At 36.3% G+C, this 121,896-nt stretch overlaps 5 protein-coding genes across 7 annotated transcripts; 2 read left to right on the top strand and 3 right to left on the bottom strand.

The window, feature by feature from the left end:
* The first annotated feature begins 9,150 nt into the window (after positions 1-9,150).
* On the top strand, positions 9,151-67,442 carry Cda5 (Chitin deacetylase-like 5). Of its 2 annotated transcripts, none has more exons than XM_046625715.2 (16): positions 9,151-9,476; positions 32,319-32,496; positions 40,723-40,839; positions 41,397-41,670; positions 47,327-47,388; positions 48,571-48,722; positions 49,218-49,411; positions 49,973-50,025; positions 50,558-50,692; positions 51,400-51,438; positions 52,231-52,424; positions 53,672-53,897; positions 60,352-60,481; positions 61,709-62,016; positions 63,549-63,747; positions 64,486-67,442. In XM_046625715.2, exons 1-16 carry the CDS (start codon positions 9,413-9,415, stop codon positions 64,648-64,650), a joined length of 2,490 nt encoding a protein of 829 aa, XP_046481671.1. In that variant the 5' UTR covers positions 9,151-9,412; the 3' UTR covers positions 64,651-67,442. The 2 variants fall into 2 exon arrangements, with proteins under 2 accessions (XP_046481671.1, XP_046481670.1); XM_046625714.2 differs by lacking the exon at positions 53,672-53,897 and adding an exon at positions 54,982-55,207 and having other exon boundaries at positions 9,155-9,476.
* Positions 67,443-68,134: 692 nt separating this feature from the next.
* LOC124219315 (endothelin-converting enzyme homolog) lies at positions 68,135-84,960 on the top strand. Of its 2 annotated transcripts, XM_046626695.2 has the most exons (20): positions 68,135-68,293; positions 69,474-69,648; positions 70,224-70,351; positions 71,787-71,849; positions 71,961-72,023; positions 72,135-72,197; positions 72,353-72,549; positions 73,214-73,318; positions 73,408-73,519; positions 78,136-78,358; positions 78,512-78,637; positions 78,720-78,824; positions 78,925-79,107; positions 81,399-81,527; positions 81,625-81,789; positions 81,878-81,978; positions 82,108-82,301; positions 82,791-82,960; positions 83,507-83,668; positions 83,947-84,960. In XM_046626695.2, the coding sequence occupies exons 2-20, from the start codon at positions 69,508-69,510 to the stop codon at positions 84,175-84,177; spliced, it is 2,661 nt and encodes an 886-aa protein (XP_046482651.1). In that variant the 5' UTR covers positions 68,135-68,293; positions 69,474-69,507; the 3' UTR covers positions 84,178-84,960. The 2 variants fall into 2 exon arrangements, with proteins under 2 accessions (XP_046482651.1, XP_046482652.1); XM_046626696.2 differs by lacking the exon at positions 71,961-72,023.
* Positions 84,961-86,471: 1,511 nt separating this feature from the next.
* LOC124218514 (uncharacterized) lies at positions 86,472-101,388 on the bottom strand. The gene is made up of 22 exons (XM_046625034.1): positions 101,151-101,388; positions 100,604-100,687; positions 99,799-100,036; positions 99,054-99,225; positions 98,550-98,717; positions 97,900-98,330; positions 97,610-97,784; positions 97,279-97,537; positions 96,902-97,071; positions 96,327-96,727; positions 95,585-96,161; positions 95,328-95,527; positions 94,951-95,026; positions 94,200-94,396; positions 93,853-94,115; positions 93,212-93,497; positions 92,989-93,121; positions 92,194-92,387; positions 91,125-91,613; positions 90,082-90,220; positions 89,121-89,549; positions 86,472-87,020 (listed from the first exon to the last, which is right to left on the bottom strand). The coding sequence occupies exons 1-22, from the start codon at positions 101,386-101,388 to the stop codon at positions 86,472-86,474; spliced, it is 5,868 nt and encodes a 1,955-aa protein (XP_046480990.1).
* Positions 101,389-102,063: 675 nt separating this feature from the next.
* LOC124218513 (uncharacterized) lies at positions 102,064-103,720 on the bottom strand. The gene is made up of 3 exons (XM_046625033.1): positions 103,624-103,720; positions 102,927-103,208; positions 102,064-102,216 (listed from the first exon to the last, which is right to left on the bottom strand). Exons 1-3 carry the CDS (start codon positions 103,711-103,713, stop codon positions 102,064-102,066), a joined length of 525 nt encoding a protein of 174 aa, XP_046480989.1. The 5' UTR covers positions 103,714-103,720.
* A 13,818-nt stretch (positions 103,721-117,538) lies between these two features.
* Positions 117,539-119,464, bottom strand: LOC124218512 (general transcription factor II-I repeat domain-containing protein 2-like). The gene has a single exon (XM_046625031.1). The coding sequence runs from the start codon at positions 119,462-119,464 to the stop codon at positions 117,539-117,541; it is 1,926 nt and encodes a 641-aa protein (XP_046480987.1).
* Positions 119,465-121,896: the final 2,432 nt, after the last annotated feature.

Raw genomic sequence — 121,896 nt, 5'->3', positions numbered from 1 at the left:
CGTTTACCCCAGAAATTTGACAGAATTAATTTTCACCCTGAAGGATATCCATTGCATGTAAAGATAGTTTGCCAATTAGATATTTTCATAATATTATTAGCAATTAAGAGTAGAATAAATGTTTACGGCAATTCATTGATCACATATTACATCAAAGCGGACTATTAATATCTCAACATATGTATAGATACGTTTATCGTTAATAGCACTTAGATTAATGGTATCTAATTAGCGATGCCAAGAATCTAATGGGATTTGAAATGGTTTTTTTTTTTTTTTATAATCGCTTTCTCGCTAGTTTGCGGTTCTATTCGCTTATTTCTTTGAAACTAATTTTTTTTTTTTTTTTTTTTCACCTCTTCTTTTTCGATCGAATTTGATGTAATGTCCGATGGATATTGAAGCATCGCAATTTGCAACATACTCAATAAAAATGAAAACCCTTCGAGGTTAATTGTAGCATTGGTTACATATCGTTATAACTACCGATAGTAATGATTACAACCACATTAGCTCGAAAGGTTACCGAATCGTTTTACGATTTCGATATTGTACAGTATCTGGAATTAGTGCTTTTTTGTTCGTTGTTGCATGTCTGTTTTTTTTTTTTTTTTTTTACCAGATTCAATCGAAATCACGTATAATATTTTCATTATTATGTGTCGTTATATTACAATTAGAAACATAGAGCGGCAAACGAAATAAAAAAAAGAAGCATTTCAATTGTTTCAAAAACTTGTAATGGATTTATGAAATTAATGGATCAGATAATAGATAAGAAAAACTGATATTTCTCAATATTATTCGTTCCTTGGTACCGGTTCTTTTTTTCTCTCGACAGAGAACATATTTTTTTTAATGTTTTGTTGGAATGCTAATTTTCTTAGGCTATGTGCGATACAAATTATTCCGATTACACAACGAATGAAAGTAATCGATAGAAGAATCAATCATTCGGTATTATGCGTATCGTTATCTATTAAAAATTACCTGACAATTGCTTACACAATCGCAGTAAGTACAAGATAATATAAATCTGTGAATCCGATCTACCGATCATGACGACAGATTGGTATTAGTTTATTTGTTGTTTCTTTTTTCTTCGCCTTTCTTTGTTTCTTATTTTTTTTTTCTTTCATACAACGTGCTTACGTATCCAGGCGGGAGCCTGCTTGTTGCATATTAAAATAACACATATATATATATATGAAACTAATGTGTTACGAAGGTCGATTTTATCGGGAGAAATCGAAGGCGATTGTTATGTAAACGGAGTCTAGATCGGACCGCTCCTGCGAAGATGCAAGAGCTTTGATCCTACGTTGAAGAAAACTCGGGTTATTCCTTGCGTTGACTTATTTATCCGTATCTTCGGTTTTCATGCGATAATTAAAATACCACAAAACCCAACGAATAAAAAGAAAATTCTAGTATTGCAAAAAAAGATTGACAATTTACGGAGCCATCTGACAGTTTTTTTTATCACAGTAAATAATTATTATGTGAATGTGAAAATGCATTTCCTCAACACCAGAATTGCTTGGATATTATGTGATGAAATTTTGTTTGACAGCGAATAAATTTTAATTCTCATTGAATACTTCAATACTTTCTCTCCCGCGCTAAATCATTAATTATTATTTATCCGGTTCATAGCTCGTTGAAATTTTGTTAGTTCTTTCAGAATGAATGAAATTCAGTTGATTGTCACTGTTGTTATTGTTGCTATTAATAACCAGGAAAATACATTATTTATAGTACATGAACCCTGCAGGAATAGTTGTAATCATACGTAATAAAATTCATAAATATAAAAAAGAAGAGTGAAAAAATAAAGAATGTAAAGCCAACTTAGGGCTAAATTAACATTATTATTTTGAAATGATTTAGGTATTTTCAAAATCTGAGATCATTACAGTTGGCGTATTACAATTTTGCTACACTGGATCAATTCTGACCAGCCAGTTTCAAAAAAACGATCCTAAGACAACTATCCATCCCATACGGATAATAAAAATTACGGAACGTGCTTTGAACATTCTAAATTACATACAAAACGTCGATTTATAAGAAATTCAATAACATGGTGAAAAAAAATCACAGAGAGGTCAATGCGCAAGGAGAACAGTTGAAAATGTGTATTTTTTCTCTCGTGTCTTTTGGGGAAATTATTCTACCTAACTCGAGTGAGTGTATACAAATATTATAAATACTGAATGTCGGACTATCTTGTAATAAATTGAACAAGAATTAGTGTTATCACCAATACGTTACAATGTAACGAATGATTATGACAGCACTTCACGCTTGTTCGATATTTTTAACTTTGAATGCGTATGCCTTCAAGAAATTGCACCACTTGTAAATCAAGCCTGTTGGCCAATCCGGCACGTACGAACATTTCGATATACTGTATGATAATAATTATACAGTGAGGCAGACGGTTGCAGATAAATCTGCGTTTGATATACGGGCCGCAGTCGAACCGGCGACTTTGACACGATTAGATGGACATCGATACCCTGGCGGAGTTTCAAAATCGCCGGTCGACCGTGCAGCTCTGAAATATACCCTTCCCATATCTCAACCGCCATACCGTACACAATAATTATAACCATTCTTCGGCATGAATAATCGCTGCAGAATCTTGTATTGTTGCAATTTATAGCCAACTTCAATTACAGCGCCTCGCGTATGTAACGTACAGAGTGTATCAAAAAGGACGGGACTCTCAAGTAACTCGAATGGAAGACAGGTTCACAAAAAACTGTCCAAGAAAATATTTAGGATTCTTAACGAGGAATAAGATGGAAGAGTGAGATTCTTTAGGGCCCCTTTTTTGGCCAAACAAGACCCAAATTGTTTTTTTTATTTTTTTTTTTTTTTATTTTATACACACATACCGGGACAATCTCTTGAAACTTGAAAATCCATTGCGCATGCGCCAAGTAATTCAATCTCATTGGTCGGCGAAATCTTCCCGCAGCGATATTCTTGTCCGCGATGCAGGCCGGCCAACGTACGCAAAATGTGTACGTTTGAATTTTCAAAGAGCGTATAAACATTAAATTCCGACCGTTCTTTGAAGAATCAACTTTCCCACCCAATAACAAATGCTTCCCAAACCTTTTCCAGTCACTAGCTCAATTACTTAAGATTCTAACCTCGAAAATTCGTATCAACTACATCCCCGCTAGAAACAGTTTGACTGTTGAAAATTCGGGATGGCCAGCTTGCACGGACGGCCGATAAAACTCGCGCATGCGCAGTTCATTTTCAAGTTTCAAGAGATTGTCCCGGCATAATGAAAATATTTCTCGATTTATTGCAGATACGGATTCAAAAGAAATTTTTGATTTCTGGTATGTATATTCTATTTTGGGTCTAATTCCCAATCATTATCCTAAAAAGGCCTCAAGTTATTTACTGAAATACAGAAACTCTGTTTATTCATAGAAGATTCCGGTTCAGAAATATTTCTTACTCCTGAATATCGATATTTTGTTTTGGGCCCGGGATCCAATTTCGACTCTACAAGTCCCCGATCGACTTTCGTAAAAGGAATTACCAGAATGATAGCAGATCCCTGTTCACAATATTTACTCCACTTGAATATTTTTACCTGGTTTTGGGTTTGGGGCCCGTAATTGTGGGTCGAATTCAACACACGTGCATATTTGAAAACAATTGGGTCTCGTTGCGATTCGTGATCAAAGTGACCCAAAATACGCAAAAGCAAAAATTGTTCTAAATCCGAATTGGCTAAAATAGGGAGGGTTTAAAATGGAGAGAGCAATTGATTTGGGACTTATCAAGTCAATAGTCGGGCCCAAACTCAATATTTAACTCTATCATACGATTCCTCGTCTAAAATCACAGGCCTTTTCTATACACCCTGTATATATCTACTTATCGCCGATCTTACCATGTACACCGTAATACAGCAATACTTATCGTCTACTCGCACCAACGAAACCTGTTCTCCGGATGTTGCGTTTCCAACCAATGAGATGCCAAGAAAATGGATAGCTGCTGTTTTCGAAACTATGTGTACACGCATCTCGAGTTTACGGCTGTAAGGTTATTCATATAAATCTGCGATAAATACGAGTTAAATGCGCGTGAAATTTTGCAACCTCTGACTCCGTCCATATTTTTTTCTTCACTTTTTGATAACCGAGTTTTTTTTCTCTTGCGTGTATTATCCTGTCGGGATTGCAGACATTTTGAGCAATTATTCAAGCTCTGATTAACGAAACTTATATTGCGTATATAATAATGATGAAATTACTAGAATTTGTAATTGAAAAATTGGTAAATTACTGAAATCCCAAAGTTGGTTGAGGGAAACTTCACGCAGATGATGATCTAAAAATGGCTGTAGAATTTTCAAATAGTTTATAGATTATCACGATCGTCACATTTTGATCAAACGTGAAAAATTGCGGACCAGATGAAAATTCGCACACCTATTGCTGAAAAATGGTGATATTTCGAAATTTGCACGGTCAGGCACAAAAGTGATAACATTTTTTAGATTAGTGAACTTTCATGCATGTGACAAGATGTGCGAATCAACTTGATTCCAATTTTCCACACCTTGGCAATAATTCGGTGAGACACTTCTTGTTTGGAAATTTCCTTTAGCATTTACACCAGACTTTGAGTCTACATGTTAGCCTTCAGATATTTTGTGAACATTTATTACGAACTCGTTCAACTACATCAAATAAAATCAAGAGACAAGTTTTAAGTTTTACCAAATCACTGTTTAGATTTCTGGAAGGTTACTGGAATCGTTTCACGTGGTCGTTAAAAAATAATCAAGTGTGGACAATTTTGGTAGTGAAGGTCAGTAAACAGGAATTGGTTCCACGCCTTAAGGTATTTTGATCTTCACGATTCATTTCGCTGTAATTACTTTTCGTATCATCTTTCGAAAAAATATAAAAAGATTAACATCTAACGAATAACTGGTAAGTATTTTAATTACAAATTATTATAAACGTATATTTATATCCTCGGAAAGTCCGCTTGACGTATACATTCTCCTAATTTTCATAATATTTATTTTCTAAGAAATATACTAACAATAATTATTCAAACAAAAACTAGACTGTAAATTTTGATCTTTGGTTTGAGGAAAGAATTTTTTTCCGATAACTTATAAATTTGTATTGTCAAAATCGTCCATTCGTTGATTCTTCAGTCAGTCACGGTCACTTACAGTTTATTCCTGACTAATTCATCGAGCAATAAATTATATTTTACATAATTGTGGAAAAAAGCTAACGTGCGTAATTTTTTTTTTCTCCTAGACCGTAGCTTTAATGAAGAAGAAATACAAAGTTAGCGGGCATAAACAGTCAAAATTACTTATTCAAATTGGCTGACGTTTTGGTCGTAGCAAAGGTTGACCTTCCTCAAATCCTGCACATAAAAATTTGCATACATGCCATTGTTTTTTTTTTTTTTTTTTTCATATATATAATCTTTTAAGTGGAACCGACTATTAATATCACAAACCCTAAATCACAATGATTATACTTTTAACAGAGTTATCTAACTAATGTCGTTCAATTAACAATTTAAACTTCTACATTTTAAACTAATTCAACGTCAAGAGACGGAACAAGGAAAGTTTGGAGGTTAAATCTAGGTATAAAACTATACACAATGTGAAAGATTCCATTTTTACCAATCGAGCAATTTCATGATACAAAACGTAATTAAATCCAATGTCAAGAGTTATTATGTAAATTGATTACTTACAAAACGTGACTTCTACTGGCGTTTGAGATCGAGTTAATTCAGTGCGGAGCGGAGAAATGATAATTTTGCGGACAGATTGATATAAGTAACGGACACGGTCGATTTTATCGATTGATGTGTATAACCGAGATTATAATGGCGCCTAAATTTGAATTATAGGATCAGATTTACATAATTTAGTTCGTATTTATATCAATGAAGCATATGAATTACTTAATCTATCAACACCGGATCATTTTTTTACTGTATTATGTTTCTGAATGTTGATAATTTCTTTAAAAGATCTACGGTAATGATTATTCACAGAGGTTAACTCCTTAATATTTTTAAAATCAAATATGTAGCCAAGAGTGAGATTGTGATTTACCAAAGCTGATCTTTGAAAATCTTTACATTTACAATCATGTCTGTAACTTTTAATTTGGAAAATAATGTAGAAATAGTAATAATATGTTGGACACCAACTTGACACCTTGTTTTTTAATCCTATGTTGCCACGCCGGGGTCCCCGAGACCCCAGAGTCATTTTCATAGTCTGGCCCTTGAATAATGGGAAGGGGATGAGCTTGGGACTGTGACATAAAAAAATTTTGGATTCTTCTCAGTAGTGACACGGGTTGGTGGGATCAATTGCCGTCGAGCTGCGAATGTCTAAAGTGAGTCTGGGGTCCCCGAGACCCCAGTGTGGCAACGACGCAACTTTTTTGCGGGTGAGTGCTTCTTCTGATTTATTCATTTTATGTTTATAATTTTACATATTTGCTCACCGTAATATTTGTTCCGCATTTTTGTGATGATTTTTTTTTCATTTGAAAAAATCGTAAAAATGTAGATTGGCGCTTCGTCTTTAAAGCTCCGTATTGACCAGCTTGTTTATCGTTCTCGACCATGACGAGATCGCTTTGATACTTCAAGATCTTACCAGTAAAAACGGAAAAAAAATTGTCATTGATTTAACTGAAAATTGAAATTAGTAAATACCTTAAATTACACATAGATATTTTATGTTGATGTTTTTCCCAATTTTTCCATAACCAAATTGACTATATTAGGACTGATCGCTACGCCTTCGATTTGTTGGTAAGACCTGATATTGACAGTGAAAAAACACAATTTTAACGAGTTTTAATAATTCAAATCACTCGTAAAATGTAGTCAGAAGATTTTCAAAATTCACCAGAAATACAATTTCAAATAAGTTGTCTGTAATTACTTCAGTGATCGTAATTGTCACTTTGATTGGTACGTATAATTTTAACCACGAACATGAATTTCTTGTAATCGTGTTTGACTTGTGAACGAAATATTTGTTAAATTAATTTGCAAAATTGATCATATTGTATCATATATTCTAGTTTCAAATTCATTCGATTATTCTCGCCCCCGATTCTACTGTCCCAAATCAAATAAATATAGAAATAAATAAAAACAAGAAAGCAAGTTAATGAATGACCAAAAAATTTCTCCTAATTAATCATAATTTATCATATCATTAATTGTCAGATATTTTTCCATGTCTCACTTACACTCGATCTTCCCATCTACGCATTACTAGCAGGAATAGTTTTACATATTTAATGAAAAATTTCTTAGAAATTCACCGATGCGAACAGAACGATACTCCAAATTAACCCAGAAGAACGATTTTGACAAATAATCGTTTATTTTTTTTTTTTAATTTTTTTTTTACTTTTAAGCTGGAAATCTGACCTTATAAATTCGCTTTAACATTTAAAAACAGTTTTCAATTTGTTGTGTGTTTATTCTCGACTCGCCATAACGGTAACGAATAGGTAACAACTGCTAGATTTTCTAGCGAACAGCTACGAATCTCATTCTCATTTTGTAATCAGAACTATATTTTTTCGGTTGCGGTAAAAAACGAAAATAGTTCAAGACTGCACTGTAACCACAAGTGGAATTTTTCTCACGTTGTACACAGTAATATTCCAGTCAACAATTCATTTATACCGAGCATATTATGCAAAAATAGATCGAAGACCCAGGTAGCGACAATAATTCCGGGTTGTGAAAGATTAATCAGATACGTGGAAATCGGCTTTGTCCGTCTGGTCAAGAGTGAGTTTACAAGAACGGCCTTGCCTTAGGAATGAAGTGAGTGTTATGGACCGTACAGGAAGTAGATAAAACTCACAGGCTGAAGTCGGCAGCCATTTTTAAAAAAAATTGAAATTTGTCATCGATACTTTTTATTAATTCGATGACGAGATATTCGCACGTCTAGTATTCATCGGATTATTATATTTGTAAGTTGCGAAAATGTTTTCGAAATAAAACAGAAGATACTGGAAGTATGAGAAAAAGTTTGAATATTGATGTTTCCTTTGAGACTTCACTCTATAATTTTTTATTTTATTTACAAGACTATTTTCAACAAATATACTGAAACACCTTTTTTATCGTGTTGGCGTCGTCAATTTTTTAATTTTACAACATCTCACTGATACTCATTATGATTAACGAACGCTAATATCGAATTGACTACTTACTGAGAAAGGAAAACCTGTTTCAACGGCTCGTCGAAAATAGTCTTATGAGTAAAATGAGTAGACCGAGATTGAACAAGTCTATTAGATATTCAATCACTTGGAAGTAATTCGAAACAATGCACCGTAGTCTAATTTATTGTTTGAAATTTCAGTAATTTTTATTTTGTGCTTTGGCAGCAATCTTCTTGACCTACGAGTACAGTAACTTGATCAACACTCCGAGATGAAAAAGTCTCAATTCCTTACGAATAATTCTCCTCAAATTAATACAGTCAATTATTTTTACCGCGTAATAATTGAGTATTTGAATGAAATTTTTTTATTTCACATTCTTGTAGATTGGAAAAAAAATATTTCGACGTATTTTTTATTTTTTCGATTGAATCAAAATTGCCATTAATATAACAGATTGAAAACTATAACATTGTGACGTCACCCATGTTAAGATATATCTATATATATTAAAATCAGTGAAATTCAATCACCTATAACATAAAAAATTATCATTTTTAACGAAAAAAAAAAAAGTACGTCCTCATTATTTTGGCTTGCACTGCATTATGGACCCCTAAAAATGGAAAAGAAAATTTCATTCAAATACTCAATTATCCAAACATGCTGGTTAACTCTGCGCGGCTACACTTGGATAGTTAAACGCATTCGGCGGCTGGCAGCCGGAGTTTCTAGGTAGAACGCTTGCCCGCGTCTTGTTTTATTTGCGCTACAATAATATTCGTTAGAAAGGTGCACCATGCCGCAGCTCGCTGTTAGGAAGCCGACGGTCCGATTCGAGGAGTTGACGACGGCCTCCATCCCGAGGCCCCCGTCTGGGTGCCTCGGAGAAACACGCCTTGCGTTTTCCGTGACCAGTTTAGTCGCCTTTCTCCTCTTGCGGCAGTAGCTTAAGTCCGAATCGGCAGTCGATGCGGTTCCTTCGCGCCGGATTGAACATCACAAGCAGCAGGAGCAGCAGCGGTAGTAGAAACGGCGGGAAATTTGAACCGCGTTCCTAAAACCCGGACGCCGCGCGAATTTTATCGCGTCGCGAAGTGTTCCGCGTTCCAGTGATACGTACATTTACTTCTTTTGGTTTCTTCGTATTCTAAGGATTCTTTCGAAACTTCGACACCATGCTGCTGTTCAACGGCGTTCTGATCTACTGCTTATTGGCTACGGCATTCGTTTCCAGAACCGGTGAGTCTAATCGCAACGTGCTTTCACGTGTTCCACACTCGGTGATCGTGCCTCACTTGTTTCCCTTTTCGCGGTCCAGTCCAACGAATGAAAAGTATCACTACGCAATCTGCAATCTGCACATTATGCACGTCAATTTTTACCCTCGTACCCGATTTCCCGACTAATTTATTCGGAGTTTCACCTTGACGATGCAATAGCTACTCGGCAGACTCTCTGAGGATACTGTGTAATTCTAGGTCAAATTTGACGGTTTAACCGTGATGAGAATCGTTTCAGACTGATCATTAGCGTTTGTAAGGTGAAGGCATCGAAGAATGCTTCAATCCGATGTGCACAAATTCCAGTTGAAGACCATGAAGATGCTGTAATAAGTGTTATCAAATGGTCTTTGGCTTGCTTACGTTCCGTATTCTTCACTCTCTCTGGTACTTGCAGAATTTATACACCTTATGCTGTGTGCTGCTGAGAAGTATCAACTCACACGGAGAATATCAGACCTAGGAATTATGTGTTTTGTTGGAACTTCGAAGGTTGTTTCTTAGGCCCATAATATGGGGCTTCTGACGCGCGGTTCTATCTACTGGGCTTTTCTTTGCGCGATTTACAACAGATCAGTTTACCTAAAATTCACATTTTATACCATAATAATATATTCGCTCACGCCTGAATCTATAACGAAGGCAAAAATACGCAACGGGTTGCATTTGCCATAGCATTCTACTCATCAAGTTGCTGATATTATCAATTTTACCCAGAGTGAAGAGAGGCCAATGAGGCGAAGCTACATATCACAGGCTTCATATCTTACGGTTAGGCCAAGGAAACGTTCAGTCCTAGGAGTTTGAGCAGAATCCATGATCCAGATACCCTTCTTTTCAGTCTCAATTTTTATATTCACCATGAGACGCTCGATTGATTTATATTGATTCGTCTACTGTTGTCGTCTGCACTAGTAATAGAGTAATTACCGTACGCAAAAAGAGTGGCTGGAATACTATTACGGATCGGAGGAGTCGCTGATTTCTTCGTGTACAAACACTTCATCAGATCAGCCTGAAATACTTACACTGGTCACGTAGTGATACGCAAGTTACTTTTGACGAACAAAGAAAGTAAGTCGAGTTTGGTTATAGGTGGCGAATGCTTTTTGTTAAGAACGCTTTTTTTTTAAACATTCAATGATGAAGATGTCAGTAAGATTCGTTCCTAGAAAAGTACATTTTTTGCGTCTTTGAAGTTTTTGAAAGGTTTTTGCCAAAAACTGTTCATCAATATTTCTGAATCCATCAATTGCTCACGGTTAATGAATAAAAATCCATTACCTCCTAACCAAATTCCTTATTCACTTTGTGAGTGATAAAGTATCTTTATGACTCCACATTGGGTTAGAACTATTTCTTCTAAACTAGATTCTTATCAATGTCGTTGGGCATCGAAAATATATTATAAGCTGACGTGATTTCCAAAAGATTTTCAAGGATATATCTTTTCATTCTAGTTTCACCCCAGTTGGTTCCGAAACGTTGCGATAAAGAATGAATTTCGCTTTTCAACATCTTTCACACGGTTCGTGCGGCGTGCATAAAATTAGACTGTCAGTAAAACAAGCTTGACTTTTGAACGTCTTTGACATATGAACTTTAGACATTTCGTTTTGTCTGACGCGTCTACAACCTTGTATAAATATTGTACAGTAATGTTCATTAATATCTTGGGCTTCCGGCTAACTTGTTTGCGGTCCGAGATAAAACACGAGTTCGATTCTATAAGAATTATGTGACAATGACTTCCAAACTCCGACGTTGGCTGGATCGCCAGTCATTGTCACGTAAATCGTATATAATCGAATTCGCATTTTGTTTCGGGCCGAAGGTAGCCGGAAAGGGAAGGCATTAATGAACATTATTGTACAGTACAGATCTTTCTGTGAACCCAATGAATACAATGTTTAATATTTCTTATACGAGAACAAATGAAATCTTGAAAATTACAATTATGGTTTCTTTGAATAAATTATGCATTTCGCACCACGGAGATAGTGACGATTTAAGCCGACATAACGTGACCTAACCAACGTGTAGATATCATTTCGAGAAAGTTACGCAGCGTTGACGTAGTGATATACATCACGTCCGGCGTTGCATAAGCTGGATCAGATAATGAGAACCGAAGTGGCCAGGTACCTGGGCGTTCCATCTCCCGTTTTTTGTTTTCTTCAACCTCCCGTGGCGCAAAATTTGAATCGGTTTAGTGCACGCGAGATTGAAAAACTGAAAACCTTCGCTCCCGATAATCATAATCTAGCGTAATAACGTTCAAAGTGAATCGTTCGAGTCGACGCTAAGTTTATCTGTCACAACAAAACCAATAAATGAAACGGTGAAACTTATAAGTCCGAGTAACCGACTGCGCATGCGAAAAATAATCTGTACTTTCGTCTGCTAGGCAGGGCAGCCAACCTACTCGAAACGGGTCACGTGATGTAAAACTCTCCCGCGTTAAGTGGAGAATTGACATTATTGCGATGACTCGTAGCTGTCGGTCAATTGACAATGAAAGTTTGCCAAATCTTCTCGAATCACTACATCGACTAAGTGACATCAGCTCAACTGAAAAAAAATTCGCATCGCTTACTCAACCTCCGTGAGCCGAGTCTCACTGTTGAAGTTTAAAATAGGCTAGCCTGAATGAAAATTGGATAAATCTTGCGCATGCGCAGACGGACATTCAACTTGATAAGTCTTACCGTTTTCCCTCGGTATTTTATATATTACATCTACGTTCAGTTTCACTTCCATCGTTGTGTATAATAGTGTGTACACGATCGGCACGTGATCAATTATACCAGAATCACTGTGCCGTCGTCACCGCTATACTAACACTTTTGCTTTTTGCTCGAGATGTTGACTTGCTGCCGCGACAGGTTGTGTCGTTGTTGAAACGCTCGCACGCATTCCGTATCAGCACATGATTGAAACACTCCAGGCCAGATCGCATAACGGGTCCCGCGACAGATCGAAGATTTTGCGATTACGTCAACTCGAAATAAGCTCTCTTACACCGTTTGACTTTAAATCACCGTAGCAGATTCAAATCTCCCCGGCTGACAAACGCGTTTGGGTGATGATTATAATTACAGCACGTCATAATTTTTATGCAAAATTATTATTCAATATAGGCTGTGCAAAAAATTAAGTAAATTTCTTAATATATCGTAACGTACAATTATTAATAATCTATGGAAGAATCCTAACTCATTTTTAATTTTCCTCTAAGTGTGTCAAGAATTATCTGAGAATTTTGTGTTTCTACGTCACATAAAGTAAGATAGAAACAAGGATAGAAATACTTAGAAAAAATATTCCATTATAAATCGTCGATTATTTTCAGATTAAGGAAGATTGAGAAAAAAAATTGGAACACTTTCAATGATGTTTGAAGAACTTTTAGAATACTTTTGAAAATCTCGAATGCGTATATCATAGTGGTCAAAAAACTTGATGACCTATAATAATTTTTAACTTTGAAATTTCATAATAAATGGACTGTTCATTAAGTCTTCATGTCCATACACATTTCAATTTTAATTTTCCTCTTCGACATCGTTTATGCAGATGAAGAAGAAAATTCATGGATACCTTTCCTTGTTACGCAAAATTTGGTCTAATTTTGAAACACCAATGAAATTTCCTGAGTCTATTTTAACCACGATCAACAATACAGTTTCATGCAGATATGGCTATTCAAAAATATTTCCTGATTTATAAATTGACAAAAAATATATATATATAGGTACGTACAATTAAAGAAACGATACCGAAATTTTAGCGAGTTTTTTTAGAACCTTTTGAACACTTGAACTGTCAACACCGCAATATATGTAACGCTAAACTGAGTCATTAGAGAATTTGGCCAAGTAAAGTTACAGCATTCGAGTTTTAACGCAGTTGTGAAATTCCCTTCAAGACAGCGAAAGTTTTTCTTTGCCTGAATGTGTAAACACTTGATAGTTTGCAGCTGGGTGAACCAGTTTTTTTTTTGTTTCACTTCATTTTTTCTTTCAAATCCATGTGTGTATTCACGGTTATACAACAAATGTATCGAAAGTGTAATAACGTATCTCTACGTACATAATAGATATATCATAAATCAATTTATCAAACAGTTCCGCTACCTTTTTTTTTTTTTTTATATTACATACAGTTTTTCACTCACACTTATATCGTTTTAGTCTTTTAACGATAGTCAAGTTGGTGAAAATTGTATGGGTACAATCGTTTTTGCACTTTCGGCTTTCGGTGCCAACATCGTCCGACAAATCCCAAAGTTTTATCGAAAGTTCGTTTGCAAACTCGAAGATTGCATAACGCGCAGTAGATTCTCTCGATTTCGTCTGGCATTAATTGCGGCGAGAAAAAAAAAAAAAACAATAAATAAATAAATAAATATGGAATTAAAAAAGACACCTTCTTTTTAGAATTTACTGCAACATAAACTTGCGTCGTTACATATGCAACTTATGTGCTTGTATGCCAGTCGGGCTGGGCTGATCGCCGACAATCGGTGAATGTTATTGCCCGTTGCGATCTAGGCGGCCGGTTTTGTTCCAGGCCTGTTCACTCAGCCTTGGCTCGCCTTTCCATATAAAACCGATCAAGTAGGCACGGCTCCAATTACCGCAATCTCCAAATTGACCCTTATTCCAATGCAAACCTGATCCTCGTAGACTCTGCAAGAGGGTTGTGCATCACGCCTATACATGACACTACGTGTACATAGGTGACATATTTACACCTAACACCTGCGTGCAATTTACGTATATATATTTTCACACACACACATACACTCGCATGTATGTATAATAATCTCGTGTACATACGGACATGCGTAATAAGTCGCGCAGTCATTTCGCAACCGAGTAATTCATCGTGAGAATATGTATCTTGTTACGTGTAACATATACACAAGCATGAGTGTTATACATACGTATGTATGTGTATGAACGAGTATAGTTGTTACAATAACAATTAGTTTAATAACAATAATTGAGGTACAATTGTTGTATGGGTGGTTAGACCGCAGACTTGAGTCGAGTTATTACTATGTAATATCACAGAAGGAAAAAAACACAAGTCTGCATTAAAGTTCGTAATTAAATTCTCTAAACAATTGCGTAGGTGTGTACGTATATATATATATATAGATAGATGGTTAGATGATACACAAGCATAATGATTTGAAGATGTAATTTCGGGCGAAACTTATACTCGATTTGAGAAATAATTGTGGAGAATTAAAAGAGTAGTATTCGGGGTGACCGCTAGGTGGTGCATGATTCTCGAAAATCCAGTCAATCCTTGATGGATATGACACAAGACTTGTGATTCGCATTAAATGTGTCAAATTGTTCCTCAAATTGTCGATTCTTTGGCTATCCGATCATTTCGGCACGATTTGGAAGGTTGAATCCGGACACAACGTATGAGAGAATTTTATAACAACAAAAAATAACCTTGCCAAAGAAATGAGAACAGAAGAAATAATAATTCTGGCGGAATTTTATTCAAAGGCGATGAAAAAATATCGCACCATATTGGGTTTCACATTGTGTGGTGGAGAATAAGTAGCTTGAAACGTGACGGAATACGGTTAAACACACCCTTCATTTATATCCTTCGAATGTGAAGTGTAGGTTGGCGCAAGTATACGTTAGTAATGCTATGTATGTGTGGAATCGTGTTTAAGTAAAGGCGTACAATTCCCACCGATCTAGTGACCTTATGACCAGTTTGAAATGGAAAAAAATAACCAACGCTGCAACTGCAGAGAGAGAATGTATGTAGTAAAACAATGCAATGCAAGTGATCATACTCCTGCGATTATGTATATTTAATATTTACCCATACGTTTAAGTATTATATACACGACCGCACCATGATACATAGTGTTTGAAAATTAAAGTTGTGTATCGCATAATGGATCTATCGTAAACATCGATTAAGCGTTTCATGACAATTTCTATGAATCGTTTTTCTGAATAGTCCGTTAGTAATTGGTTTTTCCAATCAGCCGTCTTCCGATTATTTCGTCAAAAGTTTATTTCAATTATTTGCTTTTTCGATCATCAGTCGATTCATCGCACATCCCCGTTGTTCCTAAGGATATCTACCAACAGACTGCTGAAAGCATGGGTGAATTTTGGAAATTCGTATTTCCACCGAATAAAAAGTTCATTTTGATACAGGTTCGTTTTATTCAAAAGTAACGATATCAAGCCTTTTGTCCAAGTGTTTTTGACATTAGAATCAATTAATAGAAAGCATCTTTATTGACAATAACGTCAGCTACTTCGTCTGGTGGCGTGTTTTGCGGTGGTCACAATACGTCAAAAACGTCTGGATAGATTTAAGAATATCTTGAAATTAAAAAAAAATATTTATAACTTAAAATCTAGAGACAGTCATCTTGGATAGTTAAGCTTCTCGGTATCAATTTCCATTTACAATTAAATTATCATGTTCTTTTGTAAATTGAATGAAATATTCGGTAATTCCGAATTAAAAATCGAATTTCAACTTCGAACGACTTTTATGAATAAGTGAAAAAACAAAACAAACTCGAATTGTGGAAAAGGGGATAGACTGTCTAAGAATACTGTCTCCAATTTCGCAGTAAATTAGTTCAGTCGTTTTAAATATATGTATCTTAGGCACTGCAAAACATGTCACAGAGCAAAATGGTTGATATTATTGTCAATAAACAATAACTGTACTTCCCTTTAATTTATTCGCATAAAAAAAAATATCTGAACGAAGTTCGATCCACATACTTCCGAAGGAAACGAACCCCAGTCGAATCAAACAATTCTTCATCCGGTTTAAAACTCCTGAAATTGTCCCAAATTGTTAGTCGTTCATTCGTATATGCCTCGCAAAATAGCCAACAGACTATACATTTATCGGTCCTTTCCGTGTCCTGCAACGCTGAATCTCGATGAACTTGCATACGTAATAAGGGCGTGGACAGTTAGTACTCCCCTCCACTCGTTATTCGTAAGATTTAGACCAAAGCGAAACCACAACAATGGGACAAATGCTAAGAAGATAAAAAATTTTTCGTTGCATTCTTGATTCCACAGAGATCGGCACAAATACTGTAGTACCAACTACTTCAGTGATAATATAAAATATTCTATAATATCTTTAGTGGAAATCATTGTTATGTGTTGGCTAAAATTTGGTCCAAGCCACGAATAATTCGTCCGTGAAACAGTAGAGTATCCATACCGTAGGCATAACCCGTAGACGATCGTTGCGGTAACATATATTGGGCGATTGAAAGTATCGTTCGATAATGAATTATAGCCTGTCTCCGCCCACCTCACACTTTTCGAGTATTTAATGCCAAACGTGAATTAATCGCCGACTGTCCCAATACAGACGCAAATTGGCGCCTCGCGCATGCGCGCGAATCAACAACTCATCGGCAAAAAGCCTTCAGCAGCAGACAGTAAATTGACAATCGAATTTATTCGCGATGTATCGAAATGCGCGGAACGCCGAAGAAACAACTGCGCGGGCGAACCACGTGACTGTTTAGAACGGTCCGAAACTACGTCTGGAAATCTGATGGCGGCCTTGAATCCGTTAGGTTTAGTCGAATACAGTTACTTATATTATACAGCTCGAATATTGTGGGTGTATAATATAATAAGTAATCGTCGCGCCGATGATCGTTGTTTTTATTTTTTTTTATTTTTCTTATCAATCTTCTTCCATTTTGATTAATTCTTTAGTCTTTTATATCTCGACTGTTTTTGTTATTATTTTCTTTGTTTCTTTCGCAGACGGCAAATTAATTTCATCACGTTCTCCTCGCCAAACTGAAAAACCATTTTAAATTAGATCACAGCCATTGTGATCCTTACGGTGTTTTTCAATCGCCGACATCTACGCTTTCAAAATACGTTACAAACTGTCGAACCCTGACAACGTAACCTCGAAAAACTTTGTAGGTGTACCGGATATCCTCTGATAAGAAGCATACTCGATACTGCATTCTTTCCGCTTTCCATTGCAATAAACAAAAAAAATAAATAAATAAACAAATAAACAAAAATAAAAAAAAATAAAAAATGCCTTAACCAAATCAAAGGTCACGGTGCTTGCACCTTTTTCGAGGTTATAATATCAACCGCTCCGCTAGTACGGACAGTGTTTTGAAGGTTTAGATGTCAGAGCTGGAAAACCACAAAAGCACGGTTCTCAAAATCGACTAAAGAGGAAGCAAAAAGTGAACTCGTACACTTGATAGCTATTAGCTTGTGCTTCCGCCGAATATGTGAGCTGCGCTTATTATCCCTGGGCGAGACCCTGCAAGTGTCCGACATTATGCAAGCCGCCGCGCTCTAGTTTTCGAGCTCCGGTATGCCGGCTCACTTTCACTCATTCAGTGGGCCCCCGACAACTCTTTTATACACGCTGCTCTCTCCCTCGTCTCTCTCTCTCTCTCTCTTTCTGTCTTATTCGTATGACTTTCACTTCTCTCGGTTTCATAAAACCGTTTGTTTTTCTCTTCCTTACGTCCTTTGAGCGCGTGCATGCGCCGGCTTTTAACCTGGAGTGTAAATTGGTCCTCGGATGTATTATGAAAATATATTATATGTATATTATGAGATATTTAATTATTGTGGGTAAAACAGCTGTTTGCATCGATTAATTCAGCCTAAGATTTGACGCAAAATTCCAATTTTTTTTTTTTTTCCCTAAACGTCAGGGGTAAAGTTAAATATTACAATAACTTCCTCCCCCGTTAACGATTTTTGTTAATTACACGAAATTTTACAACAAACTTGGAACTTTTGTTTGAAATATGAAATCTATCTAACTAACACTAAAATAACGTGCTTTTAATATCTATTTTTTTCGGTCCTTGTCACTATTGTAATAAATAAATCAGTATCGCCATAGATTCCCGAAAACTTGTAATGCAAAATAATTTTGTGGATCTAAAGCCCGTTGAAGAGAAAAAAAACCTAAGCTAACAAAAAAAATCTCATTTTCAGATTGTGACGCCAAGTTTTGTTTATTCATTTCACTTTATTTCGTAAGAGAAAAAACCGTCGTTCTACATCGAAATATTATGCTTGAATTTCGTTGACTACAAGAAAAAAGTTGTGAATTTTTTTTTTACCCTTTTTGGAGGAATTGTTGTCAAATCTTTGAATGTTTTTTTTTCCATATTGTTATTATATTCATACATCAGATCATACTAGCAAAGATCTTTCCAAATTGAATAATGCAACTAAAGTTTTTTATTAATTGAATTCGCGGTTCTTAATATAATCTTACGCACTAAGAAACGATTATGTTTATGATATCCGGGCCAATAAACTTGCGTTTCACTCTTTAAACTCTGATCAACCAATTTTTCTCTTTATTATGATTTTTTTAAAATTACTATTCAGCGTATAGCAGACAAAGAGAAAGGATTTATTGAGTCTGTAGAATATTTTTCGTATTGACGAAAATGTTATTTGAGTCAACAAAAATTGGCCAGAACCTAGTTCGTTATCAAATCGGAACTAAATTTATTCGAATTGGCAAAAAAATTTCTGTCGCGATGTTCAATTTTCACTTCTGGTAAATTCTACAATTCTTATTTTTATTTTTTTTTGACTTGCAGCGAATCGAGTAGTATTGATAGAAGCTGATCGATCAGTTGCGAATCAAGACGCGATAGTCACGCTCGCATAATTCCGCGTCGCGAATCCGGCTTCGATGCATAAATAGAATGATAGGAAAATCAACGTAAGCAATTCCCACATCTTTCCTGTCGGCAAACGTGATCGGGAATTATAGCCACTCCCTACCGCTATCGACACACCGATTATACGGACTTGTTTTGCTCCTTTTTCACACCCCGAGGCTAATTGTCCTCGCGTATTAAATCTCTGACTATTACACGCAGTTTGAACGGATTTAAAACTGACTTATATGTACGTGTATATTCGCTAAATTACCCACATAATACATATATTGCGCCGCATGGCATAATACAATATGTATTACATATATGTATAATATGTATATTTAGAATGTTATGTAATTTAACTGCTCTGCTTGCATAAATTAAAGTCGGTTCTGCAGGGTAATGATGTGAAATATTGTATACACTTTATGGATTAGCATTTCATAGATTACTATTATTAGTATTATTATTATTATTTTTTTTTTTGCGCTTTCAGTATTCAAAAGTTTTGAAATAAATGTGAAAATGTAAATTCCTGCGCAAAAATCTGCAGAGTGGAACAATCTGAGTAAAACAATCAAATCTGCGGCTTGATTATGCTTGTGTTTTTTTTTTTTAAATACGAATCTCGTATATCATCATAATTTAAAAAAGCTAAAAAAATCTTAGATGTTGAATAAAAACCGACGAATTCTTACAATAACTTGAGATGAAAATCGGACTACTAATTGTAATTCTGCAGGATATAGAAGCTTCAAGTTTGGAGCTGAAATTATTCATAGAGAACCGAACATTTTGATATCCGTCTGGGATGGTGAAGTATCAATAAAATTTATCCATTAGTTTTACTCAGGAATTTATTCATCGGTTTCTTGTTAAATAAATGAAACGATTCGTTCAGAGGATGAATTTTATTCAAATTTTCTCCAAAGTTCCATAATAACAGTAATTCAAAGTCGAGTTAAAGTAAAGGAGCGTTTTTTATTTCCTTTCCGGTAGTTTCCAAAATTTTAGAAACTCGATTAATTTCATCTACGAAGTAACGAGAATAATGAAAGTGACGTTAAAGGTAAAAACAAAAAACACTCGGTACATTAAAGCATATAATTTCACAAAAGCTACGTATTATATTATACATATATATTAAAAAGTGAAGGTGTCAAATAAAGTGAAAAAATAGGTAAATATAATATAAATTCGCATCATCTGACAAAGGCGACAGGTACTAGGAATCTCGCTGGGAACTGTTTTGAATTATAAAACGAGAAAAAAAAATTAGTAGGTATGCAAATTGAAAGATAACTCGACCGCCAGAAGTTCGGTACAACATACGACTCGCCCCAGGCGTTGGAATTGTCGTCCTTGGGATATTGTTGTACCAGGAAGTTGCTGGTGAAGTGAATTCTTTATAAAAAAAAAAAAAAAAAAAATAAATACACGAGTATAATTAGTTATATGCGGATCATTACACGATTCGTGGGCGAAATTTTCAACAGCGTCAAGAGCCGAATTGCCGAAAGTTACGTGACGGAGAGCGATATATTGGGATATATTTTGGTATCGGCATCTTTTTTAAGAAAAAAAGACAAAAGTATAGTCAACGATAAAGCTCAAGACATCTTAAAGCGAGATGCCGATCCTACGATCGGTAAAACCTGCGAGAGATATTCTGTCTGCTGTTTTTAGAATTGGAGAATAAGGTCAATTCCATAGGTCAGCGCTTATCCCGAAGAATAATTAAAACGTGAGGCGAATCCGTGTTTTCCTAATTTGACGAGTTTCGATGCCTCGAAATATTTCGATTACGTCATCTGCGAACCGGAATATCTTGTGAATCGTGTTGACTACTGTGATTACAGAGGAATACAGGCTCGCATAATCGGTTATCACTGCATATTAAGGTAAAGAATGTCGCACAGAAATGAAAAAAGAATTCGTCAGATATGAAAGTTCAAATCACAGATTACGAACCAGAGAGAGAAAAGAAATGAACAAAAAAAAAATAAAAAATAAAGAAAATACACGATGCGCAGAATTTGATACAGAAAATGTCAGATCAAATTTCCAAGAATATGACACAATATGACTAAAAAATATTTTTTCTTTTGAATACAACATCTGTTCTGTTTTTTTTTTTAAGAATCGGAACGAAATGAAAAATACCCACTAATTAATGCGTGATAATAATAAAAACTTATGGTAATTACGATTACTGCTAATCTGATCATCTTTATAATCAAATATTAGCTGATAGATAGAAAATATATAGATTCTTTTTCTGACCTTTTCCATAATTTCAGATACAGAATATCACTCGTTACTCGAGAGAATTTAAGCACGGAATTCGATGCAAAACCACGTATAACCGCAACTTTCTAGCTGATACTCGTATTCTTTAATTACGTAATAATAAATGTATTTTATGTTATAATATCCTGGCAGGTGAAAAGATTTTGTCGCAGATTTTTTTGGGCAAAAAAATCCTCTAAGATTCTAGAAACTCGGTGAAACTGACTTGATTGGTTTCCTTTATTAGAATCGATTTTTGAGTGATTCAAACACTTCTAGATATCCAATGAAGATTTTGTACCCCATTTTCAGATATTGAAAACTTCATGAAAATTTTAGAAAGATATGTTTTTTTTTTTTTGTTTTGTGCGTCATTAAGAATTTTTTCTAAAAATTTGCCGTGCAAAGTCTCTGTAATACTTTTAATCGCCTACTTGCTTTATACAATGAAATTTGGACTGCAATTCAACTCCAAAATTCAACTTCAATTTCGATCTTCAATCGTGAAAATATCTGAAAATCTCCTGCTAAATCTTTGTGAAAGCTTTGAAAGTATCCGATTTGCGTGAAAGTAGCAAAAAAAGAAAAAAAAAAAACATTGAAGATAGAATTGAGTAGAAATTTTTGCAAAAATAATTGAAAATTTTTATTAACCACGCGTAATGAGTTGAAAATATTCAATTTCGGGAATAAAAATAATCTCATAGGCGAAAATTTACGTATACTTGGCATCACCGCGAATTGAAAAAAAAAAAAAAATGAATGACAATTTCGAGGCATTGGCACGTTCGAATTTTGCGTGAAATGCGTTCGAGGGTTGCATGCAAGTCACGTTCGGCATATGTCGAGTTTACCTTGAAATCATTGCGTGCACCGCGGATTTTACGGTTACACATATCACACAAAACGATCCGAATGTTCTATTTCCCAACAATATTGGCATCAGTAGACAAGAAACAATTCGAAATCACGTGAACGTTGTTATAATCAAATATCGCCCAACCTTGATTGCGGTGCAATAAATCAATCGTCCACCAATTTGTTTCAGATGAATTTTTCGATATCGGATTGAAGCGGACACGCGCGTTTTGTTTATATACGCCCATAATTTTTTCGGCTACTTTTTTCCCTTGGGAAAAAAACGACCGATCAGCGAATAAATAAGAAACTCCTTAACCGTGCCGTTTGACAAAAAACGGCGAAACTAATGCCGCAACTTTTGCACTCATTGGGCTAAAAATCGCCTGGCGTAAGTTTCAAATCTGTTGAGGTTATAGACATGATATCTCGAATCTGCAGTGTTGATGGTGTCGGGCTTCGTGCCGTTTTTTTCTTCGTGCTTTTTGCCGCGAGCAGCTCAACGAATTGGACAACATCAACTCGCTTGTCTTCGAAACTCCAGACAGATATACATATATATATATATATATATATATATATATATATATAGAGAGAGAGAGAGAGAGAGAGAGAGAAGTTCACGTGGTTTACGAAATGCTTCGCGTGCCTGTCACAGCAACCCAGATAATTAACTGGCGTACTTTTAGCGAAAACAGAATTTTTAACCGGGAATTCAAAAATGCACTCTGATTCCGAAGACCGAGTTTATTTTACGCAATCACTTGGAGACGCGTCAACTGCAAGGCTGTGGACATTTTATTTTTTCTTCAAAAAAGCAATGAACAGTTGCATTTCTCACCGCTGAAAAAAAAAAATTTCATTTTTAGTAGTCATAGTTTAAATTGTAGTAAAATCGGTATCGTTGTAGTAACGGTTTAATTCTGTTCGAATCAGTAGGAAATATGGCGCAGGTAAGTATTTAGCGTCGATAGTGAATTTTCTGAACATTTCAACCAGGTCTGTTTGGTTGATTGGCTACATTTTTTCAGTTAAAAAATGCCTCTGGAACAATTTGTTCTGGCAACAACATTAAGTCATCGCAATAGTTACAAGAAAATATCATGTAGTTGCGGTTGGAAAACTAATTTTTATTTTTTAACCAGTTATAGTAATCAGTGAAAATAGTTAGACTTCGCAGTAACCACGGGTCGAAATTTTTCTCGGCATGCAGGTTGCGCTTATCTTCCACTTTCAGTTACGGTGAGGCACCAGTAGAACAACTTCCAGTAAAATGTCACGTGCCAATACAACATCATCTGGGTATTTATACAGTTGGATGTTTCAACCGATGTTGATTCGAAAAACTAGATGCTAAATAATGTTCATTTCTTGTAGCACAAGCTCGCTGTTTGAACATAATATCATCACACTTGACGTTGAATCGAATATCGACATGACGTATCAACTGATTACATACAAACATGCCTCTGCGTTTTTCTTCTTGATATTGAGAACAGGTTCTGTGCCAATGGAATATTGTCGTGATGTTGAATCTTGTGAAGTGGTAGTTTCTAGTTGTAGCGGATTGAATATATTATCTATTTTGAAGACTTTCGAAGTGTTTTCTAGTTTTTGAAAGTAGTTTAAAGTCAGTTTGAAACCATTTAAAGTGTATTCAAGTGTTTCAAAGTTGTTTGAAATGGTTCAAAGTCGTTCCAAAATTAGTTTGAAGTTCTTGGAAGCATATTCATGTCTAGAAGTTTTCTTCAAGCCATTTGAAGCCATTTCGAGGTTATTCGAACTGTATTCCAGTGTTTGGAAGTTTTTTTTTAAAGTGGTTTAAAGATGTTTTTAAACTGTTTCAAGTAAATTCCAAATTTTCTGAAGTAGTTTAATGTCGTTTTAAACTTATTGTCAAGACATATTAAAGTATTCCAAAGGTTTTTCAAGATGTTTGAAGTCATGTTGAAGTTAAATAAAGTACATTAAAGTCCTACGGAGTTCTTTGAATTGGTTTAATGTAATTTTAAACTCATTCGGAGTAAGTCTAAGCCTTTAGAAGTTTTTCTAAACCTCGTTAAAGGATTTTTTCAAGCCGTCCTCGGTAAGTCGATTTTTAAAGTCCTTCGTAAGCTATCGAAGACCTTATTAATCTTTTGATAATACAAAAATTCAATTGAACTTCATTTGATCTAATCAAAAAGTCTCTTAATTCAAAGCATTGACCCGTGAAGACACAAGAACTCGATCACCGTCGGTCTAAATATTTCTTCACATCGCGACATTGGACGCGTTATGCGTTCGCACACGTCACCGTCACGATGACAAGTATCACATTAATCCACATCACAAAAACATTCAGCATTCTATTATTCAGCCCTATCGGCTCATAGTCAGTAAGTATAGAGAGAAAGTAATAACAGGGTCAAAACAAGGCGCCTAATTGCCGATCTATTTAGGCATAGCCTTATCGCCACGCCCATTTTTGCCTATTCATATGGCACATCGTATGTTATACGTGCAGTAACGCAAAGTAATTGGGAAATAACACCGACAATATATAATATCCTTTCATTTCAATCGTAGATATAAGTGTACAAGTATTTCGCCGATCCGTTCGCCTTGGTTCCCAAGCCTCCAGACCGATCTCGAGTCCGGGCTCTTTTACTTTCACGGTTGTCAGTCGCTGCACCCAGAGTAGACATGTAACAATATAATAATATAGTTAACGTACATACACGCATACCTATACACACAATATCCGAGTAAAGGAGTGTCAGTCAGAATTGTCTTTTATTAAACACAAGACTCTGCGTGTGATCCGAATATGGCGATCCGCGAAGGTCGAATTCGAACCTATTCCTGCAGTATTGTAAAATTGGAGCGGTATACACGATACTTTTTCTATTTTTTTTATTTATTTTTATTTCTTGCGAGCCTTAACGCGAGTCCGGGTGTGCGAATAGCGAACGCCGTTATCATAGGTTCTCACTTATTTTGACGTTGGTACATGGGTGTAACTACCAGCTGGAATCCGGGACTCCGGTGACCATGAAAATGAGGTTTTTGCCACCGCGGTGGCGGTTCGACTTTTGCTTCTCGTTTTCACCTCGGACGTAGCCAATCTCGCACATGGGCTGCAATTTATATCCCACGCTCGTTACCTGATCTTTAGAGCAACCCACGCCCTCCGTAAACTCGCGTTAATGGAGATAAGATCGCTGGTTCTCCGCGCGTTCCGAACAGCGTAGGTACTCTGCAATTTGTATACAGCCGACTTATTGCAGGCATCCCGGATCTTTCCGAGATCGTAATCGTAATGTCATCATTTTTTTTTTTTTCCGGGGTTTTGCTTCTTGAACGGCAAATTTTGTTCAAAGGATTTACCTTATTTAAGGGAAATGAGTACTCGAATCAAGAAAAAACATTTTGTTGGAGTCCATTCGCTTCAATCTAGTATCCCTTATTTGTTTGAAATACGATGACTTTAAATCAACAGTTTCAATTTAGTTAGTTTGACGAGATATTTTAGTCAAGCGAATTCCTCGATTCAACAAAAGCTTTTTTTGTCACGATGGAGTGAAGTATTGATTCGAGTGAACCTTTCGACGTATTTCCGAAACTGAGTCAAGCAAGTATCATTTCATTTGAATTTTTATGTATTGTCACTCCACGACGCATTATTGTTGACGCAGAAAAATAGGTACCCCAAGTAAACCAAGCGCATGAGTCCAGCCGACAATAAAATTTACATGGATTGAATGCCGTACTTTGTTGATGAACACTTCATGCTTTGAAACAAGTAGAGAACATATCTGTCGTAAACATTGGTACATAAGTACTATAAACCGCCACTAGGCGGTGAACTCTCTCGCTACGGAAACAGCGTAACAAATAGTTATAAAGCTGGGTAGGCAGGTGAAGCCAGTTACGGACAACGTAATATAAATTTGACGTAAGACTTATTACAAACCAAGAAAGCGTAATACCAAGTTTCGAGTCATAGAAATTGATACTGACGTCGAATAAATGGAAAATGTACAACGAAAAGTTTTCGAATTTTACTCATCGAACATCGAGTAAATCCCGCGAAATTTCGAGTTAACATAAATGATATCTTTCGAAGAATACATTTGGGCGCTTGAATAATTCTAATGTTTCAGTCAATGCAAAAGATTTTCAAATTTCATTACCTGCTTCAACCATTGAACTCTCTTGACTCAACGAAATATGAGTTGAAACAAGTTTAATTTGCTTTGATAGAAAAATTTCGCATATTTAAAAGAAAACGATTGAGGTGCGTTGAATCAATTTTTTTGTCATTTCAATCACACATTTTCTTGATACAAAAGTCACGTTGTTGCAAGGAACTCAAGCCGTGTTATATCGAATAAATTGATAGTCAGCATGATCGTTCAAAGGGTTTGTTCAATTTTACGTAGATTAATTTGTCACAAGTATTTCGTCCAACAAAAGTATTTTATTTAGTTAAGTAAGTATTGTGTTCGCCGAATTTGACTGTACAGAGCATTGAGTTGAATCAAACAAATACCATTTGACTCAAATAATACTTTCCCTCGGTGTACGAAATCGCAATTGTAAATTGGTAGAATTCATGCCGTTCCTTTATTTCTGCGTCGAATGAAAATACATCGGAGTCCTATTGTTCAGAATTGTGTACAGAATTGGGCTGTTGAGCCCTTTTTCGCTATTGAGATACGCGGACTTCGATATTGGAAGATATTTACGTCAGCGTCGAAATCGGCCAGAGCATCTTCTTAATTAATTTGCCTAGTTTTTTTCTTCACAATCCAGTGATTCGACGCTTGGCAAAAAACGTTGCGTTCGCCAATTCAGAGAAACACATTATTCGTCTACATACGTATAAATGTGTCTGCAGAAATGAGATTAATGCGCGTTATTCGGGTTACACGGTATTATTTTATTTCACGTATTTTTTCTTGGGTAAATAAATTCGCCGAACTTATGTGAGTTATTCTTTCTTTGCTGTTCTTTTCGCGGTGTGATTTTGCAACAATGAATTATGACCTGGTAGGTTTAATTGGCTCTAATCATCCGGTGACGAGAACTCCACTGCAATGCACCATGGCTGCTCAGAGTGTTGCGAAGAGACTTAGTTAGTTGGAGAACCGTGTGAAATTAAACGACGAAATTTCACAACTGCCTTAACCAAATTTACTTAGCATTCAACCCGCGATGCTAATCTTGTTTTACTTTCCATTTCCCACTGCAGCTGTTGTTGCTCTTATGTATGTATATTGTACCGATGTATAAGGCACCTACATCCGTAACTTTATGCCTCGACTTGGTTTCCGTTTGTTTTCACGCATTTCTGCAGGTATTTCATTGACGAGGGATTTCCCATAAGCACAATAGCCAGATAACGGAATAGCGTGGTTATCGCGATATCGAATCTTCGAAGATGGGGAAACTGCATTTGTTGCAGAATTCAGGATTCAAATATAGAATAAATTCAAAATATAGAAAGGTAAAAATGTATAAAACCAAAATACAGAAGCTCCGGGAGGTTTCGCAGAAATTTGAAATGTGTAGTAAACGAAATTATAGAATCATTGGAATAAACCTAGAAATATACAAAAAGACAGATATTCAATTGAAAATGTACGGGAAGCAAAAATATGAAATCGTCAGATTAATGCACGAATGCAGATAAATGTAAAAATTCGAGCAAGAACGTATAAAAAATCGTAAGTTATCGAATCGTTGGAACAAATGCAGAAATACAGAAAAAGTCATTCTGACGATGCTATAAATTTGGTATTCTATGTTATGTTTTCATCTCAATTTTCATATTCTTGACCATTTCTGCCGATTCTGTAATTCTTTCCTTCTACGTGTTCATCTCTCCACATTTTGATATTTTTTTTTTTTTTTTATTTAGATGTTTTATTAGCAAACAGTTCCGAATGAATTCGAAAATCTAAAGTCGCGAGGTGAACCGTTACTTAAACCAAGGTTAAGGTCGCTGGAAATTTGAACAATTATATCGTCCTCAAGTAAAGTTTTGAATTTATTTACACGATACTTTTCACTTTTGGTGTGAAAAATTAATTTGCCACAGGGTTCATAATTATGCGATACTTTCAAGAGAAACAAAAAAAAAAATTGCAAGCCGATTTACAAGTATTGCAGAGTTTCGTAACTTTTGTACTTTTGTATTCTTGCAACATGACGCGTTACAAGTTTACACATCGAGGTGAAAAATTTACTCGGTAAAAAAGTAAAATTAAATTCAATCAAACTTCTGAAAATCCGACAAATTTTCAAAATTTTCACTTGTATTTGAGTCTAAGAATTATGTTTTGAAACGTACTAAATTCTTTGTAGAAGTAAAGTTGAATCACTTTTTACGCGTCAAAACGCTGTTTCCTTTGCGTTTTGTGAAATGAAACAAAATTTTTATTACTAATTCAAACGAACATACAATTTTCGCCTCAGGTTAACAGAAGCGATTTGAGAAGTGACGTTAATTTTTTTATAGCCAAAACATGTTTCCTCCTAGTGATAATTTCCTACCTCGAGTTCCTGGATCAGTTTACATATCGGGAAAATTATGCACTCGTTAAGTGAGCCTGCGAGACGGGTTTTTTTTTTTCATGAATATTTACCGCCCCTCGAAGGAGATTTTCAGGTCGGAAACACGGCGCGCGCGCGCGTTTCAAACTTCATTCAACTTTCTAAAAGCAGATCCACGATGATAAATCTGACGTGTAAATTATACAGTCACTAACACGCGTTAGAATCCTCGCCGAGGCTTATAATCTCGACGTTTATACATCTGTACATATATATATATGTGTGTGTGCGTATGTATCTGGAGGCGTATCGCGATGATTAGCTTTAAAAGACTTCTTGTCGCCTGTTTTTATTTTCTTCTCGTTTTTTTCCTCGTTTGTTCGTATACTCGCAGGGAAAGGTCGTTTGCCTCGTATTATTATTACGCAAGGGGGCGCCTAATTCTTCGGTGTTATTACAAATATAAGGTTAAATTGTCTGACCTCATAACTCGAATTCTTGCGTAAAAATTATCGCATTATGTAGCGGGTTTCTCGAGTCTTGACCCCGTTTTTAACCTATTCTGTACGATTTAAAACAAGTTCGCGTCAAACGTTTTTTTTTTTGTCTTTTGTCCCGTTGTAATTTTTTAAATTCTTGCGATCAATTCTTTTGAGAGACTAAATTTTTTTCCAGCGGAGAAATTCGACTTGGTTGTTTTTTGAATTTCGTCGCACACGCAAATACATTTCGCGGTACGAGAAAGAATTTCGACCGATTGATATGGATTTTAATTTATCAATCAAATTAAGGTTCCGTTATGGCAAAATTTTTATTTACAGTAAAAATCGCAATCACAGTGACGTTTAAAATCTTTTGCGAGAACTGAGACCGATATTCTAATAACACGATATTAAAGTTATCCTTTTCGTAAAATTGGAGAAAAAATTCGATAATTTTTATATACCTAAACAATCTTTAAGCAAATTTGGAAAAATAAAATTGCAAAGAGACACTTTTGAAGAAAAACAAACGCTTTCACTGCTATATATAAAAAAAAAAAAAGGAATAAAAAGAAATGACGAAGAAATTGATAAATAACTGGAACTATGAAATTCGTGTTCAGTTGAAAACAAAAAATTGAGCATTTTCCGAACGGATGGTCTCAGGAATCTGAAGTAAAGGCTAGAAACTATTTTCAACTATTATTGCCAGCTTTGAAAATTTGAAAGATATTGGTGCAGTTGAAGAAAATGAGCGGCTAAATTGACGGAGAATAATTCATACATTGATTCCGGCGATTCTGCAACGCCCGGAATGATTAATGCTTATGGCTTCATCTTCGGGACACCGATACGCATGTTCGCATTTACCGGTGCTTAATTCTCTTTCCGCGATAACTTTCGACGACACCTCACACACACACTCTGACTCAACATTTTTACAGCCTCACGCTGCTGGGCTCGTTCCGGTTTGTAATTGAGAAAGTGTAATGTCAAACTCGGCTTGGCCGAAATTGTGTCAAAGCTCGTAATAACAGTTATCGGTGTATCGAAACCGGCGTATTTTTCAACATTTGCTGACACATGAACTGCCGTTTGTGATACTCGTCCTTGTGAAAGTTTGAAAATCGTTAAATGATAACGATGCAAATAGAAAGTAGGGATGAAAAGAAAAGGAACCGTTCGAAAAATCTCCAACAATATTATTTTCACCAAACACGGTGAGGACGGATGAAACAAACTTTTTACTATCCGATAAAATATAATCCCAGCATATTCGTACACAACAAAACTGAATTGTGAAAAACTTGAGAAGAGGTTTTACAATTGCAACGATCGAAATGATTGAATTCTGTTGTTTGCAATCCGACTTTGATGGCTTTAGGCTCGTTTTTACACGGTAAGACCGATTTGTCCTTAAATCGCAAGGGACATTTAACTTTTCAGACGAATCTTACATGGTATATAATGTACACACGTGATACATAGCGATCATCCGATCTTTTCTATGCCTTGGCATTGCGTCACGAGAAGGATCAGGGATCGTCCGCTTATAGTTGGAATCAATTTTCTAATTCCCAGCTATAATCACGCTTCTATTACGAAACAAACGACACGCGGGGTCGGAGATTTGAACTTTAACGAAGGAGTTTGTATAATCTCCGAAAGATGTTATGGAATTGAACATTTTTACCGTATTCAATGAAATCTATAACCAGGTATATTATACGCTCGTGACGACAAAAAAAGATTCGTGTTATTGGGTCACCTCGTTCAACTTTTCATTTTAACGCCCTTGGGCAGAAAAGAAATTCACTAGTCTAAAGTGAATCTTATTTTTGTCGGATTGCAACACTATTTATGTATAATGTATGTGATATTCAAAGAATGATGGAGTGGTAAAAGAAGAAAAAAAAATACGGAAAACCACAAACAAAACGTGACGTTTGATGTAAATATTCATCGATTTTTTTTATCACGATTGAATTATCAAATTCCTGTAAAGGTCGATAGAATTTTTTAATAATTCTCGACAGAATAATGGGCAGTAATTTCCAAAAAATGGAATGACGATGTAAATTTGTTCTTGTTTCTGGAACTTGAGATGTATACCTTCAGCGTATTGAAGAAATTCGGTCGTTCGTCTATTCTTGATTCCTCAGCACCTCATATTCGACAACATTTTTCGTTCAATCGGTGATATTGATTCGATTTCTTTTCGTTTGTTTTTTTAAAACAAAGGCAGCTCAACGCTGTTTGAGAATTTTTGAATGGCTCCAAAATGGGCGACGAGGTGGTAAAAAAATTTGTCTTCCTTAAAAACTACTTTCCACAATTTTCAATTTTCCGACGTAATACTTCGAGCTTTGATCAATCAAAATTCTTTGACCAAATCGGATTGCTACAATTAAAAGAAACGACTTTGGAGAATTCAGTTTTGTGTGTGTTTCTAGATTCTTGAATTTTCATACGCAGTTTTAAGAAAACGTTGAGCTATTCCAAAACATTAAGCTCGACAAAACTGTCAGTTTTAATTCGGGTTAGGGTAAAAGTGTAAAAAACTATTCGTAGAATTTTTAAATTCAGAAGGCAGTCGAAATACAGACAAATAAAAATGTATATGTGTCAATGGTAGAAAACGAAAGTGATAAAATCTTCAAAATTTTAACAATTTTCATGTTTTTTTATGATTTTTTATTTTGGCTTTCTTCACTTCGACTTTTCCACGTTTTGACTCTTTTATATATTTTTACTCTTTCATGCCTCTAAAAACTCAATGAAACAGACTTTCACCTCTGAAAATTCGATATTACGTGACCCTTCGATTTTTTTTTTTTTACCCTCTCAAACCTCCCAATTTAGACAAATCAATTCAGAGTGTTTCAACGGCAACTGATCCGGGAAATTTTTCTGCTTCTAGAATCCCAGCGAACATCGCAAAGAAGGAACTCTCGGCAAAGCCGCACTGAAGGAGGCCTCGACTTTGAGTGTCCAGAGGAGTTCGGTTACTATCCTCATCCCCACGACTGTACTCAATACTACGTCTGCGTTTTTGGCGGTGCACTTCTGGAATCGTGTACCGGAGGATTAATGTACAGGTGAGGGATACGTGTTCTAAAACCAAATTCTAAAAGCTCCGAATCTCAATATTATTTCGAGGTCTCATCTCTCATTCTCAAACGTTAGATTAATACAGAAATACGGAACAATAATAAAGAAATTGAATGGATTTTTATTTATTTATTTTTTTTGTTTCTCTTCATTTTTCGATTTTACATTTTAGTAGCTTAGGGGAGAATAAATCGGTAGTTGGATTTATTTTTTCTGTCCCAAGCAAAGCCAGAGGACATTGTTTTTATTATATGCGGAGTTCAATTGCATGTTATCATAACTTTTGTACAACTGTCGTTTTGAGTAAACGGAAATGAAAAATGTGACGTGATTCTTTCAAAACGTTTTATGATTATACGCGTGCATACAAAAAGCAAGAATTTTTAACTCAATGAACTTCGACATTACTGAATATACTTTTTTCTTGACAACATTACTTTGTGATTAATTAATCTTACCATTTGAATTAATCTCGTTTAAACTCTTTCAAGTGATAATAACACGTGCTTCTGGTTTTTCATGCAACCGTTTTTGAGCTATGAGCATTTAAACATTTCATTACAGTTTTAAATACCTCATAAAAATACTTTCATTTTTGGTTACGAATATTTTAAGACGATCCCATAATGGATCTGTCGTTTTTTTTTTTTGTTTCATATATTCAGTATTTCAAAAGTCTTTTGTGGGCGAATGCCAATTTGCAAGATCTTTGAAAAACTTTGAAAGAATTTGCAAATAGCATTATCGATCTTGTGAGAAATGTGTTAAAATTCCACAAAAGGTCAATTTGACGTTTTTACTATTTTTAACCCTGCATCTGAAAAATTTGATCAAAAATCTCTTTCATTTACTGCATATAATTTTGATTGTATTTGTCGCAGAGCCATAATTTTTCCAGAATAATCCTTTCAAATTTTCAAATTATCGACCAAACATTTCAAACAACATCTGAAATTTCGAACATGCTAAAAACGAAACGGAAGTAAAAATGACTCCGGCATGAAATCAATTTCAAGACAATTTCGGAATAAAGTATTGGAAGTTCCAACGAGTTTGTAACCAACTCCAGTTCATCAATCAAGTTTAATTGACCAAACACATTGATATTCATATAGTATAGCGCACTCACCCCCCTCCCCATATGATCTTACGATTGGCCGTTTGCAAACCTTTTCCTCGGATTTCATGTCGGTTGAGATTAGAAAAGCAATCACTCGGTTTTTACTGTTTTTCAGTCACTTCAGATGCGAATTTTACAAATTTACGGAGTATGTTTATAAAACGGAGGCTTATAGGTTACGATTACCGTCCTTTTTTTTTACATTTTATAGCGAAAATTTCACTTTCTTCCGTAGGAGGCGCTCAAATCGCATTTAGACAATTCCTCTTCCGTTACCTCAAAACTGGGGACAAGTTTTATCGCAGATTGTTGTCTCCTTCCTACTACTTCGTGCCTGAAGTTAAACTAACGGATCACGTGGTGGGTGACAGAGAAACAGATTTAGTCACGTGGTAAAGCGTGGGAAAGTTCAAACGCATGTGCCTCGTGAGCAAAATTACGATGTATGTACTTGCTTGAAGAAATGCACTGACAAATATATATTCTCTACTCTCTTCCAAAAACAACAAAACCCCACAAGTCACATATTTTTCAACTCGATATTTGGCACTGAATTTTTTCACTCGGGGATTCTTCGGGTCGCTGATCACGAATCTGAAGTCACAATTCGGTAATTTCTAAATCCAAGATGGCGGATCCAAGATGGTCGATCCAACATGGCGGATCCAATATGGCGGATGTAAAATCGATAAAACTATGAAAAAAAAAATGAAACCTGTTACCCGAGGGTTTTTTTTGGGATCATACGAAGTAAAAAAAATCTTTATTGGAGTTGTAAATAAACTCTGATAAGGATAAGGAGATGGCAATTTTTTGGGTGGGACGTTGAGCGTTTCACTGTGACTGAAAGGGTTGAGCTATACAAGCGCTGGTTTCGATTTCGTTTGCTTATAATCGATTCAGGCCGAGGACGCCAGTCAGCCATCCAGTTAGTATAGAGATTAGTGGAAATTGTTTTATGCAATTGTATACAGCTTGGATTCGTAAGGTTGGTCAACTCGAAGTATGTTTTTGAAATTTACACAGGCGTGACCTCTGACGCGAATTTTTATTAACGAGTTGGTGTTTCGTTTGTTAGATATATTACTTTTAATCTGTTAGGATAGCGTATGTCAAATATGAAAAAAAAACTCATCTTTCTTATTTTTGCACGGAATGTCCTATGTACATTGAATATAAAAAAAAAAGAAACACAGAACACAGAGAAGGGAAGAAAGGACTGATGAATTATACTGTGGATAAAATTACGTCGGGGAAGTCATCCAAAGTGAAAAAACTAACCGTTACCAGTTTTGCATTTTGCGTAACTTCGCGCCTCGGTATTAATAAAAAGAAACTTGTATATAAATGGCGTAACTTGTCGGGAATGGCACTGTCTTATTTCAACGGAAAAAATTCTTCTTTCACTTTCGCCGAAGTTTCGTTGAACGTTGGAATTTTTGTTTACTCATCGGAAACACTCATGGCCGCTATCAAATTCAATTTCCGTTCTAACGTTCGTCTTCTGAACTTTTACAATGCTTTTGAAATCAAATTCCCTTTGTTCCATTTTTGGTTTTGCATCTTTTTTTTTTTTACCGTTCTCTTTTTACACGTGTCGAATTGAATAACACACGCATAAATTTCTCGTCAGTTACGGTGATTTTATAATATTAAACGCGAAACAGTGAAAGAGAATCTTGTGAACCAAGGTCTCTGAAAAAAACATGATTTGTGCAAATGGAAACACAGGCATTTCAATTTATTACATCCGAGAGCGATTCGCCGAATTCATATTCTGCACCTTCGGATAAATCAATTAATTAAACAAATTGCACGGACTACAATGTGTATAAATGCGCAGTTTTTTTTTTTTTTCTTGTCTCTTTCCTAAATTCCTCTTCAGTCGGTGAATAATTTTATATGAGAATGAGCCAATCGTTGCAGTTGCGTCATCGTGAGTTAACGGATTTTTGTGACGATTGGGGAGAATGGGTACCTATATGTGTGTGTGTGTGTGTGTATATATATATATATATATATACATATATATGCGTTAACACGCAGAATCTTTTTTGAGCAGGCATAAACAGCTTCAACGTGTGCCGAATTCAAGATGCATAGGCACGCGTTATACTGACTTTATTATCTTGCGAATTGACTTCCTGTTTTAACCCTTTCAGAACTAAATCAAATCTAGTGGTGAAAAATTTCTTTTTTCAACGTATTTCGATTCTGTATCGTTCAACTAATATATCTGATATTTTTCAGAATTTTTTTAAACCTATATAAAATTTTGTACGCATGTCCGTTACAGTGGAATCGTAATATTTTTTGCTTTTCTTAAGTTTACCACTTTACGTTAATAGGAGCCGACCTAATATATTTTTTTTCGATAACATATGAAACTATCCTAGAGACATACGTACTTATTTATCGGTTGAAAAATTTATTTTAAATAGCCTATAAAATTAGAAGTAAGAACGAAAGTCTGACGAGTGAACAAACGGTTGAACAAAATAACGTTCTAAATTCAGAAGGAAAGTCGAATTTAAACCTCGAACGACCGCCATTTTGTTGAAAAAACAAAATTGAAAATCGTTTGTGTCAAAGATATTCGAATAAATTGCGGATTTGCATTTGCTTCTCTTTTGTGCCCAGAAATCTGCTGCGGCAGAATTCGCCGACTAACAATTTCAGTTCTTGGAATTCGAAAAATCGGTCGAATGGAAAATCAAAATGTGTAAGTTTTTCACGGTCGATATTTTTTTCTCAAATTTTTTCGAACGATATTATTCTACAAATCATTTTCATAGTTAACCGTAGTATATTTGCTATGTAATAATGCTTTTCTTTCATCAGTTTCTGATACTCTTCGTTTCATTTATATTATCGTATTCGGTCGATAAAATATAACTTGTTTGAACTAATAAAAAAATTGTCCTTCGCATTAAAATAATTCCATACATTGCAAGCCTGTTGAATATTTTTTAGCGATATTTCTATTCATTCAATTTCAATTCTAATCAATCATTCCACTTTTTTCATAGACATTTGTACGAATTTGATTTCCTTCTCTGCTTTTTGATTACTGTTTGAATTTTATTTAATTTGTAAAAGAGAATCGTCGAGCAAAAATAAATAGAAACAAAATTTGTACAACTAATCGGATGGAAATGAAATTGCGCTGAAATGCGTAAATGAAAGAAAAAGGAAGTAGACGAAATTTCCAATCATACTCCAATTTAAAACAATAAAACGCTTGGTTTAGACTAACGGAAATAAAAATGAATCGAAATAATACAAACAAAATTTGTACAACAAATTGGATGGAAATGAAATTGCGCTGAAATGCGTAAACGAAAAAAAAAGGAAGTAGACGAAATTCCCAATCCCAATCCAATTTAAAACAAAAAACGACTGGTTCGGACTATCGGAAATAAAAACGAATCTGTTTCAATAAGTTTAAATCTTTCTTCTTTCTTGAAAAGAGCCTGCGCCTGTGAATTGAGGCTGTTGTAAGCGGTTACGCGACGCATAAATGAATGATAATTCCAAGGTTCGGTTCTACGGCATCGACGACGATCAGTTGACACCGGATTCCGGTGGGCAATCCAACGTTTAGCGATGCGGTTATACAATGAGAATAATGGGAATGAATAGTCGGTTAAGCATTCCCAAATATCTCGGCGTCCGTGAAACCGCACGAGCTTCGCGAGGCGGAGTTTCCAATTATTAGCACCGCACTGATGGAATATACATGCGCGTATAAACATTTTTACAACTAAATTCTATCGACCATCAACGATAGTATAATTTTTCCAACATCGAAAAAAAAGAAATATACACTTCTAGAAGTTTTCAGCACGGGTTTGACGCGATTTTCGAATCACGTTTAACCGTTCTAAAATCTTGGACGTTAAATTTCACTGCACACTTCGTAAGATTTGATTAAATTTTTTTTTATTATTTCAATGCCGTAAAACGGTGCTCCGACAATTTATAAAATGGGATTCACACTTCGAAACGCAATTCCATCTTCTTATCGAGTCATTCGCGTACGTCATTAATTATCTTTCAAATTGATAAAAAAAAATTTTTGCACGTCTTATAACGAACTGTTCGAAATCGAAAGCAAGTGTCATCATTCATCAATATTGCCGTGTGATGAAAATGATGACAAATATCTTCCTGAGTGAAACGCATGATTGTTTGATTTCTCGAGGCAAGTAGAAAAATAAAAAAAAAACATCGTTTCATTGTATCACAAAGAATCCCGTGACCTAAGGGGATATTCTTCTTCAAATTATTGTAATAAAAAACATGACCTTTCTAATACACAATGACGATGACGAATTGTGAGAGAAAAGTCCACTGACCCGAAATCTGACCTCTGAAAGTCGCGAAACCTTTGTCCAAACACTGGTCAGGGTCTCCAAAGACACCGGAAATAATCGACCTTGTAAAACTTGAATCAAGATTGAGAAAGTTTGATCCCAAGTAATTTTATTTTTGTCTCCCCTTTACTCGAGTGTTATCAGTATTTCTAAGCTTGGCCTGCGGAATGTGTAATTGTTCGAATTACAAGGGATCCGATAGAATATTTCCCCGGCTTGTTTGTTGATTCTATTTTCTTTTCGCAACGCGATGATAATCTCCTTTGTTTCGAGGGCCTGAAGCTTCCGCCGTTTGTTTCGCGCATTTATTGCGCTTTGGCAAGATCTGAACTGTGCGATGCTGATAAAGCGCTTACACTTCGCAGACTCGATCAGGCCTCGACCCATATCCGCCATTTCCACGGATCTTTCGCCACCTTCGATGATGCCGCATCATCACGGTCATCGGTCCGTGCTCTCACCTGCAGCATCGCTGAAGGATACATCTAATGTGAAATATATACGCACGCCTCGAGTCGAGTCAGGGACATGATTTGTTAACAGGAAGTTAAATCTCCGAATAATTAACTGTATTCAGACGTTACGATGATCCCCGTCATTTTAAGTACCGTGAAAATGTCGTCCGAGATTATTCGATGTCCGCTTGGAGACGATAAAAATCATTAACAACTTCGACGAAGTTGCGTAGCCGATCCTCTGTCGAAAGCTCACATCAATGATTTTGTCCTCAAATTTGAAAAGAAGCTGTCGAAATTCAAGTGCAACTGTTTTAAAACAATTTTCAGAACAACGTTCGAGTCATCGTCGTGTAACAAAGAATTTCATTCTAGTTTTTGTTTTTACAGTTTCCGCAGACTTCTGGCCAAATATTTTAAACAGAATTTTCATAGTCTATTAAAATATTTGCAATATTGAAAATTTTTAATAATTCTACCGGACAAAATGTTTAATTTTTAATGGATCTGATCCTTAACCTGCTTAAACAATTTTGCCACCGTCATAGAAGCTTATTGCACTAAAAATTCGCGAGCAAAATTCGACATCAATAACCCGAAAAATCTAGAGTACATTTTTTTTTTTTTTACGCAGAAATCACCCGAATATCGTTTGATATATTTTTAGAATTATTTTCGAATTTCAACGAGTTGTGTCTTTCTCAAATTGGAGTAAAAAATCCCCAATCCTGCGCTAGAATTCGTTGACTCAAACCATGACAAAAGGTTTTCACAACTGCATTAGAGTTGACAATAATTTTTCTTCTTTAATATCGAAAAAAGTTTAACAGTATCGAATAATCTTTGCAAGGTATAATAACGTGAAATATTCCGTCTCCCGATAGTCGAGGACGGTGAAAATTGACCATTCAGATGCGGTAAGCCCAGCAATTAAAGACGTGGTTATCATTCCGAAGGCACTAATGTGAATAGCACGATCCTCAATGAATTGTGCTAACATATGTAAACGCATATTTCGTGTTGCGTATGTAGACGCACGTTGTTATCGTATTTAGTACACAGATGGTAAAATAAACGTGAGCAACATTTCGAATTTGGTGTTATTCGAAAAATGTGATCCATTTTCTACATCAGTTAATACGCCACTGTCATGTATTATGCAACGACAACATGGGAATCGTCTTTCGTCATCAACTTAAAAACGTTTAACGTCTTTAACATGTGTCGTAAATATGCATATTTACCAGACGATGCAAGAATTTGTGGTTCCGAATTTTTTATAGTCAAGTAAGAAGTTGAATTTTACTTCTGGGAATATATTATTTGACACCTATCAGACCTGAAAGTACGAATTTAATCCTTGATCAGGAAGTTTTGAAAGCGCATGTTTGTACACAAAATTGAACATTTTATTAATTGAGTGAAATTGAGGGAGAAAACTGATTAGTTAGCAGATAAAAGTTCAATCAATTTCGTCTTACATTGATATCCACAGATTTTTGGAGTCATTATTTGGGAACTGAGCTTCGACCTCTGCAAATTTCAAATCACGTATTCGACGTGTGCGAGAAAAAACTCAAGGTTGTTTCCTAATTTTTAAGTCATTCGATGTCTGAAGAATGTCGAGGTCATCGATCATGAATTCAATCTGGTCAAAATTCAAGAATCTAACATAAAAGCTTCGGCATAAAATCCAGAATTGACGATTCGTATGTTGATTTGTAAAACAATTCAGCAAAGTGCGATCGGCTTATTTTCACTTCAACTCAGATAACTGTAATTCTTGTGTGGCAAATAAACGCTGTAAACATAATTTGTTTTTCACGAACAATTCGCAATCCGTTCCGAAGTGTTCAACATATGCCGAAAATATCTCAAATCGACAAATTTTACAGAGAACTGATTTGCCTGTAGAAGGTATCGACAATTTATTACAATACAATGAACAATTTGGAAGCCAGCGCGGCTAGAAGTCCAAAGAGTTTCGGTTCAACTTTCAACACATGAGAAAATCTTTCGGATATTTCAAGACGGTCGGTTTCCAAGTTTTTCAAACGATATTTAATGCTCTGCCAGAAGTCGAATATTACATTATTGCGTTTCTCATTTTCAAAACGCAGAAACGTCGCTTTGTGGTTCGACGATCAAAATAGTGAGCTTCACAACGCGTTTCTTTACAACAATCATCGTTTCATCAAACGATTATCCCCAGTTTCAAAAAATCGCGATATCCCTCAAATCGCAATATTGTCATTGTTTCAGCAACGAACTGCAAACCTGTGACTGGCCCAGGAATGTTGGCTGCGTTTCGCAAGACGGAGAGAGAGACGCTGCCGTGAAAGATGTAGAGAGGATTGAAGAAGAGCCTCAGCTGGTGAGGTGAGTAAAACTATAAAAGAGTCCACAAGCAGAGTCTGGTTAATGGAGGTTCGCCCTTTTTTATCCTGTCAAAATGAAAGTTCCATAAACGTTTGTGTTCTTTCTTACTTGCGGGTCTTCCAATAAGAAAAGTACCCGTGACGCACTTCACAGATTTTCATTAACTCGTGATATATTATGGGACATCAAAGTACACGAGACATATATTTTCTATCGATGTACCAATTCAACCGTTTAAAGGGCAAAAACGATGTTCCAAAAACGAATAGCGTTTAATGGGTTTTGTAAAAAAGTTCTAAGTGACCGACTAGGTATTCCCAAAAAATCGATTCTTGAGGGTGAAAAATTCAGGAGTGATTTCGACCTCCAACACGGCTGAATTGGCACGTCAAAAAAATACTCGCGTAATGTCTTTTGCTGCACTACAACATATCGCAGATTGAATAAAATCGGTGGATCGCATCTCGGGTACGTTTCTTGTAAATGGAACCGATCGTCCGAGTGTGGCGAGGCTGGACGGTAAATTCACGTTGACAGGACATTCGTCTGATCCTCAGGGCTTCGAAGGTCGAATCTGTGCCGCATCAACGCCACTCACGACCGACTCAAAGGCAGCAGGTGGCCACGTCAAAGACGTCTTCGGTATCGCCACCGGTTACCGAGAGGCAGCTTCGTCAGAAGCCGCAGCCTCAGCCAACCTACAGCGAAGAGGAATACGAGCCGGCATCCGAAGTCGAGAGCGACAGACAGCAGAGAGTTTACAGAGGGCAACCCTCAACCATCGGTCAAGTGCAACGGGACAGAGATGGACTCCGAAGGAACGTCATTTCTGTGAGTAAAGTTCGTTGTCAGGACGAATGGGACCCACGGTCTTGATCAAAAGTAAGGGAAAGAGGGAGCCGATGACAGTGAACACGAATGAACAACATCCATGCTCGTATGATGTAAGAATGTATCCGACCAAATTCGAATGGCACAAGTTGCAAGACGTCAAGTGTCGACAGTTTGAGACCAGTTTTTGCGAATCGTATCGATGATCAAACTTTGGTGTTCATGATCAAATTCCGACGTATTTCATTTCCAATTTCTTAACTTTTGACTCGCACTGCGGAACCCATTCTCCTTAACTCTCACCCTTTCAGGAACTCAATGATGAGTGCTTCGCGTATTTGCCTTGAAAAGAACTGTTAAGAACTCTTCGCGATTATTTGCAGTACCTAATGATTCGCTTTGTTATAGGGGGGTAATGTACCGATACTGAGCACCTTATGGTTAGTATTGGTTGTCGACATATTCAGCAGGTTTTATCAAAGGTTTTGGTCACAAATGGTATCCAAAGTTCCTTTGATCTACGTAAACAGTGATTTTGAAACAAGCAATCGATACATCTGTCTGACAACTTGCTAAACGCGGGATTTCGCCAATGGATTGAGTAATTAAAAGCACAGCAGGTCACGTTAACGGACAGAGAATCTTTCAAAATTGGCTACGAATGCCACAGTGACCACAAGTAATGCATCTGACATATTGACGACTCTTCGTTGCGTTCCAGAAACGAAGCTTTCGTTGTTCTCTGCCTTTTATTTTTCTCTTAGATTGAGTGGCTGCCGAAAGTCATTGACTCTGGTTTCAATTGAGTCATATTATTTACTGGTTCTCAATTCCTCAGATCGGTCACCAGGCACCATTAACAATCGTTTTGATCGTCTTTTCTCTCACCATTTGGACTGCTTTAGTTCGTTTTGACAGCGCAAAATTTTCAGACATCATCTTCAATCGAATCATGGATTAGTTATAATACTCCAGTTGAAAATTGATGATCCTTTAGACAACTTTATACCGCTGACCTGCCAAATTTTAACGTTTTAAACGTTTTGGTTCAACCTTGACCATCTAAACCTCTCAATCAATGCCAGCGATCTTCGAAAGTTGATTAGCGAATTACGCGCCGAAATGTGCCTCATAATCTTTTGTTTTTTACCATCCGCATCATTGTCAAGAATAGTGAATGTTTTTTTGCGTTTGTAAATATATCTAATGTATTCTACAATGCGTTTTTCAAACTAGTAACTTCTTATCGAGGTAAATTCAAGTCGCGTCTCGCTGTTTTGCCAGATGAGAATCGTTGGATGGTCGAAAACTAGTGATTTCTAATCTGCGCACTCCGTGGTCTGTTTGCGCAAGAAATTCTTTTTACGATCGTTCACGAAACTCGATTGCTTTTATTTTTTCCATTTACATTTCTCCAACCTTGTTCCAACCGGCCGGAGAATCGTAAATCTCGTTTCGACGAACGTTGCCGTTGATCGATTTCAGTGAAAGATCAAACGCCTGATTCGAAAATCAACGACTTTATCTATATGTATCAACAAAAATTTACCAGTTGTCGAAAATTTCCTTGCGATTTGCTTTTCTGTTATATTTTCAATCGTTGCAGAGTATTTAATTGCTATGATTCGCCAATTTCATACACGGTTATAGTTGGTATTTCGTTTGTTTAAACAGTTTCAGGAGATTCCATTATAGCGACGCCGGAAACTTTTCAATTCTCATGCCTCGTTCTTTATTTGTGACATCTGTGAGATCCTAATTGATCCTTAGAAAATTTTGCCATTTGATTTTTGCTAGACTGCATTCATCGTGTCGAACGAAAAACAGAACTTTTTGCTTCTTCAATTGGGTGAAATTTGGGAATTTATGCTTCGTATCCACTTATTTGATTCGATTGGAGTTTATTTTATTAAAATCTATGTAAATCGAGCTTCGTTTAAGTATCCTTAATTAAAATTGATTCACAGGACGCACTGTTATTGGCAATAACGTCAACGATTTCACTCGGTAACATCTTTTCCCATGTCCACGATACCTGAATAATGGTTCGACCAATTTACTTCAAGCTTGGAGACGGTATTTTTGAATATTCTATCATTCTCGCTAGGATCCGAAATCATTTTCTATTCCAATTCAAATTGGAGACCCATGATAAAATGTTTCGATGCCCAAATTAGCAAGCTTATGGAATCTTTCCCAACCTTCTTTTTCTTCTTCTCGCGGTTATTTATCCTCATTTTCAACGAATTGAATGTTTCAAAAAATACTTGTCTCGCACTCGAAATGGTTGTTCACTTCAGAACTAGGCTCTAAATCGAAGCTCTGGTCATTACGGACAGTAAAAGCTGTCGATGAAGTGGTTCGGCATTCCTTACAAGGTCAACGCAAAGCTTCAGCGCGTATTCAGCATGCGATAAAAAGAGAAAAATAAAAATGAAAATGAAATGGAGAGTGTGTGTCTCACGTATGAGTGAGAGTTCCAATGGCCTGTAGGACACGCACGTAATAATATAACACGTGGTTCCAGAGGCTCTTCGAATCACTATTTAAACCACGTTGCCACCCAGTTTGCTGCACTCGCTGACGTTTTTCTTTTCTCGGTCAGTCGGTACGTGCGTTTGCGCCCATGGAAATCTACGAAGAAAATTATGAGCGCTAATCGGTGCCAGACTAGGTCTTTCAAGGATGCGTCAGGCGTACAGTCCGGGACAAAAAGTGTCGAATCGGAAAAATTGGGAAACTGCAAGTACAAGTTATCATGAGTTTTGTCGGAAAAAATATTGAAGATCTTTAATTTCGACGAAAATAATTCAGCGTGATCGATAATTCTCAGACCGGTCACGCGATTGTCGAGTAACTTCTTTTTTTTTATTTATTTATTTATTTATTTATTTATTTTTTTTTTTGCTAGACTCGTGTGTATGAAGTAGTTTCGCAATTTGAACGAACGAGAATCACCTCAAATGGATTTTTAATAACTCATGTATATATTTTAAAACAAAGCATAAACTTCTTACAATTAATGTGTGTTCATTTTACAAAACATATTTTTTTCGGTCACTCGTAAAGGTTAATAAAAAATCAAGTCCTCGGATTTATAGGCATAACAGACAATTCAATCACACACAAAATTGGCCGCCATCTATCGAATTTGGGTACACGGATACGTTTGATTACAAAAAAAAGCAGAACAGTGAATCGTGTCCAAAGAATTGTTGATACCTGAACTCTTTCGATACAAATCCATTTTTTTTTTTTTTTTTTTTTGGATCTCTCCTTGCTCGAACAAATTTGACTCGATTAGCATGAGTTGCACTACGAGTTGAATATTTAATCCTTGATTCTTTCGTTGTTAAATTTTTTTCAACCGGACTGTACACCCGATACATCCTTAATTTATAGGTCCGTAACTTTACCCACGTCTCGATCAGTTACGAAAGACTTTCTTTTCTTTTCAAACGCTGCACCCGTCTAGTATAATTCTACGTATGTCGTATTATACGCACGTGTATACTGTGTATATACAAATATCGATAACTTGTAACCAGTGTATTGTTCACCACGTGGCTGTCACCTTTCTCTGTTTTTTTCAATGCACACAAACCTACGCGCGTATCCGTTATTATGTACTCAATATTACACGCGCAATTATCGCTCAGTGTAAATATGATGTGCGCAGGATACTTAGCGCGTGATTTCACTGGCAATTCTTACTCACGGTCCATTTCGATCATTCATTCACGGTAAAAAAAGTACATTTTTTGAGGTTATCAAAAAATTTCAACCCACCTGAAAGCTCAAAATAATTGTCAACGTTGGGTGAAATTATTCCTCTGGGAGTTTAATACAGACAGACATCAAGTTTAATTTTATTTTTTACGTGTAATTTTGCCGGAATGTTAATAAATTTATATTTTTAACAGGCGAATTCAAATCTCTGTTCAGATCGATGTAAATTAGCGTGTGTGTTTTTTTTTTTTTTTTTTTTTAGCATGACAATTTAAGATTGTGGGTTGAAAACGTGGTTTGGTTTTTACGCAAAAAAATTTCCCAACACTTTTAATGTATCACTACTTTTTACTCTACAAATTAATATCATATTTCAATAAATTTTCAGTCAATTGATGTGCAATGTTAGGATTATAAATATGGACGTGAAATTTCGAGTCAATCAAACTAATAGTACTTGTGATTTGAATATAATGCAGATTGTTCAGGAACATTTCGGAGAGTAATTCAGATTATATAATACTTATTCGTTTTGCATTGCATGAAATATGACTTTTTTCATCATATAAACAATAATCATCAATTCTCGAGGAACAAAATTAACTTTCTACTTCTACTGTGCGGATATTCTGTCACTTCGCCGATCAGTTTTTGTGCCTCTTCGGTAAATCGTAACAGACTTGAATGTTCGCAATTTATATGCAGATTCGAATGTCCTTCTCATAAACTTATTGTATAAATCATTCCAACTAAAATCACGAATATTTCCAACGTCTAGAACTTTATAAAAATTCGGTAGACTTTTTTCTACTCTCAAACTGATTTGTAAACAAGTCCAAAAGTGTTCAAAAGGAAAAAAAACCAAACACTGATTTTACAACTATTTTCGCTGAAATAAAAATGGAACAGTAGGTACATGAAAAAAAAAATGCCAGTTCACGTATGTTGACATCGTGTTATTTTTCAAATTCGACAAATTTTAACAAGAAAATAATGATTTGCAGTATTTCCAAACAACGGTGAAAATATTCAAGATAACACAACAATAGGAAGACTCAAATTTTTTTTTCAATTCTTCTCAACTTTCAAATCATTTCAATCATTCATTTCAGGTTTCAGTGTTCTGTCATACGTTTTCAAAAATTAGATACAAATATTCGATAAAGTCTAGTTGGTAAGTAAAATAAATTATTTTGACATATTGTCGACAACGCGTCGACAGAATTGCGAATAATTTCTCCAGGCGAGTAAGAAAACGATTGAATAAACGTTGAAAAATATTCAAGCAAAAAGGAAAAACTCCTAGGTTAAAGCTTAAGCCGCGTTTCACGCGTAGCAAGATCGTGTAATCCAAGAGATAAAGCGGCTAATAAATTTGAAATTCAAACAGAAATTCAAAGTAAATTGGCGAAGAGTTCAGAGAGTGTCAACCCCTCAAATTTTATAACAATATACGATTGGAAAGAAATGTCAATATAGCTTTTTATCATCTTTCGCTCATCTTTTACTGCGCGTAAGAAACGTTCACGGATATACTCAACACGCGGTTAATTTCGTTTGTACACACATATGTACAATACTCGTACACTTGACGTTGAATCGCCGATAATCAAATGACACACGTTTACAACCATGAAAGAATTCGTTTTATTTCTCTCTCTCTTTTATAAAGGCGCGGTGAAAGCGCGCGTTTAGCTAAAATCTTGCGCAAGATGATCGCACATGTTCTACAAGAATTCGCAAATTTATTCATGCGATTTCTGTCAATTATTACATCGAACGAAAACATTACGTTTAATACGTATCATCAATTTTTTTTCCCCTCCGTTATTTTGAAAAACTGTAATGCTTATCTTAAAAAATTGACAAGTCGATGAGAAGTTTGCTGAAATTGAAAATGAAAGTGATTTCTTGCCTCTTTTTTCAGAACATGGAAAGGGAAAAGGACATTCTTTTGGACTCGCGTAATCAACCGGAAACATTTTTCAGGTTGGTAAAAAGTATCTGACCATGTATACTGAATTAAATGGTTTATATCCGGCTTTCCAGGATATTTATATTTATACCTGTATGTGTATGTGTATGTGTATATTTGTAGGATAAAAGGTGCCGCAGTTTTGCGTCTCGAGTTTCCGAATTGCGAAAGGTATTATATATCGATGACGTGAGCAGCAAAAAGATATTTCCCAACATCGAGAATCCGAGTCGTTTGATCCGCAGGCTTATAATACGCGAATTTTTGTCTCTGCATTTGTTATAACATACCTTACATAACGATGATGTAGAAGTATATAAATGTACATAAACACGTCATGGCATGTATTATAAATTGTCTGAGTTACATCTTTGTGACTCTCCCGTTTCCTGAAGATTAATAAATTACCGATCGAGTATGTTCATTTTGGAATGGCAAACGTTAGGTAGTCAGGAAAAAAAAAACAAGTGCAATCTGGATAAATTTTAACGCAAATGCATATTATGCAAACACATTATGTACGGAGTGAATTCCAAACGACTGCGTGGTCCGTCGTCTGCTAAAATTTAATGCGCATGCGCTGCAATCCGAGAGCGATTGTTTGACAGGGCTACCAACTGTCTCTAACCTCAAAATTATGCACAGTTGCGAATGGAGCACAACTGCCAAAATTTTTGAGGTTACATACATCGCAGCGAACCGTTGTGCAAATTTACGACGGTTACTCGACCTGACAAACAGCCGCTCTCGGTTTGTTAGCGCATGCGCGTTAAATTTTAGTAGACAACGGACGATGCAATCGTTAGGAATTCACTCTGCTGTTCTTTGTTTCATTGAAGAAGAGCCTAGAATTTTATTCAAAATCATCGTTGATCTCCCATTGGTAGTGAATAATTCCGTTACAAACGTTTCAAATTGCTTTCGTTTGAAAATAATATTGACAAAAATTAAATCCAATTTGACTGAGTTAAATAACTTTTTATTTCGTTTCCAAGATAAATATATCTTCAAGGCATGCAATGATGTGTTCGTAACATTTTTTTAAGCAGAAACATTTTAAATTTCATAAAAATTTCAGATTGGGATATGAAATTGAATTTTGTGCAGTGATCTTGAAGCAATTATTCAGGTCACATTTCAGCCTTTCAATAATTTTTCCCCTATCCAATGTTCCAAATTTTGATTTTCATCCTCAGGCCCATTCAAACCGAGCCACCAAGGATCTTACAAAAAATTCTGACGACCCCAGTACCGATTATCTCAAAGTCTCCCTACTTCAATGAGCCAGATCAGAGCTATCACTACTACCCAATTTACGATGACGATGTTTCGCTTTACAAAGATGATGGTGAGTCCCAAGAAATGTAAAAAAGGTTAGGTTAGGTTAGATTTTATTCGGCTAAATATCTGGATAAACTTTTTCGATCACCGTTGCAAAGTTCATTGCAATGTCAGGACAATATTCTTTCAGAAGCTAGTAGTCTTGAAAATTGCTTGGCTGCAGCAATTTCACTGTCCAATTAGTTCCATGTAAACTTTCCCAGGTGTCGCATACTTGTTACGAATAGAAACTACCTTTGTAATTCAGTCATAAACTCAACAAGGTTAGTTTTTCGCATTGATGAGAAAACCTCTTTATAATTCAACCATCTATTTTAACAAACCATCCAAGTATCAAAAGTTGCATGTGACATTTGATAATTTTTTCAAATCACCGAAACAGTTTCCAATTTAAATTCCACGATTTTTAATCATCAACAGCAATATCAAATCTGCATTAAGGAAATATTTTGGACATTCTGTCTACCACTTTCTCATATCTTGTTTTTCTTTTCTTCATCAGTCGACTACAATCAATACTCCCTCAATCAGAGTGATCACATTGTTTCCCCAACCCCGAACATCAGAGTGACAGAAGTGTCGGTTAGCCCTAAAAGCTACACTCAACGGCCGAAGAAGGTCGATGTTAATGACGCGGATAAGTACAGCGTCAATCAGGACGTCACGGTCCAGGATTACGACATCTACGATACTCAGGTCAGCCACCCGCACTAATAAAATTGGAAACGGGGTCGTTAAATCACTCTTCCGCCTTTTTTTTTAAATCGTTTCGTTCTTGTCTTTGGGACAGGAATGCAGAATAAATTTTTCTCAAATCCCTAGCCAAATTTTCAGTGTACTCTGAGTAAAGAAGGTAATCAAACAAAATCCTCCATAATTCTAATCGTCATCGTTGATTAAAGTCAGATTCCGAACAGACTTTTATTATCAATGACACTGTGAACCCTAACCGGCGGTCTGACAAATGGCGCCACGTGAAAGCGTGACGTCAGAAATGCAGTCGCCAATTACAGTCGGTTCATGAAAGCGCAGGAAGTTTGAACAAGGGAATTTCAAAGTTTTCATGTTTCCGGCAAGTGAAGTTCGGTTTTAATCGCGGTCACGTTGACCGGACGATTTGAGAAAGAAAAGTAGGCGTGATTTAATTTCGACCGCATCATGCAGAAATGCGACGACCTCATTTCGTCGAACGATTACGAAATAACTATTACCCGTAAATTGGCGTGGAATTTAACGCAACCTCCGTTCGCATTTCAGGCCGATCTCAATAGAAACAAGTTCCGCATTTCCGACGGACAGCAAGTCATCAGGTGAGTCAAACCGTATAATTACATTTCTCAATGAAATTTTTACTTGTGTACAAATATATGTTATTTTTCTTGACCGTGGAATTAATGAAGAAAATACACTGCGTGGGTATAAACGGTCAAACTATTTACTCAAATTGGCTGACGTTCGGTCGAAGCAAAGGTCGACCTTCATCGGAGCCTAGAAAAAAATGTGTACATACTTTTTATGTTTTAAGGTGAACCTAATATTAAATATAACAACAGAAAATCACAATGTTTATAATTTTAACTTATTTTACCGATTGCACGTGTCTGCAACAAAATCTTTTTTTCAAAAAAAAAAAAAAAAAAATTAAAAAAAAGTATTCTTCAACCGAAACGTCAACCAATTTGAATAAACAGTTTGACCATTTATATCCACGAGGTGTATTTTCTTCATTGTATAAATGTAGTATAATAAACTGATGGTTTATGTATATGTGGAAGCGTGGTGATAACAATAATGGTGATGAAAACTGGAGTATATATGATTGTTTTCATCTTTTTCTTCAAGGAATAACGTGATCAGTCACTCTGCCGGAATCATTACGACGCCGAATGTCGTTATTGAGACTCACACGCCAACTCTCACCACCACCACTACGCCTATACCAACTACCGAACGTCCAGTTTCCGTCACGGTGCCGACGTATGTAATAAATTTACCAATTTTCAATCATTGCAAACCGTTTTTTCGAAATTTTTATTTCGTTTTCGTTTACCGACACGTCTTACAAAGTATTCACTTGGCAACGTCAGAGAACTTCATCAAAAATCGCCATTACGCTACTCAAATTCTGTGATCCAAGTAGTTTTTCGGGCTTCCAGTTAATCCTTCAAGAATTTCTTTACGTCCGGAAATTTACCGGAATTAAATACATTCGGAAATAGTTTTGAATAGTATAATGATTCAGTTTTGAGAAAAAATCGAACGTGTTTGAGGTAAATTGGGTTATGAATAGATCCGATTTAAAAAAATTCCGACTTTCGACGATTAGATCGGAAATTACATCAGCTTTAGTTTATTGCGATTCGTTCGAGTAACATGTTAAGAAGAGAAAGAAAGAAAACACAAGTCATGAGGATTATCTGATTACACGTTTTTGTTTAAATTCTGAGATTTTCTTTCAAGTATATTCTTAATCGCCGGTTTTTGATATTTTTTATATACCTTCAAGGAAATCCTGAGGTCTTTTTTGGAAACTCGCACGATCGTTTCATCAAAGTTTCGTGGTATTGGAAACGGTCTTTATGATGCTAATATAAAGACTATTCCCTCAAGACTCGTATTTCCGGATAACTTTTCGAGCGATATTAATTTACAGCTAACGATGTTCTTTTTTTTTTATTTCTCAGCCGGTCACGATCGCAGGTTAACCGAGGAACAGCACCACCGTGAGTATTTCGACAACGCATAATACATATTCATTTGGATTTTGGCTAGTTATAGCTAATTTGTATTCGATTATCGGCCTATCCGAAATTGACCGGACATTGATCTCGACGAAATCAAATCGTCAATCTCATCTCGATCGTCTGACAGACACGTTTAATGGACAAAAATATAATATCGGTTAACGAGTTGTGAAAAGTACGAAAATTATTTTTTTCTGAAACACCCTAATATATATATATATATATATATATATTATTCGTTTTGTACCCTAGTTACTAATTATGTTTTCTTCATCTTGACGCCGAGAAAAATGGAAAAAAGTTACCTACATATATTTTTATCAAACTTTGCTATTTTGACCAGAACGTAGATATTATGCTGATTACAAAGAAAATGAATTGAGTCTATAATCGTAAAACATAGAAAAAAATAATTAGTTTCAACTTTCAACCTACGGTAACTGATCTTTTGGAAAATTGGTTAAAACGAACCTGTCGAATAGTTGAAAAGGCTCGTCTTGGTCTATAGAATCATTTATTAAACTTCAAAATAATGCTCTCCTAGTCATTGAACTTGAAAAAGTTTCTCTTCACTTTTGAGGTGAAAGAAATTAAATTACACTATGCATTTATACTCTGACGAAAAAATTTTGTTGAACGGTGTAACAGATGCGTATCAGCGATTCGTTAATCACAAAATTACAACGTCAGGGATTTAAATTACACTTCGCTTCACTATATAATCGTAAGATCGATTTTAATTTTGCAACTAAGATTTTTTTCGTCTCAAAGTCGTTCTCGGCCAACGCTAAAACCGTCGACGCAGTTCGTATCGAAGGCCCAAGAGTTTGTTGACATATACAAGAACCTGCCGACCAGACCCGAACCCGTCTATCCAACACCTCAGGTCGACAAACCTGCCGCCAAATGCAGGAAGGACGTCTGTCTTCTTCCTGATTGCAACTGCGGAGGCCCCGACATTCCGGGTGAGTCTTTTAACCTGTTGGTAAATTTTTTTTTCTTTTTTTTTTTTGCAATTATATCCAAGGCGATGCACGTGAGAATGACAGATCATTCGACGAAGGGTGAAATCTCTCGGTGAAAACTTTCGTTTCGAATATTATTTCGTCTCGTTTCAAAGATCTTGCCGAAAAATCGTTAATTTTTATTTAAACGGGCTTAAACGTTTCTGTAAACAGATTTCAGTCGAGAGTTCAGTACGAATGTTGTGAATTTTGGTTAAAGATGAAAGTTTACAGAAATTTGAAATGATTCTGTTGGAATTTTTTTCACTGTCGAAGGAAATCAATTTGAAATCATTTTTGACTAAAATGAACATCACGGATATGTTTGGTCGACATTTGCGACATTATTTTTTTTTTGTTATTGTTTTAAATTCGTGAATAACTGCAAAAAAATATATATATATATGTATATAAAAATAAAATTGTGCAAGATCACATCCTCAAGCTTTACGTATTTTCTATTCCCAAAGCTTGGACGGTGAAATAAGTGTTAGGTATACTTTTTATCGAACGAACGTCAAAAAATTCTTGACATTCTCTATCGTCGAATAATCTGATATTCTTCATGCATCGTACGAATTTACACCGTACAATAATTATCGTAAGTTTATTCCGTTGGTAGTATTGTTTCATCAGAATTACACCCGCGACGAACAAACGAACAAATAATATTTGCAGACACAGCGTGCGACGCAACCAGCTTCAAAATTATTACTACTCAAAATCACCACAAACTTGAAATCGAATCAGGAGAGTTACCGGCTCGAAAATTTTTTACAAATTTGTATTTTTCGCTGGAATTTGAAAACAGAGTGCGATTGACGTGTGTGTATGAAAAAAACTATAATTCAATCTGTAAATCATACAATTCAAAAAGGTCTTTTTCACGAATTACTAGACAGAATATTTTTTCAAATCATCTGTTCAATTTCATAAAAATTTTCGTCTAGCGTGCTTCACTTTCAAATCGTCAAATTTCTGAATTTTCGATCCTGTAACTTCTCTGCAACATTTGCCAGGAAACTTTCTAGCACACAATTATTCACAGTTGACGTAAGAAAAATTTCAGAATCACAACAGAAATTTCCAACGCATTTTGAATATCTGAAAGTGGATACGGAGAACAGAGAGAACTGACGTATTTTGATAATCGATCGCGGCACTTTAGCTGACGATGAATTGTATAAAACGGATTAATATATCTGTAGGTGGTTTGCTGCCTGAAGAGATTCCTCAGCTAGTAATTTTAACGTTCGACGACGCAGTAAACGATCTAAACAAACAGTTGTACACCGATTTGTTCGAAAATGATCGGCTAAATCCAAACGGCTGCCCAATAGCGGCAACTTTCTATGTGTCCCACGAATGGACAGATTATAGCCAGGTACAAAATCTTTACGCTGCCGGTCACGAGATGGCGTCGCATACCGTTTCGTAAGTTCACGTACCAATTCCGATCAAAATCCATCAGAATTACACACACATTTGTATCTCACGTCATCCGCTACCCGGATTGCGGATCGAAAACGAAAAATGGGCAACGAAACTTGCACGACCTGTCCGGAATCGGTATCAAAAGACTCCGGAAAAGGCTGAATCAAACACATTGCTCAAACCATAATTTCAATTTTCCAACAAAAAGTTCGCAGAATTTTTAACAGATTCAACAGGTTTCGTAATTTGACCGTCATCATTTTTTGTTTTCGAATCCCGGTTGGGTGAAAATCGCGTATAATATTCTTCGAAGGCTTGAAGCTTCGACGAGGGCAACTTGACTTGATAATTTCAAAACCGATTTTGAACTTGTCATAAATTTTGGGATTCTCAATAATGACGATTTTGTCACCGATAATTTACCCGTACAAACCATAACGCAGAAACTGATCCTGAAAAATTTGAGTCAACCGGTTTTTAACGATTTTGTATATTTTTGCTCAGGCCTTTTACGGAATAATATATGTGTAATACGCGCGTCTAGGCGAAGCTGGTTGTCTAATTGCTCTCATTCCCTCTGTCTATCTCTGTTTCTTTCTGTGTTTTCTCAAGCATTACATATTAATACTCGAGCCGATTTTCTCACGCTCTTTTAGCTTTCGCTCCGCGGTGTTCACGACTAGTATTTACCGATTATATCATAATCGTCGTGAGCGTTTTACACACATTACAACGGTCACTTCAAAACACATAAATTGGAAAAATAAAATGAAAATCGGCAAGAAATCGGCAAGAAAATCGGCAAAAAATCGGTACTTCGATGTATTTTCTGCGAGGCAACTAACACTGAATGGTGATCGCTAACATGTTTTTTTCTTTGTGTTCTTTTTCACTCCTGAATTCCTAACACTTCCGACCTGATCTTCTACGCCTAACCTGAAAACTGTCTGTGATCTTCACCACTCTCTCTTTCTTTCTCTCTTCCTCTTTCTGTGACTTCGATCGCTTGTTACTCGACGAAAATCCGATCCCTCCGATATCCCGAATTCCCGGTCGATCAAAACCGATTCCGGCAACGATTCAGGGGGTTACACGCCAGAAGAAATACCGCAGATGGTCCTCCTGACTTTTGACGACTCTGTAAATGACCTCAACAAAGGTTTGTACGCGGACCTGTTCGAAAAAGATCGAAAAAATCCAAATGGATGTCCAATCTCAGCAACATTCTACGTTTCCCACGAGTGGACTGACTACAGTCAGGTGCAAAACCTTTACGTTAATGGTCACGAAATTGCGTCCCACACAGTTTCGTAAGTACAAATAATTGTTAACCTTTTACGTGCACCAATCCGTAATTTTTATTTTCCTTTGTTTTTTTTTTTGTTTTTTTTGGCTCGAGAATTTTCAGCAGTTTCCTTAAATTGATTTTTTCAATCAGCTTCCAATCTTAACGCACCCGATCGCTTTGTTGAACCCCATGAATTACGTTTTTTTATATTGAAAATAAGGCACACTTTCGAAATTGAACCGCAATTCTCTCGAGAACATACAGAAATTTGATTTTTGAAGATCCGAAACAATTTCTTGGCTTTCGACTTGCGTAACTTTTAATTGCGTAGATTCAATGTTTTCGGATTACAAACGAACACTGAATTTTTTGTATATCGATAATATTGTACCTGCTGGGAATATAATTAAATTTCAAAAATTCAAGTCATCATTTTACACATATTCCAAGATTCTGATAGGCAAAAGTTCAATTCAGTTTTAGGCGATATACAGAAACCTTTTCGGTTACAGACCCCAAATATTCGCGGAATGCAAAAATCTTAAACAGCAGGATTCGGCTCTCTGATTCTCTGGGGCTCTATTTTCAAAAATATTTCCAGTTGTACAAAAAAGTATCAATTCTGTCGATCTGACAATGTATAAAACAAAAATATGATACCGCGTCTGATAAAATTTTATGCCACGTACTCTGAAGTTCTTACGCAAGAGAAAGAAGAAAAAGTCAGCCATTATAATTATATTGTTTTCACTCAGGCAATTAACCAAATATTCCCAAATCCGTACGGTTTACAGTCGGTTTTTTTTTTCACCACGCTATTCGAAAACAAGGTTATAATTGGATCGCATCCGCATGATAACATAATAACATTACACCAACTTCCTCAATATATTTATATATAAGGAAGATAATTCTCTGGGATAAAGTCTTTAATTGCCAATTATTGTTGTTATTATTATTAATATAGCTATTACGTAGGAGATTTCGCGTCTCGATCGAAGCAAAGCTCTCACATTGTTAAAACTGCGTTGCCTATAATTAGCTGAAATAACATTACGCAACATTGATTATTATAGTCAAGTTATTGTACAACGTACTCAATTATTATTATTATTATTATTATTATTATTATTATTATTATTATTAGTATTATTATCACCGTATCATTCGCACAGAATTATTGAGAAGAAAGAAGACACAAAACAAAACGATAATAATCATTATTAGTAGCGCAGTGAATGTCTTGACAGAATATTTTATTTGATGGATGTAATTTCAGTTACAATACAGTCGATGAACGTTGAACACTACATTTTACACAGCAACATTCTTCGTACAAACCGCGTTCCTTTACACTGCGTGATGCAGTATATAAATAGTTTCGCAGTCAGTAAAAGGATAGTTCAACTTACCAAGACTCGGCAGTCGACCTTCTGACCTTATAATTCCTGGTGAAAAGCGTGACGTACGAACACGCAAATGCCTAGATATAAATTCCCACTTTGTTACGTTCAGTAAAATATTCAGAGATAATTTTTGAAAAAATTTCGTTCACGAACAATTCTTTCGTGAGTGGCTCAAAAGAGAGAATCAAAACGCAGAAATTCCCATACCAAATTATAGTAATACGGTTTTGCATAGAAACCTGCAAAAATTTCGACGTTTCAAAACTCGGAATAGCAAAAAAATTCACGCTCTTTAAACGTACTGAGAATTAACGTCCGCTCAAGCAGAATTACTTGAAATTTAGATTTCTATTCACGAATATTTGATTGAATAAAGTTAATCGAATACCTCTGCATTTTTTTTTTTTTCATTTGCCATCTTTTCAATTACCGCGTGTATATTTAGTATAATTTTTTGTAATCACAAGAGTGGAGGGAAAAATCTTTCGTCAAGAAAATTTCGTCACGATGTCGTAATTATGTATAGTTGCATATTTTTGTCACGATGAGGTAATAAATAGTATGTACATTATAACGTAACTATACCTCGTCCAAATCGGTAGAAATTGACGCGAGAGAAACGAAAGACAGGAATAAGAACTAAAAAAAACAACTAAACATAAATCTATTTTATCCGTTCTACTCGAAGGCTATTTGAAGCTGAATCGCGCTCAGAGAGATAATTATCGTGCAATAGAATTGCACACGACTAACAATAAGCTCAAGATTCTTTGTGCGTGGAATTAGCGGATAATTTCTCATTGTCAGCGACTTTACAAGGCTTTCCCATCATCAAGGCTCGTTTTTGTTTTTTTTTCTCGTACTTCTTTCTTCTCAACTAAACTTTGCAATATACTCGTACAGCCTATAGCCGTACATTGTAGTTCAGAACAAGGTGACGCAACTTGAACAGTTTGTTTCACACATACACACAGATTTGTCTTGTGCCAGTTATTATTGCATTGCATTGCATCGCATCGCATCGTGTTGCGTTTTGCATGGACAAAGTCGTCTAAAATGGTAACAACTCGATTCTGCAAACTCGGACAATGACGTCCAGGATCGGCGTGGGTTAGTGTGGGAAAAGTAATAAGCCGAGAACCAGAACGCGGTAGTTTATTTATATTGTAGCCTCTGGTTCTCCTCTCGAGCAGAACATTGCAGTTGATAATCCCACGTAACTTGATAACTCGTTTATCTTCTGTGAGTATTTTACAACTCGATGCGGTTCCCGGAGTTGACCTTTTATGACGCTAGTCGGGCGATACTTACAAAGATGCTGCTTGGCCAATTAATTATCGATAATTTTTATTAATATTATTAGGTTAGATTTTAATCTACGAAGTCTAATTTCATTCTTGAAAAACCGTTAAGGCTACGAACTGACTGAAAAGCTTTTTTTTCACGATACTGACGGCGTTTAATATTTGATTTTACAACATTGACAACTGATGATACCAAATGGCAATATTGAATTGACTACTCAGAAAAAGAAATCTGTTTCAGCAACTTTGTGGTGAATAATTGGCCAAGTGAAATGAGCCATCGTAGAATGAAATTCAACAAACATATCAGATTTTCAATAATTCTTAAGTAATTTGAAACACAGCATCGATATCTAAGCGTTTATTCGTAACAATTATGTGACAAATACTCAATCTACGAATATCTCGTCAAATGATTCTCGTCAAACGTATGTATTTTTGACGAGACAATTTTCTTAATTTAACGTAGCGGCTAGCTTCAGTTGCACTTTTGAATCCTTTGTTGCATTGCGCTTTTATTTCAATACTTTTTTGACCTAACTCGATTCTCAGTGTCAGATATGAATTTCGATACATTATTTCTAACGCTTCATGGATAATTCAACACAAAATGATAACTTACCGATTATCAATTTTCTAGAAAAATGGTCTTTTTTTGACAGGTCAAATAGAAATTCTGAACTGTATCACAGTAATTATCTCGCTTCTTTTTCATCTGTAAAAGATGAGATTGAAATTAGTAACATTATCGTAACGAAACATTAGGGATAAAATCATGATTTTCTTAACTTTACACTGATTTTAATGAAGATAAGATTTCGAAACATGGCTGCGTTTTGTCTTATTACGTCAAATGATGGTTTTTTCCCAGCATGAATCGTTACGAAATAACGTCACTAACTTCAATATGATGAAAAAAAGGAGGAACGAAAACATCAAAAACTTTTCACCCACGTCGTACGAAAGGCTTACGAATAAGGAACTGCATGTTTTTAATTGTCGAACGTAATATACTTTGACACAAACCTTGGAAAAAATTCCTTACCGCTCTGCAGTCTCTGAAACCTTTAATATTTATATTGGCTGCCATATGTGAACTATTGAAAATCCTCGCTGTAATGCTCATACCTCTGTAATAACCGCGTTCTAAGTTGTATAAGCCGATGCATGCTGCAGCCTTCCTTCAGGCGTGGGAAGCGGGCTTTGCTCTTCAATTACGGATTACGTGCAAATATTAGCTATGAAACGCAGCCTGCATTTTGCCATTTTCGCTCCCTTTTGCGGCGATCTCAAGCTATTTCTTCTTTTCATTTCTGGAAAATTGATCACGTACTTTTCTCTTCGTGAATTTTTCGCAAAGGTTTTTATTTCACATTTTAATGTTTGACCTGTGATAACATTTTACGCCTTATGTTTGCCGGTTTCTATATTAATGTTATTCCGTTTTTTATTAAGAACGTTTTCTTGGGTGTCTGGATTTTTCATTTTCCTGTTTTTACTGTTTCATCTTTCATCGAAATTTAATTGAACACAGTTTTGATCACTCGTTCACCTAGCTTTTCAATTAGTCGGGTAAATTTTATTGAAATTTACATCCTTTCATACTGAACATTCTTTCGATTTTCGATGGTCTAAACTCAATTCCACATACCGATTTATTATCAGTTTTTAAATATTCAGGTTTGTCAAGACTCAAATAAATTAGTTGTAGAAAAAATCTTTTTGATCAAATATTCTCTCAAACTTTCTGGTAATTCTTTTTTTTCATTCGAACAAACCGAGACTGCGAACACATTTGATGAATTTTTTGGTTTCAACCTTCTTAATTAATCATACATATTTACAATGTATTCCCTTTTACTCAATTTTTGTGATGTTTCAAACTGAAAAACCATCCAGTTAAATTTTTGATGTGATTCATCAATGGACTACAATTTCAGGATTCAAGTTTGACAATTCAGTACATTATTTTCTTACCAATGTTATTATTATTTTTATCATTATTATTAGGTGTGTATTTTGCAAATCTATTCAGTGTCACGTTTTTCTACCTCATTTTGTTTGTTCCAATATCAAATAGCTATTAAAAAATGCATTGTTTCCGGATTATGTGACTAATAACGAAAAGTTGTCATGCGATTATAGGGAAATTCGTTATTCATTATACCGTTGATTAATTTAACAACCTAAGTATTTTTGTAGATGAAATAGTAATGATCACAGCTAACGGTTAGTCATTCGTTCGGTGTGTAATAATTATAGACATGTATATTTTCTTCCTTTACGAATTGTTTAATTATAACAATTGAGCTTTCTTCAGTGCTACACGGTTTCTAATATCCATTCATATCATTTCAAAACTAACAAAAACGTATCATACATCATTTTTTTATAATTTAGTTCGAAAAGTTGCGGCAATTGAAGAATTACGTTGTTCACTGATAATCCAATTCCAGGCACAGTTTTGGAGAACAATTCTCTCACCGAAAATGGGCTCGCGAAGTGGCGGGACAGCGAGAAATTCTCGCTGCATATGGAGGAGTGCGTTTGGATGACATCAAGGGAATGCGAGCGCCATTTTTGTCGGTAATTATAGTTTCATCTCGATCCAAAGAATCAAACTTCCAAGTCTAATTCTAAGCAATCAGACTTCGTTCGAACTTGGAAACCCATACTTTTGGATCCTTTATGGCGGATAAAGTGTTGAATAATCAGTCGGTTTTATTCTAATTTAATATCGTCAAATCAATTCATTCAAGAAATTATGTTGTATGCACTGTGATTTCCACGAATACGAAAATGCGCATGCGCCAAATCACGTGATTCTATTGATATAATATTTCATCGACGCGCTGAGGATTTTAGCAAATTATCAGGTTGACCAACTCGGAATCAGTTGCGACCGAACGCTAGCTCGAAAAATTCGCCGAAAAAAGGATATGTTGCGTTAAGAATTTGAGGCAGCGAAAATTTGACATAACTGCATTTAGGTAAACATAACCTCGAAACACTCTCGCGTATTAACGATTGTCGCCGGGGTGACGCCAAAGTTCGAAAGCTCGAAAAATTCGCAGGAGGTTATGTTGAGAACTTGAGTCAACGAAAATTTGTCACGACTGCATTTAGGTAAACATAACCTCAAAACGCTCCCGCGTATTAACGATTGGCGTCGGGGCGAAGACAAAGTTCGAAAGCTCGAAAAATTCGCAGGAGGTTATGTTGAGAACTTGAGTCAACGAAAATTTGTCAAGACTGCATTTAGGTAAACATAACCTCAAAACGCTCCCGCGTATTAACAAAGTTCAAAAGCTCGAAAAATTCGCAGGAGGTTATGTTGAGAACTTGAGTCAACGAAAATTTGTCACGACTGCATTTAGGTAAACATAACCTCAAAACACTCCCGCGTATTAACGATTGGCGTCGGGGCGAAGACAAAGTTCGAAAGCTCGAAAAATTCGCAGGAGGTTATGTTGAGAACTTGAGTCAACGAAAATTTGTCACGACTGCATTTAGGTAAACATAACCTCAAAACGCTCCCGCGTATTAACAAAGTTCAAAAGCTCGAAAAATTCGCAGGAGGTTATGTTGAGAACTTGAGTCAACGAAAATTTGTCACGACTGCATTTAGGTAAACATAACCTCAAAACGCTCCCGCGTATTAACGATTGGCGCCGGGGCGGAGCCAAAGTTGGTCAACCTGTCTACAGACGAAACCTTGTCGTATGCGCACTTGGGTGTTCAGTTTCGCGAAAATGTGACAGTACGCACCACAATGCAGATGTGAATTTTTTTTCTCACATGATTACCATCCAGGTTGGCGGCAACAACATGTTCAAAATGTTATGGGACATGAACTTCACCTACGATTCGTCTATGCCGATATACGAGAACCGTCCACCCAGTTGGCCGTACACCCTGGACTACAAACTCTTCCACGACTGCATGATACCGCCGTGTCCGACCAGGTCATACCCGGGTCTCTGGGAGGTGCCAATGGTCATGTGGCAGGACTTGAACGGCGGCAGGTGCTCGATGGGCGACGCTTGCAGCAACCCTCCGACGGCCGACGGCGTCTACAAAATGCTGATAAAGAACTTTGAACGACATTACACGACGAACAGGTGAGCTGAAAGATAAAGGAATTCATTCCAGTTCGGGGTAAGATTTCATTCTCGGATTATGGTAATTGCAATCGTTGAATTAGTGAACTAATAAGAAAATCAACTTTCGGTCAGTTTGATCGATGCGTAAAAAATTTTATCCATCTGCAATTCGATACGTCATAGTTTACAGTAGGATATGAAAATTTTTGAATTTTTACACCTTCGGCCTATAGCGTTTATAGAAACACTTTGAGAAATTTTATCACAGTTTTGAATTGAATTTTTAATTGTCTTCGATTTCGTAACACTTCCTGTCGTTAGAAAAAATTTGATCTGATGTGTTTTTCAAGTTACAAGGTTCTGGTCATTTCGAATATGAAATTTATATTGAGGTAGATCCTGAAGAACTGCCAAAGAATGCGTCTTTGAAAACAATTTCAACTTTTTAACGGAGAAGCCGAGAAAAAAAATGCAGTTTTGATAATATTATTATTATTTTTTATTGTTTTTTTTTTTTTTGGGGGAAACAGTAGACAATATGAAGTATATCTTAATAATTTTACAGTCAGATGAATATGGAATGATTAATAAATCAGTATAGTTGTTTCAGGGATCTCGAATTTTATAGATACATCATATATATATGAAATAGTTCCAACACTTGGAACACTTTTAAATGATCGCAGGGAAATTACCTACTAAACATTTTGACAGTAATTGACGGATACCGATTTACTAATGGTATAGTGATATGTAATATAACAGTAATACTTTACGCTAATGAAATTAATGAATGAGGCGGAATCGTAACTGCTTTAATAAGAGTTATAATAGTAATTTATGAAATGTTTGTCGCCGACACGTTATGCGACGTATATTAATAATGGTAACTGTAGCTATTTATGTAAATAAAAGAAGTCGAAGTCAATGATTATAATGGCACTAATTATAGTAGAGGGAAATTACTGACTGTTAGTAATTACATTTACAGTAACGAAAATAATTGACAATGACATAGCGATAAAAAAAAAGTCACCGGAAACAGTTGTCGACATTGTTAATTGTAGTAATTCACGATAGCAATTTTTTTAACAATATATAGATATAAAATCAACGATTATTGTGATAATTAGATTAAGTAATTGTTCACAGGTTTGTGACACATTGTAGTTTTTCATGAATTAAATTGTTACACTAACCAAAATATTTACAACGATGTTTATGTACACTAATAAATCAAAATATTTTGGATAATCTATTGTTTAACGAACAAAACATACAGTAATTCTGTTTCTATAATTAGTTGATTATAGTGAGCAAGGTGACAAGATTATGATCACTTTAATATTATAGTTGATTAATTACAGTGACAGTTGTTGACAGTGAAAAAATCATTGATTGTACCGGGGCTGAAATAGTTGAAAATTAAAGTGCCTAGTGTCATCGATGATTGATGATGATAATGATGATGATGATGACAAGGGTGATGATAAAATGATCGGAATGAAAAGTTTATTCAACTTTTTGATTATCTTCTCGTCGTGTTCCAGGGCACCTTTCGGTCTCTTTTATCACGCCGCTTGGTTTACGCAAGCTCATCACAAGGAAGGATTCATCTCGTTCTTGGACACTATTGTGGCGATGGACGACGTTTGGCTTGTGACAAACACGCAAGCGATTGAATGGGTCAGGAACCCGACGCCAACTACGCAATTGGCGAACTTTGAACCCTTCCAGTGCAATTACCAGGTACGCAATCACATGTGACGTGCCTTAAACGTGTCATTTAGATAAAGCTTGTAATTTCTCGCCAAAAAAACTAACTGATTAAAAATGCAATAAAGACTAAATGAGTGCAATGGAGATTATTCGAATTGAATTAGATTGAATCAATGCCCGCTAACTATGGAGGAACAAAAAAAAAACAACATTTGAAAAACAAACGTTTGACATAAAATACTATTCTATATTTTTTTTTTTTTTACCAAAACAGTACCGCGTATCCAGTTTTGATAAACCATACGTTATCTGGTTTGTGAATGAATTATCGACAAAATCCTTGAGCTTGAATTTTTATTTGGCTTTTGAACTGACTGGAATAACAAACTATGCAAAATCATGGTACAGGGTCATGCATGCATATATTTGTGTTCTTATTTATACGTTTACGAACAAATTTAGCTGTTATTAATTTAAATCGGACAATTTATGCGGATTTGGCATCGACTAGAGTTCTTTAATACAATGTAACCAATCTAATTCCAGCAAAACTCACGGTGTTCGGTTTTTTTAGATTCCCACGCGGATAGTTTTCTGATCTCAGAACTCAAAACTCGTCAGAATTTGATTCAGTTATCGATTCAGAGTCTTGTATAATTTTCTGACTTTCCATTTTTGATAGATCCTTAGTTGAACTTCTAGCCTAAACCGAGTTTCACAGAGACTTAATCTTTTACTATTGTTGTTTTTTTTTTTTTTTTTTTTCAGGGACGACCGAAGAAGTGCAACAACCCAAAGGTCTGCAATCTGTGGCATAAAAGCGGCGTAAGATACATGAAGACGTGCCAGCCTTGTCCGGACATTTATCCGTGGACCGGAAAGTCCGGAATACGAAGCAGCCGCATAGACAACGAAGTCGAAACCCATGAATGAGCCGGAAATCGCATAATGACAACGAACATTCGTAATTCTGATAGTAAAAATGAGGGTCCAATATCAATTTGAGGTTGAATTCCCAAGCTTTCAGTGCGATATATTAATATAATATTATATACGTATACGTATACATTGAATTTACGTCGAGTGCTCCAATTAGCATGCGTATAATAACTGTCAGATTTATGATATTGCGTGTGTTCAATATATATAATAAATAATCCGCATATACTCATTAGGATTTATATAATTATATTAAATAGCGAGAGCAAACGGTAAAACTTGACAGATTTTCAGTCCGATTGCGCATGCGCGAGATCCGTCGTATTTTCATGCAGGCTGGCCAACGTAAACTTCAGCAGTCAGGCTCGGCGTTTGAAGGTTATGCGGGCCATGCGAACGGTATTGGGTCGGGCAGGTCTCGAATAACGAATCTAACGATTCGGGAAGGCATGGAAAACTTCTATTAACAACTGACTGATGACTGATTACGGCTACGAGTCATCGTAACAACATACTTTCAATTCGCCATCTAACAAAGGGAATTTCACATTTCGTGCTCCGTGCCGCGGAGTTGGCTCCACTGCTTAGCAGACAAAAATCTTGCCGCCGCACGATCTCGACAGCGAATGGAGATCGAATCTTCTGCACACGCGCAGTCGGTCACTCAGCGTGTCGAGTTTCACTGTTTTATTTTATACGTATTAGTCACGTTAAAATTCACGCCCAAGTGACGATGATAGGTGTAATTAATGACAAAAAAACTAACCGATTTTCTGTCGTTGAGAGAAAAATTTACTCGAAACAAGTTTACGCATATTTCAGTTTTATGATATTCTTTGTGCATAGGATTTATGCAATTTCAGAGTGAAAGTTTGCCCAAATCAAACTAATAGTTACTAAATTTTACCTAATTATACTTTGAGCGAAAAAAATAATTTCTTCTGAATATCAAACAAATTTCTACTCAATCAAAATACAAACCTTGGCTATACGGAATAGAAATTCGACTATGCGTTGCCTTGATTTCGATTCCACTGTTTCTTCTCAGTGTGAATAAATTTACATTGTATACATATATTACAATACGCGTAGCACGTATGTACATTAATCGCTGCAATATTTTATTTTTGCGTGTATGATATACATCATCGTTTTAATACTTAGGTGTAATTTCAAACAAAAACTGCGCTGATAATAACTTACATAAAATATGTAATATTATAAGGCTAGTTACATAAATTATATCGTATATATATATATATATAAATAACTAAATTACGATTATCGTGTTATCAGCGTACTCTATTATATATCTCTTATTATACGACATTATGTAAATATATTATAAGAGAAGTGCCCACGCTTAGGTATAGAATAATCTACCTTATGCGTAACATACATACGTACTTTTTTCCAAACTATACTAGAAATATCTACCTACATTACCATTTTTTCAAGTAGATTTTTATCAATTGAAATGTCATTTTAATTATTATACGAAACCGAGAAAACGTGGCGAAAACAATCCTCATATAAACGCAGACATAATTTATCAACTCAGTGACGTTCAGCGGAAGAAAAAATTTGCATTTCAAATTCACATTTGATTGTCAAATTTTGAAAAATCTTCTGCATCAGGCAAAAAAATGTCCAACAGTTTTATCGAGTCAATTATCTATTATCTAATTTATTTTGTGTTATTTACCGAGCTTGAAGTCTTTGGACCTTCGATCGTTGGCACGAATTCTTTTACTTTTCAACCCAAGAATTGCTCAATCGTTATATTTCTTGATACTTCTCTTTTTCAAACTTTGGGACAAAATATTCTACGCTTGTGTTAGAATTGCTATTTTTGGCATGATTCTAGAAAAACGTCGAATTATATACACATATGTGTATATTCTTATTATTCGTGTACTTATTACGATGGGTATTTTTTCACAGGGGGTTCTTCTGAGCGTTGAGAATCACCACCGAAATACTGATTTCAATCTGTTTCTTCCTATTTTCCGTAATCTCGCATTATTATTTCTGTGATTCTTATAAATATGCGTTTTTTTTTTTTAATAATTCTTATTCATCGGTGCCTACTTTTCAATTGATGCATTTTCAAATAACGTTCTGTGATAATAATCAAATTATCATTGCACAAAAAATGTATTATCCCCACGTATCGATTCGCAGCTGTTTTAAGTCTCGGTGATAAACCGAACGGTGAATTTTTTTCGGATGATATTCGACGATAATCGATGGGAAAACAATTCGAAAACCTATAATTAATAAGCTTTGAACCACCTTGTCGAACCACCTTGCCTTTCGTATTACAATTGACAAATAGTTAGCATTACATACATTAAACGTTACTCACTAAGATTAATAATCATCATTTATTGCAGACAGTTTGAGTAAATACAATATATAGATTATACGTTATGTAATAAGATAATTATTATATATATATATATAATTGGCGCACTCGGTGGCGATACGTATGTGGATATTATAAATTTTAGGTACGCAATGCGCTATGTGTGTAACTATCGAAATTATAGAATTGTGCGAACCATTTTCAGACGCGTAGAAGTTTCGCAGAAACATGTTCCGCAATTCATTTATTGCGTAAACTTATCCAAACCTGCGATTCTCTGTAATTACCGTTAGAACATAACTTATGATACGTATATGAGTGTATGATATTCTTACGCAGACACCGAAATTTTCGGCGATTTCGGGTATGCAGAATATCATGTATAAATATTTGAATAGAAAAATTCGACACAACTGAATCGACCCGAGCGCGATTATTTTTATCCCGTTCAACCTCCGAGTCCTTTTCATCATCTTCGATCATCAACGTGATTTGTTTCTCGTTTCGAGTAATTTTACTCAATTCGGAATTTCTTTATCTCGCTTGCCATCGCTATGATTATTAAATTTTCCAAGTGGAACATCTATTCGGTGAATATTATGCAAGACACAATTACTATCCTCGTTAGTTGTAAACATCTCGGTAGACATTTGAGATACCGAAATTTGCGTGGAAATAATTCTCATTTGAGTCTTGATAAGATTCATCATTTGACACGAGTCATAAGTTTTTACAGGATGCTTGATTATTCATTTGATTCTGACTGTTTATTTTTTGTCATTAGAGTTATGGTTCAGCTTTTTTATCATCACAAGATATTGCGAAATACGAGGAAATTCACACACTAGGTGATATGTCGGAATCTTTGAGATTACGTGTCGCAGTGAAAAGGTTATCTTACAATCAGTGACCCGTGATTTTGTACAGTCCAGATGAATTTCTACACGAAGTGTAGTTGTTTACATGATTCACATCATTCAATTTTCGAATTCTTGGAACATGTTGCGAAATGCTGTACAATCTACGAGCCACGTCATTTCACGTAATTTTTTAAATAACAAGTCCCGGTAAAAAGGTTATCTTCGTGACCGTTCATTTGATACAGTCCAATTTTCCTGTTGATTAGCACTTCGAAGAGAGTCAGTCGAAATCGGTAGCTCGAACCGAAAACAGCAAAGGTTCCATCTATTTCTACCTTGCAGAAAAATATTGCGTGCAAGTCGGCTCAAGGCAAGAAGAAACTTGATGCGGGAATCTCCAGAGAATTACGTGAGTCAATAACGATGAGTATTCGGTAATATATTGTCTAACAAGGAGGAAAACTTGGTCTTTTCCGGCCAAGCGTAAGTTTGCAATATGAGTCGCACGTGAGCCGAAGATGAATATTACAAATATGCGAGGTGACAAAAACCGTTGCCTCCTTTTTGCACACGATTCTTTATGGTATCTATAACAAGCTCGAGTATGTAACGCGTTTTTCCACCAAGCACTAAATTCAAGTTGGAGTCGCGTGATGTCAGATTTGTTAGCGACAGCGCATGCGCCGAGTACTGAAAAGACCGCTTTCAACTCCGAGTACTTAACCCTTCTTTACGGCACAGTGTTTGATGTATGAGACACCTTTTTCGAATCGGTCATTCAAGATGTACTGAATTACATTCAATTTTTGAGATATTGCTGTCATTTTTTTTTTTCATAATTGAACTTCTAAGATATCGATATTGACGTTTTAAGAGGGATTATAATTATTTCGCGAATATGGTAAGCGCTATTAATAAACAAAGTGTTGACAATGCCTGTTTTTACAGAATATAAATGTAATTGTGGGAAGGTTCTGGGGACTAGAAAAGTGGAACTCGGTAATCCTGGATTTTTGGGGTCGCTGAAAATCAATCCGACGTCCAACTTCCAAAATTGAAAACATCGGATCCAATGTTTTTTGGTCACATGGGAGTTTTCCGGGTTGCTGAAAACTAATCCAAGGTTGGGATTTTAAAATTCAAAATGGTGGATCCTATACGGTGGACTTGAAGTATGAAAACTTATCCGATTTGCTTGAAATTTGTCACTCGGTGGTTTTCCCAGTCTATGAAAGCGAATCCAACCTCAAAATTACGAAATTCAATATTCTCAGTCCGCCATATCAGATTCGTAATTTTGAATTTTGAAAACTTCTCAAATCTGATCCCATTTTTGAAATTAGCGACCTTGAGAACCCTCATATACCCGGATTCAAGGAATTTGACAGCAAGGAAAAATGCATGTTTCGAAGGGTTAAAAGTGTTCCTTTTAGTACTCCGCGCATGCGCATTCGCAGACGCACTCCACCCTAATAGAAACGGATACTTTGCGTACTGAAAACACGCGTGAAAGAACGCGTAAAACATGCTTGCGTTGTATAAATGTTATGTCTTGGCAGAATAAATCGTATAAGAATAATTTTGTACAGACGTGAAGAACAGGCGGAGTGCTAACTGTAACAGATGTCTGCACTTTTTCGAACACACAACATGACCACGTCAGCAAAAGCCACTTCAAAAAATGCTCGGCCGTTCAACGGAAGTTGGAATCTTTGGCAAATCACGCTATCGATATTAATCGTTTTTGCTGTCACACAAACAGAGGTATGAATGATAAAGTTTTAAAATCAAACTAACAGCACGCAATGACTCATCGAAGTGACACAATTTCTCGAATAATTCACATAGTACTTATTCAACACACCTGTGTCACAATATCTGAACAGTTCGGATTTCATTTCAAATATGCAACTTTTTATCATTTCATTTTTCGGATTTCACTTTTACATTACGGTTTATCTTAATTCTGAAATTTGGTAAACGTGCGAATTTATCGATCTTTCAACTTAAACTTTACTCTTTACTTTTCAAAGATTACATTCAATGTCCTGTGGAGAATAATTTTTACAGTCACACAATTCGTTCGACTGAGTTCTTCTGAAAATTATCTGGATATTTTGTCACACGGACGTAAAATACAAATCGAAGTTTCGCGTTTCCCACCGAATGATTCGATAAATTGGAATTTATCCGAGTTCGAATTGAAATATTCGAAGACTCACGTGACTCGGAAAATGAATTACATGACACGCTTTCTCCACTCTGCATAATCGACGAGCAACTGCTCATTTGCGAACGTTTACTAATGTCAATTGCTTATCATCTGAATTTTTTTTCAGACTCGACCAAAGACCGGATATCATAGAATATCTTACATTCCAAACAGAACGAGCCCTCAAATATATGATCTACATATATCCATCGATTTGAAGCTTCATCTACCGACCGATGATCAGATTTACATAGCGTGAGAATACGATTGTACGGAAATATACAAGTAGATCGCTAGAAAATGAGCGTGTTCTAATTTTTTTTATACCTCGACAACTGGTTATTCAATTCAACTGTGAGTCCATTCATTCAAGAGTATATGGATCGAGCCCAATTGACGACTTTTTTCATCGAAATAAACTACCAGAAGCTATTGTCACTGACGTCTTCAATAACGTCGATCATTTCACTCGGTGATATTTTTTTTGCCCCTCCCACAATATCTCAAAAACTGTCCAACCGATTTACTTCGAATTCCGAGACGGTATTCTTATCTCTTTCTCAAGATCAGACTATTTAAAATTGTCTTATTTTCGCTTCATTCGTCTTGTCAACGAAATGAAGAAGTCATTAATTTCAAATCTAAGTAAAGAGGATGGTACTGTCCCGAAATACTGTCTCCAAGTTTGAAGAATATTTTTGAGCTACCGTGGACACCGCAGAACAAGCTACTAAGCGAAACGGTTGCCGTTCAGTTTATACGATGACAAACCGCCGATTGGATAAATTTTCATTTTTCCAAAAATTACACGTTACAAAAATGATGTTTGACCAACATACTTTCGAATAAATCGAACACTCGTATTGTTGGAATAATTAGATAGCAAGGTATAAATTCACGAGCTCGTAAAGATTTTCAGCAATCTACTCTAACGTAACGTTTGTTTCTAACAAACATACGATTGTTCTTAGTCTTATTCAAATAATCAGAAAGAACACGAGAGAAACGGAAGATTTTTATCGTCGTTAAAAAAAAAACAATTATTGCTCCAACAAAACATTTCTTCACGGTTAGTGTAAAAAATATTTTATTACTGCAAATAATTATTTGTGTAGGCACCGGAAGATTGAGTGGGATCAACTGTACAGTGTAGATATTTCGAGACAAGAGAAGATTTGTTAACATCGAGTAAAATTTTTCTCAATCCACGGAGTATTTTTTTCCATATTCGGGAGATAACGAGTGTTTGGCTGAAGCGATTCGATTTTTTCCCGTGTATCGTATTACAAAGAGTTTCTAGACGCAAGAAAGTTATTACTGAATTATACATTTTCGCAAAATTACGTTAAAATCTTGTATAGTTTATCTCATCCATATACCGTGAACAAAAGTGTACAAGATGAAAACCAGATTGATTTATATAAAGATGAAAAATAATCTTGACTCACATTATAGCTATGCGATAATAGAAGAGGTGAGTTTAGCCGAGTCGATTTACAGCCCCGAAATTTTTTTATCGAAACTGCTGAATCAACGAGTAAATTTATTTGCGACGTATTTTGGTGCGCTGAATACGGTGGCGCAGTCCGTTTTCTACCGTCGCATTAGAGTTTCGAGATATTTTTATCGAATATTGTCATTTTTGACGGTAATTGCATACTGGCTTACTCACTCCATCTCCTGTCAACAGGGCAGACGGCGAATCTACACGGGAGACTACGATTACTGAAACACCGGACACTTTACCTTTAACGTGAGTTACCTCATTTGTTCATCATCAAAGTTCGTTGATAGTATAAAACATAGTCGTTTAGAGAATTCCTGATTAGCTAACTCGCTTACTTACTCCATCTCCTGTTAACAGGGTATGGGGCGAATCTATACAGGAGACTACGACTACTGAAACACCGGGCACTTCTCCTTTAACGTGAGTTACCTCATTTGTTCATCATCAAAGTTCGTTGATAGTATGAAACATAGTCGTTTAGAGAATTCCTGATTAGCTAACTCGCTTACTTACTCCATCTCCTGTTAACAGGGTATGGGGCGAATCTATACAGGAGACTACGACTACTGAAACACCGGACACTTCACCTTCAACGTGAGTTACCTCATTTATTCATCATGAACGTTCGTTAATTGTATAAAACGTAGCCGCTTAGAGAATTCGTGATCAGCTCACTAGCTTACTTTACGAAACTTTGTCTTGTAGTTCCTCGATTTTGTTACCTCATATACAACAACTGATACTTTCAGAAATCACATGCCACCTGTGACGTTATCTGAAGTTATGTCAAAAATGGCCAAAGGCACAGCGAGTCGAATTCTTTCCTACATGAACCATTCTTCCGATGCGTGTGATGATTTTTATGAATACGCTTGTGGAGAGTTCGAAGATAACCAGCTCACGATAGAAAATGACCTCGCAGAACAAGCAATGCAACGAATTTTCAGTAAATAATCTCACGTTATTATACAAGTTTACCATGAGAACGGAACTCAAACATAACACGACAGAAACGATATTCTGAGTCAATCATCCGACGTGCACTCAAATGAAGCATAATTCGATAGGATTTTTTCACTGTATTGGTACAGGTTTGATCTACTTCATTGACGCCGAAAATCGTTGTGTCTGGCTGTGTCACAATAATCGAAAATAATAAACTGTCTAAAAATGTAACATGTCGATGTATGACTGTTCCACGATAGATGCAAGATTACAATGCAATATCATGAGACATCTAATAAGTTCTCGATACGAAGCTTGCAATGACACGAGTCGAGGCCAGTCGTATGGATTTTTCGTCCACACATTTAACGAACATAAGTCGATGTAGAGTCTGAAAAATTCCTTTAGTGGAAGTAGTTTTGTATTTCATCGCCAATCGGCGATACCTAGTTGCAAAGGAAAAGACCAACGGGCGTGCAACTCGATCAATTGCATTAATTTAATGCGCCCAAAATTACACTACTATTGAACCGAAAAACGTGCTCGGTAGATCAGGCTTGTAGTTTTGGGTGGTATACTGAAACTTCTGGATAGGGCTGCAGTGTGCAGTACACACGTTTCTGTGTTAACGTTATCAACTGTTTTTGTTGTCTTCCATTTTCTAGCCGAGGCTCAAAAACGCCGAAGTGACGAACAGTCCTTTCTCGACTATTACGAAAGCTGCCTGAATTACGAAAAGACGACCAATCAGTCTGAAAGATTGGCAAACGGTAGGCAATTGAAACCTTACTGGACCGAATCAAATGGACGGCAGGTATTTTTGTACTTAGTAATAGGCATTGTTTTCATCACGTTGTAGTTCGACGAGCTGTACAAGAAATCGGACGTTTTAATTACACGGATAACATTGGGAAGGATGATACCCAACCTAAATTCATCGATACGCTCCGGAGACTTATCGAACGGAACAGGTGAGCTTACCATTAGTATTTCTACTGGCTAATCTTTGCCCGCTTGATCACAGGTGTGAAATATATCGTTTAAAAGGTAAGCAATAAGAAGAACGCCGTAGTCATTTATGAATCAAGCATAGGTATGTAAGTAGACCTTGGTTTGGATTATTAGGCTATTGACGCCACGTCGTGTCAATGAAAAATGTTAGCTTTAGACGTAAAAAAACACACGAAATCTTTTTAATCGTTCGAAAGTATGTTTCCAAATCTTGAAGAGTTTACGAGATTTATACGAAATTGGCAAAGCACTCGTCATGTTGGTGCATACATGACTAATTTTTATTACAGAATTCTGACAATCACTCCACGATAAATGCATCCATCACGGTGGTTGCTATACCTGATTATAAGAAATATTTCTCAGTCTAAATGCTAAAGTAATAATATCATCTCAGTGTTATCAAATTTTTGCGAGAAAATCGTAAATGAATGAGTTAGTGTAATTCCGACATATTTTGGTGCGCTGGATACGTTAGCGTTGCCCGTTCTTTTTCCATTGGTGAAAAATGGCATGTTTTTACGACAATTGTATTTTTAGTCCTATGATCTCCCAAACTGTTTCATAAAGTACGCTAAGAAAAATTGAAGTGTTCTTTTTCTCATCTAAAGAATGTCATACAATAGTATCATAAAATATTATTACTTTTCAACACCTCTCCTGATGTAAGAGAAGTATTAGTTTCAGTCGAAAATCAGGTTTGCTAATGTTAAGGAATCTTTACGTTTTCGAACCTCTACAATTCGAAAAACAGGTTTTTATAGAAGTGTCGGTCGGTCTGCCGGCCTGTTGGTCTGTCCGAAAAACTTCTGCAATGATTTTGAAAACAGCTCGATAAAAAGATCTATAAATTACAGATTTTCACAGCCTAAATGATTGCCATGAAAAATTTCCATATCCCTTTCAATTTGAACTTTCGGTTCTACCGGAAATGAATCGCTTTTTAATGTTTAACCGACAAACTTATACTTTTTCTTCTTCATTAAATTACATTATGTTTTTCCAAGTTTATATTTTTATTGGAAAAAAAAAATGTATGAATTTTTTGTTCTGTAGAAAATTTTTTATTCTTCTAAATTTTCTTTCAATACTTTTTCATTTCATTGTCAAGTCTCGGCAGTTTCAGATTTTTCGTTTAGCCGTTTTTGCGATCATCACGGCAGATTTTCGAACAGCCCGACAGACTCTCCATTCTCATAACGATGAAAAGTATCGCGAAAAAAAAAGATTTCCCGGCAGATTCTTTTTTAATTCCATCACGCCTACTAATAGCCGTAACAAAATATTTTTGACCCAAAAATTTCATATCTCTTACGATCGCAAATATAATCGTATTTTTCCCTGTTTGAAACGTTTCATCCAAGATGATTTCAGAGTGATAAGAGTATTTTCATTCGACTTAAATAGCAGCTTGACCCTTTCAGAACCCTTGACCATTGCAGTGGTTGTGCATTTTGAAAATTCAGAACAAATGCTTCTTTCAACAGAGATTTTTGTAAAGGATGGGTTTTGACAACATTTCCAATAACTATTTGAAAAACCACATATTGAAGACTATCCCTTCATTTGAGCATGTTTTCTAGTCGAAAAAGTGCAGCTTCAATAGTTAAAAAAAGAGATGCGTGTGACTTTTGTTTTTATTTCTACTTTTGTAGGCTATTTAATGTCAACTCTCTTTCTGGAAACAACATTTATGCTTCCAGGATAGCCTCAAACGTCATGAAAAAATAGATAAGCTTGGCAACAATTAATGCAAAGATTCTGTTATGAGAAAAAAAAAGATTTATTATACATATATGGTCATTAGGGAGTGCCAGAAATTATTTTTTTCAAACACGCAACAAAATTTCAGTGAATCATCTGAAATAGAATATCTCGACCAAATATGAGCTCAAAATATTGATATTTAGAGGTGCCTATTTAATTTTTTCCATTTTGTATTTAAATAACACGTAAAAAAATCGGAATTTTGTTTTTCTTTTGTAAACTATTATAAACTATCTAAACGCAGATTCTTAAAGGAAATTTCACGCTCTATAAAAAAGTACTGAGATAAAATTTTCCTAACGCTAACCAATTAAGATATATTCGTCTGTAAACATTGAGTCATCTTGAATATCTTCTGATCAGTTAAAGCGAGGAAAATTCTATCTCAGAACTTTTAATATAGTGTGAAATTTCCCATAAGAATCTGTATTTACGTAGTTTATAAGTCGAGCCGTTTACGAGAAAATAAATTGAAAATCCTCCTATTTTTCTAACAATAAGTGTTATTCAAATGGAAATTGGAAATAATAAAATAGGCGTCTCTAAATATCCATATTAAGAGCTCATGTTTGGCTGAGATATTCTATTTGAGATGCTCTACCAGAATTTTGATGCGCGTTTGGGAAAATAATTATTTTTTTTCGGCACACCCTAGTGGTCATCATATGTGCACGTAAGAAAAACATGTAACGATATTTATTTAACATGCAGAACGCACTTGTAAAGAAATAAATGCTATTCAAGGATTATAATTAAAAGTAATAAGCTCTCGGGTTGGACACATTATTTCAATCGATTGTTTATCATTTTTCCTGCTTCAATATTTTTTCCGAAGCATCAATATGTTTTCGAATTATCCGATCGCTTAATTAACAATTTTCCCAACATCACAAATTATATAATAAAAGTAGTGATAGGAATATTAAATTTAAATTTTCTTCAAATCTTGCCAATGAACACTTCGTATCCATTAGAATGGACCGACGTTTAGCTTTTAATACAGGTTAAGGAAAATTCTGAAAAAGATTAGAAAGCTCATGTGAAAGATAGAGAATCGATACACGCCTAAGCAAATTTTATTCCAGCGATAGATTCAATTCAGTTTTGAAAGGGTCAAGTGGTAAACTTTGACATAAAAAACGCAAATATTGTACCCTATTATAGCACGCATATCTATTACAATAATGTTGCGGGTTTCTTTTAGGTCACAAAGCAACATACATTTTTTTTACCGTACTTTATGAAGTGGTTTGGGAGATGATACGAGTCATAAAGTGCATTATTCGTAAAAAATTATAAGAGACCATTATTGCAGAGCGTTGAATTCACTACAAAAATATTTATCGGACATTTATGTACATCACCTCGTTACTGAGCTACAAATTTCAGAATTAAACTAAAACCATTTTCGATTATCAATCGAATGGAAAATGAAAAATGGCGTTCATGAACCACTAAATGTCAACATCAAGGGCTCAAATTTTCACTGGCATCTTATTTCCGCTTCCTACAACTATGAAACGTGTGACTTGGAATAAAAGCTTCGTAAATTTTTTTTGAACCGGTCTAGTATATGCGATATACATATACATATATATACGGCACTTTATTATCTTCATTCTTCCATCGGAGAACCAAAAACACTTTTTTACACCAGGTCCCGCCAGGTAACGTCGTCTACAGGTAAGAGCATTGAGGTTGCAGGAGGGGATGAGTCTATAGACTTGAGGTGGTCATGTCCGGTTACATGCCTCAGTTTTATTTATTAGAAATAATTTTCTTTTCGTTGTTTGTCTTGCACAAAGGAAAGTGGGAATAGAATGAACATTTTAAGGTTCGGTGGTATCTAGCTTGGAAACTATTCATAGGAAAGGGCCGTGCCTGTGAAGGCTTTTGTTCAGAATGCCAAGATCTATAACATATCAAAAATCCAGACGATTCCACTAAAACCCAATTCCTGTAGGATTATTGCGGGACTCAAATGGTAGCCCTGTATTGCAAACACATCGACACAACATGTTCATGATACATGAATCATCTCATGTACTGTATTAAACTTGAACTTTTCGCGAAAAAATATGCTTTTCCTGTGTTTATTAGAGATTGCTATCAAACTACGGTCAATGAATGTTCAGAATTTGAAATAATTTGGTATTACTCTAGCTGAAAATACGTGACCAAAGGTGTGATAAAATCGAGGTAAAGGCACTTTTCACATGCATGCTCATCAGGGTGGTTAAAAAAAAAAAATTTTGTCCGCTCTTACCACTTCAGATGTTAGTGTTTGTCGCTCTTTCAGTGTTTACTTCCCATGTTAAATGAATGACCTGTTAAATTTGAGGGGTGGGGTGCAAAAATGCGAAAGACCAAAAAGTCGACGGGACGAAATCCCGAAAATTAAACTGCCGACAGTTAAAAACGTAGAAAGACCAAAAATACGAAAAGACGACTTGTAGAAGGATAAAAATTGAGAACGCAAAAATGTATAAATAAATGTATACTAACATTTTTTTTTTTTTTCTTTTGAGAACGAGAATTTTGACCCCCACCCGACTTAAGCTGGAGAGCTCATCTGTTGGGAGGACTTTTTTCTATCAAGCACTAACATTTGAGGGGGTAAGAGCAGAAAAGGTTTTTTTTTAACCACCCTAATGGTCGTACAGTTACATCCGAAACGCATTAAAGTTATAACATTTGAATTCTCGAGTCACTTCTGACTACAAGTCAACGCAATCGCGGATGGAATGCAAGTTTCGTTGTTAGAAAAAAATCTAAAACCTATCGAGTAAGCATGAGGTCTGATTCGCAGCGCCCTCTTATTCGACATTACTCCAGACCTCGCTGTAAACGAAGGGAATTGTGACACAGAGCCAGAAACAATTCAGTTTACCTGGAAAATTGGGCCACTGATGAGCAAAACTGACCCCTACACGAATAAAAGAGCAGAGGAATGCTATAAACAGCAGGAATCGGTGAGAAACGGACCGGAAGTGAATTTGACAGAAGTCTACGGAACTTACAAAGAGTGCAAGGTGAGATTAAGTATGCCTTCGATACCTGGTTTTTACATAATACAATACAATAGCACGATTACTTATCTTATACGTACATGCGATACTGGAATGACTGGTAATTATATTACCTGTAACAGTAAATTTAACCCTTGAAGTAAACTTTGTTGACAGAACTACTTGGGCACCTTTACAACGTCCATCAAAGATAGCGTGAAAAAAATTTTCGGAACGGATTATGATCGATCGGAGCAAATCGGGGTTGACGTTGAGAAGCTGATTGAACCTTTCCTTGTGCCGGCATGTATCTCATTTTTTGATTCCATACGTGTGCAATGATCGTCTATAATATGTCATCTATAACGGTGATTCTGCATTGCAGGAGATGGATGAAGATGAAATCCGTAAGGCCTACGCAACCAAGAATTATATCTTGAAGGGTGACGATGACCTCTATGTCAGATTGGCACGTAAACAATCGCCATTCGTAAGTAAATTACAGAGAATTCTACACATTGCAGCAGAGGAAAAAAATAAGAATCCGATGATATATCGAAGAATTTCATCAAACATCGTTACTCTTGTAGCTTGATTTCACGAAACTACTACCACCTCGAGCAAATGTGGAGAGAAAACTCTGGCATGGTTATCTTCTTAAAGACCTTATTCGAGCTGTAAAGAATGTCACCTTTCGAAGCCATCAGATTGGTGACGAAACGTGGATAAATGATGCTCTCCTCGCAATTTACGCTCACGATGTCTATCACGAGGTAAGTTTCGTCATTTGATGAGGGGCCGTTGGAGATCGAAATGCTTGGGGTGAAGAGTCTGTATCGTGATGATTCAAAACTATTATCTCGTGTTTGATAGCTTGAAGTCATAAGCGCCAAAATGTGATTTTTCGGACGAAGGGTCACCTCGTGTTTTTTCACTGATTCCGACAAAAATTATGAACAAATCCATGAACAAGTTAGCATCAATGATCCGAAAACTCGAAAGCAAAAGGTTGTCTATAGGCCAATAGAGTGTGCTGTGCAGTAGATCCACCAGACAATAATTTGTTGTTACCTTTATCGCTTTTTTTACAAAGAATATATTTATATAAGTATATAAGTTTATTAAACATTTTTGGTGAAACCATTATGAAAACTTCTCAACACTGTTCGATCTATTTCTTTACATAATACGGACTACCTTTTGTCAATAACTTGTCAATCTTTCAATATCGACATTTTTGATCACACTTTTCGAATTTCGCCGATTTTCAGAAAAAAAAAAATAATAATATCCAGTTCGAATTTCTAACTACAAATTCAGATTCGTGATTAACGATTAAAAAGACCTCAGGTACCATATTACATGAAAATATAACGATTTTTTATTTTCAACCACTATAATGGATCCACCGACACCAATTTTGAAAGTCTGAGCTCGGATTCGTTGTCAATGACCCAAAAGACCTCCACCTACTAATTTCTACCAAAATCCGAATATTTTTAGATTTTTTTCCACCATATTGGATACACCATTTTGGATTTCGTAAATCTGACCTCAGATTCATGATCAGCCACCCAACAAACCTTACGGTACCAATTTTCAATCGAATCCATTAGGGGGGGGGGGGGGGGGGGGTAAGGGTTTCAGCATAAAAAAAAACACTTTTTTGTGATTTTTTTTTAAAAGTATGGATTGAGCAAATTTACTCAAACTTTTTGTACATTATTAAGTATACTTTGAAAAATATTCTGTAATTTTTTCATGCGGAAATATTGAAAAACAAGCCAGTGACAGAGCTTGCCCCAGAACGTCTTAGAAAAAAAACAACTTGCGTTGTTCACTATATCTCGTTCGGAAATTATCTGAAAACGAAAACCATTAAAATTTAGTCAAAGTACCATCAAATCCTCCCCCCAAAGTTCTATAATTTTTTGTTTTTTTTCATTTAAAAATTTTTTGTCACCATCTAAAGTGTAAACTTCTATTTTCCACGGAAAATTCCGCCATTTTGTGAGTGGGAAACCCCCTTAATGTAAAACAAAAAATTTAAGTAAACGTTGGGGGGAGGTATTTTATATGTAGAAAATGTGTACCAAGTTTGAAATGAATCGGTCAAGTAGTTTTAAATGGCAGTGAACACGGACTTTGAAAAAGCAGTTTTGAGAAAAAATCAAAAGCGCACGATCGAACGTACAACGACAAACTGACGCTCGTCTCTCGTTTTAAAATATTGTACAGTGTATAGTATGTACATACAAATATAAAATATGTCTTTATGGCTTTACTTACCTGTCTTTACTGAATGAAATATTCTCGAAACAGGATAATGGATCAGAACGATAGAAGTGAATAAGCTGTATACCTGCTGTCAGAACTATAGTGTTAAAGGGCAGGAGACTAACTAGACAATAACTTCAAGAGTTTTACTCAGAGCGATTTAAAATTTTGGGAATATATTCGTAAAATGTTTAACAATAAGATAAGACAAAAAAAAATTCGATTTTTCGAAAGTGCAAACCTTTACCCCCCCCCCCCCCCCCCCCCCCTTAATTCATTCTCAAGATATCATTTTTATTTTATATTTTGGAATTTTCTCATTTAAATCATTTGACGACTGAAACGATCAAAGCCAAAATTTAATCAGCTCGAAGTTTGAAGAAGCCGCGTCGACTGGACCAAACTAATTGAAATCCGGTAACTCGCTCTCGAGATACCGTCGGACGAAATAACTGATCACACAGATGCATACATAAAACATACATCCACACATATATACGCCCATCCGAAAATGGTTGCATGTCATTTTCTACATCTCGTAACGTCGAGATCTATTGAAAACTCACCTTTTTGTTTTCGGGGTAATTCCGATTACTTCCTTTCTTATCTGAGAACAAGGAAACGGGAAATTCAAAAATTTATACCACCTTTCCTCTTCACGAACACTAAAAGCCCGTCTAATTTTAAGCCTACGACCTTAAGTAATTAGAAACGCGATGTAATATTAGTTTCGACTTGAAACCAACTTATTTCGTACAATTTCCGGATTTTGTTTTTTTTCTCGCAGTTTGTTGCTCCGCGCCACGATGTCGAAAATTACTGCAAGCGACTAACAACTAACCTGATGAAGACGCATGCATCCAGTTTATACATGTCATCATTCAAAAGCGAGGAACTCAAGGTCATGGACAGAACGGTAAGCGAATAAAGCCTTCGAATTCTGCGACGTTCAAAACATATAATTCACGATGCATCGATCTGATTGTGAACCAAGATTGTTGTTGTGGCTTCAGGTGACCGAAATGTTTGAAAAATTAAGGAAAACATTGGAGTCGAATGTGTTGAAACAGAAATGGATTGAGAAGAAGAGCAAAGAGGCAATTTTGAAGAAAATCGCAAGTCTCTCAATCGCGACACCCGCCCACCGAACCGATTATCATAACTCAAACGACAATGAGGTACGCAACATCAAACCGCAGACACCTTCCTTCGGATTGCGGGCTAGAACGGATTGTTTAAACCACAGACGTTATATTTTCTTCACAGATCGAACTCACAGGCGATTTTTTCAACGACACAATGGCGCTGCGGAAGATGTACAGAACGTTCATGTACGAGATGCTGGATAAACGGCCAAGCGAAGAAATGTATGCGTTTGCTTGGTTGACGATCATTTTTACGGTCCCCGCGATACGAAATCGATGATCAGTTTCGCAGGGAATATAAATTGTCCCGATCGGTCCGCATTGGTCTGAAAGTCGATTTTCGATTCACAGATGGACGTACTTCGCCCAACCGTACGACGCGTCGACTTCATCTATATACGAGCTCGAGAAAATAATTATACCGTTCGGAGCTGTAGATTGGCGCTTTTTGGACCGTTCCTACACCACCTCAACGCAGCATTTGGGGCTAGCTACTCTTGGAACGCTTATCGCCAATGAAATTGCTCATCATTTTGACTTCACAGGTACGTGACGCGTCGTGAGTACACTAAAAAAATGCTAGAGTCAAAACAACTACGTGATATACCTATGTGTACATTAGGCTGATTAAAAAAAAACGGCTAATTTTTTTTTTCAAAATCCTCACATAAAAACTTCCGAGAAGGTGTGAAAAGACGCCTGTAAAAAGCAGAGCCCTTAATATTATCATCAAGAGGTCGCGCATCGGGAATTTCTATTTCCCGTTTAAATAACACAGGAATAAATTTTTTTAAATTTTGCAATTTCGTATTTTTGCAACGGCTCATTGAATTAGCGGACCAAAGCATATTTTTGTAGGAAATTTGACGCTCTACAAAAAAAGTCCTTACAAAGTTTTCGATAGTCACACTCCTTCAAAAGTTATTCGACGTCAAAGTTGAACTTACAAAAAAATTCAATGTTTTTGTTTTTTTCGATGATACTATGAATCTTTTCTCATTATTTTGTTGTGACAGTTATTAATCTCTTTTCAGGCATAAATTACCTGAACGGTTGGAAAGGTAGGAGGGTGGCGCCTGTTTTCTGCTCTAACACGGATGATGATATAAATTACAGAAGCGACTACAAAAACCATTACCAAAATTTGAGGGGAAAAATGGACTCCATCTTCCTGCCATCGACTTCTCAAAATATTCATTACAGCGTAAGCCACAGACGTTCAGCATTGTCCGTTTTATTCATTGGTTAGACAAATCAAATATGGGGTCGTAGTAAAATAATTTTTTTTGCATTTCTGAAAATGTATTCTCTGAGCAAAGTTTGAATGACTCGGGTAAATCGTCAATAAATTATGATAAATCCCGACTGTCTAATTGCTAAAGTTGTGGATGATTTCAAAAAATTGTACCAAATCAGTTTTATGTAACAAGTCGTTCGTTAAAGTCTTTATCGAATTCACACCGGACGCATACTTTGAATGTTCTATAACTCGCCGGCACGAGTAAATGGATAGAATTGATTTTTTCAATACGCTCAATAATTATAATTTTGCTCGGATGCCCTAAGCGAGTGCCTTGTAGAATTCAATTCAATTTCGCTGGACTGTTGATTTGGTCAAACGAGTGTCATTACGCATGTAATAAGGAAAATGTCATAATTCAAAACATCATGTATTTTGTCATTGTAACCCCAATTTTTAATCTCATAAATAAAACCAGAATAAACTGTCTGGAATTGACTGAATTTGCAGATATCCGACCTCAGTCTCAATGAGAGATTCTCAGACGACGCCGGCCTGCGACTCGCCTACGATACGATGTTAAACTTACCCGCGGAAGCTAAAATACCATTGCCCTGGCTTTCGAACTCGGAATCCAACGAGATACAACAATTCTTCTTGGCCTATGCTCAGGTGCCTACCTAATTGACACTTGTAATACTTTTTTTTTATGCATGTGGTCGCTGTTCGTTGTATGTTCAACGTCTAAATTAGTCTAACGGGAAATGGTTAAGCTCCAACGGATGCTGAATACTGTATTCTCATAGAGAAATCACAGTACGTGCTGACAGAGGAACCGAGCAGTTGGTAAAGAGCAAAGATCATAGATCATTTTCGACTGATACGCACTACGCTTTTCATTGTTAAGCCTACCACTTGACCGCTCGTAATTGTTGTTCCAATATTTACAGATGCATTGCACAAAGAAGCCTCTCACAACATCCTTCAGATCGCTCTACGAAGACGAAAACTTGCCAAGCCGACTACGGATTGCGATAACTGCCGCCAATAACGAAGCCCTTGGAGAAGCCTGGCAGTGCAAAACGGGAACCAAAGTCCGCCCTGAGGAAAAAACATATAATTTTCCTCACCTCGACGGTATAGACTTCGGTCGTGAAACCGAAGCACTCCCACCTAATTAATGAGTTTATGTTTCATCTCAAGAAACAGCCGTTTGTGTCAAAAATATACCACTGAACTGTAAAAAATATCACTTCTATATAATTACTAGAAAATTCTATTGAGATTAGAGTAACGTTTCAATAACGGTTTATATATTGTTGGGGTTACATTAAAATTTGGTACGAGTACTCATTCAGTGTGATTGTAGTTATCAATACTATATTTTCTGCCTACTGCAACAGTTTTTTAATCAACTAAGGCCACAACATCAATTTTTCGTTGCATCAACATCTAATCACCGCAATAGTTACAAGAAGACATGGTACAGATGACCATAATCAGAGAGAACAGTACTCACCCTTGATTTTCTGGTTACAGTTACAAGATTATTTTTCATTTTGTACCCAGAAATATATTTTTGGTCAAGTTGAAAAATGAGAATAGTTAGGGACTGTACATTAAATGTGTAATATATATGAGAATCGATAACAAGTTCACAAAATTAACCAATTCGTGCAGTTCTGAGGGCATAAACATTGTCATCTGTCTTATAGAACCATTCGGCTCGTCAGAATCAGTCTGATTCCGTGGTTTCTGAAAAAAAAACAATCTGCCTTGAAGAGTTAGGAGATAATTTTTTCATTCTCCACGTTTTTAGTGCAATCGAAAGAACTATGAATAACATGTATCCGGTATCAGGAAGTATGGAACTGGGTTGCATGCGACATGAACACCCTTTAAGTTTTGATTTGCCCAAAATGGATATGCTTATGTGTCTGAAATAAACAAAAAGAGTTTAATTATTCCTCGATCAATAATTCATCCGGTAACAAATATTGAAAAAAGTATATTCTTGGATTCAAAATTTTAATCTTTTCAGTGCAGTGAATAAAAATTATTTCAATAGCCAATGGCAAAAAATTGATCAGCTGAAACAGACAGAGATGCGTACGCTGATGAAAAACGTGTCAAACCCAACGTAATATTCGCTAAAATAAATAGTCTTTAGCTTGATTATTTTTACTGGGAACCAAAGATATTTTTCTTTTTCAATCGACATTAATTTCCTGCTGATGATTAACGAAGTAAATATTCCATTCGATCGAACACTCTCTTTTTCTCAGTGTACATAGTTGTGGAAAGATCGATCTCATGCTCTGAAATGGAAGTAAAAAGGACCAATGCGACGTACGAAAAGTACTTATCAAATCATTCCAAAGAAAAATTGACCGAGTAGCCGAAGACTTAGCGCATAGAGAGTTCTTCACTTTTCTGGAAAGCGTTTGCGAAACCGATGACGCGAAAAAAGCGCGCCTGATTAATCTAGCGTAAAATGTCACAACACTGGCAATTTTTCCAAAATTCTGAGGAAACACAATCCGCATCTGCCATCTGTCCTCGTTTAGCGTGTCACGTAAGACGATAGATGATCCAGAGATGGGTTTTGCTAATTCTTACGATTACAGACGTGAATTGAATGAAATAACGATTGACAACTATTCAATATTTAAATTGAATATTTGCAAAATACAAGTGAAGCCTCGAGTTCATGACGGTTCATTGATGGGTCGAATTTTAGACAATGCTTAATGTTGCAAAATAACGAATTTCACTTGAAAATGTACATTGTCCGGTTATAGGTGTGGTTATAGGAACAAGATGTGAAGAAGAAGATAAATAATGTTGAAAACAAATAACAAATGAAATTTAAAGAAACTATCTATTCTTTACCAAACGAACTGTCTAAAATTGCAGCGTATAACGAAACACACGATTCGTAAAGGAATTTCTTTTTCTTCTGCTGAACTTTTTGCGCCATTTCAAATCTTGTAATAGGATTTCTCATTGGTTTTTTCGACTGAAATGATTTTCTTTTGCATTCTACAAACTAAACGCACACTTATCTCAGATTTATATATTATGCTCAAAATTTTTCTTAGATAGGGCAAAGACAGCGCAGATTTCGCAAATCAAACGATATTATCTACAGTGTACTCGTAAAAAACGATGGTCCAAGATTTTTCGATAAGGACCTAAATTCTTTTAATAAAATCAATCGGTTATTATTCACTACAAACAGACGATAATATCGGCAGTGTTTTCATCCTCAGGGGTTGCATCCCTTACTTTCTGTAGGTGAGCTTTCGGGTGGTTTTGACCGCTTAAACACTAAATTGGCGCGTATTAAACACGAGTCTGATATTTATTGACGTACAAAAACTTATTACAGTACGTCAGAAATCCTTGAGGTATAACCTCGAGTGAGAACTTTTCTTATCAGAGTAAGAATTCGTGATGACAACTACGAAGTGCTTCAAACGAAAACCTCGAGTCCAGAGGATTGGATAAGACGTGTGGCTTCTCTGTACAATTTGACAGCAGTGACGGGAAAATACTTCAAAAGGTAAATCCAGTCGGGCCGATTCAGGTAAACGATGTGCGTCGTCGTTTGAGCGGTGTAAGTCGCGTTGTGAGGCATTTTTTCGTAAAGACCTTGAAGAATTCCAAAGGAATCGCCGGCTCTAAGGGTCTTTGTCAACCGGGTGTCTTCCTCGTCGACGAGTGATTCCTGGACAGTGACGTTGACGGTTCCCTTGTGAACGAAATAAATCGTCTCGTCGACTTCGCCGACGTGCACGATAGTATCGCCCGGAAAAAAGAGGCTGTCCTTGAAGTGGAAGGTCAGCTGTTTTATGAAGTCCTCGTGTAACTCGCCGAAAACGCTGCTTCGCCGAAGATGGCGTCCGTACATTTGGTACGAAACCGCGTATTGAAGATAAACCGGCAACTCGCTCATCAAAACCGGCGTTTGCTGACCGCTCCGCATGTCCCAGAGCTTTGATCCGTAGTTCCAAGCGCTCAGCTAAAGGATTAAACATTTTTGTAAAGCGATACGTTTTTGAAAACCGCTCGTTGAGGTGGTTGACTGACCAAACAGCGGTGCTCACTTGTTGGCGACGCATACCAATACATAGACAGAAATCAACGACTAAAATTAGTCCTTTATGACCTATAATTTCGTAATTGGCCGTTGCCACAGATCATTATTGCCACGTGTGATTATTAAGTTATAATCCGATGTTTAACGCGATCTCAACCTGAGAATGTGTGAAAAATTAAGAAGCGTACACAATGGCACTACAGTTTGGATGAGCATTACTTGAAACCATACGTAATAACAGAAAGGTATGTAAAGGCGAGGGGGTGGACGACCGCTATAGATCAGCTAGGGATTTGTAAAGGGACAGAATGTATTGAATCGAAATACGCTAATCTCACGCACACTACAACGAGTGGTCAACATGACAATACGGTCCAAAGTTCACAAAATCCCCGCGAGAGCAAGCGAGAAGAGAATATGGAGAAGAAGCCAAAACCAGATCAGTATTAGTCGAAACTCGGAAGGAATAACACGTGAGTCTCGTTGAAAGTAGCTAGTTATGTGTGCGAGAGTGATACGGTGAACTGTGTGAACATGGGGCTATCAACTCGACGAATCGAGGCTCATAATGATCTATTTGATTATTAAATGGCATTGGGATCGTGTTTCGATTATACTTGTGATCGAGTAATTAGATGCGAGAGCAGAACTGGGTAGAGCCGGTTGGGGACTCTCGCGCTGGCCTTCCCGGGGCCTCATGGGTGAGGTTTTGACCCGGGGTGGTTGACGCGTTGGGAAACCAACATGGTTATTACAGTCAACGGATCACGAACACTTGAAAATAAGTAACAAGTTCACACAAAATTGGTGTAGCCGCGTGGGGTGGCCTTGTCGGGGTAGCTGAGCTACCCTGGGGTGGTTTCCGTGTCGGGTAGCCGGCAACGGCTTGCAGCCCCCGGTTAAAACAGTACAGGTACTGACCGATGATTTCGGGTGAGATGGTACCTGTACACGTCGTCCTGGGGCCTACTCCGGTTCTGCTCGCGACGAGACCCGTGGTGAACGGATAACTGTTAAAAAGTCTCCCAAGTTGACACAAGCGTTGAATAATTACTGATTGAATAAATATAAAGCCTGTCCAATAAACCGTGAGGTACAGTTTCATATCTGAGGGCCATGTTATTGATCCTTACATCGACCCCGAACCCACTATTATTGTTTGGAGTCTCTCGAGAAGGGTGACGGTGAGACCCATAGCTAGTACAAAAGGAAATTTGGGTACTTGTAGTACCTGGCTGTGAGGTTTGTCACTAACATCTTCATCTAATGAATTATTATACTCGTCGGCTAAGAAGACCTCTTTAAAAATAGAGAAATACAAATTATTGGATTTATAAAGAAAAACAAAAAAAATTAGTAAAAATCTAGCAGATTCCTTCGATTTTCGACCAACCAACCTCTTTTAAGTTGCTTAACTTGGCTTAAACTCTCAGATTTTGTTAATCGTAAAGAATTTCTTCGCCACCTTATTATAAATTGTGATATTAGCTTCCAAAGAAAATCCAGTTTAAGATCTTTTTTTTTTTCTCGCTATTGCCCGTGAGGAATTGATTTTTATATATCGGAGAAGCCTTATTAGAAATCGAAGAGATGGTCAAACCGGAATTTTCTCAGATACATTGATACACGCTCTAACGTCTCAAAACATGTGATCAGTGAAAAGGCGAGAACAAAATGCAAAATCGTCTACCTAATTATATATAGTCATCAGAACGAAAAAGTGATTCAATATTCACGAAAATCACTATATTGAAGATAGTATCGTTAACGTCACGAAATATGGAAAGAAAAATCATTATATTGCAACTTTAGTATGATTTTGAAATACTCGGCTTTCCAAAATTTGATGATTTTTCTTTTCCTACAGTTCTTTGAATCCCAGGTTGCAGTACCAAAGTTGCGAAATATTGGGTTTTCTCAATATGCAACGTTATTTCAACATTGCGAATTTCGAAACTCTAATTCCGAAAAAATTTAATATTCCAAATGGTGGGTCCGATGTTTTTGGAATGATCCTCTTACCTTGAGGGCGTAAGTCAGATCCATGCAGTTCATGCGATCCCGGAAGAAGTTTATCCGGCGCTCGTACTCGTTCATGATGAACTGATTGATGCCAACTATGGCGCAAATTTCGCCGAGCAAAACGGCGTAGGCGACATAAAATATGAGGAATAAAACGATGAAGTAGCAAGCCTCGAGCGAGTTTTTGGCGATGATTCGCGAGGATATGACCGCGAAGGTTGCGGAAACCGCGTAAAAATTATTGACGTAAATTTCGAGCCCTTCGAGGGCCGTCATATCGTCGAATGCCGCTTTCTGTGCGATTATCAGAAAGCAAGTCGCCGCGTGAAGAAGACTGCCAAGCAAAACCATCAAGTAGCAAATACGCATTCCGGATATGTTCACGTTCAGCCGGTTACAGACGGTCCGGAAATAATTCGACACCAGTATCTGAAAAGTTTATTAAAAGAAATTATCAAGGAAGGAAAAAGTGCGCTGCAAAAAAACAAATTTCACTAGTTACAGTCGCAAAAAAATTTTAGGCGACTCGATTTCATTGCGACAACGGTTCCAATATCAGTGAAATTATAATGAGAAAAACAAAATGGTACAAATAACTATTCAGAGTTGGTAAGTTGGAAAAAGTTAAAATCGGGCCATTCTTGGATCATAAAAAAACTTGACCTAGATTACGAAAAATCAAGCTGCCTTGGTTACTTTAATATATGTTGGTCACTACGATGTTTTCTTGTTAATGCAACATTAAGCCTGTTTCTTTGGTTTACAACATTTTTCCATTTCAACGTCTCGACATCAATTCAATATTGCAATAAAATCGAATCATCGCAACATGTTACAGGAAAACATAGAACAAATAATGGTAAAAAATGGTAATTTTTAAGGACCGTGAAGCAGCCGCAACAGGAAATATTTTTCGCTGTATTCGGAAGACTTGCGAGGCTCATAAAACTAAAAAACTAACCAGTCTTAGCACCCGGTTCATCCTGTACCAAGGCAACGCGTGCCATCTTGCATGAATGTCCGCGACAAAGATGCACGCAATTTCGAAGGGGATTAACGTTAATATGTGAAGATAGAGTCCAATTTTCGAACGGTGAAACCTGAAAAATGGTGTCAATAATAACAGTGAATAATATTTTACATGGAAAAACTAGTAAGTTTCTGAATTATTTGTAAAAACATCGATGTCAATCGTTTTTACGACACTTCAAAACCATCCGGGACATTATCGATGTGATTATTTCAATAATTTACACAAATAACAACGTTTGCAAATTCCGATTTATTAAGTCTTTTGATAATTCGTACGTTTTTTCAGCTGACAAAATGATCGATCTATTTTTTTGCAAGTAAAACTTATTAATTTTCAGTAACGCTTTTTAAATTTTGATAATTCAGGCTTGAATTGTAGATTTAATGGGAGGTTTTGAAAAATGCATACGGTAAATTGACAGATTATGGACCCAAAACAGAAAAAGATCTTTCAAATATAACATTCATTTTCTGAATGTTATTTCAGTTGGTAATTCTAATTTTGAAGTCAAGGTTATCAAAATTAGACATTTAAGACTGAAAAATCTAAAAATCAAACGTCTCATACGTATCATTCAGAATTTTTCAATTTCAAAGTTATTTCAATAGTGCTTAATAACCGAGAAAAGCACAGGAAATTCAATTTATAAAATTCATGTATTGATTTGTAGAAAAAATTTTTTTTGCGATAATTCTCCGTGTCAGGCCAGTAAGTCATGCCAGATTTTGTGGTTACAGTTACAAAACTCATTTTCATTTGACAAAACAAAAAAAAACTATATTTTTCGGTAGTAATGAAAATATAAGAATATTTAAGGACTGTACAATAACCACAACTTGAAAATTATCTCGGTGCAATGTCGATTAAACTTGGCAGATCAAAGAGCATTGGTTAAAATTAGCGCCAAGAGAGGTCTGAAAGGGCTTATAAAGTTTTTTAGACCCCATGTAGTCAAGAACCGATCTTCTCACCTTCGAGCAATTTCAGCTTTATCAACTACGAAATCACCGAGGTCGTCTTCGAAGGCGGTGAAGAAGACCAGCACGATTTTCACAAGGAAAATGAGATCGGTGACATAGAGGATGATCAGCGAGTATCTACTTTTGAAGTGGTTGATAGCTATGTGGTAAAGACAGACGCTGAAGGCGAAGTGGCAGCTGAAGAGTACCGCAAAAATCTCCCAGGCTCGTACAAGTTTTGAGTTAGGCAGTAGGATGAACACTGAGGATTTTGTCCGAAACTGGTCTCCAGTGTCTTTCGTTGTTTCCGCCTCGCATTCTGTCCCCAGAAAGTCAGTGTTTAACGCCACAGCGCTTAAAAATCTCTTCTTCATTCCCGGATGGCTCATCATAAGGTCGAAGAAATCGGTCGAATCGATCACTATCGCTTCGACGTGAGTTCGGGTCACGATGCTGCAAGTTTGTCGCATCGTTGAAGAGCCAGTAAAGTTTCCAAAAATGCTGTAAAAGGACTCGTCAAACAATTGTTTTGTATCTTCCCGTACGTCCTAGCAAGAAAAGTATCCGAGTTGTACGTCACCGATTCTCTTCAATCTGAGATACCTTGTTCTATACCAAAAAACATTCGGCATGTACTTTTTTCAAGCACCAATTTGGTCGCTCAAAGGATAAAAACCATCCCTAAAAATCAATTGCCCAGAATTTCTCGATAATAAGAACATTTTTTGCTTGTTTCAATGAACTAGACGTTATTCGCTATTAACAGGCGATAACATGGCGGTGTTTTTACATATAGGTAAACCTTGGGAGTTGATTTTACTTCATGAACGGCCGAATTCGTAGGTAAAAATAGGATTGAAGGTGATGTCGAATACTAAAAGATAACAAAACTGGAGAAAAATCGATGTCTTGACCCTGGACTGTTTACAGATAATTGATGGACCCACCCGGAAGTCACATCACCGATGTTTGATCGGGCTTTTGTCAAGATGACAAACGTTTCAAACAAATCATAGAACGTTCTATGATTGTCTGAGGGTTAGATTATAACTTTTTCCTCTGAGAAGTCTTCATGGCTTACCTTCCACAGCCAAGAACTGCGATAAGAGTTCCGTCTGGACCAAAAGCTTCGGCCAATCCCCGATGAATGAAGTAGACTGAACGGTGAACTAGATTTACTGTCATGATCTCCGACCTTTTGGAATAAAACTTGACTTCCATGTTGCGAAAGAGGGATCGGAAGAAGGATTCATTTTTCTGCGAGAATCCGGGACTCTGGAGAAATGAAATGACTCTGTAAGTAATTTCGTGACAAATCCTTTCAATGTTTGTGGAAAATTGGTCTTAGCATCAAAACTTTTTCACAAGTAAATTGAACTTAGATTCGTTCATCTGAATTTCATTATATAAATTAATTATGAACGTTGACAGGCTGAAAAAGAATTTTCTTAATATACCAAACAGATCTGGTACACCAAAAAATCATTCGACCTGATATTATAAACTTAGAAAAAATGACTTATCCAAAACCACTGACATCTAGTTGGCAAATTATTTATTATTTGCAAAACTAGCAGCCATTTAAACTCGAAACGAAAAATTAAATATGAAATCAACATTAGACACAAAAATTCTTGAACTCATGACACTTGACAATTTAAACAACTATCTAGCGCAAGCTTTTCGGTTAGATAAAGACTTCATTTATTTAATTTGTCAACTACATCGATATGTTGTAGTTTCCAAATGCAAAGACCTTATCTCTAATCACTTGTGTTAGCATGTTCAGTTTTACGTCACAAAAGTGATTGAATTTCAGGAGAAAAATTGGATTGAATTAGATTAAAAAATGATCAAAATTCGGCAGAATACTTACTTTCATCAGTGACGGCCCATAGACACACCATAGAACGTCGTCCTTCAATGCAGGAGGAAAGAGCTGCATTTGTTTGATGATCGAAGTTCCTCGCCTGAGGATCCAGAAGTTCTCAAAGTAGTTTACGACTTCACTGCAAATCAGGAAATAAGGATACAAGTCACAAGCTACGATATTTGCCAATTTAGTTGACAGGAATCGCACATTGACGATATAAACACACTGTCGAAGTTCCGTGGAAACTTTGTTTTCCTTCAGATATGACATCAGGATCATCATTTGCTGCTGGTAAGCGGTGAGCTTTGCGTCTTTCTGCGATATCGTTGATATTGTGTGCGTCACGACGATCATCAGAAGCAGAAAACTCATTGAAGTCATTACGAGAATGTAGACCACCGAGCTGTACCTCATAGGTTTCAAATTCACGTCTCCGATTCTCGTCAAAGTTGCACATACGTAAAGTAACGAATAAATGTACATCTTCAAGGGTGTTATCGGATCTCGTTCTTCTGAAATGTTCAACCAAAGAACAAAAATGAAAGAGGTAAATTGAAGGGCCCAGGATAATAAGCTCATCAGTCCATTTTCAATCGAAAACGAGTTAGCGATACCATCGTTGTGGCATTAGAGACTACTGTCAGAAAATACCACTGTCAAATAAGAAAACCAGCATCAGTTTAAGAAAAACCTGCCAGAAGAATTGGTTTCGAATGTACTCGTAGGAGAAAATAAATCTTAATTTGCACTTTATTTGAAGTCAGTCCGAGTGGACTAAAGTGGTTTTTACTCAGGACCCTTCAATTTTTTATGTCTCCGAATTTCTCCCAGTTCGTTTTCAAATTTCAAAGTTCAAATTTCACCCACCGTGTTTCATCTGAACGTTTTCGAGACTGCAAGATATCCCAGGAGCAAAGTCTTCGTTCTTTTTAACGTCACTTCCCAAGTCGCATAACTCGTGGAGAAGAGCGCAGGCAAAAACGTGTCCGATCAGGATGATCAGCGGGAGAAATATCACGCAGCTCATATACTTGAGGGTGTATGGCCAGGAGTAGTAGTGCATCAGATCGGCGATCATTCGGTGCGTCATCAGGATTCTGTTGAGTCTGTAGAACCAGAGCGTCTTGGCGCTGAAATGGGAACATGTGGAAGTGTCAGAAGTCACTGATGAACACCCATTTTGATGGTCGACGCTTTTGTTTGCTGATACTCACTTTCGGGAGGCTGGTGAGAGGAAGAAGTATTCGAAAGGAAACACTGCGATCAGGTCAACGATCATTCCGCTGTTGACGTAGTTTTTAGCGGTTGATAATGGATGCGTTACCAGGATTCTGTGATTGTTATAAAACTGGACGTGGAGTTGCACGTAAAAGTCAATCACCATCATCAAATTCAAAGTTGATATCGCTGTCTGTAATTATGTGAGTGGGATTTTGTCAAAATATGGACCTCGTGCACGTGATTGATGAAATGCCATTGTCACTTTTGAATGGTGAAAGAGAGACCTCAGAGTTTGTAATAACGCTTGAAACTGATGACCAAGTATTTCTGTTTTTTTTACACCCTCGAACACATATCTTTGGTTCATTTTTAATGAATTTCATTTGCAATTTAACTCTCCACACATTCCCTGAGACGGATCTGGTCTTGAGCAATTGCGCCGATAGCAATGGTGGTCGTAAGTTATCATTTACATACTTAAGATTTGGTAAAAAATGGATTAATGCTATCACAAATGTATTTAAAACTACTCATATAACATTAATTTACGCAGAAAATAAGATATAACTGATCAAAATGAGCTTAATGATATGCGTTTCATGATGAAACAATGTAATACTCAAATGTTCGTTTACTTCAAATTCATGGTTTCCAATTTTTTTTTTCACCTTGTAAGAAGCAACCGTTTTCATCCAGTTAAATTGACAAGCTATATTTTTCATTTTTACAACAACGTTTTATTACGTTCTCGATCAGACCATAATAGGTCAACTGAATCCTAACTACGATCCAATCGTGTAATAATAAGAACCAAATGTACCTACGATTCGAAAAAAATCAGGCATAAGTTGAGAGAAGATAGCATCTCCTGAATAAAGTGTGATAAGTAGATAAGCGCAGGTGAACCGAACACCTTCCCAGATTTTAATGAATCTTCCGTCGGGATTGATAGTGGACTTGAATAAGAATAACCTAGAGAAATAACAGTTTAGTCACTGAACTTGCAGCATTTCTAATTTTTCGAATGTTTATATATCGGAATCTCTAAAGCCTTATATAGAAAATTTATTATCAGCTTGGGCTTGTTCGGTCTCACATCTTCACTGCGCAATACGACTTACATCATCAATGTGTGCCTCCAAGATTGCTCCCCAGAGACATTGCCAATCGCATGATCTGACGAAGTATCCTTTTCCAAACTTTGAATTTTCGGGCTTTTCTGTCGTCGTGTGAGGTCCTCGATTTCTCGCCACTTTTTCTCAATCTCCGCCATCTCGTTTGGCATCATACGATTGGACTGAATGCTGACGAGCTTCGTAAACTGTGCCAACGAAACAGGAATCAAAAGACTATCGTAAGAAATATCCGATCCTCATACCTCCGCTGAGTTCCTAAACTTAGCCAACACCCGAGTGAGGCAACTTTTCTCTAACAGGAATTTGGACAGCACTTGCATCAAGTCCTGGAGTCGAATCTGGACGACGGAAGCGTGAGTTACGGTCGTCACAGTGTGAACCTTGTTCATGCTGCAGCACATCTCAAGAACGTAGAGTTCCGTTCCCTTCGTCAAATCGATCGGCGTCCAGTCAACATTCCTCCATATTTGACAGTGTCCCTTTTCTATTATGTACATCTCCTGGCACTCGCTGCCTCTGTAGCCCAACACCTCGTGCGGCGGAAGAAGCATCAGTCGACAGACAGAGCATATTTCGTTTATACACTCTTCGCTCATGCCACCAAAGAACTCAACCTTTCTTATCAGCGATGCGAAACGCTGAATGTCCAGCTCCTGTCTCAGTTCCGCGGTCATCGTGTCGAAGATCTGCCGCTCAAAGGTCAAAACGTGGGCCTTGTTGGCGAACCACTCCATCTCGAGGTAGCAGAACACTCGGTTCTGAATCGACTTGGTGACCATATTTATATCCATCATCAATGCGATGTTTGCGGTATTAAACCTGTTGCGATCCATAATCCCTTCATATTGTTATATTTTCAAAATATCTCTATTTTAAAACGTGGAGGGTCAGAACTAACTTCAAGCGTGAGTGGGATTGAATTCCACAACTTCTGACTTATATTAAAAAATTATCTGATACAGGTGCGAATGAAGTGAAATAAACCTGAGCCAAGTCTTGGTGAATCCGTCGAGTATTTGGCAAGCGGTGGCAGATGAAATGATGTAGACGAACACAGCGGCTCCAATAACGATGAGTGAAATGCTGACAAGGTACTCGGTCACTAATACAGGGACTATGAGGTCTATACCCACGCCAATGAGAATCTGAGAAGCATAAAAGAGGCTGGAAGCCAGGAACCTTCCAGTCATATCCTCGTTGGAAGTTGCTAAGAATATCTGCAGCCATCCCGACGAATCGCACTGGGAATATGGGCAGGTTGCAAGCAATATGTAAGCTCCGGACAAGTAAATCAGTGTCATCATGTAGAACGCGTACTTTATCATGAGGATCTTTTTCGAGGATAGGATCATCTCGTTTTCGAGAAACGAAAAGAGCTCGCTGAACTGAAATATGGGAAGGTCAATTATTTTCACACAGGCAAACAGTTTCCGAACATGTCACTGATTCATTTCAATGATACTTTTCATACCTATTGTTTCTGCGAATAGTGAATACTACGTCATGAAATATACAATATTTGATGATTTGATATGTATAGTCAACCGATGGATACTGACCTTGTAAATCTTCACTAATCGATTCAGCTTGCAGTAGGCAAGAACCTGCGCATCTCTGGATCCGAACATTTCTAATATCCAATCGGCAGGGAAGGCAGCCATGAAGTCAGCCCAGTAACTCATGTAATGCATCCTCCTGGAGATAATGTCAAGAATGTCCGTGTACACCACTGTTCCAAAAATGAGCAAGATGAATGGAAAAAGTTAAATAAGGTAAATCGAGCTGTTTCTGAACAAGATTGATTAAATGCAACTAACAGACTGTACCTATATATTCTCATATCTCTTGTTGTAGAAACGAAAGATAGGAGAAATATTTCTAAAAAGTTTACTACCGATGCGACTGTATGGTTACTAACATGTATGTTGCGACTTACTGTCGTTCTCGTGAATCACGGTTGACGAAATGATGAGAAAATCAAAAAGATAGACCAGAGAAAGTACGTGGAGACCGAAGATGAGATCAATAACCTGGAAACTCGGTAGGGTGACATGGAGAGGAATAATTGCAGTCAGAACGAGACAACAGGCCATTACGAAAGCTCTCCAGTATTTGAGAATCATCGTATCAGGGCAGAATATCCATGGTAATTTACCATTGTTGAGACAAACCTGTTCCGTCATGGTGGCGATGTCCTGAAAACCAGGATTTCATCACAGCTTCTTTGAATAAATTATTTACACCTGTGAAAAAAATTCAATACACACGTCCGATATGACGAGCATATCCAAAAATGCGAATGTATATCTGAAATCTGTGGATGTAAAAACTGTGTCCGTCTGCACGCCTCTCTTTTCTCTTCGAGTTATACGATTTGTCCGATTTTGCAACACTGTCAGGGTCTGCTTGAGCCAAGCTATGTCAGTGCAGGCGGGCACGTTTCTGAAAAGAGGTAATCCTAGGGAAAATTTTCTGGCATTTCAACCGAGAAAAATCGTGGAAGGATGTCGCTTGGAACACTGTTTCATTTCCTTCCATTTGTAATGAAATTGCTTACACAATGTGGGACTTGTTCTTCTGAAGAGCAGCGCCGATGGCTACCATCCTGACTGCTTTCCAGTACCTGAGTCTGACCCTGGACTGAATGACCCTGTGAATTCCATGGTACCTGGATGACATCAATTCGACGAATTTGTGCCGATGCAGCACGTTCAGTTCCACCTCCGTGCAGGCGATCACGTTGCAGAGCGACCTGTGGCTAAGGATCAAGGTGCTTTCGCCGAGAACTGTTCCCCCGGAAAAACTCAGGATCGGTGACTGGTCGTCCTCCTCCGACAGAAGTTGGATGACACCTTTTACGACGTAGATCAATTTCGTCTTCCACTCGTACTTGCGGAATATCACTTCGCCAGGACGGTAATATTCATGCTCGAAAAGTATTGCCAAATTCCGAAGGAATGGGATCGGTTGATCGCGGAACAGGTGCGACTGCAAATCATTTCTACCGTGTGAGTATAATTTGTACTCATCTTGTCTGACAATATTATACCGTCTAAACTGACAAGATAGTTTTGATTTCAGGGGTCAGACACGTGTTTCTTTGATAATAATGAATCTGGATCATAACAGAATTGTCAGCTTGAAATAGGTTTAATCAGTACCCTTTTAATTTATTGTCTCCTTTCCACCTTGTTAAAATTCACTCACATGCTTGTAAGCATCCCAGGCCAATTCCAAAGCGCATTCCTTCAGGAATATCGTTGGATAAAGAGTGAATTTCATTATATTGAACTCGGAGTTACCTTGCTTCTTCCAAAAATAAGTAAAGTACTTTTCCACCTTGTATCGCATATCTTTCGGGGCTGTTATCTCATCCTGTTCAAATCGCGACACAGAAATCAGACTATACTAAATTAGGAGTGAGAAAGGACCTCATCCATTAAAACCAGAATCATAAAATGGTTTCAGGTGATATTTTTTTAGACCTAGATCACATTTTTAATGCATGTTAAAACCAAAATCATCGTAACCGAGAGATTGCCTAAATTAATTGACTGTTCGGTCCGATGAACACTTGACTAAAAAACAAAACAAAAAAAAAAAATGGAAGTTGGTGAAATTTCGATAAGAGATCTCTTTAATTTCATAATTTTTCTACAGCTTCAAGGGTATCGTATACTTTCTTTCATAACTTGTAATATTGTGACTCACCATGTATGAAGTGATCAGATGCATCTCACGATGAAAAAGTGAGCGATTGTAATCCCTTTGCACGAGTATATCCGTCATGTGAGCGATTTCAAAGGCCTGAACCATCCACAGAGCAGCAAGTACGATCACGATAAAAACGAAACTGTAGTTTGCTGGATAGACTTCGGGAAAACTGAAATAATTTGTACACTGAGCTTTTTATGTCATTTCACTTCGGGTTTCATTTAATTTTACATCACAAACGACTTTTCTTCTAAAGATCTTTGTTCATATTCTTCGGGAGAAATCGGATAAGCTGCAAGGTATCGGAAAGTTGAAAAGGAAACTTACAGAATTTTTCATCATGGACTCTTTTCAACTTTAACATTGAAGAATTTTGAAAAATCTATCAAGAACCTCAGCGCAATCCAATAACGAAAGTACAAAATCCCAGTTTCGTAATTGAAAGCAAAATGCTAATAATTCAAAAACGTCGAATCATGTTTGGGACACGTTTTATGTTTTGAGCGCGAATTGAAAAAAAAAAATTTAAATACTTTTGCTGTTGAGAAGATCTTTGTAGAGTCTTTGGAAACAGTTCAAGCGTTTTTGAGCGGACATGCAAACTCGTATACATTGTTTCTACAGTTTCTCGATTTAAAAACACGATCGAATCTACCAATAATTACATTTAAAAAAAGAAATTGAAACAGAGTCGAATAACTGCACGATCAGTGATTAATTTCTTTATTTGTTCGACACTCACCCATGGCCAGATACTTGTGTCATTATAACGTAGTAGCAGATGACACACCATTCAAACTCGCTCTTGGGATTTGTAGATCGTTCCTCGATTATCGCTAACCATTTTAAATCAAGCTTAACCATGTCAACGGTGCGAATCATCACCGCGATTGCGACACCCGTCATTGAAAAAAGCAGGACAAGCAGTTCTATAATCCTTATGGAAACTGTTCTCTGACCCACGCTGCGTCGAATTACACCTACGAGTGTTAGGTTGAAGAAGTGATTTTTACACCAAAAATACGACATAACCGAACAATTATTTACGCATTTCTAAGAAAAATCACCAATTCGAGCTTTCTGATTTTTTTTTCAACTACACTGAACCTTAATAAAAGAGAACATTCTTGTATTTTTGAAACTCGAGTCATGGGAAGATTATAAAATAGTGAATTTATCTGCAAACCTGTTACTAAAAACAAATTTAAAGAACTGCAGTTCACGATATATTATGGAACCATTTAAAAAACTGAAACAGTACAAGACGAGTATGAAAAGTGTTTCGACTTGTGACTAGCATTATGCAGTTTTGTCAAACTTCGATAGTTATTTTTTCCACAAGTTTGTATCAAGTTCAAGTTTCGTACGGAAAAAGTTGAAGAGCCGATGTATTCTGAGGAGACGATTGATGCTCAGAAGGTAGTAGACTTCAAGATCCCATTTGTTTATTACCAAACGGTAAAACCAACTGAGCGGGAAAAGTGATATGATGTCCGCGATGAGGAGAAACACCGGCCTAGTTGGGTGACCGTAAATTAAAGACAAACTTGTCCATTTCTTGTACATTGTTGCAGCCAGTACATCAAAGACGTACACGATATCCATCGCCATTTTTTCACTTGCCAAATCGTCTACAGGAAAAGCGTATTGGAATTTTTCATTGTTTGTTGCGTATGAACAATAATAATGAAAGACGTTACTTTAAAGTCCGTCACTATAAGATCTAAAATCGAAAAACGAAAACAACAAAAAACACGGGGAAACTTATCAGGCTTATCAGGCAATTGAACTCTATTGATAGGCGAAAATTGTTTTCGATAAAAGTAAGAATCAAATAAGTACGGTCAGAAACAAGAAACAATAAAAAAAAAAAATCATTGATCATTATAAGAGAAAATTTGAAATGAAAATATACAAAACAGAGTGATTACTTGTAGACTGATTATTTATTATAACCACTTAATTGCGTATCGCGGAACGGTAAACTTTTCACAGGTTCATACTATACTTAAAAAAAAAAAATCACCTCAGACTTCTGATACGATATAAAATTTGTATGATTTTAAAGAAATCGAGTATGCATGTACAAATTACTGGTCTGTGGTGGAAATGACGTTCGTCCTCTGAAAGATACGTCGTACAGGACCAATTGGAACTCAATGAAGACCATCAATGCGATTAAATTATTCCAAGCGCTTTTCGTGTGTATTAAAATCAGCTGTTTCCACATCGAATAGTCAGTCTCGTCGTTGACGTACGAATTACCCGCTTCTTTGGCATTTCCCGACTCCAGCGCGCCTCCTTCCTGCTGTTTCTGTTCTAGCATCGGCATAATTCACATTCAACTCTAACGCAATATTTCACGATTTTAATGACTTTTTTATGACCGATGAAAAAATGTCTGCCACCGTTTAAAAAATGAATTTCGTGCTGATTTGTTTGTTTTTTCAACGCATCGGTAACGGTCAGTCGATGAAAACAAGTGAAATTGAATGGAAGCGTAGGAATTTTCTTTTTTTTACCATTCATTGGTATACCGGGTATTTTCGTGGACAAGCAGTATCACCGAAATCAGTTTCGGAATATCACAACTCTTGGCTGAAACATTCGTTACCAAATGAACATAATGAGGTTCAACACTCGTTGTTAGTAGAATGTTTATTCTACACCCTTGTAACTACATTTCTAATGCCTCCATTACTTACACGCTTTGTAATATCTGTAGATTTTCAAAAATAAATATTTCAAATCATTTCGAAAATCGTGCTTTGTATTGGTCGATTCGCCTCGGGTGGAATGTCCCATAGATATCAAAGAATAAATGTTGAAACAATTTTCTACGTCGAATACCAACTGTAGAAATTTATTTTACTCTCAACAAGTGAAAAATTATAATACATAAATTATACATGTAAGTAATACTGATTTTCCATCAAACTGTCTAAATATTTTTGGTGATGAATTATATCTGCCAATTAGACATCATAAATCTGTCAATCCGACGCAATCAAAGGTGATTTTCTGGTTTTGGAAGGCAATACATAATCGACATGTAATCAACGTTTGACAAATTGCAAACGTCGTGCCAATCGACGCGTTCTTCTTGATTGGCAAGTTCTATCCAGTGTATATTCGTCGCTGAATAATTATCGAACCAGGCCTAAAATAAAAAGAAAATACAACATTTACAAAGTGTGCAATTTGTTACACAATCTCGAAAAGATTTTCTGAACCAAAAATATCTATTCGTATAAAACGAAACATTATTTTCAATCTTGCTTCCAAAGCTTTTTAGGCGGAATTTATTCAAATCGTAATCCGTTAAACGAGTTAAATTTTTTTGATACATTCATTTTTTCGCATATATTTTTATGAATCTTACCGTTCAGTTTCAAAATTACGTGATATTAATTCAGATAAATATGAAAGGAAAACAGTTCAAACTTTTTGTGGGTATAAAAACGGTCGTCACATTTTAACTCGTTATCGACGAAAAATACAGTTCGCCAAAATATTCGAAAACGTCTGCATTCTGAGTAAAAGGATTTTTGAACGATTCTTGAAAGCTTTACGATTGTCGAGAACAATTTTTTTATACGATAAATTGAACAGTGAGTTAAGATGAATAAAAACCATTAGAAGTATGGCATGAAATTATTTCGAGAACACTTCAACGATCAGTCATAATATCTTTTTCAGACCTATAAACTGCGATAAGAAATAAAGGCTTGTATTTTTCAGTTTACAAGATATGTAGTTCAAATTTTTTACAACAGATTTGTATCTAATTGAAAATTTCAAAAGTGTGCTAAAAAATCGCTCAACTCTTTTGTTTTTTTTACTAATTTTAAATCATACAACTGCAGTCACCTTTCTATGAAGTTCGATGGAGTCTTGCATGAGGAGATTTTCTTGGTTGTGAGCATTTCTCAGAGCCACACCAACAAGTTTTTTCGCCTTGTTCATGCGCCCTCGAATAACGTTCATGTACGCTTTCAATAAAAACAGTCGCGGCTTTACGAAGCCGGAAATTTTTGAAGCTTTCGTCAGATGCTCGAGGAACTCGGTTACGTCGTTCCTAACGTCTAGCAAAGCGTTGGCCTTTTTGTAGTTCAAGAAATACGTTATCTTCAATACCCGGCATTCCACAGCCTGCGAAAATAAATTATCAACAAGACGGTACGACGTTAAAACTAATTTTGCGAAATGATCAATACAAAAACAATGGTTACATCAATTCCTTTGACTTTTTTACGTACACAAAAGCTGATTTTATATATCCCAAAGACATGAGTATATTTAAAAAAGTATAGAGATTATATCTTTTCCCTTTGTTTTTTGTCATTAAAAAAAATTTTGGAGGAAACTGCTATGTTTAATTAACATTATCGCCAATTTTTGCGAAGGCTATGATGTAAAAGTGTTTTCGAACTAGCCTGAAAATGACAGATAAATGTGTGCAAACTCACAAGTCAGTAACCTATGTTCGATTTGTTGAAAATTCAGTTTGAAGCAGTGAAAAGAATTGATTCACCTTGAAAGTTGAAAAGTCTAAGCATGGACGAACCTTTAAAATTGTCCACAAATCAGAATAACTGCTGTGCTTAGTTTCAGCCAAATAAATGTCACGCGGAAGCTCATATTTTGCAGAATCCATTCCCCTGTAAGCGTGCTTTAAATTTATTGTAATTATATTATATATAGAACATATTTTATATATTGGATCCTGATATAATTTTGCACCATAAAACAAAATAATCAGAAAATTCTAGTATGCTTCTACGAAGATTATTTGATTCTTTTTACCAATTATCTGAGAATAATAGAGTTTTAATATTAGAAATTTATTCTCACCGTTTTAATGAAATTCGGTTAGCCCCGAATTTGTTATCAAACAAATTTCGTTCGTGTTTAAAATTAGAAACGAGTACAAAAATTTTCCTGAAAAATTCCTGAACAATTTTTATTGAAAGCTTAGAGTACCTACAAACTGGTTTTTAAAAAAATATTAGCTCCAAGCAAATTAACTAGAAAATTGATGGAATAATCTACTTTTCAGTAAATCTGTTACTTTTTAGTTGTTATGATTTAATTATTGCAACTGTTTTCATCCAAGTTAATATGTTCCAATTACTATTACTTGATTAGTAGCGTTTCCGTTTTAGTTATTGTCATTACTTTGTCTCGAATGTCAGGTTTCATTTGTTGTTATATTAAAATAAAAATTGAAATTAAATTATGAAAACGTTGCGTAAGGCATTTATACTTGAGTTTTCGCTATTGATGTTTTCCTTTCGTGGAAATACCTCGATATGTAGAAGCGTGAACTGATTGATCGCTACGACCTGATTTTCACAAAACAAACAATCAATAAATTCCGATCGCGGTATCGCAGGAAATCTGTTACGCGCAGAAGGTCTTGTTCAGAATTTGTTTGCCTTTCCGAATGAAATGTCCCTGGGTGAGAGTTTTAAAATTGTTTTATTCAGAGAGAACGATCAATCATAAATGCGATAAGCTTCGGACGATGTGATTTTTCATTGAGAATGAAAATTTGTGAACGGTTGCGCAGGAATAATAAAATAATATTTGACTGCGAAGAATATGAATCTCTCTCTCTCGTCGCCTAGAAATCTCGAAAGGTACGGGGAGACATGGGACCCCTAAACCGATAAGCCATACGGACCAGGGCGTCCTTTGGAATAGCCCTGGGTGTGCGTTAGATTCACTCGTGCACAGGTAAACCGTGTGTTAATCTGGGGCAGATTTTGGCCTCGCAAGCATGGGAATGAGAGAGAGAGAGAGAGAGAGAGAGAGAGAGAGAGAGAGAGAGAGAGAGAGAGAGAGAGAGAGAGAGAGAGAGAAACAGAGAATTAAAAGTACTACAATCAGAGGAGGGTTTCTTCTCTCTGAGATTCGAAGTAAAAATCGGAGTCGTAATGACGCATGAAATGAGGATATTTATTCGATCCTGCGGACCCTTGATCCAAAAATATCACATTTTGGGTTATTTACCGTAGCGCTAAATAATATATAAGTAATAAATGACAAATAAATGAGTATAGATTTAATTTATACTGAAATCAAGATTCTCGGGATGTCGAGCATTGTCAGTTGCGTGCGCACCCCTCCCCTCTCCGCGCTTGGAGATGGAAGGGGGGAGGGGGTTTTCTGACCGTATAAACGATCGCGCTGGAGCGAGAGCGTCTGTATACAGAGAACTTCGGTACTAAACATATCGTGACGATAAACGAATTTGGAGACGGACCTTTCCTTGTTGTACATATAACCTCTTTCCTTAATCTAACCCGAACAAAGTCAATACTATTTTTTTTCGCAAAAGTTTGTTTTATAGTCTCCAAAAGTTACCCCGGGGTTCAAGAGTGGATAAAAATCTGTATTCTCATAAAAAAAGTTCTACACTTTCCTAAGTCTCGAATTAAGTTTCTCATAAGCAGATTTTAATTCACCTTCAGTTTTCAGACTATTCAGAATGTTCACTTTACCAAAGAAAATGAAGAAAATTCGGGGTTTAAAAAAAATATTAACAAAATAAAAATTCAACGCATATAATTTTAACCAGAGTGCACATAGTTAATAGAAAAACGGACTAAACTCTTTGAACTTACATCCTAGTTAGCAGGAGCCAAATGTTAGTGATCAATCGTTTTGATCCATCAGAATCTCTGATCATGGTGAGATTTGCCCCATTCGCTGCTGTAAAAAATGTAAAAAAAAAAAACAGAACAAGCGATTGCAGCTGTGCTTTAAATCGCATAAGTGATAATCGCAAAGCCAAATTTGGAAAGAAAGTCAAGAATAAAATCGGATGATTGCTAGATTCGAATAAGAGAACTGAAAAATTTACCCAAAAATCTGTTCGTGAATTCTTGACAAGATTCAAGCGATTCCACTGATACTCCTACTTCAAGAATCAAGTCCAGGCAAAGAGCGTAGTACCAAATAGTAGCGGACATGTCGACGTCTTCCTGAGCCAGGTAAGAAAGCTCCTGAAGCAGGTCGACGGCTTCCGGAATTCGTTTCGCCTGCACCTGAAAGGAAGTTTGAGAAAAGTTGTAAACCAGCTTCATTATACGACTATTTTGAAATACCTGCGCAGAGTAAAACGTAAGTTGTTGTATTAAACCAGAAAAAAGTTTGCATGTGTTTAATGTATAACAGATTTTTTTCAGGAATCTTGTCCACAAACCTGGTTCATTTAACTAATTAAAATTATTCGGGTTTTGAGCAAAATCAGTCACGCCATTAATTCCTAGGGAATTATTTGTACAAGAAAAATTTTTCTCTTAACGCGAGGACTGTTCTTTTCAGACACAATTTGATTTTTTTTGTAATACTTTTGTCAATCGCACGTGAGCTATATATTTTTTTTTTTTTACTTGAGGATTCTGAAACTCTTTCTGTGATATAATAAATTATAGTATATACAATAAATTGTAGTATAACCACCTTGAAATCATTATTACTCAATTGATTCAACGATGCGCGTTTTTTTATTTCTCGAAAGCAGTATTATTAAAAAAAAAGTAGCTGCTACATGGAGTAATTGACTATTTGCGATGTGGACAAAAATCACAAACATCGAGTTGAACGGCATAATAGTCTAGAAACATATTTATTGAATCAAAATAGTATAATTCTTGACCTCAATTTTGATCAAAATCATCTACTTCAACCGATGTTACATTTTTTGAATGAATTATTCTTCTGAAGTTCAGTTTATTTCAACATGTTTATCGAATACATTCAAATCTTACTTTGCTGCGCTACAACCCTCATTATTTTTACTATATTTCTTCTGTCCTCACCTGAAATTTAGAGGGCAGCGACAAAAAAATTAGTAATCGACTACCTTCAAACAGCCTGCAAATGTGAATTGCGTAACTTTGAGTGTGAAGAGTCTTTACCATAGCCTGAATAAGGATCGGTAAAATATCAAGTCGAATATTGATGGAGTGGAACTTCCCAGCGATCTGTAGAGCCTGAAATCCGTACTCGATTGCTGTTTGAAGTTCGCCTCTGATCAATCTAAACACGAAAAGAAAGCAGTAATAAAGTAAGAACAGCTTACTCGACATTTCACTTGAACATTAATTTAAAAAAAAAATTAAACGAGCAATTGCTAGTGTTTAATTAATTGTTTAACACGTTAAGGATTTCCGGAAAGCTTTTTGAATTTAATTTTAATCCCAATATATGTATAATGCGATACTTGCAACAGCTTGCAATATTTGACTCAAATAATAATTTCAGTACTCGCTTTCGGTTCGCCTTGAGCTGGTACGTAAAATTATTATCCCCGCCTAAAAATACCTAATTTGCAGCATAGCGCATAATATTGGAACCTTTGACAAAACCCATCCCTTAGAAAAATAATCTGATGAGTCAAGCGTTTGTAATAATTTTTTTAAATGTATATGTACTGAAATAGACGATCCTTCTGAAAAAATTAGTAAGGCTTAAGTGGAATGATTTGTACTTTGCGTAGAATATCGACTCGTATACTCGGGCAATTATAAGCACGCTCTCGAGATCGGCCCACACATATCGATCGGCTATTATCCTGAGCGCCGATTTTTCAAGGCGTTGACAAAACCTGACATCTCCGGTCTGCTGGTAATATAACATCGCCAGTCTGTACGAACACAACTCGGTTATCGGCTGGTCTTTGCACTTCGCCGAGATATTCAAGCTCGCCGTTATCGTTAATTTGGCTAGCTTGGGTTCATCGTTCGTCTGAAAATTTGAAAATTGGGAAAATTACAAGGAATGCACTTCCAAAATTGAACTATACGCCTTGACAAATATTTTTTTCTGTGGGGTAGCCGTATCTTAATCGAATACTTTACTAGAGTCCAATTCAATGCAGCAGATAATGTGGAATTCTATAAATGAAATTATAACAATAAAATTGTAATGACGTTTCGAAATCTAGTTTAAATGTTCTATAGTTATATAATTTCGACGTACAGTAACGACATTCAAACCTCTTAGGCTTTTAATACCAGATTTGATATTTTTTAAACAAAATTTTCGAAATTTTTGTGTAAAACAAATAATTTTATATTAATAATCATAAAAAAACGATTCGTGTTTCAAAATATTCATTCATTCATTTGTGAGTAAGTTCAAAATGAGCATTTTTTTTTATTGGAATACGAGATAATCAAAGATTGAAAATTTTTCAAATAAATGCATTTTCAAACTATGACGGTTTTCTTAAAAATGCTATAAAAACATGCTAGAGTTATGAACGAAAACTAGGGTGTACATTTTTTGGTTCAAACTACTTCAAAATAGTCCAAAACCTAATGGATTCAGTCGATTTTGTTCCACGCGGGCTTATTTTGTTTTGAAAACTATTACCAATTCACTATAACAGATTTTTCCTATCAACAGTCTGACTGATGTTGAATATTTAATGATACTAACGCCATAATATAAAAAGTGCTGAAGTGAAATTGCGGAGTCAGATTAATCTTCTGAATATAATAAATCGTTGCTGAGTAAAATAAAATGAATATTCTAGGGTTTCTAGGGTCATTTCATTTCATTTCGTTCTAGGGATCATTTTTAAGTTGCCAACCTCTTTGAACTGATGATTTACCATGAATATTGAGGATAGTCTGCATATGCATGCCGAAATTCTACTCTTCTCGACAGTTTCTTTGCCAGAAATCATTCCGATAGATAGACCAGGAAACCATTCACGTAACAATTGACTACGCTCGTTAGGAATAAGCTGATTATAGGCAAACGTCTTCCTGGTTTGTAGCATGTAGCCGTAAATTGCCATCTCGTCGAGAGTGCAACGATGCGCCTTGTCGTAATATCCCAGTCGAAAATACGTTTCACCTGGAGAAACATATTTTCTCCATGATTGGAATTTATTCTTTGAGCCTAAGTAGAATTGCACTTTGCTCACTTATCAAGGACAGTATCACTCCCTTGGTAACGATCTTGTTAGTGATGGACTTATCATCATCATCGCTGACGCCTTCATTCATCTGCAAGAAAAAAGTATAGTCATAAATTCTCCATCACAGCATAAAGGCGAGTGAAGAAAGTGTACTATGAGCAATTTTTATCTAGTCCCCAACTCGTGCGGACAATGATTTGAGAGAGGCAGAGAAAAAAACCACTTAGTTTTGTCGTATTTTCGCAGCTACTGACCCTAAGGTGTTCTGCGTGTCTTTTTGGATTCCCAAGTATCCAATTCAGGGAAAAAGGATGCTGCGAAGTTTATTCTGCGACAAAAAGTGTTGGACTCGCAGGAAATCGCAAAACAAGCAAAACTGACCTTTCGGACTTTGATAGCCCATTTTTTTGTGAATTTTTATTAATGCTGGAATTGGTTTATTCTGCCGCTACATCGACGTAATTTTTCGAGACGAAGCGATTACATGTTGTCTCAAGTCGCTACAAACAGCAGACTTGAAATTACAGTTGAAAAACGAAAGATTTCTTTGTATTATTTGCGCAATTTCTTAAGTGTTGATCCTACGATGTTCTGCACTTTTTTTTGTACCGCTAAGGTTCCAAATAGCAGAAAAATGATCCTACAAATCGATTCGGTGAGAAAAGCATCTCGGCTTCCAAAATCGCAATGTTAGTATGGTTCTCTCTGTCAGTGGAAATACATCCCTAAAGATCGATTAGGTAACCAACATTTTTTTGCCGCAGCAAATCAGAAGAAAACCAATTGTTAGCCCCGTATAGCCTGAAATTTTAACTTTATTTCCTGCGAGAAATTTCGAGACTTCGAAAACCGCTGCAATGAATTATTCAAGATCCTATTTTATATTGTCGTTTTTTGAGAATACTCCTTGTGACTAGTCTCATTTATTTGCATGAAAAATTTGGTAATTGCGGGCAAAAATTCATCGCTTTTCCTCGTGGCTTCAATTTCAGCACGACGGTTTGGTTGCCATGTCAAAATACGCCAAATATCTGCTAATGGACAAAGGACTTTGATCATTCAAATTTTTCAGTAAACCGAAAATTCATCAGTACTGTAGAGCACGTTCTATCAGTGTGTACTTTTAGTACAATACGCTTTTTGGAACACCATTTTACTAGACTATCCTGTATCGTAAATAACATAGCATAGCAGGGCTAATAAAGAAAGTATATCATTTCTCTGTGTTACTTTATGTCACGTGGTTCTACTCTGTAGTCATACCAATCACTCAAAATCAGTCTTTCTGAAACTCTTCAACAATTGACACACTCATAATTCAATAATTTGTCACGTCAAAATGTTGCGCCCTGGATCATGTATGATCTGAGGATGATCTCCTGGTAAACCGTGTTGCCTAATAATACTACAAACAGTAGAGGAAATACCTTATTCAATTCATCGGCTGTAGAAAGGATTTTCATCGCATGTTTGTACTGTGCAGTTTGGATCAATCCAGCACCATAATCGATCAAGTACTGGACGTGGTTCGTCGTGTTACCTGAATGTTGTTTTGAATACAGAAAATCATTACAACAGAGATTAAGAATGACGTAGAATGAAATACAATGTGTAAAGTAATAATTGGAGAATTTCTGTTAATATCAATTTAGATTCTTCTACAAGCATGGAGACTTAGATAGTGAATTTTCAATCGTTGTACATTTTAGAACAAAAATACGAATCATTGATTTTTCGGATTCATAGATACAGTTTACATCAATATTTAGTTTCAATCAATCAAGTCAATGGATTATGAGGTATTTTTAAAAACGAATATGGAAACTGATCATTAAGAAAAATAGATCAATTGAAAATTTTTGTTTAAAAGAAGTTTGGCGCAAATAACGAAAATATGAAACTCGGATCTAAAATCCGAATAAATCGTAGTTAAATACCATTTATCATTATTTATTCTCAAATGTTTGTAATTTTGTCATTATTATCACTTCTCATTATCGTTGCACGAGATTTTTCTTTAACATAAAAAATTGTAATCCAAAGCATAGTTAAATCAGAAGTTAAATCTCCAATAAATTTATTTTCGAAACAGCTATTGAAATCTGTGGACACTAAGAGTTAAAAAATTATTTACCTTATACCTATTACAGAATGATTCATTTTTATATTCTTCAAATTTTTGAATCTATTAAAATTGCATGGCAAGAAGAAATAATTCGACAAATGCTAGATGCGAGTAAACTAACCAATACTTCTGCTGTGATACAAAAGTCTTTTGTAAATATTGTTCAGGATGAGGCTGCACTGACAGTTTCTAAAATCAACACCACGAAACTGGTTCAATCGCGGTATTTTAACAAACTTTCGATCGTAATTCGTCTCGGACGATGGTTCGACAGCTGACTTTGAAAATTGATTCTTCATCCAATCGCAACATTTCACGCCTCGATCTGTGCGACGACTTTTTACCTCCCCTGACGCCTCTAAAAAGCTGTCTGACGAAGCTGTAAAAATAAAATCTATAATAGTGAAAATGATGGAACCATATTACCGTGATTTCATTTCGTTACAGTTGATTATCATCTAATCAAATTCAAATAAAGTCCACATTCTCTTTACCCCAATAAAATAATTGAATTAATGCAGGATTTGTTATTTTTTCGATACTGATTTCATTCTGAGTCTCTTTTACGGATTGATCAATATTACACTTTTTCCCCTGATTTAAGTTCTCAAATAAACTTGTGCGACATTGTAATAATTTATTTATACAAATGAAGCTACAGATGCCTGAAAAGTTTATTCAAAAATTTGGGTAGTTGTAAAAAAGTCGTGAAAAAGTAACCACAGACAAGCGTGCAGTAAGTCACGTTTTCTGAAATTTAAATAATCCTACAATCAAAACTTTATTCAAAATTTCATAGAATTTTTGGAGTAAGGTAAAAATGTAAAAAGATCAGAAATTAAAGTAGTTATAATGTTGAATTTGAAAAGTAGTGATAGCCAATTTTACACGATTTCGCAATGTTGTAAACTAAAATGTCGAATCATCAAGTTAATACATAAATATATCAAGACAAAACAAATTTATGGATTTTATCGATAGTTTATTTTAGTTTTCTATAATTTACGTTTCAAACTTTCAACTAAAATTCTATACTTCTATTTTTTGCATTTTAAGATTCCTTCCCGTTCCTGAAAATTCGACATTATAAACCTTTATTTTCTAATCTTTGAACATTTCTACCCCCACTCAACTTTGGTGAAAATTTTTATTCCATGTAACTCTGCAAGCATGTCGAGTCACACGAAATTCTGTATTGTAATATTTCATGTATCATTAGTATGCTCGTATTTTTTTGTTTTCTTTTTACATTCCTTATTGCTCACTTACCCAACATCTGATCGTTCGATTCCGTGTAAAATGGTAAAATAGAGACTTTCCTGCGGCTATCAGAGCCCCGCAAGATTACTTTGGAATATAGAAGTTCTCCTTGCGCCTGATAATTGCCAATGGATCCTTTAGGAGTTGGCTTACTCTCCATACCATATTGGCTCGATTTACTTTGAGTTGAAATTCTGTAAGCATCTAAGCTCGGTGAATCTGTGCTTGTGGTTATGACGTCGTTTTGCTGGCTCAGAGTTCTCCGATTTTTCGAAAGCTTCGCCCCGGCAATACGCTTGTTTACCTACCAAAATAAATTTTTATCCTCAGGATATTACGTAATAGTCTCGCTTTTACCAACCGAGCTATTTTTTTAACCATTCAGCTGATGAGCTTCCTCTACAATTTTTCAAGTAATAAGGAGTGAAATGATTCATCACAAGATTGTTTTTATCCAAAAGCTTCATTAAGAAACGTAAACTGCTGGAAATCTAATGGTGTCGACAGATATTGCAAGAAAATAGTGCAGTGAGATATCAATCTATTGACCTCTTGTTATTTCTCGAATCCCGGTGAATCCCTCAGCTGACAGATCTGAATTCTATTGCTCGGTCGGTAAGGGTCCCACACGGAACGCTTACATCTTACATGCATACATGCATACGAAACGACGGATCACGGACAAACGGAACAAAATAAACAAAAGTTGCTAGATTCCGAACTCCGTTGAGAGCGTTCAGCCAGGTTTTGTCCGAAGCAGCATTCAGTCGCACTTCGTTAAGACTCTGTTGAGTACAATTTTTTTTGAAGCCTAATCGCAAAGTTTCTAGCATCTGCTAGTAATTTCAACATTGATAATACGTGAATTATCTGAAGAGTGAAGCGGAATACTGAAAATTTGTATTTATTTCATTCCGGCGTTCCGTTCGAAATTTGCCATAGAGGTCATAAGGCCAAATAGCCTAGGGAACGGAAATCTCAAAATAACTAGATTTCATTCCGTCGTTCCGTGATCGGTCGATCTGTCGCTGACATGGGACGACGCGACACCTTAATTTAGAGCTGTTTTTGTGACGAGAGAGGGAAGCGGTCGTTCGCCGCATAGTGGTTATCTATAGTACTTCCACTCAAATGCATGGATAGTCATAGACATCCAATAAACATCCACGACCGGCTTTAATCAAACCGTAGATATTGTGGATTTCTGTAGATGACGATCAGAGATCCACCACGGATATAGATCTTTTATGGAGCTGTGAATCCTGTATGGACCTCTAATAGACAGAGTGTTCCGTGTAGGCTTGATGGAACAATATAGCATCGAAAGTGGGTAATAAGACTGATAAGCTAAGTGCAAATCATTAGACTCACATTTTATGACGCCAAGTGAAAATAGAGGAAAATGTGAAAATGACATATAACCTAAACAAGGTGTATGAACTGCTATACTTTGAGTTATTCTACAGATATTTTTTCCTGATTATAAAACTGGTTCCATTTCATTCTGCACAAATTTGTCACTTTCCTGGAAAACTGCCTTTGCCGTAGATTATCTTAATATTTTTTTTTTTTGAAAATAATTCATATATTCTAGAACGAGCAAGTTAACATATTGTTAAAATTATTTCTCAATGATTTCTCGGATATAAATTATTCGAAATGAACTTTTTTACACATGGTATGGCTAAGGACTAACCTTGGGCTTCACTGGAACATTCAAGAAGCTACCGCCGCCGCAAGCTGTGCACTTGTGAGCCTCATCTTTATAAATGTTTATGGCTTTGAAGTGATAATCCATTTTTTCGTCGTCGGGTACAAGGTCGTATATCAATTGCTGAAACCGTGGCATTTTAAAGGCGAGAAACCTGCACCTCGAGTACCAAGGGAGCTCTTCTGACGGCGTGCCGCTTATTCGCTGAACGTTGTAGATGTCACCGATATGGGTCTCGGAGCAGCGGCAGTAAAGGAGATGTTGGGAATCAGCAAACGTACTTTTTCTTCTAGCCACGTAGAACTGGACCGGCTGCGTTTGACTTACACTCGGAATAAGCAGTGAAGCGCAGCAGAGGATTCGGATATTAAAAAAGCTCATTACGGCTGAAAACGGTAGAAAGTAGTTCAAACGCAAAATTTACTTGAATCAAAAGTTAAGGGGCGAGTACTGACTGTTTAAAAATCCCTTACAAATGTTTGTTTTTACATTAAAATAGTAAAATTACATAACAGATATGACCCGAAAACTCGAATATTAACGAAGAGGATCTTGTAGAAATTTAAAAATATAGCGGGAAAAATGGCGTGCTAGGGACGGATAGAAAACGGTGTAAGTGCCAAAATAAGAATAATTTGCTAAAAAAAATTGTGAAATTCTAACCAACGAAAAACAGTGGAATAGTCTCTATAGTAACTTAGTTTCATTGAAGTAAATCCTAATCGTCGGTCTGGCCTGCGGATGCACGAAGCGAAGCATTCGGTGAGGTCCTTTTTTTCAGTCGTAACGTTACGTGATTTTGCGAATTTTGAACTGACTAGGATACACGGAAGATTAAGGTTAATCGCTAAGAAAGACAGTTTGAGTTTAAATTAATCAATAAAATTATCGGACAGTTTTTTTCTCTCCTGAAAACCATAATAATGGCACTTACACCGTTTTGCAGTGCCAACTTTTTATAACTTCATGAATAAATTTTTGTCAGTCTTATTTTGTTAAGTTTTTTAAGATAAAAACGTATATTGGACATTTTGGCACTTGCACAGTTTTGCCGTGCCACCCTTTAATTTAGATCCACATGGTAGAGCCGATTCATCTTAAAAAAAATAATTATAACGCCAGTTAGTCGTTTTAAAATAGTATATTTTATAGCTTTTTAAGTCACGTGATAAAAATGTTCGTGTGATATTAAATTTGCAAATCTGTAAAGATTATCACATATATTTTCATTTGAATCAGAATTATTTTTCTGATATCGATCTATCGTCTTCAACTTGAATATTTTCACTCCAAGTACTAAATAATTTTGCTCTGTATGAAAAAGCTGCAGCCAGCATAATCATTTTTTTTTTTCTTTCGTTCAATTTGTTTCGATGAAATTTTGTTATTACTTCTGTAGTCATTTCTTCTATTACACGCGTGTAGTTTCGGAAATTAGTAATCGTAAGATTATAATGTACACTCGGGGACAATGAATCTGAGACGGCTAATTTTTTACACCAGACAGTTATGTTGGCAACACAGAGAAATCTACAGCGCCATAGTGGGCCGAGCGCGAAACAAACACACTCTTAATAAACATAACATAAACTATGACCGTCGAATCTAACCATAGAATACCGCGGAGATAATGACTTGTTGAACTGACACGTATTCTAAGATTAGATTCGACGGTTATGGGTTATGTTATGTTTATTGAGATTGAGTTTGTTTCGCGCTCGGCCGACTGTGGCGCTGTAGGTGTCCCTGCGTTGCCAACATAACTGTCTAGTGTAAAAAATTAGTCGTCTCAGATTCATTGTCCCCAAGTGTACCTACTACGTGAATAACCTACCTCTCGTTGTGTGGAAATTCGAATAATTTGGCATCATTTTCTGGAGCATCTGTCGTGTGAATATTACTCCGAGGACAGCTGCACACTTCAGTAGTCCTTGCTCGTAAGGTGACAATTTTAGGTAAGTGTTGAGTAGCATTTCTATCAGAGAAAAGGTATTGTTAAATCGTAATGGAGATTGGTCAATCCATCAGTGCATAACAAACAATTTCTAGCAATTTTAGAAACATAAAACGGAATTTCAGAGGTTTTGTAGTTACTGACTTCGAATTTGAAATTATATTTTTCAAATTATTCTTCGAAATTACATTTTGAAACTTCAGGATATTAATTTTCTAAACATGCACATTATAACTGAATTTGTTCCACATGCAAGATCGCTTATTGATTTAACTACATTGTCAACCACTAGAAATTGTCCCTCTCGCTATTATTAAGTTCCACAATTAAATTTGAATTGACTAATTTTCAAATAATTTGCGTTTCAAATATACCTTTGGTGTTGGTTACTCTAGACCAAAACCTTAGATTCTCAAATTTAGAAAGCTCGTTGTAGTACGAAATGAATCAGTTGCTGCATTATAAATTATCTCAAGAATTTGTAATTTTTGTTTAGTAAATTTTGATTAGTTTGCTGAAACTTTACAGTGGAGCGCCGGTGTGAAACTGTCTGCCTTAATTTAAGATTAATTTAATTCCATTACACGTTCGTTGGGAATACAGTTGTTGTTTCCATAGTTTCAGTGGTCGTATTACACAAAATTGATAAAATATGGAAAACCCCGTATTTCCTGTCTTATAGCTACCACAATGATTGTTTTCATGATCTGGCTGTTGTTTCACAAATACGGAAGACGAAATTGTAGGTCGAATACAACTAATGAATGAGGGTAGATATAGGTATTAGAATTGAGTAATAGATATTGAAATTAAATATCAAGTGAGTACAGAAAATATCAGTGCTTTAATAAAATGTAAAATTATAATATGTGAGCTCATGCTTACATAAATGTCATGATTGTTGGATGATCATCATGACTGAAAAATAAGTGGGTAAGAACTTAACATAATGATTTAGTTTTTTTCCTGTCGAGTTGAACATAAAATATAAACGTGTATACATACATTCAAAATTACATGCCATCACTAAGTAAAAATATCTAGACAGATTTATAATTTTAAAAAACAAAATACTTTCATGAATCCCAAATTATTTAACGATTTTTTAATATGTAGATAAAAAAATATATACTGAGGAGATAAGAACATATTTTGATAACAAGCTCATAAACTCTACTGTTATTATATACTTCAATTAACTTCATTCTTATCTTAGATGTTCTGATGACAAGCTTATAAACTCTACTGTTATTATATACTTCAATTAACTTCGTTCTTATCTTAGATGTTCTGATGACAAGCTTATAAACTCTACTGTTATTATATACTTCAACTTCGTATCTTATCTTACATATTCTGATAACAAACTCATGAACTCTAGTGTTATTATATACTTCAATGTAACTTTGTTCTTATCTGTCGATCCTATTATGTATAAGACAACATTTTACTTTATTTTAATCAATTGTAAAGACTTCAATAACTTGTAATATTAATTTGTTTCACATAATTTCTCTATGTCCGGACGGTAAGAAGTTGAAGAAATGGTTAATACATCATTTAAATATTTATCGGTTGCAGTTCGCGACCTCAGCGATGACTTGATGCGTTCCATGGAGGAAAATAGATTTCGAGACAACTGAGTAAAACCAAAGCAGGACATTAATCTTCTGAAAGTCTTTACAAGAGTTTGGTATTCATCCTGATTAAGTGCAGACCAAAAATGCTCAATATTTTTACCATCTTGAGCTATTGAAAATAACATTCGTCGAGCGTTTTCGTCATGGGCGATGCTAACAACTTCCCTGGAAATGAGAAATGGGTCCGACAAATCAGGAAAGACATTGTAAATTTCGGAAGTAATTTCCTGCTCTACAGTGTCATCACAGTTAAAAATGGGACAACTGAAATATTTGACGATTTTCTCTACATATTTGAAGTCTTTGAATCTTGACTCGAACGATGCTTTAAGTATCTCCAAATGTCGAGCAAAGCGCTCTCCATTGAAAATTATCGCTGAGTCCATTTCATCCACGGTCTTGGTCAAGTGTTTAAAAATATTTGCAGACAGTTTATTTTTGTGCAAGTGTTCGGCATACAGCCCTACTGTTTGTTGGAAGCACTTCACATACTCGTATAGATTGAAAATTTGCGGCTCAACCACACTTTTCCCTTCTAACTGCACTTTCAAGTTATGTAGATGCTGACTGATATCGACTGCAAATGCCAAATCCATTTGCCACTCCTTGATTTGGAGTTCAGGGTACTTCCAAAGTTCTCTCTTCGACTGTAAGAAAGCTCTCACCTGCGGCAGATCTTCCTGAAACCTTTTGATTAACAGTCTCCCTTCGAACAACATTGATTCTTCCTTAGAGCTCAAAGAATCTTTAGGAATTGCTTCGATCTCCGTCAACAATTCTGGCAAGATTCCCGTGGCCTTAAGGTGCACCGAGCCTCGAATAGTGTTCACAATGTTGACGATCGGGTTGAAAACCCACGACATCTGCAGAGCGCTGGCAGCCAAAACCAGCTCTTCGGTGATACAGTTAAATGTTAGCACGTGCGAAAAGTCTGAATCATCCTTGAAGCATTGAATAAACTCTTTACACGCTGTGGATGCAGTTACAGCGACCAATTTTTTCAACTGAATCTTCTTGCTAGTGAGAAAATTCTTTAGTTTTTCAAACCCATCCTGATCTTTTAGTTTCATCGCATTTAAGGGAATCACTTTGAGTAGTTCCTCGGTTATATTGAAATCTTGAAATACCATTCGTACATAGACACTGCACAGAGGCGGGCTTGCCGTGTTTATACTTTCATATTTGCTGAGCTGCAACGAGAACCATTCGCATCTTTCCAAATCGGCATCAATCTGCTTCAATATTTCAGCTCTGATCGCATGGACTCTGATTTGCATTGTCGGAACGGAGAGCTGTACATTGTGCAATTTTTTCATGAGTCCTGTTTTGACTTCATTGTCTTGGTTGCACGCGTAGTTAATAAACAGGTAGATCAGATCCTCGGCAAACTTTGATCCGTCGTCGGGTGGTCTTTCAGATCGAGCCAGCAAGTAAGCGACTTTATAAGAGAATTCCAGAGCCGATTTGTCAGTTTCAGTAAACATATTGTCAAGCATTACCACCGTGCCGTATTGAGGTTTTGGAAGCATAGGGTAGCACTTAAGTAGACTACAAATTTTCGTCGAACGATCTCTGGAATCTTTCGGAAAGTCATTGTCGTATTCACTGTGACAAGCATTGAAGTGGTTTTTGATTTTTACTTGATCATTAAGTTGAAAAATTAAACCGCATAAAAGACACATGGAAGTGTCCTCATGTTTAGCGACAAAAAAATCAGTCAACCACGCAGTGTCGTAATTCGGGTCTTTCTTCTGTTTTTTTGCAACGTGATCATCCATTGTCACTAATTTTCACTACTTTTCAATACCGCTCAAATCATCGACTTCTCGTCAAAACCGTGTTCTAAAGATGATGTCGGTTGTCACGTTGTGCGTCGTTTCAATGTTTACGATCAGTTACGTCACAATCTAGTGGCTATGCGTCACGGTCTTACATACAGGTCTTGCGACTCTGAGTTTCGACGTGGGCCTCTTAACGTGTCAAGCCGCTAGCGTCGCTGCGATCGAGGGATGCCCGGTGCGACAAGGATGACGATAGTCGCGCTCGCGCGTCACATGGGCGTGGAATCCTAACGTCAAAGGCTTATTCAAACATTGTAGGTTATGTTGATGCATCCCTCGATCGCAGCTCCATCTGGATTTTTCTTCAACAGAGGAGCCACTCTCTACCATTGGAATTCTATTGAGTCGCAAGACCTGCATGTAAGACCGTGCTATGCGTGATACGGCGGGGAATTCTTTGCTTTTCGACTCTCGTGCAGAAACAGAGTCATCTAGCAATCACATAACAAAGTGCTATCACAGCGAAGAACCTTATTATTGCTATTATTGCGTTTCCATCTGTCGATAAATCTTGGATGACCTGAGAAAGAATTTTTACAACGGTACAAAGTCAGTCTTTACCGACTGCAACACGGACTTATGGACGGACAGTGTTCCCAACCCGTCCGTGGGGGGCTATGTGACCAGGGCCGTAGCATCATAGTACCGAACAAAAAATTATAGTACTTTTTTGAAAATGTTAATAATGCAATAAAATCACGGAATATTATTTTTATAAGTATATTATCCCTATCCATTACAATACGCGTGCGTACTTACATTTAATTGTACGAATGACCAGAAGGTACTTATTTGAATTATTTTTGTACACACTAGGAATGACGGCAGGAACTGGCGGGAAGCGGGAAACGGGGCGCTCAAATCAACACCAACGCGCCTGAGCCCGAACCGTGCATGTCAGCGCCCTCCGCAATAATGTGGTTAAAATTAAAAACCACATTATGGTGAATGGCGCTGACAATTTTTTGCCTAGCGCGAAAAGATTTGAATACGTTTCTTTTGAAAAGTATTAAAAATCATTTTTTTTCGAAAAGTATTAAAGAATTTTGTCCCGCCAGTTTTTGTATTACAAAAAAAAACTTCTTTTTGTACAAATTTCCAAATTATAGTAGATTTCCGTCACATAATGAAAGTTCTATGTTACATAGTACGAAGTTCATATTTATGTGACATCTACTATAATTATGTGACGGTTGGGAACACTGTGGACGGAGCCTAAAGTGGCATTATGGGCGCGTCGAGTGCGGCGAAAGACGGAAAGCGAATCGGCCGTGGCAGCCATGTTGGTAGGGAGTGTTTGCGTGCCATATTCAAATTACAAACCATCCGGTAACTCGTTCTAAACAAATCGTTCGACCGAAAAATTGATCACATAGATACATACGTACGTACGTACATACATACATACATACACACATAAAGCGTCCATCCGAGTTAAGAATTCACTCAGTTACAGAATCTATTATCGTTTTACCGGTGACTGAAGAATATAAAGACAGTTGCCCTAATGGGCTTTGGTGTGACAACCAAAAATTGTCGTACACTTGCGCCCTCTGAGATGTTCCAACGGTAGAGTTGAGAACTTATTGCACAACATCAGAGAGTTACTGATTTCGATATGATGCTGGCTGTATTCACCTTCCGAGTAACACAGTCTTCGCAATGGTAAGAAATAAGACCCAAGCCAGTCCTTAGCCTGTGTGCACTTACCGACTTGTCGGCGATACAAGAAATTAATAATGAAAATAAATTTCTTCCAAAGTTCGTAGAAAAAAAAATGATTTAATTAGAATATAGGTACCCGAGAGAAGAATGTATACATAGATCATGAATAATAATAGATCAGATGTAATAATGATGCAGAGACCAAAAAGTATATATGTATATGCGGTCCACGTACATACAATACTAATATATGTGATCCATTTTCCAGGAGACAAACTAGATTATCTACAATAATATGAAAATGGAAGAATTATTAATCTCGAAATGGGATTCTATTCGACACGCGCTCGATGTATTCGATAACATTAATATTCATAATTATTCCAACAACTTTTCATTTGCATTCTTGATATTGAATTTTCGTAAACATAGAATCGAAACGCGGATTTGGCTAGTCGCGAGTGAAGTATCTACGTTGGGTAGAGAAGCAGAATTGTTTCAAAAAGTGTTCGTATGGAAAACAAGGGGATTTGGGCTGACTGTGAGGCAGCCTTTGAACTTCCCGTTATTTGTGCTCGAAACTAGTATATTTCGATACGAGAGGCCAAACGAGCGTTTTGCGCACTGCGAGTCTAACGGCAGCACGAAGCCGAGGTAGAGCCTTGGCTTCATGCGGCCTTCAGACGAGTAGTGCGCAAGAAGCA

This window comes from Neodiprion pinetum, chromosome 5 (genome assembly GCF_021155775.2).
Source record: "Neodiprion pinetum isolate iyNeoPine1 chromosome 5, iyNeoPine1.2, whole genome shotgun sequence".
NCBI lineage: Eukaryota > Metazoa > Arthropoda > Insecta > Hymenoptera > Diprionidae > Neodiprion > Neodiprion pinetum.
Note: the sequence above shows the minus strand (reverse complement) of the source record. Positions and strands in the feature narration are given on the sequence as shown.

Bases quoted from the DNA above. Each gene is read 5' to 3' on its own strand.
- LOC124219315 (XM_046626695.2), top strand. From the start codon at position 69,508: ATGTCTGCACTTTTTCGAACACACAACATGACCACGTCAGCAAAAGCC. The intron at 70,352-71,786 runs GTGAGAATACGA...TCCTGTCAACAG, and splicing joins GATGATCAGATTTACATAGC to GGCAGACGGCGAATCTACAC. The intron at 82,961-83,506 runs GTAAGCCACAGA...CTGAATTTGCAG, and splicing joins CTCAAAATATTCATTACAGC to ATATCCGACCTCAGTCTCAA.
- LOC124218512 (XM_046625031.1), bottom strand. From the start codon at position 119,464: ATGGATGATCACGTTGCAAAAAAACAGAAGAAAGACCCGAATTACGAC.
- LOC124218514 (XM_046625034.1), bottom strand. From the start codon at position 101,388: ATGCCGATGCTAGAACAGAAACAGCAGGAAGGAGGCGCGCTGGAGTCG. The intron at 97,072-97,278 runs GTAAGTCGCAAC...TTTTTGGAACAG, and splicing joins CGTGATTCACGAGAACGACA to TGGTGTACACGGACATTCTT. The intron at 96,728-96,901 runs GTCAGTATCCAT...CCCATATTTCAG, and splicing joins GATTAGTGAAGATTTACAAG to TTCAGCGAGCTCTTTTCGTT.
- LOC124218513 (XM_046625033.1), bottom strand. From the start codon at position 103,713: ATGGATTCTGCAAAATATGAGCTTCCGCGTGACATTTATTTGGCTGAA. The intron at 103,209-103,623 runs GTTCGTCCATGC...TTATTTTCGCAG, and splicing joins ATTTGTGGACAATTTTAAAG to GCTGTGGAATGCCGGGTATT. The intron at 102,217-102,926 runs GTGACTGCAGTT...TTTTTATTTTAG, and splicing joins CCATCGAACTTCATAGAAAG to GCCTGGTTCGATAATTATTC.
- Cda5 (XM_046625715.2), top strand. From the start codon at position 9,413: ATGCTGCTGTTCAACGGCGTTCTGATCTACTGCTTATTGGCTACGGCA. The intron at 51,439-52,230 runs GTGAGTATTTCG...TTCGTCTCAAAG, and splicing joins AACCGAGGAACAGCACCACC to TCGTTCTCGGCCAACGCTAA. The intron at 62,017-63,548 runs GTGAGCTGAAAG...GTCGTGTTCCAG, and splicing joins CGACATTACACGACGAACAG to GGCACCTTTCGGTCTCTTTT.